At 41.7% G+C, this 133,575-nt stretch overlaps 1 protein-coding gene, 1 long non-coding RNA gene and 1 other non-coding gene across 3 annotated transcripts; 1 reads left to right on the forward strand and 2 right to left on the reverse strand.

Moving 5' to 3' along the window:
• Window positions 1–16,759: 16,759 nt before the first annotated feature.
• Zc3h12c (zinc finger CCCH-type containing 12C) lies at window positions 16,760–54,838 on the reverse strand. Its single transcript, XM_090319560.1, has 6 exons — window positions 54,469–54,838; window positions 30,250–31,001; window positions 23,342–23,481; window positions 20,726–20,960; window positions 18,988–19,094; window positions 16,760–18,392 (listed from the first exon to the last, which is right to left on the reverse strand). Exons 1-6 carry the CDS (start codon window positions 54,490–54,492, stop codon window positions 16,996–16,998), a joined length of 2,655 nt encoding a protein of 884 aa, XP_090175686.1. The 5' UTR covers window positions 54,493–54,838; the 3' UTR covers window positions 16,760–16,995.
• LOC150045602 (uncharacterized) lies at window positions 28,606–53,154 on the forward strand. The gene is made up of 3 exons (XR_016532825.1): window positions 28,606–28,725; window positions 37,260–37,356; window positions 52,794–53,154. It is a non-coding gene; the product is annotated as an uncharacterized LOC150045602 (long non-coding RNA).
• A 21,127-nt stretch (window positions 54,839–75,965) lies between the features above and the next one.
• On the reverse strand, window positions 75,966–76,072 carry LOC150045603 (U6 spliceosomal RNA). The gene has a single exon (XR_016532900.1). It is a non-coding gene; the product is annotated as a U6 spliceosomal RNA (small nuclear RNA).
• Between the last annotated feature and the right edge of the window lie 57,503 nt (window positions 76,073–133,575).

The following is a 133,575-nucleotide window of genomic DNA, read 5'->3' on the forward strand; positions in this document are numbered from 1 at the left end:
ACTGAGGCTGACCCTGCAGGTGTTTTGAATGTCCAAGGACTGTGAGGATTGTGTGACAGCTTGTGAGATGAGTCAGCTATTGATTTTTTGTGTGTGATTTAAATTTTGAAAATTGTTTTGTTATTATTGAAGTGATACACAGAGGGATTTCTGTTTCATAAGGAGTCATCTCTTTTGTTTTGTTGTTGTTGGTGGTGGTGTTGATAAGGCTTGTACTTGGGCCTGGGCGCTATCCCTGAGCTCTTTTGCTCAAAGTTCAAGGCTACCACTTTGAGCCACAGCTCCACTTCCTGTTTTCTCGTGGTTAGGTAGAGAGAAAGAGTCTCGCAGACATTCCTGCTGTGGCTGGCTTTTGAACCATGATCCTCAGATCTCAGCCTTCTGAGTAGATAGGATTGTGAGCTACCCAACCCCACAGCATTTAGCTTTTTTTTTTTAAACCATCTCTTCTACTTCCTGTGACAGTGTGCGGTGTTGCCATGATGTGACTGGCACAAAGGTAGACCCTGATTTTCTGAACAACTATGCAAACTATCTTAAGGCGACAGAGAATCATTCCATCTTTGTCATTGATAGCTTTCAAGGAAATTAAGTCTAGCTGTGTCAAAGACAACTGTTCCACATCAATGATAACCCATTATTTAGGAAGAAATATTTATTCAAACTGGCTTCCATAGTTCAATTAAAAATCTGGGGTAGTTGGTATTTTTATGACTTCAAAGATAACCACATGTTTTGCTATGGTTTCTTATCAAATTGCTTTGTTATGGTATCCTAACAGGCCTTTCCTTGATTATAAGCCAGAGTTGGCATAAAGCCATTCCTTGGGAAGCTAAGGGGAGGTAATGGAGCCTGAAGTTGGAAAATCCTGTACCAAGGGTTTGTATTACTCAGACTACTTTCATGTATTAAAAATGTAAATATATTAGACTGAAGAGACTTGAAATCATCTGACCAAACACTCTAAACTACTGAACAGATAACTCTGAATGACCGTGTCACATCTGTTCCTCACCTTTTCACACATGTAGGAGAGAATCGGAGCCTCTCGGTTAAAAGAGAAAGGCTGCCTCCCATAGAAGGGCCCTTGGTGACACTGCCATTCTCAAGATGGCTTTTTCTAGCTAAGATGCACTCGTCACTGAGTGACTGGGGTAGGGTCCACTCGTGCCCCGGTGAATTGGGTGATACACAGAGAAAACTGCCTATCAGGAGTTGGAGAACCTAGACTTCCAGCCTTTGCTAATAAATCTGGCCATGGGCTTGGCTTACTGGTGGTTGTTCGTGGACCAATCACTCCAGTGAAAGGGACAGGGGAAAGAAGGCTTTTCTTGATTCCTCTGCTGTATAATTTTTTTTCTAAAGGATGAATGGATTCATTTAAATAATAAGACCAGCAAGACAAAAGCCCTTATTATATAATCACATTTACAAATCAAACAAAAATATTAATTTAGAGGGACTGAACATTGTATGACAACACAAAAAAATGGGAAGGAAGAATAGAAAGAAAACGTTATCGATGATGAAAATGTCACAATGGAAACAAAATATGTAATTTTTACTTGTAAGTTTCAAGCAAATGACTTTTTTAAAACGCTTATGTTAGTATCTAAATTCCAAGTGTCCTTTTTGTTTGTTCTCATCTGTCCTTGGGAATAGGAATAAAAGCAATCCATTTTCAGTGCTACAGAGAAGCTCACGGGAGGGTACCCATGAGGACCCAGAAGCAGAAGGGAGGGAAGGAGAGCTTTTATGTTCAGATATTAAGAACTACACTGTTACAAGTATTGACAAGTCAAAGCCTTATCAAATCAAACCCTTCTGAGGAGACTTTTGCCTCCCACGGCAGGTTTTCTTTGTGGCTTTCTTCTGCATAGGGAAGAAAGACTTGAAGCTTGTCATTTAGGAGAGACAGGCAGGAAGTTGAAAGGTCAGAAGAGACCACTTTATCAACACAACATCCATCGGGCCTGGCAGTACTGCAGAGAGTACCCCCTGCCCTTACATCTTACCTCCGGGGAGTCTGGTTGGGTCCATTCCATCTCTAGTTGCATGAGAGCAAAGCTGAACCTGGCTCAAAGGGGAGGCGGGATGATCACTTCTAATCACTAACAACCCACATGGCTCCACATGTTCTAGCATTAGCATCAATACTATGGTTCCCACAGCTTTCACCTGCCTATTTCTTAATTCAGCACAGTGACCCTCGTTGAGCATGCATAGGAATCACCTGAAAGACTTGGAAAACAGATTCCAGTCCCAGAGTCTCTAATTGAGCAGGGCAGAGCTAGGGCTCTAGAGTCTGTAAAATGGGTACCGGTGGTTCATGCCTAATTACTGAGGAAGCTGAGATCTGATGATCCCAGCCAGGGCAGAAAAGTTTGCGAGATTCCTATCACCAATTAACAACTAAAAAGATGGATGTGCAGCTTTGAGCAGAAAAAGATAAAGGACAGCACTCAGGCCCTGAGTTCAAGACCCACTCTCTCTACATTCTCCTCCCTACCCCCAACACACACAAAAGAATCTGCATTTCTAGGGCTAGGGGTGTGGCTTGAGAAGAAGACCATCAGTCAACGTGAGGGCCTGGGCTCAATCCCTAGTACCACCAAAACAACACTGCAAAGTATCTACACTTCTAGCAAGCTCTGGGAGTGAGACTGAGGCAGCTCAAGGCAGGGCTCTGGAGCGCTTGTCTGAGACAAATGCTATTTATTGTCCCCTCAGACTGCAGAGGCACCTAATGTTCTCAAGGCTGTCTGAGTCAGCTGGGTGACCTTTGTTAAACTGAGCTGGCAAACATTCCTCGGTCAGTATGACTAAGTTGTAACAAATCAATACCCTCTTCTAGCCCACGGCCTTGGTTAGGGATTAAACTCATTTCCGTTCCAAGTAGAACCCAAGATAATGTCCTCCTCAGAGCTTCTGTCTGCAAATGGTCATTTTCAAAGCAGACTCTAAGAGATACATTTATCCAACACACCTTGTCCAAGCAGATCAACATGTCAATGTAGCTTTTCAATACGGATGGGTTTCGTGAGCTTTACATTGAAATGTAAAACACAAACATTCACAGATTAAGCAATGCCTTGACAAATCCCTGGAAACTCAATGCATTGGCATGATCAGCTCAGAGAGCAGAGACCCGATTGGCAGTTTCCCAGTTTTGGGTGCTGGTATGTTTCTCAGGCCCCAGCTCTGAATTCTAACTGGGTAGATCAGTATCACCTGGTTTGAGTTTCCTATATGCAGAGTGCTTCAACCTGTGCAGGTCAAGTATCTGGTTTCTTCAACCAATACAAGAAGGCCTCAAAATGGCCTTCACCCAAAGTGGCCCACATCAGGTTTCTGGTTTGCACCTGCCTGGACTCAGCACCCCTGGGGTTCTTCTTGCCCTAGTGCTCCGTTTCTATTCAAGTTGGCAAGGCTCTGCCTAGGACATCAGCAGCATCCCCAAATCAAGAGGCCTTTCCAGGGGCCTTCTGCCCCTCACTCATCCCTGCAGCTCTGGTTTCTACCATCTCAGCTCCACATTTCAAAGCAGTCAGGCAAACCCTCAGTACAAATCCAGTGTCATAGCTTCCAAAGGCAGTGCCCCTTCGTTCTGAACTGAAGCCCATTCTTAGACAGACAGACAGACAGACAGACAGACAGATAGATAGATAGATAGATAGATAGTTAGATGATAGATCTGTGTAAGTTAGGGTGAGTCACTTAATTTTTCTGTACTTTCTACACCTGTTTCTTTTTAACACAACATTTTGTGGCACTCAGAGAACATCTGATTAATGTACGAGTTGATATTGGTCAGAACAGATTATGGGCTACAGGCACTTCTAAAAGCAGAGACTTGTTTGGCTTATGATTGGTTGGCTGGAATGTCCATCAAGGCTCTGTTGTCCTGACAACGTCCGCACCAGCATCTCCTGCATCCATTCTAACCCCATAAGCTGCCTCTGCCTCAATTCTTAACAAGTTAAGTCTTAACCTTACCAAGGGCAGAGCTCTGAGAGTTCACCTTTTTCTATCTCTTAAAGGTACCACTACCCTATACTACCTTGTCAGGGACTGAGCTTCAGTATAAGAAATGTTGAAGAAACCCAGAGCAAAGCATTCGTGGGTTTTATTTTTTGAGTGGGTCATAGGGCTTGAACTCAGGGCCTGGGCGCTGTCCCTGAGTGCTTTTGCTCAAGGCTAGTGCTCTACCACTCTGAGCCACTTCCAGTTTTCTGGTGGTGAATTGGAGACAAGAGTCTAATAGACTTTGCAGCCCAGGCTGGCTTTGAATCCCGATCCTCACATCTCAGCCTCCTGAGTAGCTAGGATTACAGGCGTGAGGCACTAGTGTCTGTCTTTTGTTCTTAAGTTCGGTGGGCCAAATCACATCCCACGTGCAGGTCTGCCTTGGCCATTCATGTGGGCTCTTCCCTTTCCATTCATCTGTAGGAGTGTGTCTGGAGACATTTTGACTTCGGTGGTCAGGATCTTAAAAACATAGCAGAGGGGGCTAGAAAGGTGGCTTAGTGGTACAGTGCTTGCCTAAGTATGCATCAAGTCCTGGGTTCCATTCTTCAGTACTACAGAAACAGAAAAAAAAAAGCTGGAAATGGCACTGTGGCTCAAGTAGTAGAGTGCTAGCCTTGAGCAAAGCAGCTCAGGCCCTGAGTTCAAGCCCTAGGACGTGGCAAAGCAAAAGAAACTGTAGAAGTGCCTGTAGCAGCACAGCCCACCGTCTACTCTGCTACTTTGTCTGACCACAGGTTGTTTCAGGCAGGCAGATTGCACCTGTAAGAGGAAGCAGTGCAGGTGGAAGTAGAGCCCAGCTACAGTGTGGTCTGTGGCTCTGGCCCTTTCCTTGGGAAAGATGACCAGAAGAAACGCATAGGGCACCTCTGAGAGAAGCCAGGGGGCTCTCTGGATGCAGTTGTAAAACCTCTAGCATCCCATGGATTTCTCTGTCATTTTCCCTCTTGTTGATTGCTGAAGCGAGGTCGAGAGTAGCCCAAATTAGCCAGTCAGAATCAGTGCCTTTTCCCATTTGGCTGCTCTGCTGCAAGGATTAGTATCCAGCACGGATCTAAAATGGGGAATATTCTAGTCGGACTTGACCAGGTTTCTGCTGTGTACCTTGGGGCCAGTCACTCAACTTCTCTGGGTTTTAATTTCTCCACCTGCAAAAGAATGAACAAACTAAGAAACTTGTCTGATTTTTAAAAAATCTTAGATTGTTTTTGCTTCCCAATTAATATCTATAGATTGTCAGGATGCAATTATGGTTGCTTTTTGGTGTCAGTGACCACCAGAGCAATGCCGTTTCTGTGTCCTGTTACCATGAGAAACACCTAGCCCTGTCCTGAGAGCCAGCTGTCAGCACATGCTCTGAAGCAGACAAGGGCAAGGCTGGAGATGGGGCTCAGTTAGTGGAGTGCTGGCCAATGAGTGAAAGTGTTAGGTACCCAGTTCCAGTCTGTTGCTCCTCTCCGGGGCAGCAACACGGGAACGGGGAGGGACACACAGGGCCAGCCTGCAGTCCCCCGGGAGCCGAGCGAGATGGTAAGTGTCGAAGACCCAGCCCTCCCCCAATCACCGGGGAAGAAAAAACCACGCTGAGTCAGAAGCAGTGTTAACCATGGAAGCACATCAGATCTCTCTGCTGATCTCTGCTGATCTCTGATGCTCTCAGATGCTCTCATCCCTTTATTGCGTCAGACAATTAGTTATATACTGTTAGGGTAGGAGAAGGTGGGCACTGGGAAGCTAGCCAATAGGAAGAGGGCCTCTGTGCTACCACTAAGGGCCTCTGTGCTACCACTAAGGGTCTGGGTGGGGCTTTCAGGTACTGGGCAGGACAGGTGCAGGAGAGCGCACGAGACTTGAGCTGCTTTGAGACCCGCAAAACTGCGGGGGGTTCAATCTTAAGGCACAGAGATGCCTTAAGAGAGGTATGCAAAAGACCGAATGCCTGGTCAAAGCCCTTTAATTGCCGCTGAGCCAGAATCAGGCCTCAGAGATGGAGGTCAGGCCCCAACACCAGTCCGTCCTGAACCTTAAACAAAAAAGGCAGAAAAATGAGCCTTGGTATAAGTTCTGAGCAGGGTTGCTTGGGCAATCTCTATCTCTTATTGTTCCCAAGCAGGGAGCACATGGCGCCATGATGAGGATGGAAAGCCAAAAACCAACTCCACGTGTGGCGTTGTTTTGCTGCTGGGGAGGCTTGAATTCAGGGCCCGGGCACTGTCCCTGAGCGTTTTTACTCGACTAGCTACCACTTCTGGTTTTCTCGTAGTGAACCGGAGATAAGAGTTTCACTGGGACTTCTCTTCTCTGGGCAGAATTTGAACCATGATCCTCAGATCTCAGCCTCCTGAGTAGCTAGGATTACAGGCATGAGTCACTGGGGACCTAGCAAGTATGGGAACGTGTGTGCGTGCCTGGCCCTAATCATTTGAAAGGAATCAATTCTATCCGGGTGGTGGACCATGGATTTGGAGGACCTGGAAGCGGGGAGGTGAGGCCTCCATGTTCCAGAGATATTGTAAAGGCCAGGACAGTGGCAGGAATGGATGCTTGCTGGACAGCTGCCCAGGGCCAGGCAACTGGATTCTCCAGCGCTATCCGTCTGCCACTCAGGCTCTACCCTGAGAACTGGTGTGGATTGAACCCTTTATCCTAAATGAACCAAAGGATAAAACGAAAACCCTAGTTTGATTCCACTTCAGAGCTATGGCTTATATTCCCAGTGAGTTGGTCTAGCTTAAAGTCCATTAAGGGTGGGAATTGAAGTCACTTGCCCATTGTGACCGTTTCTGGTATTTGTACCCTTCTCAAAGTTGGGGTACACCCTTGGCTTCCTTTTTGAAATGTCTTTTGTGTTTGAGGATTTGCTCTTTTATTCTCAATGTTTCTGAAAGCCCCTCACTGGGGAGAAGCAGGCTGAGTTGGGAACCAAGAACTGATGGGGTGGGGAAGGTGGATACTGGAAGCTGCTGCAATGTCATAACCTGAGGGTGGTGTTCCTCACTGACACCCCAAAAACCCGGGGCCAGGAATCCTCTCTGGTCTCCACTAATATCACCCTCTCATTTTCCTGGACTAGAAACGTAACATGCTGTCTTCCACGGAGAATTTTCAGCATTCATTGAGACACGTATTGTGTTCCATAGCACAGTGTGTGGCTTTGTTTTTGTCTTGTTAATTTGGTAATATACACAGAAAAAAACCCCAACCCAACCCACCCATACATTTCTTCTGGACTTTCTTGAATAGCTTTTCATGTAGTTACCAAGTTATATTTGCCATCTTCTTTAATCTTTTCACATGCATATTTGAAACAGTTATTCAAATGAATGATAATTACATCCTTGGAAAGTGGTGGGGGTAGAGGAGCTTTGAGGGCTGAGACAGGGGAAACCTCTATTTTGTTGGACCCCCCCCGCCCCGCGAGCTGGGAGGGGCACATCTCTGTACCCTATGACCTGTCCAAGGCAGGAAAATGTATTTGAACTTTGTATTTCCTATTCTTTCTACCCTCACTAAATTCTCTTAGAAAGCTGGAAAGGGCCACCTCATTAAATATTATCTCTGATCTCTTGCTGAATTCATGCAAGAGGCAGCTGCTTCAACAGAAAAGGTGTTTATAATGAGCAGTGTTGGAGATCGAAAGTTAGATGACGCCTCTCAAAAAAGACACCAGAGCTGGATGGCTCACACTTCTGATGCCAGCTACACAGGAAGATGAGATCTGAGAATCAGGTTTCAAAGCTAGTTGGGGCAGGAAATCTGTGGGATCTCCAATTTACTAGCAACAAATCAGTAGTGCTGTATGTAGCCAAGGGGTGTGGAGCTAGTCTTGAGCAAAAAAGCTCAGGGACAAGTCTCAGCATGTACACACACACACACACACACACACACACACACACACACAGCCTTATAAACATGGAACCATCTGAGTAAATACCCTTCCTTTCCCCCTATTTACTAAATTCAACAGTGTGTATTAGCTTTTTAGACAATGGTACTGGGAGGAGGGACGTTCGGGCTGTGGAGCCCCTCCCACCCAAGGCTTCTTTCTTTTGCATTCGCCAAGCTCTCTGACAGCCACATCTCAGCACCAATAGTCACAGGGCTGACAGATCCAGACTACTATTAAGTCTCAAAGATCCCAGTGAGACAGCTGGGCTTAAGTTATACAATTGTGTGTGTCTAGGTGGAGAGGGGGAGAATACTTAACCATGGTAAGCAATAATTTTAGGGGGAAAATAATAAGCAAAGGTCTCCAAAGCAACATGGAAGAAAATCTTGCTTTCTGAAACAAACTAGTACTTACGCATGAACGTGAGACACTAGGATGTTAATTCATGGACTCCTTAGAGTATCTCCTCATTATGACCCTGGCTGAAAACAGGGAATTGCAATTTAGGAAAATTACTACAACACTGGGCCAGGAAGACAGTACTTTCTAGAACAGCGAGCATAACGTGACTAGTTGGTATCAGCAAGAATGGGGGCAGGTGGAGAATTCTGTTTATTTGCATCTGTCCTTGACATGCTCTTGTGACTGTGTCCCACCACTTATGGGTGACAGTAAGTCTACCATTTCACAAGTGAATTCGAAAGGTTCTGAAAAATGACTTGCCCAGATTCTACAATAGTGTGTGTGTGTGTGTAATGTACATTGCCATAGTGACACATGAAAGGCTGGCATGTACAGTGCATGGGTACCCAACAGCCATCTAGGATGTCTTCCAATCTGTGGAGGTGTTTCTCAGGACATTTCCTCACAGGGATTCTAGGCCTTTCAGCTTCAACTGAAATTCACTGGGCACTGGTGGCTCAGGCCTGTAATCCTAGCTACTTAGGAAACTGAGATCTGAGGGCCAGGGTTCAAAGCCAGTCCTAGACAGACAATGCTAAGAGACTCACCTTCTTTAACTGGCAAAAAGCCTGAAGTGGAGACATGAAACAAGTGATAGAGCACCAGTCTTGTACAAAAAAGCCAAATAGGAGTGAAAGGCTCTCCGTCTGCGCCTCAACGATGGCAGAAAAAGGGATCATAAGAGATCCTCTTCAGATCTATTCAGTGTATTTTTTTTTTTTTTTTGCCAGTCCTGGGCTTGAGCTCAGGGCCTGAGCACTGTCCTTGGACTTTCTCAAGGCTAGAGCTCTACCACTTGAGCCTCAGCACCACTTCCGGCTTTTTTTTCTATGTATGCGGTACCGAGGAATCGAACCCGGGTCTTCATGAATGCTAGGCAAGCACTCTACCACTAGGCCAAACTCCCGGCCCCTATTCAGTGTATTTTTTAAGAAATGCCTTACTTATGTAGGCTATGTGGCCCTGTAGATTTCAGCCCAACTACAGGAATGTGGTTGTGTGAGTCAAGTGCCTGTTGTGACTCTAGCCACAGGCTAGTCCTCCCAGCCCAGCCAGAGGCAACCATTATTGGGAAAAGGACACCAGTGCCATCCAGCACTTCTTGTAAACTCACTCGCCCAGGTCCATATAAACAGTCACTTCACCTTACCCAGAAAATGGATCACCATCGAATATCACCAGTAACACACATATCTGTGACATATTAGAAAGAAATCACTCTCACCACCATCTCTTACATGATGACTGGTCATTGTTGACCTTTAATTTCAGTTTTCGTGGGCAGTAATGTTGGCTCTAACATTTACATCGATACTGACTCATGCTAGAGACTACTCTTGTCATTCACCACCGGACGAGCCGCAGGGAGAGAAGAGGTTTTTATTTAGTTTGCATCTATGCTTTACCTTAGGAGAATCATTTCTTCATGAAGCAAAACTAAGCTACCATAAAAAATAAGACTATTTTTCACTTCCTCCCTCAGTGACAGAGTCATGTGGCTGTTTTTAGATATGGATTTCTAGTTAATTCTAAAATATTGCTCTAGGAATGCTAAGAATTCCACTATACAAACCAAGAGAACAGAGATAGAATCGTATTTATCAGATGGAAATTTTTAACATATCCTTTGCTTACTTAAAAATCTTTTTTGTAAGTTTATCAAATCAATTACTAGCTCATACAACCACAAATAGGAAGAATAAAACCAACAAAGGAAACACAGATCGATAACCTGGTACACTTATGTATCTGCAGAAGTTTGCATGTTTTGTGGTATTTTACATCACATAGAAAATGTATAATTTAAAAGACCTGAAGGAAATCTCTATCATACTTTCTCTCCCTCTCTCTATTTATGTGTGTGTGTGTGACCTGAAGAAAATCTCTATCATATTCTCTGTGTGTGTGTGTATGTATATATATATATAGATAGATATAATAAATAGATATAGATATAAAAGAAAACCGATCACTGTTGCCCAGTGTTTTCTTTTGTGATAGATGCTCCTTTTAGGAAGGAAAGTAGCAGACTTTTATGGTTCATACATTCTTGTTCATTTCAAATACCTAGGCAGGAAGTTTCGTGCATGGTTTAAGAAATCAAGCCGTAACAATTTTTTAAATTAAACCAAAAACACGTACTGACATTTTCTACTGCCACATAGTCAAACCCTGAAACCATTTGTTTTTGTTCTTTTTTTTTTTTAATCTGAAAGACAAAAGATCTTAGTTTGGAAAAACCACTTTGGAATACATAGTTTTTCACAGGATTAATAGCCCAGTTAACAGAAAACATTCGGGGTGGGGGGAGGTGGAAAGTAGCCACTTGAAATGAGAAACATTCTTAAAATCTACTAAAGTCTGGATTTCAATTTCAAAGAAAGTATCACTACTGGAGTGGATGGCAAGCTCCATAACTATTGAATGTTCTTATGCAGATGGAGGCTACAGTTCACTCTGTGTCGAAGCATCTGGAGGAATGAGTTCAGAAGTGTGGACTTCCAGTGGATTCAGAAGAACATCATCCATCACCAACAGTCCCCTAAGGTATCTAAAAATATTTCTATTAAATATGTAGATATTGAAAGCAGAAATACACTGCTTCTCAGACTCACCAGGTAACCAATACACTCACATTTGACCCATGATACTAGTTACAATGTTTAATTTTACAGAGAAAAAAGAGCTAAATGCGGTAAAATTACAGTATTGGTATTTTCTATAAAACCATTTTAAAAGGAGGGCAGATCTATCACAGAGAAGACAAAAACTAATGGGAAAATGTAACTGGTAAATTCAAGTCTTTAAAAAAAAATGTGGCTCATTAGAGGCTAATTTTCCAAAGACAAGAGATTCTGTTTTGGTCCAGAAGGCCACTCAAAAACACAGAAGATCAGTAAAGAGTTCCTGTTTAGCATCAGAATTGCAAAGTTCATGGGAAAAATTCAATATTTATTAAAAATACTTGTTTGTCAATTGTGGGGCTTGAACTCAGGGCCTGGGCGCTGTCACTGAGCATTTTTTCTCAAGAATAGTGCTCTACCACTTTGATCCATAGTGCCACTTCCGGTTTTTGAATGGTTAACTGGAGATAAGAGTCTCACAAGGACTTTCCTGCCCTGACTGGCTTTGAACCACAATCATCAGATCTCGGCCTTCTGAGTAGCTAGGATTACAGGTATGAGTCACCAGTGTCCACCTTAAAATACCTTCTTACAGACTCTTTTTTTTTTTTAATGGGAAAATCCAAAAAATATCTTAAATACTGGGTGTGACCAGCTAAAAACAGTAATGCATTAAGGTACATAACTGTCTGATTACCTTCAAAAGGCTATCATTACTAACAGATTTTTCTCTCGATGTCCTTTGAAATACAATGACTATTTCTTACATGTATACCAATATTTACTCTTTAATCTGCCTGGTTTTCTCCCTCAAAGAGAGGGATGATGAGGAATGGCCTACAGGCCAAATTTGTTGGCCTGCTGCTTGTTTTTATAAATAAAGTTTTATTGGAACATAGCCTCACTTTCATTTCTCTATTATTGATGGCTGGTCTATGCAATAAAGGCAGAGCTAAGGAGATTTTTTCAAAGATCATTTGATTTCATAGCCAGAACTGTTTCCTTTCCAGGAAAAGTTTGACATCATTCTTATTATGGGGTTTCTCTAGACCAAGGTAAGAGGTCTTCAGCATTCAGCTTTCCCCTAGTGTATCAGTTTTTGTGTGTGTGTGTGTGTGTGTCTGTGTACGCGCACGCATGTATGCACGTGCATGCTTCATTTGCTTTTATACAACACCACAGCTGAGTTCTCATCTCTAGGGAGGTTCTGTTTGCTTTTAGGATAATCAAGAATTCTCCAAGAATTAGAGCATTAAAAGAAAGAGAAATATACACCAACTGAAGGGCCAGCAAACTGAACATCTTGTTTTATCTTGAATAAGGAAGTTGGATAGAAAATAGAATAACAAAACCCAAATATTCATTAGAGCAGATATCATTAAATTAGGGAGGAAAAAAACTTTTTTCAACACACACCCGCACTCACGCACATACATTCTCTCTTCAAATCCATCCTCTCATCTTTCACAAACTAAGAACTACAACATAAAGTATATTTGTTTTATAAATATATTATTTATATGCATATAGATACATCCATAAAAGACATGTTAAATAATTTATATAATCAACACTATTGGAAGGTTTTTAATGCATTAAAAAATTACACGCTCTAGTATCAAATTATCAAATACTAGGAACAGGACTGGGTCAGGGAGATGAGACGGGATAAGGGTTTCAGCTTCTTGAAGACAGGGATATCTTCAGTCCTATAGATCCCCGGATCCAGTAGCCAGTCTACTAAGTTAAAGCTTGTTGACTAAATAACTTATTTTGTAGCATCACGAAACAGTCTTAGAAAGTGGGGGAATGAATACCAAACCCAAATTTCCCATAAAACCAAGCTGATTGTGTTTGTCTTACTACAAACACAGCTGACCTTGGGCTCATGAAGGCTTTCCTGCCCAGGAAAGCTTTCTGAATGGAAACCTTTGCTGTAGTCCTAACTACGGTGCCCTCCTCCCCTTCCCCACCAAACCCTGCCATATAAACACCCAGCCTGGGTTTACCAGGAAAGATTTCATCACCACCACCTTCTCAGCACAAAAGTCTCAAGCAGGGTTTGACTTTCATATTAACCCCAAACTTCTGAAAGGTCCAGCACAAAGTACCTCAAATCCAGCAGCAGATCTCAGCAGAGTTCAGCTTGCCTTCAGAGACAGATATTAGTGCAAAGCAGGGATGCTGGAGCTGGGGGAGAAGCAGCCAAGTTAGCTCCACACCATTCCCCAGGGCCTCCCCACCCCGCAGGGTCTGGCTGCCTCCAATAGAATCAAGGCCTTTTAAAAGCCACAGGGGTTGGGGGGGGGGGAACAGGACACTGAGGGATTCCAAGTTCACAGCAACCTTTTTGAAACCAGGGCCTCAATCCTAGAAACTAATTGAAAACTATCCATCACCAACTATAACCCACTCAACGATTCTGTTTATGGGAAAGTGCCTACAACTGGAAATCTCCATAGAAACAGAAAATGGGTCCACAGTTGCCTACAGCTGGGCGGAAGATGGGAACACGCTTTCTCTTCAGGGTGATGGACTTGCCTACCGTTGCTGTGATACTGGTGGCATAGCTCTGAGTCTGCTGTTATTGAAGTGCACAAGGTACATGGCTAAGGACGGGTAACTGCACCTCAAGAAAGGTAACATAACAGAGCTACCAAAGAAAACAGCAGCCCGAGCCCTGTGTCAGGCCCAGCCACACTAGCCCACAGCTCCGAGAAACAATTCAACCAGGGAAATGTTGGCCACGTGTGGCTATATAAAAACACTCTATTATATTACAAAGCCTCACCTATGCCTTTTCTTAAAACACAAGATTCAAGTGGTCACCAGTATCAGCTATTGAATACTAGTACACGTTTACTGTTTAGGTGAACGTTAGGAGACAGGATCACAAAAACAAGACTGAAAATGTCTTGTATGGCATGCAAGGAAGGAGGAAATATGAAGGGCCAGTATTTGGCCAGTTGGGTAGCTCTTCCCTCTGGAGTAAGAAACAGAGGCATGGCTGATTCCTGGGAGAAGTACTAGCCACCTGCACTCTTGCTCTCAGTTGACCACTTGTGGCCACATGCACTACTTGTTAAAACATGACTTTCTGCTTATTTGTCTGGCAGGCAGAGATCAGGAATGAGGAAGAAAGATTTGACTGAAAATGAAGATTGGTGACTTGATTTCACTGAATAACAGACTCAAAAAAAAAAAAAAAAACCAACCCAAACTTTCTGTTTTAAGATCAGGTGTACCTAAAGCCTGGTAGCCATTGACTTCTTAAGCTCTACAAGCAAAGCTGATGCTTCCAAAAGAAACTGGGGAGGGACAGGTCGTCCTCTCGCCCTTTCTTTACTCACTGGATACTCTGGACAGGGGATACAGCAGTAGCAACAACAACAAATAAGCCAGCTTACAAAACATTCGATAACAAAACAGTTCTATTGCTTTCCCCTAAGAAGATCTGATCTGCAAAAATTTAGTAACATCCGGCCACTTTCAAAATCATCAAAATGCTAAACCCAAGCTCCCAGGAGCAAATTAAAGAAGTTCATACTACAAAGCCTTAGCGGAGCAACTAAAACCAAAGATACCTATTACCCTACGCATCTGAAACCCTATTCTTGGCACTCACTGGGCCTCTATATTTAGACTTGTTCTACAGCTAAGGACGGACAGGGTAAGGGAGGACACGCCACAGGTGTGTGTGGGGTCACTCCTCCCCCCCAACCCCACTCAGAAGCGTGGGTGTGGCCTCCTCCTGCCAAACACGACAGCGGAAATGGTGTCGGACTTCACTTTCCTGAATTAAGTTTGCTGAACATGGTTCAGATTATTGGATATGTCAATATGCACAATGCCTTTTAGAAGCATTTACTGTATACCCAAATCCTACTCCGTGCAGCACACAGTGTTGCACAAGTAGTGGAAAATGTTATTCTAGTCAAAGATGCTTGGACATTATTTTCAGGCAGCATTTTACCTTTATTTATGTATTTATTTATGTGTTTATTTTGATATTCAGTTCACTTAGGTTAAAAGTTTTAGAAGAAAGAAAGTGCCAATAAATTTCTGTAATCTGTTTCAACATATTCTATAAAACTAAGACAGACACTTTTATTTTACCTTGTCACTTTTTATTTCCTACCCTATTCTAGACTTCAATTATTTTTTTTTACTTGAAAAATTTGGTATTTAAATAAGGGATAAAATGTTGCCCAAAACTCTAATCGTAGTTACACATGTGTGTTTTGAACTAGATCTACAAATCAAAATAGTTCTTATCATTAAAAAGATACAATTTGTATCAACAGTAAAAGGTACTTTCTGGTTTTGCAGGGTTTTACTTCAAACTGTAGCTCTGGGTTCCAGGCAGACTGAAGAGACAGATCTGAGTGTGTCTGACGTGCTAAGTCAAATTCAGAATCTGGAGAAAAAAGTCTAGTTACGTCAATCACACAATTGTCTGCCACAGACTGTGGAATCCACCTTCTAATCTTCAGAAACGCAATCATGGTTAAGCAAGACCCATGACTTAGAAACCAGAAATATCCCTTGCTAAAACTAGAACAGACTTCAGTCTGTATCTAAATCTACACTATTTATGGCAAGAGTCTGGCCTTAATAATATAACAGGCCCCCCTCCCCCACACAAAAAAAGAACTACCTTCAGGAAAATGGAAAATATACAATATGTTACAAAAAAATTTAAGTTACTAATTTACAGCTTCTCCATCACCATTTCTAGAGTGCAGTATCAAGAAATGTAGCATGTCCTCCATATACATACATACACACACACACACTCGCACGCACGCGCGCGCACACTCGCACGCATGCACATGTGCACACAAAAGAAAACCCACCTCAGGCCAGCCTTGATAAATAGCAGGAAAGCTAGAGTATATTAAATATAAAAGTTGCATTGAGAATAATTAGATTCATTAAAAACAGGCAAGTACTGTGGAAACTTATTTATCCAGTATTATTGTGCCCCCAAACAAAAAGACAAGACATTAAAAATACACGTGGATGGAAATTTAGGAGCTTGTTCCATGTCTGCTGCCTGGAAGCATACCACAGGCCAATCAGAATGTTCCTGCCTCTCAAGTTACGGCTTTTGCCTTATTCATTAAACAAAAGAAAACAAAAAAACCCCCCAAAATACAAAAATGGAAACAATGTTTTCCATTGATTGCATCTGCTTTCTTTTAAATTGACCATATTAAATTAACTAATTTCTCAACAGCAAAAAAACCAAAAATAAAATAATAAAAAAGTGCCATATTTGTAAATCATTCTAATATATACTGTTACCCATTTTAAACATAAACTGGTAACTTACATTTTTGTTTCAAATATAAAGTCAGTGCTGTAGTATATCTTTGTTTCTATAAATAATGATTATAGCACAAAGAAGCCCACTTCCTTCCCCACCCCCCCAAAAAAATAACTTAAAAAGCTGTAAAAGATTCAAAAGATTCTAGAGTTAAGCTTGGCTTGAAAAAATAGTTTGCTAGGTCTAGTCAAATGTCCCACATTCTGAAGGAATTTGTAATTGCTTGCAATTTAGATAGACAAAACACCAAGTTAATAAAACATGAAACAGGCATAAAAAGTGCTGCATATAAACCCCTGATGCACCAAAGATTAATATCAAAGATCACAGATACATCTAGGAAATCAAACTGGAAACATTTTCCAGCCAAGGATAATCACTTTACAAAGGAAACGTTTCTTTTTTAAAAACAAACAAACAAACAAAAAGTTTGAATGTAAAGCAATTGACTAATCCTTCTATCAAGTGGGGCTAGACATACAGATTCCATGATACAGTAGTTCACATAAATGGATACTCTATAATCTCCTCGCTGAGAAGGAGATCATGTGTGCTATTGTAGCAAACCTTCCTCAGCATTTGAGCTGAACAACAACCCTCACCACAAAAACAAAAACAACAAAAGAAGAACCCACCCACTCCACACCACCGAGATGCCTCATCTCTCAATAACCCAGCTGGGATTTCTCTACTAGAATGGCGGCAGCCAGCTGTTGGGCATCTGTCATGTGAGGATTCCTTTTCATGACAAGTCTCACGAGGTCCGGTGGGAAGATGTTGCACAAGTTGATGTAGATCTTCTCTCGGCTGTCTTGGTATCTGGGGGGATCTGGTGGCATTCCGCAGTACGGCACTCGCCAGGTGGGCTCTGGCTGCTCAGGTAGGCTCTGGAAGGTAAACTGCTCGTAGCAGGGGGGTGTGGAGTTATCAGGTAAGGAGTAAGTCTGCCGATACCCATAGGCCTCCATCCTGTAACTCGGCCTATCCCAGCTTCCCAGCCCCTCCTGGCGGGAGTAAGGCTTTCTCTGTCTTGAAGGAGATCTGTCATAGAGTCGAGAGTCAGAAATGCTGTCTATTCTTGTGGCCACCAAAGACCTCCCTAGGTGTGGTGCCTTCGAGTGGGTGGAACTTGGTGGCGAGGGATAATCCCCAGGACAGCTGGACCGGGCACCCACCGCTGGATGCTGCAGGTGCATGGCCAGATGTGGAAGAGGCGGCTTGGGATGGAACTTTGGTTCTTCATGACTGTAACTCTGCACTCGGGTTAGGGGGTCGTGGAAATTCTGCACGAAGGGCTGGGGATTAAGGCGGCTGTGAGGGTGCATGTGTTGACACTTCAAGCTCTCTTCCAGCTGCGGGTCAGGAGAGCTGACGTAGGAGCGGTCGTTGTACCCCGCATAGGAATCACTGCTCCCGCAGCTCAGGCTCCCTTCACTGCTGCAGTCAGAAGCCACGGAACTTACCCGGTAATCTGTGTCTAATGAGAAACGCCTTTCAGGACTTCGAGGGCCTGAGATACTCAGATTCGAATACGCATTCAACATGGAATAATACCCAATGTCGACGGGCGAGTCACATTTGGGGTACTGTTCATAAGGCATTGGCGTTCCGTGATTTTTGGTTGCCATCATCATTGGAGGATATTGTCCCTGTGGTCTTTGATCCTGAGGTGGGAAATGGACTCCAGAGGGAAGGCCATTGCTTAAAGATGTAGTGCTTTGGGGTTTTGTGGTAGAAGGAGCCGGAATGCTAACTAAGGAAGGGACCGACCTGGTTTCCAACTTGTTTTTGGTGGGAAGCTTTTCTTCTAGGTCTTGGTAGACTTGAGTCCTTATGCTAGGGTCGGATTGCCTCTTTGGAGCTCCTCGCTTCATGTCAGAAGTGCTGTCCGCCTTCGTGCTACAAGGGACACTGTTGCTTTTCACCAGACCTCCTTCGGTGGCAGTTTTGGCTGCCGTGTTTCGAGACATGGCTCGAAGTTCATCAGCCACTGACCGCTGAGGCTGACTGCCCCTTTCCGGGTGGTAATATTTGCACTTATGCCCATAGGTACACTTCTTTCCTATGAAGAAGAAAAGTTAAGGTTAGGCTAAACAACACACCATCGGATAGCTCACAGTCACTGTGGCACCATTTTAACTTGAGAAAGAGGGACAGAGAGGGGAGCTATGTTTGCTAAATGTACATAGAGAATGGCTCACTCAAGGAAGCTGGCTGAGTGATGAATGGTCGCCTGCCATGTTTCTGGTTACGATACCCTATTTTCAGCTACTGTTTATCTCTTCTCCTCCTGCAGGACTTTCTGATCATGTAGGGACTTTTGTTTTGAAAAGCACCTATGATGCTTTAACACGATAAAGCTACACAAGCTCATGGGATTTGTGTCTAGATAGAAGAATTCGAAAGCTAATGCAGGTACCATTGAGTTTTCAAACTATATTTCATCTCGGGGGAAATGAATATTGATTCCACATGAAGAGGTACAAAATTCTTCTCTTCCATGGACAGCACGTGTCCTTCAGTTTCACTGGAATCGGAAGAACCATGTATTATGTCCATTTCAGATGCTTATTTTTATTACAGTATTTTTAGTAACAATATATTGTGTTCCAAAAGCCAATACTGAGGATCTGTTATGATGATGATGATGAAATTACCATAAGGACAGGGCTGCTTTTTGTGTTCAGGAACGATGGGTTTCTTCCTCAGAAAGTTGTCCAGACTCGGGCCGTGCCTGCCCAGAGGGTCATCAGGAGGCATGAACCTGTCGTGGCCATAAAAAGAAAAGAAAAAACAACCAAGTAAGAAGCCGGTTATTTAATCCAAAAGGTAGAATACAAAATTCCTCTACGGGGCTGGGAGTTTGGCCTAGTGGTTAAAGTGCTTGCCTAGCATGCATGAAGACCCCGGTTCGATTCTTCGGTACCACATACCTAGAAAAAAGCCGGAAGTGGTGTGAGGCTCAAGTGGTAGAGCTCTAGCCTTGAGAAAGTCCAAGGACAGCGCTCAGACCCTGAGCTCAAGCCCAGGACTGGCAAAAAAAAAAAAATTCCTCTACGGCATTTGATCTTGAAGAGTTACTCTAATGGTTTTGATTCAACAATGATAGGACCAAAAAAACTTGAGCAAACCAAGCTTTCCTTTCTCAATGAAAACACTGTAAATAATGAAATGTTTTAAGCTCAACACATTATTTGTATTCAATTCACAGACACCTATCTGAATCAACACCAATTTAATTCAAATAGGTTTTCGGTCTATCATGTTGCAATGAATTTTATCGTCCTTTAAGTCATGGGATTTTGAGGTGCTGGTGGCTCATGCCTGTAATCCTAGCTACCAAGGAGGCTGAGACTTAAGAGTCCATTACTGATTAACCAACAAATTGCCTTTCTGGGAGCCATTGTTCAAGCAGAAGAGTGCCAGCAGTGAGCACTCTCTCTACGGGAGAGTGAGAGGCCCTGAGTTCGAGTGCCAGAACCAGCACAAAAACAAGCAAACAAATAAAAGTGTGGGTAACATTAAAAGTGAAAAGCTCGGAGACAAAGTCATTCAATCCCACAATTATTCTGTTTGTTTATGTTTTATGATTTATCTTCTTTCAATGCTAACAAAAAGATTTTCCATGTTTCTTTAGCAACTGTCATAGTAATTCTGAAAAACAGAATAATATTCCAATAGAGATGTATTGTAACTTGACTGGTTTCTCTATTAGATGTTTAGCTGCCTTTGAATACTTGCAATTGCAAATAATACAGTAGTGAACATATTCAGTCTTTCTTTTCTCCTCATTATACAATCTAAGATGAAAGATTATTGGGTTGAAAGAGAAAACATATCTTGAAGGTTCCGCTAATATTTGCCACATGAGTACACTAGTTTATGTACACCTTCAATAGCATATGACATACGTAACTTATTTTTTTGTGAGTTAAACAAGTGAGAAAATAGGCTTTTTAGGTTTAGTTTGCATTTCTTACGAGTAATGGGCACAGCTTTCCTATGTCTTTCTGGTTAATGTGACACGGGGCCCTTGAGGCCAGCTATCCATTTATCATCTCGGAGACTGTGATCCTAAGTGTCTTACCCTGATACAATGTTCAAAGCTTGTGCAATTAGTTAAGGTATGGATGCTAACGTGATTTTGGAAGGCACTGTTTGAGCTATAATAGGCCTCTCATTCTAAGAAACCTCCTCTGCCTCAGGTGCACATTTAATGGTTTAAGGGCATGGAGCTCACACAGGTCCTCTTCCAGAGAAGACCTCTCTCAATACCTGGGGAAACCAGGAATTGAGAGAAACCTGTCCTAAGACAGGTGACAAGCAAGAACAGGGGTTCTGTAGCATCTGGCAGGAATAAATGGGTCGTGAGGGAAGCCAGGGCTTGTTACTCACTTGTCATTGACGAAGGAATACATTAATAACCGCTCGTCGATGAACTTCTTCCATTCCGGTTTCTCATTGGCCAAGTCCCTGTAGTTGTCATTGGAGACAATGATGCCATCGGACTCAAAAGCCAGCTTCACAATGAACCTGTCATCATAGCAAACCACGCGCCTCCCCTGGACTCGTCGGGATGGCGTAAACACCAGGATCTTCTCCTTCTCTAATTTGCGTAAGATTTCCTGATCTGCAAGAAGAATACCGGCTGACTTTCAGGAACGAATTCGTAGCTGACATATGGCAACTGAACACAATGTAAAGAGTTTTAAACGAGAGAGGGCAGACATTATCATTGAGAGAAAATGATGTACAGACTCAGCATAGTTTGGAATTCTCAGTAGTTTTTCTTTCAGAAATTTCAATAAGAGAAGTTTTTAAAAGTTAAAAAAATACACAGAAAACCTAGAGTATGCACTGCAGTGTTTCCTTGTTAATTATTTTGAGGAGGGCACCAATGCAGTAGTTAATAAATATCTGTGGAATGAATGAATACCTGAGTTTCTTAAAGATATTTACTCAGAAGTCTTCCATTAATTCACTGGGGAGGCAGAAATAGGGCATTTAAAAGTTCAAAGATCAGCTTGGGCTACACGATAAGACCATCTCAAAAATAAAGGAAGGAAGGAAGGAAGCAAGCAAGTCCTAATTCTATCATACTATCTTTTTAAAATTCTTTCATTAAGTACCATAAGTACTTTAACTCCTTCCCTCCCTCCCCTCTTTGTTTTTGAGATGATCTCATTGTATAGTCTCAGGCAGTCCCTGGACTTCTTTTTTTTGTTGTTTGCTCAAGGTTAGCACTCTATTACCACTTGGGCCACAGCACCACATTTGCTTTTTCTGAATAGTGTTCTGGAAATGAGAGTCTCACCGCCTTTCCTGCCAGGGCTGGCTTTGAACTATGATCCTCAGGATCTCAGCCTCCTGACCAGCTAGGATTACAGGTGTGAGCCCCTGGAGCTCAGCATACTATTCTTAAACCATATTGGGCCACAATTTATCCTTTAGGTTTCTATTTCTCTTCTTGACCAAGTCGTTTACATACTCTGACATAGCTTTTCCCTTCCCTTTTCATGTCTGTCTGTCTCTCTCTCTCTCTCTGTCCTTCCCTCCCTCCCCTTTCCTTCCTTACCTCTTTATGAGATGATCTCATTGTATAGCCCAGACTGGTCTTAAACTTTCCAATGTGCTGTCCTCCACCTCTCCAGTGCTGGGATTACAAGTGTACACACCATACTTGATCATTCCTGTTTCTTTTATCACATACCACCCGTGGTTTTCCAAGCATTGTAAGCATATAAGGTAACTCTAAAGATTATTATGGTACGATGGTTAGAAAGCTCCTAACATTTTGTACATGGGCTACAATGGGCCCGTGGCTTTTGACTCCACCATTACTTGTGTAGTCACTGAAGTCAGCACTCATTTAATGACTGCAGACGAAAGAATCTTGAAATAGTTCTTCCCTCAGTGCACATGGCATGGTCTTCTCATTTGTTCCCTTTCTCTAAATTTCTCATGGAGTTTGGTAATTTTGGAGGTGGAAGTGGGTTGTTGAGGCACAGAAATTAAGCCGAATGTCTAACCTCAGAGTCTGCAAGACTCATTTCCAACTAGCCACCAAAAAGTCTGAAGTGGAGATATGGCTCAAGTGGTAAAGTGCCAGTTTTAAGCAGGGAAAAAAAAAACCTAAGTGAGAAGGTGAGGCCTTGAGTTCAAGCCCCAGTACTGGCACCAAAAACACCACCACCACTACCACTACCACTACCACCCACAACAACAACAACAAAATAACCACGGCCAAAGGTGAGGTTCTAATAGCCAAGTACTTGCCTTACAAGTGCAAGACTCTGAGTTTAAGCCCTCATATTGGCACCAAAATAAAAATAAATTTCAGATATTAAAAAAAATCAAAATCAATTCATTCTTGGGATCTGGCCATTTCTTCTTATTTGAATGGCTAGTATACACTGTCTCTGACAGATTTTATTTTTATTTTTTGCCAGTCTTGGTGCTTGAATTCAGGGCCTGAGCACTGCACTTGGGCTTTCTTAAAGCTGGTGCTCTACCACTTGAGCCACAGCACCACATGCGGCTTTTTTCTATGTACATGGTGCCACGGAATTGAATCCAGGGCTTTGTGAATGCTAGGTAAGCACTCTACCACTAGGCCAAACTCCCGGCCCTCTTTCAGATCTTTTTGACCTGTGCCATGCTAGCTATTTAGTCTAATTTCATATAGTATATATAAAAAAGTGGGGTTCAAAGAGGTGGGGTGTGTTGTCCAGAGTCTGGGAGCTAGTGAATAGCAAAGACAGAACAGGTTTTCCAACTCTTAGCATGCCTCTAAATGTCAGAATTTGAAGTCCACAAAATGAAAGAAAACCTGACTGAATGTGGCAAAGATGAACGGTTCATGAAGCTAATCCAATCATTTTCAAGCTCAAGAGTCACTTCAGTGTCTCAACTAAGTGTATATGGCAGTCACCTAGAGTGAGTACCCAGAATCCACTACCCAAGGGGCCAGGGAGGAGCTGGGTGAGGCAGAAGCTTGGAAGAGTGTCTCACCTGTGATGACAGCATCAGGGCGTGACTGCTCTTTCCTCCAGGCAGGAACAAAAACAGTGATATCTTTGTGGCCTCTATCCAAAAACCAATCCACTGCCAATTTTATTCCTCGGCAGGAAAAGACTTCTTTGTTTCCATGGCTGAAAGATTATTTAAGAAGGTTTAAAGCCCACAAAAGTTAATTTCATTTCACTAATTCAAGGTTACAAGAACAAGTTGAGTACAAAATGACAACAGTTAACAAGAGAGCTGAAATCTGAGATGAAAATTGCAAAGGTCAGAGAAAACTGAAGGTGACAGTTGAAAGGAGGGCAAAGGAGAGAGGAAGAGTGGGCAAACAGTCATAATATTCAATGTAGATGAGTAAAATGGAGACAGGTACTTGAGGGGATGGTGGGGTGGGCGAGATGGGGGAGAATGACAGAAGGGGTGACACTGCTCTAAGTGTATTGCAATTACAAATTGATATACGGAACTGATATACTAAATTGACACCTTCTTGTACAAATCATGTACAGCACATACATACTTTCAAGATTTGAATTTATACATGCACATACAAAAAGAAGTCACACAGAGAAAACTTTGGTAAAATAGTAGAGAGCAGTACTTAAGCCTTTCTAAAACCTTTGCCTGTTCCAGAGGTTTGGCATGTGTGTTTCTATGCAGTGACTAAGTAACCACACAAAGTTTACAGGGGACCAGAGAAGAATCACACAGCACAGGCTCATTCTGAGAAAAAGCATCTTCTCAATGCTCAATCTCATGCAAAAGCCACCTCGTTCTGTTCACAGATATGGTGAATGTGGATAAGAGATATAGAGAGGCATTTGGATCAGGGTAGGAGTCTTAGTGCCAAAAGAGAACAAAAATGAATACCCAGCTCAGTGGAGTCTCTCAGCAAGCATTTCCCAAGTGCCAGCCTCTGCTCATACACTTCACCAAGTAATTCAAAAGAAAGACTTTCCTGCTATGAATACAACCCCTTGCCATTTTTTTTAGTTTGAACTCTGAGTACTCCATCTCTCATATGTATAAATGTGTTTGCTTGTATAATGCACAGCGTGCATATATTATATTGATACATATCTATGTCCATATAAATATATTAAATGTACAGATATCTATACACATACAATAGATATACTATATAATATTTTAAATATACTATATAATATATAATATACAAGGATAAAGGAGATATGAATGTATATATAAAATATATGGATAAAATACATACAATACACACATATGCTATAAATACCATATATAAAATATGCATCTTACAACATATATGTATATGTCATGTTTGTAAAGGTGTTGGTCATTTTCCGTGTAAATCAAACATTATACAGATTAATATATGGTAGCCAAATCCCAGGAAGCACTAGAACCATTTAACATATCATAATCATTTTTTTTAAAAGTTGGTTGTGGGGCTTGAACTCTGGGCCTGGGTGCTAACCTGGGCTCTTCAGTTCAAGGTTAGTGCTCTACCGCTTTAAGCCACGGCACCACTTCTGGTTTGCTGGTGGTTAACTGGAAATAAGAATCTCATGGACTTTCCTGTCCAGGCTGGCTTCGAACTGTGATCCTCAGTTTTCAGCCTCCTGAGTAGCTAGGATTACAGAGGTGAGCCACTGGCATCTGTCCATAACCATTTTTTATTTATTTTTTTCATAAATTTCTTATTGTAATTAATAGAAGGGTCACATTATATTCACCAGATAGAAGGTGCATTAATTCACATACATTGATACCCTTTCTCATGTCTTGGTCCCCACTTCCCTCCCCCCCACCCCCACTCCTCATCTTGTTTTCCCCCTTCCCTATCCAATTTCAAATAACCAAATACAAATATATCCAATATATCAGATAACAAAGTAAGATACTGTAACAATATGAGATAACCAAGGGACAGCAAAAGAGATGAGAGATAACATAGTACCTTAAGAATAACAATCATTCATTATATGGCTTATGTTTCTATATCTTAGAGATCCTTTCATTTAGCGTCCTACTATATGGCCTTTTGTATCTAGGTTTTGCTCTATTGCAAATCTCTGCTAGGAGAGCCCAAGGTTTCTACTGATTATGACAAATGAGGGAAACCATTGAGCCTATGTTCCTTTGAGTCTGGCTTACTTCACTTAATATGATTTTTTCTAAGTCTTTCCATTTCCTAACAAATGGGGTGATGTCATTCTTTCTGACAGCAGCATAGAATTCCATTGTGTATAAATACCACATCTTGTTGATCCACTCATCAACTGAGGGACATCTGGGTTGGTTCCATATCTTTGCTATGGTAAATAGTGCTGCAATGAACATCCTTGTGCTAGTGGATTTAGTATGTCCTTGTTTCTGGACCTTTGGGTAAATGCCTAGTAGTGGAACTGCTGGGTCATAGGGGAGCTCTATGTTTAGTCTTTTGAGGAACTGCCATACTGCTTTCCATAGTGCATAACCATTTTTTAATACAAAATAAATAGAACTATTTGCTTCCCAGATGTCCAAGGGAAATCAAGTACACTCACAGTTTCAAAAAAATGGCATGAGGAAAGAAAGGGAAAGTTTGAGTGGCAGTTTCTGGGTGACACAGATTTCTTGAGGGTACACCCATGCCCTGGCCAAAGGTACAATGTGATGTCAGATTTCCTAGGAAACACTGGAATTGAATCAGTCTACTTGAAGAGGCTGGTATTAGGGCTTGAATTGAAGGCCTTGGGTGCTATTCCTAAGCTTTTTTTTTTTTTTTTCCATCAAGACCAACACTCAAGCACTTGTGCAACATCTTTACTTCTGGCTTTTTGCTAGTTACTTGGAGGTATGCGTCTTGTGGACTCCTGAGTGGTGAGCCACAGTTCTTGGCTAGCTAATTTTTGTTGCTATTGCTGTTTTGAAGGCAAACGATATGAATGGTCAGTTGGTGGAGGCACAGACTCAAAGGACCAATGCATACATGGAAAGACGCTCCATGGCAGAAAAGCAAACCAAAGCCAAAGTAAGACACTACTTCACAGCCATCAGATTGGTCAAAAGTAAAAATAAAGTCTGCAAACACCAGATGTTGCCAAGAATGTGTGAAAGTGGGAGTGTAAATTTGGTGTAGCTATTTGGTAGTCATTTGGCAATACTAAGGAAGGTTGAAGACACGCTCTAAACTAGAGGTACAACCACCCTGAAGTCACATACAGTTATATGTAACACTACTAGGTATCAGATTGCATCCTTGCCCCACTGCCTGCATCCTGAACAAGTCAGGCTAATGTGTTACTTTCCAGGGAGGATGGGAGAGCAGGCTGTGCAAGTTAGATTTCTGAATAGTAAAGATTTTCTCACCCAGTCTCTCCCGGGCTCATGGGAATAAAATGGTACAATTAAATTTTCACCTGACTTCATCCTATGGATTCATGAATTCGTTCTTATATGTAAATACAACTAATTTACTGAGTGCCCGTAACACATTAAGGATTTAGTGTTAATTACCTGTTATCCTAACAGTCAGCCTGCGAACACAGAATTTCCCTATTTACAAATATGAGCTAGGTACCAGCAGTGCATGTCTGTAATCCTAGCTCCCCAAGAGGCTGAGATGAGAGGATTCAGTTTGAAGTCAGCCCTTGTAGGAAAATCCATGAGACTCTTTATCTCCAATAAACTATTCCAAAAAAGCTGAGCAGAAAAGGCTCAGGGTCAACACTCAGGTCCTGAGTTCAAGCTCTAGGACCGGTACAAGCGCACACAAAAACAAAACAAAACAAAAACCAAAGATGAAAATCAAGGCTGGAGAATAGAAAATGCTTGATAGGTGGTATGCAGAGAATAAGATATCTTTTTAAAGCTCATTACATAATATTTTTTTTTGCCAGTTCTGGGACTTGAACTCAGGGCCTGAGAACTGTCCTTTGACTTTCTCAAGGCTAGTACTCTACCGCTTAAGCCACAGCACCATATCGGGCTTTTTCTGAATATATGGTACCGAAGAATCAAACCCAGGGTTTCGTGCATGCCAGGCAAGCACTCTACCACTCGGCCACACTCCTGGCCCTCATTACATAATCTTTACAAAAAATGCTGCCTTTTTCCTGCTTTGAATTTACAGCTGAAGACTCATATGTAACTTCTATGGTTAACATTCAAATGAAAAAATAAATATACTCGTCTATAGGGAAGTCAATCTAGACAGAAGTTAAGAAAGTTAAGAAAAGGGCTGGGAGTTTGGCCTAGTGGTAGTGTGCTTGCCTAGCATGCACCAAAGACCCGGGTTTGATTCCTTGGTACCAAATACATAGAAAAAAGCCGGAAGTGGTGCTGAGGCTCAGGTGGTAGAGCTCTAGCCTTGAGAAAGTCCAGGGAAAGTGCTCAGGCCCTGAGCTCAAGCCCAGGACTGGCAAAAAAAAAAAATTCAGAAAGGAAATAACTAAAGTCCACATTCATTGCATAGAATGTATTGGTGTGTTTACAACTGAATATATACTCACTATGTATCTATTTATGTGTAACTATCATGCATATAATAGTCTTGACAGATTTATTATGAATAGAAAATGAATTTGCCAAGTCCAAGTTTGTATTTGTGTGACAGGAAGGATGAGTTCTTTGTACTTCTGTTATAGTAAGATTTGAGATCTGAGGCAAAGTTGTTAATGTAGGTAGAATGTATAAATGGCAGAATGGAAAAGTTCACTACATATTTTCTCAAGTTCTGGAACTTTCAAAATTACGGACATAATACAACATTTTATTGTGATTGACAATATAATGCTACTAAAGTAAAAATCTCCTGTCATCTTGTTCTCTCCTGGAATGCCTGAAACACCTTAGCTCAAGTGTCAGACAGAAAGACAAAACAAGACAAAAGAAATCTTCAGTCTCATCTTTTTTTGGGGGGGGGTGGGGGGACTTGGACTCAGCCTAGGTGCTCTTCAGTTCAAGGCTACTGCCCTACCCTTGAGCCAAGCCCCACTTCCCATTTTCTAAAGGTATAAGAATCTAAGATCTTGTGCCTGGGCTGGCTTTAAACCGTGATCCTCAGATCTCAGCCTCTGAGTAGCTAGGATTACAGGTGTGAGCCACCACGCCCGGCCCACAGTCTCATCTTTACAGCAAAACATATGGAGCAGTACAAAAATAATGTATGTGTGTGTGTGTGTGTGTGTGTGTGTGTGTGTGTGTGTGTGTGGCTGGGGGGTTGATGACTATTTTCATAATTCTTTTTACACAAAAGTAATACACAATCAATTTTTCTTTTAAAGATACTGTCTAACATACAACCCAGGTTGGCTTTGAACTTTTGATCCTCCTACTAGTTTCGCAACAGCTGGGATTACAGGCATGCACTACCACACTTGCTTTCCTGTAGATAACCGGAATGACGTCAGGTGAGCAAGGTTTCAAGCTTCATGTAAATTTCAGTATGCAAAAAATTTCTACTGGGAACTATGTTCCTGTCACACATGTTAATATGAGGCTGGCACAACTATAATATTAATCTATCTTAAAATTTAGAATTTTTCTAAGCCTCACTTGTTTTACCCATCTAAAATGTATTTCCCTTGAATACCATTCATGTCTCTTATTGCCTTCCTTCATAGTTTTGCTTCAGAAATTAAACTTCTCTCACAGTACTTCTTTCTTTCTTCATACCCTCCCTCCCTCCCTCCCCCTCCCTCCCTATTTCCTCCCTCCCTACCTTTCTTTCTCTTTCCCACCAATAAGGATTGAATTCAGGGCCTGGGCACTGTCCATTAGCTTTTCCATTCAAGGCTAGAGCTTTCTGGCTAGAGTCACACTTCTTCTTCTGGATTTTTTTTTGCCAGTTCTGGGGCCTGAACTCAAGGTCTGAGCACTGTCCTTGGACTTTCTCTTAAGGCTAGGGCTCTACCACTTAAGCCACAGCACCATTTACAGTTTTTTCTATGTATGTGGTACCAAGGAATCGAACTTGGGTCTTCATGCATGCTAGTCAAGCACATTAGGGCAAACTCCTGGCCCCCACTTCTGGATTTTTTGGTAGGTAATCGGAGGTAAGAGCCTCATGAGTTTTTCTATTTGGTCTGGCTTTGAACTGTAATCCTCAGATCTCAGTCTCCTGGGTAGCCAGTGTTACAGGTGTGAACCACCAGTGCCTGGCAATACTGCTTTCTTATTCTCTGTGCTCATCTGTTCTGTTTCAGCAATTTTGCTAAAAAAAAAAATCTACAAGAAACTTAACTCAGTTATTTCCCCAGGTCTCCTTCTCCTGGTCCTTCCTTCCCGCTGCCAACCCTTCAGAACAACAGTCTAGCCCAGTCCCTTCTCTCCTTATCACACAGCACCCTGGCATCCACCTTCAATGCCAAACCACTGCCTGGCTGCTGTCAACTCTTCGGGACATTTTTTCTTTTTCTAGCCGAACATTCTCTCCTTAAAGTCTTCCTCCAGTTTGGGTTTGGTAATATTTGTATGCCTTGTGGGTTTTCTAGCACTGCAAATTTTTCTTAACATGACCGTTTCCCCTCCCACCATTTTCTACGTCTTCCTGAATTTATCAAAAACATTTACAATTAAAAAAAATCATATTGCTTGTGAACAATCTAATACCAGAGGTGATCTTCTTGCGAAAGACTTCTCAAAGACTCATGCTCCACCCCCAGTGAAGCAAGGACCCCATTCCTCTACTGAAGAGGGAAAGAGTCAACTCCTCTCTCGACAGGCCCCTCCTCAAAACTCCTGGGTTGGGATCTGGGATTGCGAAGCCAGCCTGTCATCCTCTAGGGTGGCATGGGAGGTCTCTGGGGAGCTGCAGAGATCATGTGTCATGCAAGTTTTATAAAGAGTATAGCCTTGGAAGTCACCGCATTTCAAGACTGCGCGGGTAACAACTGTCAGAGTAAGGATTGTGGTTTTCAATCCCCTTCACTTACCTCATTGCCACGTTGCTTCCATCGATCACGATGGGCCTCAGATTTTCACCATCATCCACGACAATCTCCTGCATGGGCGACTCCGACCTCTGGGACTCTAAAGACGACACTTCCCGCATGACACTGTTCGCTGGACTCACGGTCGGATCTGTCTCGCTTTTATTTCCAAGCTTGACGAGCTCTCCCAAAATATCATTGATTAAAGCATCGGTACCAAGTTTGTTGAGCACGAGCTGAACCTGTTCTTCAGAATAGCCTAACTTCAGTGCAAACTCCAGTTTCGTTTGGTATTCTCGAACCACACCTAGGGGTTTCTTTCCTTCCTTGGATGGAGTCGGGGCGTCCTCAGATTTAAAGTCCTGCAAAACCTCATTGCGTTGGAGGAGGTGCGACTCTAAGCAGGGGGACCGGCAGAGTTGCCTGTGAGTCTTGGGGTGTAAGCATGGCTCTACAGAAATGTTCTTCTGCGGCTCCGGCTCGTGATCAGAGTGTGTGCTTTCTTCGGAGTCCCCAGAGCTGGCATGCTCTTCAGATCCCCCCCTCTCCTCCTTCCCAGCATGGATGCCATCCATCGCGGCCTTGTCTACCATTGGCCAAGGGACAGCCGCACTTGAACGTGGGTCAGAGCTTTCCACATAGAGATAGCCAAGGTCATGCCCCAAGAGATCCTTCAGACCCATGAAGCTGTTACATGGACTCGACTCAACTTTGCTGTTGGTTCTGTATTCCTGAAGGCAGAGCACCCCGTATTCCTAGAGAAAGACAGAGCATAGTGAACATGTCATACTCACGCACTCCTGTGGAGCCAGCCCTGCCAAACCATTGGATATCTGCTCTCCTGATCTTGTCTACATCCTTGCCAAGGCTTCTTCAAGTGAACACGTTTCATGGGAGACAGGCCGTATGATTTCTCTGAGGCAACACTACCAAGGAGTGAAACTGGATTTTTTTTTTTTAAAGTAAGTTTTTATCCAAGACCCAGGTCGTTCCCATGGCCAGCTGTGTCTCAGTTTCAATGAGAGCCATTTTGCTAGGTTTACACATGGGATATTATGGTTTTTAAAAGCATGGTTTTCCTAAATGGTTTAATAACCTGGGGGGAGAGGGGAGTTAAGTTAAAGAAAGGCACATAAAATAATGGCATTCACAGAGAAATGGATGAATCTAGAGCGAATCATGTTGAGTGAGACAAGTCAAGACCTAAAGAACAAAAGGCGCATGGTATCCTTAATATGTGGCTATTAAATCCAAAGAGTACAAGAGCAAGGACTCAATAACTGCATACCCAAAGCTATGGACACGGTAATGGAAATATAAACATAACTATATAGACATAAAAGCTATGACTCTATAGGCATAATGTTTTATTTCTTAAATTAATGTTTCTATGACATACAAACCCTTAGCCTAATTTTTTATTTATTTTTTAATTTTTTTTTTTAATGTGGGAAGGGGAAACAGATTCTTTTTTTTTTTTTTTTTTTTTTGCCAGTCCTGAGCTTGAGCTCAGGACCTGAGCACTGTCCTTGGATTTTTCTCAAGGCTAGAGCTCTACCACTGGAGCCTCAGCACCACTTCCGGCTTTTTTCTACGTATGTGGTACCGAGGAATCCAACCCGGGTCTTCATGCATACTAGGCAAGCACTTTAACCACTAGGCCAAACTCCCGGCCCCCTTTAGCCTAATTTTGATTAAGTTCTAAATACTAAGTCCCAGTGATTGTAAATAGAGATTCACTCCTTGAACACTTGTTTGTTAAACTTGTCATTTAAAATATGATGTAAAAATCAACATTAATAAATTCTTTTAAAAAAGGCATTGTTTTCTTAAATGGGGGAGAGGGGAGTTAAGTTAAAGAAAGGCACATCGAAAGGAAAATACTAATCTATCATGTTGGAAAGGTTATCCCTAATTTGATGAACTTAGCAACAACCTGAATTAAAGAAATTTGAAAAAAAATAATTTAGCAGAAGGCTGAGATCTAAGGATTGCCGTTCCAAGCCAGCCTCAGCAGAAAAACCCATGAGCTCTTAGCTCGGTTAGCCAACAAAAAGACAGAATGGGAACTCAAGTGGTAGAGTGCCTCCCTTGAGCAATAAAGACAAGGAGGGATGCAGGGTCCAGGGTTCAAGTCCCAGCACTGGTACATACACAGAAAAAAACAAGCCACTGAAATGGGAGAACATATATTCTACAATTAAGAAAAAAAAAAAACGAGGAAAGCCAACAAATAAATTGAAATAATTACAAACACAATTGTATTCCTTGGTCAGGCAGGCATGAGTACTCCTGTAATTCTGGACTTGAGGAGGCCAAGGCAAAGGAATGGTGAGCTTGAGGCCAGCATAGGCTATAACAGGATGACCCCATTATTAATGACCTCCCACTTAGGGATGAATATAATCTTATCCCAATACGCATGGACTTTGGTAACAGAAGCTATTTTTTTTTTTTACCAGTGGTATAGGGACACTGTAGTCTATTTCTTTCTTTGAAAATAATTGTTTTTCAGCCTATGTCCATTTACTGAGAACAAAGAAATTAAGTTTTTCACATACAAATGGCAGTGAACAGCTAAGTGCACTGAATGAACAATGCTGTTTCTGCTGCTCGAATTTTACAGTGAAATGTTTCTGCAGCACATCAGATGAATGAATGGTGTGACTATCTGAGTATTCCTGTTTAAAAATATTTTTGCTGTTTTTGTCATTTTCTTTCAAGTCTATAGAAAATAATTGTTATTTCTCTGCCAGGGACAGGTTAGAAAAATAAGGATTGTAAAAATTATCAGTGGATTAATGATTAAGGCAATGGTAGGATCTGGCCCATGTAATATTAAGCAACCTCTGGCAGATGTCATAAAACACCTGTTTAAATAACTTAAGAAAAATGGGAAAAATACCTTCTTCTAAAGCTGAGACAGAATCTATTCACTAAGAAAGAGCTATTACATAGATGTCAAGAAAAAAAAAACAACAACCAGTGACTTTCTGAGAACTCACAAGTTTGAAAGCATGTCTGATAGACTGATGAGCTAAATATTTCTCCACAATAAAATAAAACGTTATTAGTAAATACCAGAGAAGATAAAAATCTTCAACAATACACTTAAAAAATCTCCTCAGAGTAGAACTAACTCCCACACACTGCTACAGGAGTTTCTTCAGGCTTCATTCTCTGAAAAAATAAATAACTGTAATATCAATGTTCAGAGATGGCACGCATTCGTATTGAAGAGAACCAGATTTTCCTCCTTTCTGTATGCCTGATGGATAAAAAGAAGTATTCCATAAAAGAGCTCTGTGTGTACATCTGCTCCATTATCAAAAGCTGAATCCATTTCAATTTTTCTATTAATATGGATATGCGTGAGGCCCAATTATTTAGAATTAAGGAAGGGCTTTCAAAAGCATATCGGTACCCCCTGTGATTTATTAACGACTCTAATATACTAAACACCAAGATGCAAGTCAGAGATCACAACAGCATCCTAATAAAGGGATGCAGTTAAAAGAAAAATCACTCTGTGGCCTTCTCAGAGCTCTCAGGAAAAGTCTCTTACCCAGGGAAAAACCTATTGGACGCTGGGCTGCCTTGGCAACCAGAGGCTGGTTGCTAAGCTGAGCTCCTTTAACATGTCATCATGAATGCTAGCACAGTGAAAGAATAATTTGGTATGAACAAAAGCCTATAAAAGAAACTGGGACTTAAGTGCGTCTGGTTTACCCTCTGAGAACAATGTAGCTGCCAAACCAATCTGGAAGCCCGGACATCATTGTTCAGTAAACCCCACAATCTGCTCTGACTGCACCCGATGCATTTAATGGGCAACAGTTTTGATCCCCCCTGAAAAAGTTTGGGTTTTGCAGTAAGTGCTGTTTGTGAGATAATTTGTCATGATAACAACTTGCTGACAAAACCTCGAAATTGAACTAGGAAATATTATTTTAATATTGAGTAACAGTGGCTTATTTTTTTTTTGTGGGGGGCAGAAAGGTCGGAGATTGTATCAAATAGTCAACCAAATGTCTCATACAATTTACCTAGGAAGGGACATAGGAATGAAATGGTTTGCTTTCAGGATAGACAAATGTTCTTCACTTTTCAAAGACACAAAAGCAGATCTCTCTAAGTTTTTAAACAGGAAATCAGGCATTCTAAAAACATAATGGAGTCTTTTTGTTTTATCTTCAGGATTTTTAAAAGTATCGATGCACTTACCTAAATCTGCTCCACTATGCGCTTTTAGTATCTGGCTTTGATGTGATAGAAAGAAAAATGAGATCATCAATTATTTGTGGGTTTTGTTTTTGTGCTAGGCTTGAAAACTCAGGGCCCTTGCTAGGCTTTTTCACTCAAGGCTAGGACTCAACCATTTGAGCCCTACTTCCAGTTATTTGGTTTGGATAATATTAAACAACTTCAAACTTTTATGTATTAATAGTTAACTACCTTATACTTTTGAACTAGTAATGACTCATACAGCTTTTGTACATCGCTTGAAGCTGAGCACTGTGGCACACACCTGTAATCCTAGCTACTCAGGAGCTGAGATCTGATGATCACAGTTTGAAGGCAGCCTAGGAGGTAAGTCTATGAGATGCTTATCTCCATTTAACCACCAGAAAATGGAAAGTGGTGCTATGGCTCAGAGTGGTAGAATGCTAGCCTTGAGTGAAAGAGCCCAGGGACAGCGCCCAGGCCCTGAGTTCAAGCCTCATGACTGATTAAAAAAAAGTTCATGAAGTCAGGCTACTTTGTAATGTGAAGGACAACAAATATAAGAATGTAAGCTGGGTCAGGAGTGTGGCCTAGTGGTAGAGTGCTTGCCTAGCATGCACAAAGACCTGGGTTTGATTCCTCGGCATCACATTCATAGAAAAAGCCAGAAGTGGTTCTGTGGCTCAAGTGATAGAGCTCTAGTCTTGAGAAAGCCCAAAGACAGTGTTCAATCCCTGAGTTCAAGCTCCAAGTCTGGGGGGGGGGGGGGAGGCAGGGAGAAAGCTTTCATTTACTTTTTTTTTACCAGTCCTGAGATTGGGCTCAGGGCCTGAGCACTGTCCTTGGACTTTCTCAAGGCTAGCACTCTACCACTTGAGCCTCAGCACCACTTCCGGCTTTTTTCTATGTATATGGTACTGAGGAATCGAACCCTGGTATTCGTGCATGCTAGGCAAGCACTCTACCACTAGGCCAAACTCCCGGCTGTGACTTCAACTTTCGTTTTACAACATCCTGACCTTGCTTATTCCCAGAGATGGGCCTTTCTTATCTTCTAGGCTTTACTGGTTAGCTCAGACAAAGTGATCTCAACAAAAAAGCAGTTAGATGTAGTACAAACAAGGACAAATTAGTTCTATTTCCAAGCCTATAAGCAACTGGACTTGAATTAACCCAAATGGTAAAGAGTTGGTTGTGAAAATGTATCTTGCTGGGCACCAGTGGTTCATGTCTGCAATCCCAGCAACTCAGCAAGCTGAGATCTGAGGACTGTGGTTTGAAGCCAGCTCAGGCAGGAAAGTCCATGTTAACAGACTAGACGTGGGCTGTGGCTCAAATATAAGACAGCCTTGAGCAAAAAGAAGCTAGGGACAAGTGCCCAGGTTCAAGCTCCAAGACCAGAAGAAAAAAAAAGAAAACTTCAGTTTCTTATATTCTCTTACCTACTCGTAAGTAGTAAAAGGTTGACTTGATTCAATATGGCACCTAAACAGTTCAACTGTAAAAACATGAAATGCCAACCTAGTTAGGTTTACATTTTAAAAATTAAAAAATTAAATGTCACCGTAAATACTTTGACAGGCTACTGACTCTGTGAATGTACAGAATGAGTAAAATTTACAAATGACTACTACAAGAAACTTTAGAACAAAAGATAACGTGATGTTTTTAAACCATTGCTTGCTGCTTTAAAAATAGCCAATATGATTTGAAAAAAAAACAAAATCTTGATAACATCTCAGAATGTGTTATCATATGTAAGAACATTTTTTTCCTTAGTTCTAAACAATGAATGGTGTAGACTGCTCTATTCAGGCATTTACACAAATTCAAACATATATATGCACATACACACAGTTTACTCCTCTAGCGTTATCATAAACACCAAGAAGTATAGTATCGCTGTTAAAACTTTTTATCAGGTGCCTAGTACAATTGGCCTTATAAAACTATATTCTTGAACACAGAATACATATGGGAAAAAATAAAAATATGAAATAGATATCTACTCCTTCAGAGCTACATATTATTGCCAGTATTGCCCTAAAAACGCATTCTGTTCGTATTAAAGTCTATGTAAAAATTAGTGTTTGTTGAAAAACTAAATCATGACAATTTTGTTGATGATGAAATGTAACTAATTATTTCAATTACCACTCCCACCCTGACCCTAAACAACCACCCCACAAAACTTTGTAGTGGCCAAACGTAGCTTTATGACTAATGATCACTTGTTAGACATTTATTGTATATACTGAAATTCTTTTATTTTGTGAGATTTTTCTAAAAATTATCATTAGACAGTTTAGATAACTATTCACTTCCAATCAGGCCATTTAAAATACATTCTAGAAAAAACAAAGTTTCCTACTAATCAGGAATATTAAACCATAACCATGTTAACTCATTTTAGGTGTAAGACTAGAATGCCATGAAGATCAGTTCTGCTAGTTACCCAAATGGTGGTGCTAGGGGAACAATGAGAATAAAATAATGAATATGTAATAAATACCTACTGCTGTAGTCTCCGTGTCTTTAATTACCATTGTATTTGTGTGAGTGCTCTTGTCTGCCTGCCCTTCGCTAACAAAGGAAGGATGCCCCTTTGAGCAGATTGGTTAATGTTCTAGGCAACAGATGTCTTACTAGAACTGCAGTAAACCAGCAACTGGTGGCCTGCCCATCTTCGGAAAACTTTCAATAGACTTATGCATATGTTTGCACAATAGGGCATGTGGTAGAAATGAAAAACTCTTTTTTTTTAACTCTTTCTGCTCTTGTCCTTCCAGTCTTTGTCTATGCTTCACTACAGAATTCTTGAAAGCAATCAGAATGATATCTCTAATCGAATATCTGAAATGGATGCAGACAGGGGGAAACAAACAGGTAGGAGAAATTAGAAACTGTACATAAATTTGAAATTGTTGGTAAGAGAAACTTTATGAATGTTTCCTGATCCTGGTTTAAAAAAAAAAATCAGCAACTAGAAATATCTCTCTCTGTCCACTTCTCCAAGCTAGACTTTTAACACAATGGAAAAGTTTTCAGGATAGTGCCATCTTTTTATAGCAAACATGACAATGACACCTTAAGAAGACTATGAGTTGGACAAGGTAACAGAGCTAAACATATTTATTATTGAACACAACTCTGTTGTAACATCTTTTAAACTCCAAAAGATGAAAGGCAATGTCATGAAGCTACCAGTAAGCTTCAGTGTGCAAAATTCTGGCCTATAAAACAGACAATCTCTGCTTTACAGATATACTTTATAACACAAAGACCTGAACTTTCTAGTATAACAGCGCTATTATAATAACTTCTAGGCTTTCATTCAAGGTGCTTGGTATCTAAGAGTTTTGGGTGAACACTGGATTTAGCAAAGTTTAATTCCAAAGCATTAAAGAGACTCACCTTCGCAGGGAAATACAAAGACATTGGTTTCTGTGGCAGTTTCAGCAGTAACTCCTTAACACAATTTTAGCTGCAGCCTTCAGGCAGGCAAGAAGAACAATGAATGGCTGAACAGATGGACAGGCAATGTCTTTGCTTAACCTATTACCGAGCAGAGGCATGGCCAATCATAGGCCAGAAAGCTCACAATTAGTTGGCCGGGGCAGATGCTTGAGACAACTTTAGCACCCTGCGTCAGGTTCACAGGACTCGAAGATAAGCAAGTTGATGTCATTCTGGGGTCTGCCCGGGGCAGCCTGTGTATTAACTACGGGTGGGCAGCAACAATAGGCCCTGCAAAGCCTGCTAGGAGGCAGCTGCTGGGTGAGATCAGTCATTATACCAACAAGAAAACACCTGGCTCGGGCAGACTCTGAGCCTTTCCTGGTTGTAATGTGTAAGACAAAGAAATTGATTATATCCTAAAGTAGTAAAAGTTGCATGTTTCTAAAAAGTTGAGACTATCCCATTGATCTGTTAGTTTTGCAGGTTTTGTTTGAGAAAGAAAATGGATTATGTCTGAGTAGCAATTAAATCTTGTAAGCAGTCTCTTTAATAAATGAGTTTGTGGTCAATTGAGATGGAAGGTTTGAGCTAACCTATTTCCCTGGTAATGGGGGGAAATCTCTTTTTTTTTAAATGAAAAAATGACAGTGGAGATAAAATTGAAAAATATTAAATGGCTTACAGGTTAACAAATAGAATAAGTAGAAGTGATTGTGTTTTAAAGTAGGTTTATTACAAATGTAGAGGTAAAAAAAAGTTGGATCCAACTTGTGTCCCCATCTTATCTACTTAGTAGTATAAAAGCTTTCACTATAGAATATTAGTTAGCTGTGTAATTTATAGTAAAAAAAACAATACAAAAAAATCTGTCACTCTGTGGTAACATATAACATACTTATGAAAAGTATTTGTATTTCCTAAACTTTGAAAGATGTAATACTCAAATTTCAGCTAAGAATGAGTTCACATTAAAAGTTATTTTAGAAGGGTATAAAGTATACAAAAAACAATCTCCTTGGTGAACTAGCTTGTGACAGCCCTGACTTCTTTTCTGTTTCAGACTTTAAACTTCTTGCTTTTCAGGGCACATAAATAATATTTTGGATAGGCTCTGATTTTTGAAGAAATTGAGTCAAACTGCAAACACCTAAGACATTGTAAATGTATTGTCCATCTAAGAAAAAGGCAATCCATACCCAATATCCACCCTCTGTGATGGATAACTCTCCTCCCACCCTTCTTCCAGGGTAATTAAATTCCAGTGTAGGCTATGACTGCTTAACATACAGTTTTCTGATACAGATTTATCATTTATCACCAGACTTTTTTGGGGGGAAAGCACAGCACCTAACCTGGAACTCTGGGGATATAAAACTTAATTAAAACAACAGAAACAATCTGAATATTTCTTTTTTCACAGACAAGTAGGAGTTACTCACAATTAGGATCAACTCAGTCAGATGCAAATCAGATTTTACTATGGACAAAATAAAAGAGGACGATCTAGGGGCCGGGAGATTGGCCTAGTGGTTAAAGTGCTTGCCTAGCATGCACGAAGACCTGGGTTCGATTCCTCGGTACCACATACATAGAAAAAAGCCAGAAGTGGTGCTGAGGCTCAAGTGGTAAAGTTCTAGCCTTGAGAAAGTCCAAGGACAGTGCTCAGGCCCTGAGCCCAGGCCAGGACTGGCAAAAAAAAAAAAGGGGGATGATCTAGTCTATACAGTTAAAATTTTTCTTTTTAGTTGTCTCACCAAAATCTTATTTATGCTTTCTAAAAACCTAAAAAGTACTGTTTCTAAAATGAAAAATATAAGGAAATATAAGGTACGCTATTTTAGATCATTTCCTCAAAAGAGCTTAATATTTCTCAGAAGTCTGAGATTCCAAAAATGCTACCAGGACTTTAAATGTGTCAATGGCTTTGAACTAAATACAATCACTAAGGTTCTGAATGTCGAAAGAATTAAAAAGCAACCAGAAGAGTGCAAATGGCTCACGCCTGTAATCCTAGCTACTCGGGAAGCTGAGATCTGAGGATCTTGGTTCAAAGCCAGCCCAGGCTGGAGACAGAGATATGGTTCAAGTGGGAGAGCATCAGTCGAGCAAAGAAGCTAAGTGAAAGTTCCCAGCCTCCTAAGCTAAGGGAAAGTTCAAGTCCTATGACCACCAATGCCCCCTCTCCACGATCAAATAAACAAACTCTAAAGCGTCCTAAAGCATTGAAATGCTACTACTACTGCGTGAATGAAATAGTTAAGCCAATGGCCCTGCTTTATAAGCCCACTAAAGATGAAGATAAGGCAACCACAGTAGTTTGTGATGAATTACAATGTGAATGACACAAACTTTTTTTCCATATATTTTTATTGTAATTAATAGAAGGGTTACATTATGTTCACCAGATAGAAGGTGCATTACTTCACATACATTGATACCCTTTCTCATGTCTTGGTCCCCATTTCCCTCACACCACCCCTGCCCCTCATCTTGTTTTCCTCCCTTCCCTATCCAACTTCAAATAACCAAATACACATATACATAATATATCAGATAACCAGGTGAAATACTGTAACAACATGAGATAGCCAAGGGACAGCAAAAGAGATGAGGGGTAACACAGTACATTAAGGACAACAATCATTCGTTATATGGCTTTTGTTTCTATATCCTGGCGGTCCTTTCATTTAGCGTCATATTATATGGCCTTTCGTCTCTAGGTTTTGTTCTACTGTAAATCTCTGCTGGGAGAGCCCAAGGTTTCTACTGATTATGACAAATGAGGGAAAACGTAGAGCGTATGTTCCTTTGAGTCTGGCTTACTTCACTTAATAAGATTTTTTCCAAGTCTTTCCATTTCCTTACAAATGGGTTGATGTCATTCTTTCTGACAGCAGCATAGAATTCCATTGTGTACAAATACCACAACTTGTTGATCCACTCATCAACTGAGGGACATCTGGGTTGGTTCCATATCTTTGCTATGGTGAATAGTGCTGCAATGAACATCATTGTGCTAGTGGATTTAGTATGTCCTTGTTTCTGGACAATTGGGTGAATGCCAAGTAGTGGAATTGCTGGGTCATAGGGGAGTTCTATGTTTAGTCTTTTGAGGAACTGGCACAAACTCTTGAGTTAAGCAAATTAACAAAGGGGAAGAAAGTTAGCATTAACTCCTTCTGCCCCCTTCATGGTAGTTCTTTTAAAAGGTGAAGAAGAAAAAGGAAAACAAAACAATATCAACTCTGATAGGGTGGTGGGCCACGGCTACATTTAGTCAACTGAAACTTCTAACTTATGACTTTGCTTAAGTTATAGAAAAGTAAAAAACCATACCATACCTGCATGCAATGTAGTTACAACTAAAACCTAAGGAAACAGAAAAGCAGCAATGGTCACAGGAAGAGCCTAGGAGGTCAGTATTTACCAATCTATACTACCCTTTTTTTTGAATATGCAAAGGAAAGGACTTAAAATGAATAGACAGTGTGTTTCTCTTGTTTTCCTCCTGTCCTTTATCCCTGTCTATAGTTAAGACTCCATAGCTCTCATTCAGCAGGAGAATCAATCTCCTCTTCCTGCTCCTGTGAAGACAGGAGGAGCAAGAGCTCACCAGGAAGGCTGGTCTATACATAGTAAACACTAAATAAGTAGCTATACTAGCTAATCAGACCCTACTGGGGTATTGAGACCATCATCAAGGCTAGAAGTACCCAATGTTAAGCACATTAAAACCTCTGTAGGTGGTAAGAGAGCCCCAGTCTGGCTTGCTTAAGTCACTTGGCTCTGGTGCACTGAACTTCAGGACAAATAGAAAGAGCTGGAATGAATTGTTTGGGGTCATGGCAATAAATGCCTGAGCACCATGCACACACATTTAAGAAAGGGAAAATAAAAGCGGAAGGAAACCAGTCCAGCTTTGGGTGTCGGCTAAAATTTGCCATTGTAAGGGTGAGTCTGACATCACAGAAGCTTGCAGCAGTTTTCTGAGAAATGAATGTGAAATAAGGAAGAATTGAGGTCAGTGCTTGGAATTCATTCTTTTGGCCAGGGGAGATTCAAGTTGACTTTCTGGTATAACACCAAGGAAGTAACATTATGATGCATTTTTCTCATTTGTGCATCCAAAGGTTAAAAGGTAAAAATTCAGGGGATGGAGACCTCTTAGCTAATGAAAAAGTAATTGCGTGGCAAGTGCAAGGCCCTGAGTTCAACCCTCAGCTCTGCCGCCCCCCAAAAAAGGGTTAAATTCCAAACCAAAACTGGTCACTGAGAGTTAAAAAAAAGGAATGAGAAGGAAAAAAAGTCAACCAGCCAAGAAAGTCAATTCCTATATCTACTAAACGAATACGGGAGTAACTTTCAGGAAGTTGCATGAGTCATGAAACATGTCACGTACAACTACTCTCCTGAGTGACATTCGAAGTGTGAAAGACCAACTTCAAGCCACAGATCACAGTGTATGCTTCTTCAGAGCCAGGTCAGCAAAAACAATGTCCTGGTTTTGCTCTGCAGTTGTTAATACTAATTTCCATCCATAAACGAGTGCGTCGTACGGGCCAGGCTCTGAAAATATAGCATGGATAAACAGATACCTTCTCACATTCTCACACCATGGTCATGACATAGTGTGTGTGTGTGTGTGTGTGTGTCTGTGTCTGTGTGTGTGTGTGTGTGTGTGTGTGTGTGGGGGATAGTGCAAGGGTAAGAGTGTAAGTGATAAATGAATGTCAGGTGATGGTGGGGTGCAAGAGAAACTGACTAAGGAGCACTTCTTTGCTAAGGTTATGCTTGTGTAGACACCTAAACGAAATGAAATGTATTAATGCTCCTGTCACACCATGGCTTGAAACCTGGTATTCAGTGTGGCAGATGGGTGGGGGAGTGAGGGGGGTTAGGGGAAGTAAGTCCTCAGGGCTCCACCTTTAGGGATGGGATCAATGTCCTAATAAAAGAGGCCCCCTTCACCCCTCTTCTACCTGGTGAAGTCTTGGCAAAAAGTGTCACCTAAGAGAAATAGGTCCCCACCTCTATTTTAGACTAATAATGGCACCTTTGTTTTGAACTTCCCAGACTTAGGAGCAACCAGGTACTATTCTTTATAACTTCTCTTGCCTAAGGTCTCTTTTTTTATATACTTGTGATAGAGTGGCAGCAAAATCTAAGATAAACAGGTAAGAGGGCTCGAGATGAGCGTGGCATGGTATGCCCAGGGAACAGCCAGATGGTCAGGGTGATGGGTGCCTGGTGAGCAGAGGAGGCTCAGAAAGGGAGGCCAAAAAGGAAGGCCAAGGGAGGGCACCAAAGAGCAGCCCTCCTCTTAAACTGCATGTAAGCCATGGGATGACCTTGAGGATTCTGACAAGGTTACAGGTCACAATGATGACTTTAGATGGAAAACTATAGGATGGGATCTCATTTATTCCCTTTCTGTCTGCAGTGGGCTTGCATACCGAGCCTGGGTGCTATCCTTCACCTTAGCTCTTTCACTCAAGGCTAGCACTCTCCCACTCTGCCACAGCTCCACTTCTTGCTTTTTGCTGGCTAACTGGAGATAAGAGTCTCAGAGATTTCCCTACCTGGGTTGGCTTCAAACCTCAATGCTCAGATCTCAGCCTGCTGAGTAGCCAGGATTACTGGCATGAGCTACCAGCCTGGCCATAAGATGGGTTTGAGAGAGAAGTGACAAGATTTTTATACTAATGTCTTAAAACCTTGGACTTGCAGTTTTATTCCAGTGATGATCTACATCTGAGCCTGTACCACAAATTCAGTGCAGATTTATAATCAGTTGAGTATCCTGCATTCACAAGCCTTCTTTTATCATTCCATTTTGCATCATTTTCATATCTTCATCCTAGCTATTTTTGCAGTTCAGGCTTCCAGATGCATGTGCAAGGTGTTTTGACAATTTTTAACCAAAAAGCTATTGGGCCTTTGGTAGATATCATGCTGCAATAACATTTGCTTGAAAAGCACTACTGACTTATTATATTACATTATCCATTCAAGGCTACTTATTAAAGCTTGCCTTTCCTTTCAATGGAGTTCCCTAGATTTCTTTATGGGAGACCTACACATTTCTTGTTAAACTTGTCTAGATATTTTTCTTTTTGTTTTTTACTCCTGTGAATGGAGACTGTCTTTCTCAGAGTTAAATTTTTCAAGTAGCTATTGCTGATGTCTAAAAAAGAATTATTCTTGCCAGTCACCAAGGCTTATGTCTGTAATCTTAGCTACTTAGGAGGATGACATTTTAGGATTCCAGTTCAAAGCCAGCTGGAGTAGAAAAAGTCTGAGACTCTTAACTCCAATGAATCAGCAAAAAGTCAGAAGAGGTGTGGTTCAAGTGGTAGAGCACCAGCCTGGAATGAAAAAGCTAAGAGACAGGGCCCAACCTCTAAGGCTTGGGGCCTTGAAATTCCAGTGTTGGCATAGAAATAAACAAACAAGTAAATAATAAAAATAAAGAAGACATTCTGTAAATATGAAATCTTAGTAAACTCCTGGCCTCTGCGCCTCCTCCCTTATCCCTTTACTGATCTTCCTGAATGTGCTACTGTGTGTGTATGTGTACAAACACAACTGTGTACACCATATGGAAATTAAAGAATCAGTTGATCTTGTTTCTCTTGGAAGAAAAACTTAATCCATTGGTTTCGGTGGGGGGATAAGCTACTGGGAAGCAAAAATATGATAATTAATTAAATGTATCAAGGTTCAGATAGAGCATTTCTAAAGTAACTAACAGCAGGCTAAAAAAAAAAAGCCGGGTGTGGCAGCCTGTAATCCTAGCTACTCAGGAGGCTGAGATGTGAGGACTGTGATTCAAAGCCAGCCTGGGCACTAAAGTCCATGAGACTCTTATCTTCAATTAACCACTAGAAAAACCAGAAGTGGGGCTGTGGCTCAAGGGGTAAGGCAGTAGCCTTGAGCTGAAGAGCTCAGGGACAACGCCCAGGCCCAGAGTTCAAGCCCCACAACTGACCAAAAAAAAAAAAAAGTTTTACTAATTGTAATCCTGATTGTCTTTTTAAGATTTACCAGAAACACTGCCAATTCCAATTACAGGTTCATAAATGAAAAGCATTTCAAGAGTCTAATTAGAGGTGAATCCACATGGGACCGTCCTACTTATAGTAGGCCCACACTATTGAGTACCCAATAGACTCAAAGGTACAGAGAAGGTAAGCATTCATTTGTAAGTAAAGGAGAAAATAAACACTTGCCATCTACCTGTTATTTTGGGGGACTGCTCAGGCCCAAGACTCAGCGCCCAGTGGCACACTTGCCAAACTAAAGAGTTCCAAATCACTTTCTCCACCTGCTTTGTCTACGCTCAGGTGCTGGCACAGCACGGTGCAGTCTCAAAGCTAAGGTCTAACTGCCAACCCTGTGCACGCTTCCTGCCAGCCAAGCCAACAGTAAATTTCCTATCTCAACCCAATTCACAAAATTAATCTTTTTTTCCCCTTTCTCGGTTGATTGCTGATTTTTTAATCACACTCATTTCTAGGATCAGGATCTGGCTCAGAATAGTAGCTGCCTCTTGTTCCCTGATGGTCTTATCCAAAAGGGAGACTTTAAAAAGAACTTAGGGCCAGTCTAGCAATAAAGGTAGACAAAAAATAAAATCAAAAGGGGCCGGGAGTTTGGCCTAGTGGTTAAAGTGCTTGCCTAGCATGGATGAAGACCCAGGATGGATTCCTCAGTACCACATACATAGAAAAAAGCCAGAAGTGGTGCTGAGGCTCAAGTGGTAGAGCTCTAGCCTTGAGAAAGTCCAAGGACAGTGCTCAGGCCCTGAGCTCAAGCCCAGGACTGGCAAAATATAAATAAATAAATAAATAAATAAATAAATAAATAAATAAATAAAATCAAAAGCACAACTAAATTAGGAAACAAAAATTAAAAAATAAAACTGGTTGATAAGGGCCAGGGGTATAGCTTGGGATTCATAAAACTCTGGGTTCAATTTCCTAGCACCCAAATCCAAAAACTCCTGAGTAAAATGGAAGACTGGCTCTAAATGGATAAGTGAATGAGTGTCTCTGAAAAATAAAACAAAAAGTTCAGGGAATACTACCACAAATGTAATGTCCAGTGAAATGGGGGGAAAATTCTTTGAATGCAACAGTTTTCCAGAAGTCTTTATGACAAATTAAGGCTTTAGAATCAAGGTTGGCTTAAGAAGAACTTGTAAATATAAACAACCATAGAAGACATAAAACCTTTGTTAATGATTTATATTCTCTATTCTAGACTCCTGACAAAGGATGCTGTGTCCACAGGTTCTATGACATTTCTAGCAAAACCTCAAAAGCATCCATCCAGCAATGCCTATATTTAGATTATTCTAGAAAGGCACTAAAGAAGATGGGAGCATTCTACTACTCTAGCATAACCGATGACACATGCCAACAGATGCACCCAAACTAAATCAATGTGTGTAAAGAAAGTCCTAAATGTAACCAAAGCAAATTTCAGAATACATTCATATTATAATAATATATACTAAGTAGGATTTCATTCCATGGTAACAGATTATCTAATATTCAACAGCCTTGCTAGTTGAACTCATAGAGGTACTAGTTAAAGATTCCTGTGCTGGACTTACTGTGAAGAAGACATTAGATGACCAAGAATGTCTAGATTTGGGGGTTAAGTAGTTGGGATTCAAAAAGAATTCTGTCTTAGATAATTGTAGTTTTAGATAGCAGTAGCTACCCAAATGGATCTATCCACACAAGTGTACAAGAAATAAGTCACATGTGGACATATAAAGATGGCCATGATTGAGTTACCAATTATAGTTTGAAATGTAACTTAGAATGGACCTATGCTAGAAGATGACAGAGAAGTCTGGAAGTGACATTTAGTAAGTTAAGGACAAAGACTTTATCTCAATTTGTGGATAATACATTTATATAGTCAATATTTGCTTATACTTGATCATGCTTAAATTAGATCTTTAGTACAAAAAAAATCCATGTAATGAATCCCTAATGATATCACAGTATAGTTTGTCTGCCAATCACTGGAAAGTTTTTTCAGTTGCACTATCATGTGTGGGGAAGATTTTCCCAGTAGTGTTCTGCAGAGATTACTCAGGGGCTGAGTAAGAAAGGCCAAGACCATCTGATCCCAGGGCTTCCTTCTGAGTGAAGAGTCAGTCACCTTCCTCTATCACTCACAGTGAATACTACCACTTACATTTTTATGGAAATGACACAAGTGGACACAGTGGAAAGAGTGCATCTCAAAATTCACATCAATGAGACAACAGCACAGAATTGTTAAGAGAGATGAAAGTCATAATATTTTAGCTTGACTGGCTTTATGTTGACTATTTAGGGATTTTTTTTTTCTGCCAGTCCTGGGCTTGGGCTCAGGCCTGAGCACTGTCCCTGGATTTTCTCAAGGCTAGAGCTCTACCACTTGAGCCACAGCACCACTTCTGGCTTTTTGCCATGTATGTGGTACTGAGGAATCGACTCGGGTCTTCGTGCATGCTAGGCAAGCACTCTACCACTAGGCCAAACTCCCGGCCCCTATTTAGGGATTTTATAATGAAAGGGAACCCTCAAAAGCATGTAGATGACTATACTTTAGAACCTGTATATACAAGCAGGTGACACCTGTGTTAGAAGAGTCACAAGCATTTGAAACAGAATTGCTTGGCGGGCATGCGTGTGTGTGTGTAGGGGGGGAATAAACGGAAAGTCCCTGCCAATTAATTTTGTGAGCCACTGCCAGGTATAACATAACAGGCTGAATATCCCTTATTCAAAGTGCATAGGCCCAGAATTCTTTTGGATTTTTTTTTATGCTTGGGTTTTTTTTTTCTTAAGTATTTGTGTAGACATGAGGCATCTTGGGGATAGGATCCAAGTCTAAGCAAATTCATTCATGTTTCATATACTTTATACCTTACAACCCAAAGTAATTTTTATACAATATTTCAAATAACTTTATGGAAGAAATAAAGACTTGTAGTATGCAATGTTCCCTTTGTGGTTATGTTGGCACTAAACCTTTGGGACCTTGGCACATTTCAGATTTGGGGACAAGGGATATCCAATTTTTATATAATGAGGATTCATAATGACAGCTCATAATACATAATGACAGCTAGGGACATAAGTGCTTTAACAAATATCACCATCAATCTCCACATTATTTTACACAATCACAGGTGTTACTATTCATACACCTGAAAGGTATTGCCATTTCATACACAAAACGGTTGAGTTGCTCTGGATAACACATAAGCAGCAAGCATAACAGCAGAAACTCAGATTCAGTCTCTTTGACTCTACGAAAGAAGCTTCTTATTAGCACTATGTCCTTCCTGGTCTACTAAATTAACCAAACCAAGCCATGTAGGTGAGGGAAGCCAGTGAAGTGTACAGAGAAAGGGACATGCCTGTACTGCTGGTAGAAACACAAACTGCTGCAACTTTTCTAGCGTGAGTTTTGTGATGACATGTCAGATATGTTAATAATATATTCAACATGCTAGGCCATTATCTCCTCACACATCTTACTGTTTACAAGGAATAGAAACAAAATGGGCTGCCATCTGTGTATCCAGAAATTTACCCATTTCTTCTAGGATTTCCAATTTCTTAGTGTATGACTGTGGAAAATAATAGGGTCTGAGGCATGTGCAGGTGGCTCATGCCCATAACCCTACTAAGGAGACTGAGAGCTGGGAATCGTGGTTTGAAGCCAATCTGGGCAGAAAAGTCTCCATGAGACTCTAATCTCCAATTAACCACTCAAAAACTGGAAGTGGTGCTGTGACTGAAAATGGTAGAGTGCTATCCTTGAACAGAAGAGCTCAGAGACAGCAAGCACCCAGGCCCTGAGTTCAAGCCCCGGAACCGACCAAAAAAATAAAATTAATAATAGGCCCTCAAGGATTCACTACATTTCGGTGGCATTCGTTGTAATGTTTCTTTTGTCACCTCTAAGTTAAGTTTGTATGGCTCACCTTTCTCTTGGTCTTGGTTTGGTTACAATCCAAATATCCAATATAATCTACAGTACTTGAATAGAATGGATATCATTCGTTCAGCCAAAAAAAATAATCTCTTAAAGCTACAGGAAAACTCTCAGGAAAAGAAACAAAATTATAACACATAGCTTTATCAAAAGGATGTGTTTATATTAGCTAAAATAATTAACTTTAAACCAAACTAAGAAGGCTAGAGGCATGGGTCAGGTGGTAGAATGCAAGCTAGGCAAATACTGGTACTGCTCAAAAAATAATGAAAATAATACCAATATCTAAAGTTATTTCTAGGTGAGAACTATAGTTTATGTTCCACTCTTATTTACATGTGTTCTATATTTTACCAATGTGATAAGATTGTACAATATTAAGCTTAAAATGTATTTAACAAATAGACAGTAGTCAAAATATCAAGAATGCAGTTTAGAAAACATTTCTCCCATGCAGAACTTTTTTTTCCCCTGTATATGGTATGACTAATTTTGATCCACTAATGTCCACGATTACTGCACTACTCAAGGTAATTTTCCATTGGAGCTAAACCAGAAATAATGCATTTACTTAAAAAAAAATAGACAATCTAGGGCACAATTTAAAATCTTTGAGATCTGTACCACTCATCTTAAATTACAAAAAAAATATTCCGGAAGTATTAAATATGCAAAAAACTCCAACTCATTGGGGCCACCAAGGAAAAATGATCACATAAAGATTAAAAATGTGCAAGTCAACCAGGAGACAGTTTCAATTGGATGAGAAGACTGTTCTCTATAAATGTGCAAAACAATAACAAATCCCTACGTAAAAGCTGAGGTGGGAAACAGACTAAAATCATAGCATAAGGATAAAACTAAGCCTACATAATTTTGAATAGGAAATGAGTACAGATGACTAAGAATAAAGAACAAAAACTAATTTTAGTTTCACCCTAAAAGACATAAAGTAATAGATTGGAAAGCCCTTGGAAAAACCTAGAATATAAACTTAACATATTAGGAACAAGAAAAGTAGCCTTCATTTTACACAAGTTTTTTTTTTTTTTTTTTTTTTTTTTTTTTTTTTTGCCAGTCCTGGGCTTAAGCTCAGGGCCTGAGCAATGTCCTTGGACTTTCTCAAGGCTAGAGCTCTACCACTTGAGCCTCAGCACCACTTCTGGCTTTTTTCTATGCATATGGTACCGAGGAATCGAACCCGGGTCTTCATGGATGCGAGGCAAGCACTTTAACCAGTAGGCCAAACTCCCGGCCTTTATACAAGTTTTATATCTGGCAATTCTAAACAGGAATTAAGTTAGAAACTAAGTCAAGGGTTAAGTAAAAAAGTAAAACATATAAAAATCCCTATCCAATCAAACTAAGTACTTATGTACTATACCTATTCACCTATCTATCCATCCATCATCCATCATATCATCTATCTATCTATCTCTTAAATCTATAGATCTATGGGCTGATCAATTTATAAACTGATGTACTTTGATTTTGTGCTGTTACTAGTTCTTGAACTCTGGGCCTTAGGTCCCTTAGGTTTTTCTACTCCAACCTGGTAATCTACCAATTGAACCACAGTTCCACATTGGCTTTTTGCTGGCTAACTGGAAATAAGGATCATTCCAATATGGAATGAAATTAGGATTCTGACTGTGTGCTAATGGGTGCACAGAAAGCTTCTTTACCAGTAGAAATACTAAAGCTTATTTTCTTTGTTCATTCTGATCTAGGAAGTCATCCTGAAAACACAGATGCAGATAATAAAGTTTAATGATATTCAAGTAAAGCATTATGATGCTAAAGAATTAGGCTTTGATCGTCAGATCTCAGTCTACTAACTTAGCTTTTTTTTTTTTTTTTGCCAGTCCTGGGCTTGAGCTCAGGGCCTGAGCACTGTCCTTGGACTTTCTCAAGGCTAGAGCTCTACCACTTGAGCCTCAGCACCACTTCCGGCTTTTTGCTATGTATGTGGGGTACCGAGGAATTGAACCCAGGTCTTCATGCATGCTAGGCAAGCACTCTACCACTAGGCCAAACTCCCGGCCCACTTTTTTTTTTTTTAACCAAAATTTTCACAGATTTGAGTTCAAACCCTAGCAACTCAGTATTTCAGAGTGAAGTATAGAATCCTGTGTTTTTATTCATTGGTTATCTAATTTACTGAATATTGGCACCCTAATACAAACTACATTCAACTTAAGACTTGATTTAACTACTACTGCTTTGGTCTGCCACAGACTCTAGCACTGACCCATATGGCTTTCCTGCCTCTGTCCCAGTTCCGGCATGGCTCTTACCCAGCATGGCTACTTCAGTCAGTCCTCTCTCTAGAGATCATCCCCACAATCTGAATTCCTCCCTTCTCCACTGGTTAGGTTCATTCCACTGACCATTGTGTTCTATCTGCTCTTATCTAGCAGCTCTTGAGAGGCCAGGGGCCCCAGTCTGCCCTTAAATTGATACTAAATTATTATTTGCCAAGGGAATGGAAAAGTACTAGTTTCAAAGTCCAAGCCAAAGGGCAGAAAAGTTTATAATCTTACATTCCAGTGCCAAAAAGGTTATTTTTTTTCCTATTTCACTTCTAGTTTCCTTAAGACTACATTAAAGCAGAATGGAAGAATTCTAAGTTTATGTGTGTGGGGGGGGGAGGAAGAAAAACACTAAACAACTATACAATGATGAGAACAGCAACTATTAAAATGTAGAAGCCCGGTGGTCTTCAAGAAGGGGGCTAGGGAATCGGGGGCAAGGTAACTCAGGTGGAAAATGAGAAAAATGTTTAAAAGATACAGTCTCTGCTGACTGTGGAGGACCAATTTGGTAGAAAGAACCCACTACAACATAGCTTCAGAGTACAACATAGGGATTTTTTAAATATTATTATTCTGGTAATTAAAATTTAGAAATAGGAAATGACTAATGAAAACTATCAGTGAATGTTCCATCTATTTCCTATCCTTTTACATTTTTGATTCTGCTTAGAAAAGTTTCATTAGACTTCCATTAGTAGATGAAAGTTAAAGAATATTTATCTTTTTTGTTGTTTTATTTCAAAGTTCATTTTGATCAGTGATGGACTGTCTGGCATGCCAGCACACACACATCCAAAAACAAAACCAAACAAAACTGGTTCTTGTTTTGTTTTTTTTTTTTGGTCATTGGTTGTGGGGCTTGAACTCTGGGTCTGGGCGCTGGCCCTGAGCTCTTCAGCTCAAGGCTACTACTGCCTTACCCCTCAAGCCACTGCCCCACTTCCCATTTTTTAGTGATTAAATGGAGATAAGAGTCTCACATTCTTTAGTGCCTGGGCTGGCTTTGAACCTTGATCCTCAGATCTCAACCTCCTGATTACAGGCGTGAGTCACCACACTCAGTTCATTTTATTTTGTTTCTAATACTGCTTAAGGTTTTGTGTTTTGGTCTTACAGCTTGAACTCAGAGTCTAGGCACTATCCCTGAGCTATTGTGTCAAGGTTAGTGTTCAACCAGTTGAGCCACAGATCCATTTCGGCACTTCTTGGTTGCTAAGTGAAGATAAAAGTCTCACTTTCCTGCCCAAACTGGCATCAAGCTTTGATCTTCAGATCTCAACCTCCTGAGTAGCTAGTAGATAGGCTTGAGCCAATGACATCTTGATACTTAAGTATTTTTTATAATGACAGAATTGTGACTTACTTTGAAAAGCAAAGTCCATTCTTTTAGTAAAAATGTTCCAACACTGTTCTGAGTTAAGGATTTAGAGACCACAAAACAGAGCATTTTGGTATTTTGATGGAACTTCAGAGTAGAGAGATTTAAGTTAACCCCAAATCAGCATACAGCAGGGCATCATTAATTTACACCTGTACTTCCAGCTGCTCAGCAGACTGACACCTGGAGGATCAAGGTACAAAAGCCAGCCACAGCAGCAAAGTCTGAACTCCAACCCTGATGAACCAGCAACAAGATGGACAAGAGGCATGACTCTAGTGGTGGAGTGCCCAGCCAGCTCAGTAAGCAAAGCCCCAAAAATGTTAGTTCAAATTCAAGTAACATTGTCCCTTCTCCCCTAAAAAACCAGCATGCAAAACTGGGAGAAAAAAGAAGAAAATGGAACAGCAAATTTGAAATACGCATTATCCTGGGCTTGTCACATAAGACTTTTAAGTCATCAGAATATATACATATATATCTACATATTCTGTGTCAGGAAACATTAAAAGTATTGCTACCAAAATTAATAATAAAGATCAAATAAAGACATTAAATTATCTAATAATCGCTCTCACTATATGTAGGACTTCTGATCAGTGGAGTGCCAGCCTGGATTCTGGGAGTGTAGATCTTGAAAAAAAAAAAATTCAATATACCTACAAACATATCCACATATGTGTTTGTAGCATGAGGAAAAAAGAACCATACTAACTTCCCCAAACTTCTAAATGTATCCCACTCAAGCCCAAGTATCTCCCTATCTATTCTACCATGGCTCAAAATAAATAAATAAATAAATAAAAGATTGGGGAATCAATAAACTCCTTGATGGGCCTGGAGATGGTCCAACAGAAGAAAAAAACAACAACAAAACAACTTTCCTTACATCCATCACAAAAACTCCAGAGCACAAGCCCAGAAGGTCCTCACCCTTACCCAGGAGGAGAAGAGCCCCAGTCACAGCCCTGGGAGGGGGGAGGTTGTTCAGCGCTCCAGCCAGCGCTTGTCTCCAGACAATGGAGAACGGCAGAGTTCCGGGAGGAAAGCGGGATTGCATTTCTCCCAAGTTAACGTGCAACGCCTCTCGGCAGCGAGTGAACCCGGCGCAGCGGCCCGAGCCGGGAGAGCACGCAGCGTGCACCGGGGACCTGGCCGGGGCCTGGGGGGTGCGCGGGGGACGGAGGTGGAGGGGTTCTGGTTAGCGCCGGCCGGGGATCCGAGAACCGGAGCGAATGGCCGGGGTTTGCAGCCGGGATGTGGGATGGCGCCTCACCCCCGGAGCGCCAAAGAGGCTCGGACCTGCAGAGGTTCCGTTTTCCATCGGGGCGCCCGCACCTCCATGTTATGGGCGTCCGTGTTTCCCCCTCCCCGGCGGCCGGGCGGGAAAAGAGACCGGTCGGTGTCCTAGGCCGCGGACACCGGCCTCCCCTCGTCCCCCAGGCCGGCGGGGACGGCGCTGCCCGCGGGGTCGATGCGCCGGGCTCGGCCGCTCCGCCACACCTGGGTGGCACGGAGCTTGGCCGCTCGACCTTCGGGGAGCCGGAGCCGACCCGCCAGGGCCTGGAGCGCCCGGTTCCCACCCGCCCGCCCGGGCGCGGCCTCCCCTGGTCCGGCTGGATCTCGACCCCCGGCCCTTCCCGAGGACGAACCTGGGGGCCGCTGCTCGGCATGGCCAGTCCCGCCAGGAAGCTCCGGCCGGCGGGCCGCGGGAGGTGACAAGGGGCGACAACGGCCACCTGGGTCCCCCGCGCCGCGCCCCCTCCCCGCGCCCCCCGGCTTGCACAACTCCCTCCTCCGGCGCGCGCGCGCACACACCCGGGCTGTTGCTCAACCTACTTGCAATGTCTTCTCCGCAGCCATCACGACATGCTCCGGACGCCGCCGCAGCCCCGGCGCCCTCGGGCAGGCGGCCGCCTCCCGTCCCGGCCCAGGGCCGCCGCGGCCACCGCTAGGGCGCGGGGCGAGCGGGAGGCGTCCCCATGCCGTCCGCCCCGCCAGCCGGGCCGCGCGAGCGCGCGCGCGCGCACCGGGAGCCCCGCCGGCTGGGTCTCTCCGCTCCTCCCCTTCCACACCCCGGGCGGGCGGCCGCGACCCCGGCTCCCCCAGCCGTCCTCCCGCAGCCCCGCGCCCGCTCGCTCGCTCGCTCGCACCCCGCACCACTTCCTCCTCCCCCGGTGCTCCGATCCTTCCCCGGCCTCGCCGCCGCCTCTGGAGCCAGCCGAGCTCGGCAAACCAGCACCTGCTGCTGGAGATCGCCGAGAACTGAAACAGGAAACCCCAGGCCGCGGGGAAAACCCGGGAGGCGTGGACAGGGGTGCGGGGAGCTGCTGCGACCTGTCCGTCCGTCCGTCCGCCTGTCTGTCTGTCTGTCTAGCGCTCTACCCCCCCACCCCCGGCCTGTTCCCTTCACCCACTCAGCCCAGGGGTCCAGATCGTCTCCCTCTGCTCTCCCCCCACCCCCCACCTCTTTCCCTAGCTTTGTCCCAGAGAGCCGCCCCTTCTCCAACTGGCAACAACTCGGATCCTGGCCTTAGGCACTTAGGGGAACGCAGGGCTGCCTTGCCAGGGCCTGTGCTAGGGTTGTTTACTAATGATCAATATTCCCACATAAAGGGGGAGAAAACAAACCACAACACCACACCCTGTCCAAGCAAGACCAATTAGGGAATTTAAACAAATGAAGCAGTTGGGGTTTCACCCAGGCAAAGGACTTTTCTTAACCAGGAAATTGGCAATCAGGGTAAAATCCGAATGGCCTGGAGGAGGCTGGGAAAATGTGGAGCTGGACACCTGAGGGCCAAGTGTGAAGAGCTCCCAGAGCGGAGTTCCAACTTCTGTGAACTGAACACACCCAGCACAATCGAGGCCAACGTTTCAGAAATGTTCCAATTCCTTTGATCCACTTGCCAACAGAAGTGTCGCTCCCAGCCCTGTGACACGATACCTCAGAGGCCAGAGCAAGAGGGGAGGATGCCCGATGGACCGATGGACCCGCCCCTGCCCGCGGCCCCCAGCCACCAGTGTGCTTTAAATGCTGGGGACTGAATGTCACCTTCCAGGTGAGCTGGGCATTCAAGTCTGGTTTCTCAATCAGTTGTAACATTGACCTGCAGTGACCCAGCTTGAATGTCACTGGAACTGACTTCATCATGACTTTGGTCCTAGTTTTCACCTTTTAACAGAATTGTTTCGTGTCTCTCCAGCTTGTTTTCAATGGGGCGCAGGCCTGGGCCATAGACCACTTAATGGTTGTGATACCAGTGATGTTTAATAGGACTCCAATTTAGTCTCCTTTAAAAACAAAATGTGACTTTAAGCCAGGCACTGGTGGCTCACACCTATAATCCTAGCTGCTGAGGAGGCCAGCATATGTCGGACCTTGGCTAGAAGCCAAGGCTTTGAAACTCCATCTCTAAAACATCAGCTAAAAGCCAGGCTGCAAGTGTGGCCCAAGAAGTGGAGCACCCAAAAGTGAACAAGAAGTCCCCAGTGCAAATCCCAGTTCTACTATGAAAGAAAGATGTGCCTTTTTGTTTCCATTGAGCAGCGCACATGCCCTCACCGCTCTGTCTATCGTCAATTGTTCTGCAGCTGTTGATGAAGACTGGCAACCTGCTCTCTGTATCAGGATCAGATTTCATTGGCAGGAAAGGTAATTTAGCTCTAGGAAAGCCAAGCCCAAAGAAGGGCAGGGGACCTAGAAAGAAAGTAACTGGCTGATGACAGTAAGTCAGAGCTTCTATGACATGATGGTAGTATTGCTGGAAGCCCCCCCCTCCCCGCTTGGTATAATACACTGCCCATAAAGTCTGCCTCTTGTTTTGTGTCCCACAATTAGCTTGGCTGAGTCTTATTCTATATTGATTAAGCATGACTAAAGATCAGAGCACACAGCGGGGTGCTGATGGCTCATACTTATAATCCTAGCTATTCAGGGGGCTGAGATCTGAGTATCATGGTTCAAAGCCAACCCAGGCAGGAAAGTCCATGAGACTCTTATTCCAATGAACCACCAGAAAAGCAGGAGTAGTGCTGTGGCTCAAAGTGGTAGAGCGCTAGCCTTGAGCAAAAGAGCTCAGGGACAGCACAAAAACCCTAAGTTGAAGTCCTACCACACACACACACACACACACACACACACACACACACACACAGGATACTTTGCTATATTCTTTGGAGCTAAAATGAGCAAAATTGTAATTACTGATACTAAGGATGACCAGATTCTGGGTAATATTCTAAGTTCTTAGAATGTGTGATTACATACAATGGTCACAAAACCCCTGGAAGGAAACAGCTTCTGCTAGTTCACATTTCATAAATGGGAAAAACTGAGGCCTGTGTTATAGCTGGTAAGTAACAGTGCAAACACTAAATTTTAGGCAGACTCCAGACTCATTATGCAAATAACACTGTAATCACCTGACTATTTAGTTGGGAAGAGAAAAGCCTGTGAAAGTTCAAAGAAAACTAAGACCAAGTGACAAATATATGTCATGAGTGTAATAAATTCTGTGGAATACCAGAAAACAGGAAATATTTCAAGTTGCAGTAGTTGGGAATGTTTTGAAAAGGTGGAATTTGAGCTGGATTGTGATGGATGAGTATTTGTTAAGTAGGAAATTTGGGGTGAGGAAAAGGCTAGATGTAAAATAAGAGTACAATGGATCAAGCCTGTAATCCTAGCTGTTCAAGAGACTGAGATCTGAGGATTTCAGTTTGAATCCACCCTGGGCAGGAAAATCTGTGAGAGTCTGGTCTCCAATTATCCACTAAAAATTGGATGTAGAGAGCTGTGGCTCATATGATAAAAAAGCCAGCTTTGAGGGAAAAAGCTGAGAAATAGCACCCAGGCCCCGAGTTTAAGCCCCAGTACTGACACAAATATAATTGTGTCTGTGTACACATTTGTGTGTGTGTGTGTGTGTGTGTGTGTGTGTGTGTGTGTGTGTGTGTGTGTGTCTATATGTGTGAGGTCAGGAGGGAGGTAGAGTTAGAGACAGAGATAGAGAAGACAGAGAAACAAAGAGAAATTTACCCAGTGTAAAACCTGAAACTGGCTGGAAAAAGGGGGAAATGGAGGGGCTAAAGGAAGTACTTGTAAGTGTTCAGAATTGTTTGACTTCAGGCATATATTTGAGGCAACATCAAGCTATGCAAGTGGAAATGATATAGTGTTATCTAGAAAAAGCAGAGCGTTTGGTAAATGAAGCCCTTAGCTGCTATAAAAGTCAGTCTGGAAATTTAACACGCTCATTCCTGTCAGCCAAAGTGGAAACAAAATTTATAAAAAAAAACTTGAATATAAAAATTAAAATATAGTGGGAGTGCTGGTGACTCATACTTGTAACTCTAGCTACTCAGGAGGCTGAGATGTGAGAACCACAGTTTGAAGCCAGCCTGGGCGGGAAAGTCTGTTTGACTCATATCTCCAGTTAACCACCTAAAACCGGTAATGGCACTGTGGCTTCAGGTGGTAGAGAACTAGCTTTTAGTGAAGGAGTTCAGGGTCAGTGCCCAAGACCCGAGTTCAAGCCCCATGACCAACGAAGAAAACATAATAATAAAATATGAAGACCAGATTTAAATAGTCAATGTAAAAATAAAGTGTTTCTATACTTGCAATGAGGCCTCAGGGAATTACCATATATATTACCTTCCTCTTCCCCTGCATTTGTATCAACTCAAGCTTAAAAGAGAATCTATAGAGAGGAATTTTCATCTGCTCGGAGAATATGGGGGGGGTGATGAGGAGGAGGTTAGGGACAACATAATGTGACCTCATTTTTCATTTTGAAATGGGAGAAATGGGGGACTTGATTGCTGATTGATCATCAAGCTTCATAAGAGGCATCAAACAAATAAAGCACCTTTCTGTCAGTTGTTCTGGATAGCAAACTGGTGTTTTCAGTTGTAAAACCCAGAAAGGAAACTGCAACTTGGAATTGCACTTGGAAATCAAGTGGTAGAGTCTTGGGACAAATACTATATAAGCATGAGTAGATGGAGGGATAACAGCCACTAGGGAAGACTTTCCACTTTCTACAATGTGGCTGCCAGGAAGATTAACAAACAGCTTGGATGCTCGTTGAAGCATAAAATGGAGAGTTTCAGAGAATCACCCTCCCTTCCCCTGGGATTGTCTTAGCTTACCTCTTGCCTTGCCTGCCATTATCTAAGATCTAAGTTACCCTGAGTATTAACGCTGGCCCACACCCGTGGAAAAATACTTGTAGAGGTTTCCTGATGGTGTGCCTTTGTGGAGCATGTTGCTAGGGACCATGTATGAATTCCACAGTTACATCTGGGTTTGCCAGAGAGATATTTTCCCCCTCAAATCTCATGCCTACCCCATTTCTGTCAGAACACTTACCTTGGTTAACACGAGGCCAGCGCTGGTCTCTGTGAGATCCTTTCACATCTCATTTCTTCTAGTTGAAGGGTTTCAGGCAGAGATAGCCAGATGGCCACCGTGATGTGTCTTCGATGTGTTTTAGAGATATTCTGGTTAATTCTGCTGATGTATAAAATGTCTAGCTTATTTATCAATGTTCATCTACCAAAACCCTTCACTTAAGCACATGTTAACATACAAGACAGACACAGAGAGACCGTGTCACGGCCGGAGCTGCTTACTAACGCTAAGTACTTAGGGAAGGAAACTGGAGGACACGAGATAGGCTCTGTTGACCAATCCCAGGGTTTCTTTCTTTTGATGGGAAACCACAAGACTCCATACCAGTGGCCTGACTCTTTTTTTCCACCAGCATTTGTGGGAGGCCATCAGATAAGGTCACCAGACACGGAGGTTTTCAGTCTGCTTGTGTCACATAGCCAGGGGCTAGATTTTCTACCTGAGCCCCATGGGGGTAACTGCGCTACTTTTACCACATTTGGTAAATATAGAAAAATTTGAGAATGAACACTTAATATTAAAAAAAGAAAAAGATATACATTTTAGCTGACAGTTTCCATCTTCACTAAGACCATATCTATCTGCCATTTCATTGCAGTTCACACTGCCTAGCATATTCATTCTCTCTCTCTCTCTCTCTCTCTCTCTCTCTCTCTCTCTCTGTGTGGGTCATGGGGCTTGAACTTGGCCTAGGTGCTGTCCTTGAGCTCTTCAGCTCAAGGCTACCGTACTAACCCCTGGGCCTGAGCCCTGTACCTGAGCTTTTCAGCTCAAGGCTACCACCCTACCCTTGAGCCAAGCCCTACTTCCCATTTTCTAGAGGTTAATTGGAGATAAGAGTCTCAGGTCCTTTTGTGCCTGAGCTGGCTTTGAACCTTGATCCTCAGATCTCAGCCTCCTGAGTAGCTAGGATTACAGGCAAGAGCCACCACACCCAGCCATATTCTCTTATTCTGTCTCCCCTTTCCCTCCCTTCCTCTCCCCCCTCCTCTCTCCTTTGTCATCTACTTTCTTCTTCTCTCTTCTCTTTTCTCTGTCTCTTCTCCTCTCTCCTGTCTCCTCTCTTCTCTTTGCTGAGGATTGAACCCCAGTCCTTCTTCATGTGACGAAATTTTGGTTTGAGGTGGGATTTCAAGTTTTTATTTATTAAAACCTCTATAAGGATCTACTGTTCTAAAAGGAAACTGAAGCCAGATTCAGGTAGTTCATGCCTATAATCTTAGCTACTCAAGAGATTTAGGTCTGGTTTGCGGCCAGTCCAGGTAGAAAAGTCTGTGAGACTCCATTCCAAAATAACTTGCAAAAAGCTAGTCTGGGGGCATGCTCAAGTGGCAAAGTGCCAGCTGAGCAAACAAGCTGAGTAAAGTTGAGGCCCCACCACCTCCTGCAGTTTAAGTCTTAGCAAGTGAAAGGGGGGGAGGAGGAGTAGGAGGAGGATGAGGAGGAAGAGGAGAAAAAGAGGAGGAAATAAAGAGAAAGAAAGGAGGGGAGAGAAGAAAACACTTAGAATTGTAGATGTATAAAACTGAGATAGTTGAAAACAGAATTATGAATGCAAATTATCAAGTTAGAGCCTATCTTCTGTTAAAAGGTCATATTGCAACAGCATTAACTGAAGCATTAGTCACAAAGGCAAAATATGTATGTTGTTCGTGGACTGCTACATAAACTATAATTTCTGTATTCATCAGAATGATATTCACCATTAGAATTGCTTTCTGTATTTACAATGAACTTGACAGTACATTATTGCTTGAAAAAGGAATGTTTACACTGTTAACCTTTGTATTAAAGACAATCTCTGCTTAAATAGATGTAGAATGTGAACACACAAGAAAATAGGTAAGCCAGGCACCAATGGCTCACAGCTGTAATCCTAGCTACTCAGGAGGCGGAGATCTGAGGATAGTGGTTCAAAGCCAGCCTGGGTACGAAAGTCTGTGAAAGTCTTACCTCCAATTAACCACCAGAAAACCAGAAGTGGAGCTATGGCTCAAGTGGTAGAGTGCTATCTGAAGAGCCTGGGAAAGTGCCCAACCAGAGTTCAAACCCTAAGACCAGACCAAAAAAAAAAGAGAAAAAGAAAAAGAAAACAAGTAATCCTGGTTGTCTGTGGGCAGAGGAGCTAGAAAATTGGGAAGGGAGTCTGGGAGAGAAATTCACTCATTATTCTCTTTTCTTTCATAGTTTAAAATTTTTAAATTATATTTGGATTCACTACTAAACAATACTTTTTGTTTCCATTTAATTTTATTTAATCATAGAAATGATTCCTATGTCCTACACTTTCGGTGGGCACATATGTTAGTCCAGCCGTGGTAGACATCAATATGAAGGTTTCTCAAAATCCTAAACATAGGGCCAAGAGTTTGGCCTAGTAGTAGAGTGCTTGCCTAGCATGCACGAAGACCCGGGTTTGACTCCTCAGTACCACATACGTAGCAAAAAGCCAGAAGTGGTGCTGTGGCTCAAGTGGTAGAGCCCTAACCTTGAGAAAAATCCAGGGACAGAGCTCAGGCCCTGAGCCCAAGCCCAGGACTGGCAAAAAAAAATCCTAAACATAGAAGAAATACATATATACATATTTGAATACATACGTGTGTGTGTGTGTGTGTGTGTGTGTGTGTGTATCTGAAGAACTGAGAGTCAGCATACAATGTATTTATAGAAGCAGCATTCTTTGACAAGCTATACTATCAGCTTACGCATCCATTAAGAGAATGAATGGATAAAGAAAATGTACACACAATGGAATATATTGATCAAGAAAGAAGGAAATCTTGTTACATGAAGATGAGTGGAAATAGAGGTCATCTCATCAAGTTCAGTGCAATACTGCCAAATGTTTTTTTCTTAGATTCAAAAATCTACTTCTTGGGGCTGGGAGTTTGGCCTAGTGGTTAAAGTGCTTGCCTAGCATGCATGAAGACCCGGGTTCGATTCCTCGGTACCACATACATAGACAAAAAAGCCGGAAATGGTGCTGAGGCTCAAGTGGTAGAGCTCTAGCCTTGAGAAAGTCCAAGGACAGTGCTCAGGCCCTGAGCTCAAGCCCAGGACTGCCAAAAAAAAAAAAAATCTACTTCTTTTTTTTGCTTTAAGACATCATAGAAGAGGGACTACTGAGGAAAAGGAAGGGGAACGAGCCAGAGAACAAGGCCCTCCTTCCCTCTGCTATAATAGGAAGGTTAATATGTTCAAAGTATATTATACACACATGAGCATGTCGTAATGCAGCCATTATTTTGTACAATAAATATACACTCATTAAAAAACAATTACACCTGGAGAAGAAGAAGTAATTCTTAGTATGGAGGGGAGGAAGCCATGGGTCCTGTGAGCGGCACATGTGGGTTTCGGGGCTTCCCCGTCAAGCACAGATCCCTGTGATATGAGGGGAGATCCCATAATTGCTCAAGGAATTCCCAGCTAGCATGAACAGGATTAGTCACTGTGGGTTTTTTTTAAAACAATCTAGTTGTCAAGGTTCTCAACTCAGATCACAGGAATGTTTTGAACAAGGGGAGAAGCATGCAGGGATGTTCTCCAGGGCAGACAGTCAGGATATGTATACAAACTGGACACACCACACAGACCAGCTGTAGACTTAGGCAGACAGAGCATGTGTGATTTCTGGTGATGACCCATCACTTCGGATTCTATTTGCTTGTTTCGTTGCTTGAAACAGTGGGTAAAAGGCATTAAGATAGTCAGGCTGGCTCTAGACAACTTGAACTTGTAACCTAGACATTCATCTGTTGGAAGGTAATAAAAACAGAAGGTGGAGAACTAAAATCAGTTAGGGTTCATGTCGGAAAGAGTAGGCAAGGGAGAGTTCAAATCTCAAAGGAACAGAGGAATTAGAAAAAGAAGCATGGGAGATCAAGACTAGGAATCAACTTCTGATCTGTTGTAGGAAGTTTTAGGGACTTGGTTATATGGAAGAAAGGAAGGAAGGAAGGAAGGAATGAACGAAGGAAGGAAGGAACGAAGGAAGGGAAAGGAAAGGGTAGGGAAGGGAAGGAAGGAAGGAAGGAAGGAAGGAAGGAAGGAAGGAAGGAAGGAAGGAAGGAAAGAGAGGAAAGAAGGAAGAAAGACTAAAGACCAACAGACCAGAAAACAAACCGGCACAAAACAATCTCATAAACAAAGAACAGATAGCGTGACAAGAAAAAAGAAAGGAGAGCCTGCAGGAAGGGAGAAGGGCTACAGTTTACAGGAAGTGCAAGATTATCAGCAGAGCAGACCAGTAGTTTGAGTCACTGCCACCGCTAGGGACTGGGGGTGGATTCGTTCACCTTGACTTAGAGTCTAGTTCAGCTTGAGAATCTAGGATAGAGAGAAGGTGAATAAGCTCAGTGGCTCAGGTCAGACAGGTACAGAAGCTACAATCAACATAGGCCTCTCCAAGTGCTGACTGTTGACCTTTGAGGATAAGTCAGCGTGGAACATGTACAGTCAGTTGTTTTTGTTAGAACACTTGAAATTCCAGGAGATATTCAGCCACAGGATGTCCAGATGTCAGAAAGGTGGACTCCAGCCAGATAGGAGATGATGTTAAACCCTTCTGTGTCAGTGCCATCAGCAAGTGCCACATGGCCTGGAAGATCACAGGGCAAGATGGGTGGTACTGATCTTTAAGAGGAGTTGTTTGTGTAGTGGCTGTTCTGTTCTGTGGTCTGGATAGGACACATGGGTTTAAACATACAGGCAAAGGTAAGTCAGGCTAAACGTTGGATATCATAGAACTATTTATCAATTCCTGTGTCGTACGGCCTTTCATTTGGGTGAGGTGGTTTAAGCCTATAATCCTGGCTACCTGGGAAGCGGAGATTGGGGCATGAAGGTTCAAGGCAGCCATAAAAGTTCACAAGACTCATCTTAACCAATGGCTGGGTATGCTGTTATGCACCTGTAAATCCACCTACAAGGACGGCACAATTGTTGAGCAGCTCAGACCAACCCAGGCATGAAGTGAGACCCTACATCATAAATAACCAGAACAAAAATGGGATGGAGGTCGGGCTCCACTGGTAGAGCACCTGCTTTGCAGAACCTGAAGTTCAGTTCCTAATAGTGGAATAGTCCTCACTTATTTTATTCTACTTATTTACCACAACTTCCCAGAGCTGACTTCCCAAGCTGAAGGTAGTTATGAATTTCTACAGTCTATTCTGCCATCCTTTTATTCTCTACTAGTCATATTGATCTTTATATACCTGCTGCTTCTCTCTAGAACATTCTTTTCTAAACCTCTACAAGGGTTTCTCCCTAATGTTCTTTAGTTTTCTACAGGGGTTCTACCTAATGTCACCTCATTAGAGAAGCTATCCTTTGACACTCTCTCTAGAATATCATCCTCTCTTTTAATATTTTGATCACGATCAATTCCTATAGTACTGACCTTTGTTTTTCTTTTTTATGCCAGGCCCAGGGCTTGAACTCAGGTCTTGGGCACTGTCCTAAGCTTCTTTTGCTCAGAGCCAGAACTCTACTAGTTGAATCCTAGCTCTTCTTCTGGCTCTTTGGTGGTTAATTGGAGATGAGTCTCCTAGACTTTCCTGCCTGGGCTGGCTTCAAACGGTGCCCCTCAGATCACAGCTTCCTAAGTAGTTATGACTTCAAGTATGAGCCACCCACGCTCTGCTTAATCCTGCCTATCAAAACAAACCCATACATATATAGGAGGGGGTTGGGTTTAACATGTAATGTAACACCAAGTGAACCTTCCAACTCACAAGATGAGCATGGTTTAGAAATGGAATGAAGAACAGAACGTAAGAATGGAAGTCTATCTTCATAATGAAATGATTTTTACAGGCAACATAATTAGAAATAGATTCACCTGAAGATGAACATAAAAGGAAGTTTATTTGGATAAAGGAAGAAGAAAACCATGATATCACTGTGGGGCATATCACAGGAAACCTGGACAGATGTCAATACATAGCAAATAGACACAGAAATGGGACACATGGATAAGAGAAATCTTGGGCTATTCAGGTGTCACTACCCATCATGCTCAGATTATCATCCAATAAGTCCTAGTGTATCCTGTGGACTCGGGTTCCCTTTGGATTCTGTGCTTTGTTTGTTTTCTCTTTCTTCTGCCTTCTCCAAAGAGTGTCTCTCTGGCCCACTACCTTTTTGGCTTTAAACCCAAGCCCTATGTTTTCTCACCCATTCATTGATATTAGTTATTATTACTTGTACTCGGATATGTGGTTGCCAGATCATCTCTGTAGCCAGAGTACCTGACACTAGATAGGTTTACAATAAAGACATCTTTTGTTTATTCATGATGAAGAAGTGGCTTATTAGGTGCCAACTGTGTGCCAGCCGTTGTTATAGATGTTGGAAAAGTTCCCTGCCCCAATACGGCTCAGGTTAGGTTCCCCTCATGTGCTGTTCGAGAAACACATAAAATGCAAAATAAAGAAACAAGCCAAGTAATTTCACCTAACAGTAAACACTGAGGAAATCAAGTGGAGTCCGAGCAGGCCCCAGGCCTGCTTGTGGGTGGTGGAAAGAAAAGGCCTCTGTTGAGCCCATTTGAGCTGAAAGGATGTTAAGGAGTTCATTAATAGGCAAAGCACAAAAGCAAGCGTAGGAGGCTGCAGGTGGGAGGGGGGGGAGGGAGAGAGAGAGACAGAGAGAGAGAGAGAGAGAGAAGGGGCGCTTCCAATAGGAAAAGGAAGAACAGTGTACCCCAGGATGGATGGTGGTGGGGAAAGGAAAGGTGTCCCTTTACAGGGGTCATTGGCTTATCTGCCATCTTCCCATCTGAGCAGTCTCCCTTGCTGGCTCTTGTGGTCATCAGGCCTTTTTTATTTTGTCTGTTGTAGGGCTTGAACTAAGGCCTAGGCTCTATTGCCAAGCCCTTTTCTCTCAAGGCTAGCCCTCCTCTACCACTTTGAGCCACAGGGCCACTTTCGGCTAATTGAAGCTAAGGGGCTTTTCTGCCCAGGCTGGCTTTGAACTGTGATCCTCAGATTTCAGCCTCCTGAGTAGTTCGGATTACAGGCGTGATCCATCAGCACCCAGCTATCTCATTTGATCGTTTAACCCTTTTTCTGCTCTTGGTAAAGTGTACTGATCTAAGTAATGATGCCATGCTTCTGTCTACTTCAGGAATATTACAGAGGTGAGCCGTCCTCTTAGCAACACTTTTCCTCTAATAATTTTGTGAATTCAACCAAGCATCTCCTTCCATTCTAGATCCTTCTGTGCTCTCATCTATTTGGGTTAGCTGTGTCTCTACTAAACTCTCAGAGTCCCAGAGTGCAAGAGAGTTGAATCCTTTCTCCCATATGAGACAATGTTGCCAGGACTGCATACTGCCACCCATAAACCTGTTGGGAGAATCGCATGGGTACTGCCCACAAGGAAACCTGTGGAAAATACTCAGTAAGCGTTAGGTTTACTTATGCAATCTCTGGCTCTGAGAAGCTATGGTTAAACAAGGGAGCTAAAGCTCTAGTAAATCAGTAAGGTAGAGAAAACAATTTGCATATCCTTTCTACAGTTTTAACTATGTTGCTCATTTTTATCCCTTCCCGTGTAGTACTTGCCACAAATATATATCTATGTAATATATATTAATTCCATTAACATAATACATAATATATAATGTATTAACAATATATTAATTATATTATAATATGTAATATAATAATTATATAATGTATATTAATATATTAATGGTAATATGGAAAAGATAATGATGATGGTGACATCATATGTGAAAAAATGACATTTTTAGTGTTAGATATATTGAACTGAAAGTTCAATTAGAGATGACCAGGAGGCTAGACAAATAGCAATACAATCTGACCTATATTTTAGCCATTATGTTTTGTTCTTCCTGTCCCTCACTCTGCATCTAAAGTTGTGGATCTTACTGGCCCTTCCTTATCACATGTTTTCATTCCTGTGCAGAATACAGACACACTTCTGTGACCGTGTCCTCCATGTTAAGCAATGTATGACTGTAGTTTTTTTCCTCTGAAGAAATAATCATTTATGTTAAAAAATGGAAGTTACTAGAATTAAAAATCAAGATAGAGTTTTGATTGCCTCAATTTAATTGTTAATATTTCTAATAACTACTCATTAAAAGAATATATAGACTAGAAGAAAAGTTTAGGTTGTTAAAAGACATGTTTCCCGCTTAAAATATGCTAAGACTCACTAGCTTGGCACTGGTGGCTCACACCCATAATCCTGGCAAGATCCTGGATCCTGAAATCCAATCCCCTGAGACCTGATGATTGACATTTAAAGCTCACCTAGGCAGGAAAGTGTGTGAGACTGTTATCTTCAATTAACCACCCAAAAAGCTAGAAGTGGAGCTGTGACTCAAGTGGTAGAGTACCAGCCTTGGGCAAAGAAGCTCAGGGATGGCACCCTAAATTTAAGCCTCAGGAGTGGCATGAAAAAAAAATACGAAGATGAGGTAGCATGGAGTGGTACATCCTCATCAAATAGGGAAGGAATCAAGCACGGAACATTGTGTTTATGATTAGATTTAAATTATTTTTTCTAACTAGATTTCTGACAATATACACATGTAGTATAGAAAGAACTTTTGAATCCTTTTTATGATTCAGCATGTAGACTGTAAGAAGCTCTAGCACATCATCTAATAGTCATTTCACAATTGATTAGTAATGCTTATCATGACATAGGTGGGGGCCACATATAAAATTACCTAGTATCTACCATCTGTCTTCTCTCCCACCTTCCGATAGAGCTAAAGAGGAAGGTAGGACATTTATAAACCAGCCTAGGAATGAGACCATCTTCAAAAGCCTGGGAGACCTATCCAGATGTCTTCGGCTGTTCCATTCCGAGGCCCTATTTGTAAAGCCCTGATAATTGAAGGGAAGATTGGTCTTTCCTCCATGCTTACTCAGACTTTGTCTTTCCTATGAGTCATGACTGTTTTCCAGCAAGATGCTGCCGCCAGCCCCGCTCTCAATATGTCATTTCATTCATTTGGAAACTGCTTTGCATCTCATCCTCAATGCCAGCAAAGCCAGCTCTGCTGGACTAAAATGCAGACATGCTTGCAGACAGTGTAAAGGCTGCAGGTCTCTGAGAAAAAGTCACTGAAGAGAGAGGGTAAAGGCCTTGTGGCTGGAGGAGAGGGGCTTATCACCTCTAAGGCAAGAAAGCCTTGGCAAGAAAACAGGCCTTTGTGTGTGTGACTTTAAGAAGAAGCTCATGAGTCCTGGATGTGACAAGTGTTTTCATTCCCAACTCTAGAATGACATGGGCAACATTTATGTAGGCAAAGCACTTAGAACAAACACCCTTGTCATTAAAGCTGGCTAAGCTTTTTACATACAAGATGCCAAGCAATCTGTAAGAGAAGAAACTAGGTGAAGGAATGAGGTCCAGAGATATTAAGGAACTTGCTCAGGGTTACCTAGCTAGTTCATGTAGAATATAAACTGTGCATCATGCACGTGTGTGTGTGTGTGTGTGTGTGTGTGTGTGTGTGTGTGTGTGTTTTGCTGGGATTTGAACTCAGCAGGGCCCTTTTATTTGCTAGGCAAGGATTCTATCACTTGAGCCTTTTCTGTTTAATTTTTTTTTTCAGATGGGGTCTCAGGCTTTTGTCCAGGGCCAGACTCCTATCTCTGTCTCCATGTGCATGGGATACAGGCATCAGCCACCATACCTAGCCTTCCAGCTTCGTTCTGCTTGACAACCAATGTGTTTAACCTTTACCAATAAAATCAAATTAACAACTAGAATTATATTACTAGATGACACTTAGAAAGGAAAAAGAAGGAATGAATGAGACCTACCCCGGGGTGAGGTTCAGCTAAAGGAGAGCCTTCCTGCTGTACAATACTATGAGTCACTCAGAGGATGGCCGGAAGCCATTTAAAAGTCTGAGGGATTCTGTTGACTGTTGCATTTTTCTGGGCATTCATACTCCCCCCCCCCCCCCGACAAATTGCCTCACTAGATAAATAAACTTACATGTGTAGGAATGCTGAGGCTGTGATCATGAAGAGGAAAGGAAAGGGGGACCAGAGAGGCTGGAAGAGGTAGATATCTCTTCCAAGTACATCATACACACATACAAAAATTTCAAGGAAACCCATTCTTTTATAAGATAAGAGTCATGATGTGTTAATGCTTAGATCAGTAAGCATCGCAGTGCCTTAGAAGATGGTCAATAAGGGCTCTACTTGCAGAGATCTGCAATAGAGCAAAATCTTGATACATAAGGCCAGATAATGTGAAGCTAATTGAAAGGACCTCCAGGATATTGAAACAAAAGCCATATAATGAATGATTGTTGTCCTTAATGTACTATGTTGTCTCTCATCTCCTTTGCTGTCCTTTGGTTATCTCATATTGGTATAGTATCTCACTTTGTTATCTGATATATTGAATTTATTTGTATTTGGATATTTGAAATTTGATAGGGAAGGGGGGAAAACCAAGACGGGTGGGGGAGTGGGGGGGGGAGGGAAATGGGTACCAAGACATGTGAAAGGGTATCAATGTATGTGAATTAATGCACCTTCTATCTGGCAAATATCATGTAACCCTTTTACTAATGACAATAAAAAAAAGAAGATGGTCAATAAATGTTTTGTTAATCAAAGAAGTTGGAGATCACGCAGGATGTTATGCCTACAAGGCGCAGGGTTGTTTTTTTTTTTTAAAGAATTTATTAGCATTGATTTTTACATCATATTTCAAATGACGTGTTTAACAAAAAGTATTCAAGAAGGGAATCTCCATATACAATACCAGCACTTAGTTTTTAGAACATAATCAAAATTAGGCTAAGGGTTTGTAGAACATAGATACATATTAATCTATGTAATAAAACATTATATCTATAGAGTCATTAGTTTTTATGTCTATGTAGTTGTGTTTATATTTCCAATACCATGTCCATAGCATTGGGTAGGCAAATATTGAGTCCTTGCTCTTGTACTCTTTGGATCTAATAGCCACATATTAAGGATACCATGCGCCTTTTGATCCTTAGGTCTTGACTTGTCTCACTCCACATGATTTGCTCTAAATTCATCCACTTCCCTGCGAATGCCATTATTTTATCTTGTCTGTTGGCTATGTAGAATTCCATTGTGTATATATACCACATTTTCTGTATCCATTCATCTGCAGTAGGGCATCTGGATTGTTTCCATCGCCTGGCTATTGTGAATAGTGCAGAGATGAACATAGCTGAGCAGGTGTCCTTATCATATCTTGGGTTATGATGTTCAGGGTAGATGCCCAGGAGTGGTATGGTGGGATCGTAGGGAAGGTCAATTTTCAGTTCTTTAAGAAACCTTCACACTGCTTTCCAGAGTGGCTGAATTAGTTTACAATCCCACCAGCAGTGTAGTAGGGTTCCTTTTTCTCCACAACCCCGCCAGCATCTGTCATTGACTGAGTTCAAAATCTTGGCCATTCTTTTTGGGGTAAGGTGGTATCTTAGGGTTGTTTTTATTTACATTTCCTTTATGACCATGGATGATGAACATTTCTCATATGCTTTTCTGCCATTTTAATCTCTTCTTCTGATAAGTCTCTCTTTAGTTCCCTTGCCCATTTAGAGATTGGTTTGCTGGGTTTGGGGGGGGGAATTAGTTTCTTGAGTTCCTTATACATACTGGATATTAACCATTTGTCTGATGTATTATTGGTAAATATCTTTTTCCAGTTGGTTGGCTGTCTCTCTATTTTTGTGACTATGCTTTTATCTGTGCAGAAACTTTTTATTTTTAGGTAGTCCCATTTATCGAATCTCTCTCCAATCTGTTGTGACCCTGGGATTCTGTTCAGGAATCTTTTGCCAAGGTACAGGTTTTATACAAACAATTAATGCCTTTCAGATTAGAATAACAATAATTTTAGATGCATAATCTTATAAAGGGGGGTTTTAAAAGGATGGATCCTACAAGACAAGCTAATTCTATAAAATTAGTTCTATAAAGTGAATTAACCCATATGGATTCCAGGAGTCCTAGGAGACTCTAGTTAGTATAACTCAGGGAATTTTATAATTTTTAACAATGGATTTGCATTTGACTATATTTATATCTCTATGTATCTATGTATCTATCTATGTATCTATGTATCTATCTATGTATCTATCTATGTATCTATCTATCTATCTATCTATCTATATGTTTATATTCAGGTCTAGCTTAAAATCCACTTACTATGCAAACAGAAACACAGTGTGCTAAGTGCCATGATGAGTAAGACATGGTTCTGACTCTTGGAGCTTCATTCTAGTGAGGTAGAGAGAATATGAATTAACAAGCCAATGTCATGGTCAATGGCAAAGTGCTCACCATTCATTAGAACCTCTTCTAAGCATCTCATGGGATTTTAACCATCATACAGAATAGAGACTAGAAATAAAACCTGGAAAGGTTACATAAATCCCTCAAGGGGATAAAAAAGAAGGCCTGGACAGGCTGGTTAGCACTCAATAGTAAGAAAGGGCGGTGATAGACAAATGATCTGGAAATGTCTTGATGGAGTGTTTATAGGAACAGAGGTAGAAGAAGGATAAGTCGGTGGGTTTCTAGGATGAAGGGGTAGGGATAGGGAGAATATTGAAAGGGATACCACATTCATAAACGGCTTTGTGAAACGGCAAAAAAGGAGAGTACATACAATTTCTCAGGCTAGTCAAATCTTTCCTAGTTCTGTTTTCTTTTTTGCTTCCTTTCAACAAAAAAGGATACTCGTTAAAATTTATAGAAGGGTGGCTGATGGGCAAATAGTAAACAAAAATAGCAAATTCCTTGTGATTTCAGGTTTTGTGGATGAACCTCCCATCTGACAATCAATTCAAGTAGAGAGCATGGTACCTAAGAAGACCAGAGAAATTACATATCATAAAAGATCATAAAGAAATTTGTGGGTTTTTTTGTCAGTCGTGGGCTTGAACTCAGGGCCAAGGCAGTATCCCTGAGCTTTTTTGCTCACAGTTAGCCCTCTATCATGTTGAGCCTCAGCCCCACTTCTGGTTTTCTGGTGGTTAGTTGGAGATAGAGTCTCACAGACTTTGCTGTCCAGGTTGGCTTTGAATCGTGCTCCTTAGATCTCAGCCTCCAGAGTAGCTAGGATGAGAGGCATGAGCCACCAGCTGCAGGCACAAAAACTCATTCTAAATAACACCTTTCTCAGTGAGGCTTTGATGGGAACTGGGTAGGAGCTTGGTAATGCTGAGATAGCCTCTGTGTCCAGGGTCTCATGTGTCAGTGGTCTCTGTGGCTGGGGAAGATTGAGGCTTACTTTAAAAATAAAAATAGCAGTGGTCACACTGTCATCCTATTATTGATGCCATCCTGTTATTGATTTTAGTTGGGCCATCCTCTCCAGGATGCCATCATAGCTCCTGCGCACAGCATCGAGATGTAGAAGGTGAACTCTGTGGACTTTCTAGAATTAAAAAGAAAAAAAAAACCCAGTAGCATCATGAAAAGCTTCCAGATATCAAAATTTCTATCAATTCTCTGCTATACAACACAAAAAGAATCTTTTTTTTACCCTTTCTTAGAACAGAAAATGAAAGCCCGACACAGCATGAACTCCTGCGTAGCTGTCGAATAACGGCGAGCCACTGACACCATCTCTTCCTAGCCATTGTTCTGCCCATGGCCAGAGGAATTATTTGCACACAGCACTGCACCACAGCCTGGGTCACCAGACACAATTTTTCCTCTTGTTCTAACTTATACACTACCTGGAGATCATGGTTTCTTTTCTTCCAGCTCATAGTTTGTGTTTGAAAATGATACTGAAGCAAAAGCACCAGCCACTCTAGACTACAAGTGTGAGGAAGACTAGCAACATCCTTAACCCAGGGACTAAGTTGATAAACATCAGGACCACATCTGGGAGAGATGTGGAGTTGCAGGTGGAGAGAACCATAGTCAGAGATCGGGCCAGAACCAACCAAGAATGTTGGGGTGGAATCTAGGGGGCACCAAATGGCTGGAATAAATTCCAGGAGACAAGTCAGTACCTGACTTTTGTATGTGCCTGGTTGGTAGAATTATGGATTTTCTATCCAACAGGAACATATGGGCAAAATGAGTTCACTGGAAGCAGCCAGAATGCCGCAAGGCCAGAGGCAGGAGACTTGTGAAAGCATGGTTACCATCAAGAAATGTAAAAAAAAAAATTCAAATTGTAGACAGAGCTAATGGAGGGAGAGATGGATTTTAGATCTTTTCTTTTCTTGGGATATGCTCTCGGATCTGTTTACTTGGAAAATGTGCTTCTAGATTTAAAAAAAAATCTAATGGACCATAAGGGATTATTTTATGTTCAAGTTGGAAGTTTAGTTTGGAGGATTCAAAGACAATACTTTTAACTTGGACATAATTAAAAATCCAGACACTGTCTTTCTGGCAATAGGCTCAAGGGCCAAATACTCACAGATACTCTGCTCTGGTTCATAGCAAAACTATATTCATAGCATGTCAGATATAAAATATATAGATCCTCACTATCCTTGGTAAGGGATAGCCTCAGATCATGTAAGGGAATTCTAGAGTATAAATGTATCCACATGCTCCCATCTTAGTTTTATGTAAATACCCAGGGCCTATATATTAAGCTCCTGCAGGTTGGCTCAGAGCCACTTCCTGCCTCAGGAAGGAAAGGACAAGGACTGGGCATGACAAGCTTTGTATAGTTGTAATGAAGATGGCTGCTCTGCCCTCCACTTCCTGAGGAAGTTCCTGGGAGCTACTGTCATCTTCCAAAATGCAGGGATGAGCCGGGCTTCGAGTAGTTTTACACATGTCCTGATGCGAGGCTCAGGTTATCTGACTAGGAGCAAATGTCTTGTGGAGTGACTCAAACCTCTAGAGCAGAGATCTTTCTTCTGCAATGTCCTCTTTTGCAAGAAAGTGCCCGTGGCAGCTTTGGAGGGCAGCCCAGTGCACCACACAGTACTTCTGGTGAGGGTTCTTTGGGACATGACTCAGGCTTTGCTTCCCCAGGTAAGTCTTCCTCTGTCCTATGCTCTTTTCCTCATCTTCACTTTCTGGTCTTCCCAATCTCTTGCAGATAATGGTGTGCTGGGCTCCCTTCTAGAGCGAGCTCCCTGTGTTCCTCACTGAAGGCATATGAGTCAGCTTCCTGTTATTAAGACCTGAAGTTATTAACTTAGGAAGAGAAAGGTTTATTTTAGCTTCAGATCAGGAGGTTCCAGTCTAAGACTGAGTGGTCCCGTGTTTTGGCTTCGGAAGAAATGGCATATGGTAGTGCAAGCATGTGGTAGAGCAAACCCCTAATTGCTCAGGCTAGGAAGCTGAGCCAGAGAGGGAGAGAAAGAACCTGAGCACAGTAGTCATTTTCAGGGCACCACCCCTCCCCAACATGGCCTAAGAAACTTCCACCTGCCCAAACCTCCTAATTATTCCACCACTTCCCATTAGTGCCACCCTGGGGAACAAACTTTTTTTTTCATATATTTTTATTGTAATTAATAGAAGGGTTACATTATATTCACCAGATAGAAGGTGCATTACTTCACATACATTGATACTCTTTCTCATGTCTTGGTCCCCATTTCCCTCCCCCCACCCCCGCCCCTCATCTTGTTTTCCTCCCTTCCCTATCTGACTTCAAATAACCAAATATGCATATATACAATGTATCAGATAACCAGGTGAAATACTATAGCAATATGAGATAACCAAGGACAGCAAAAGAGATGAGAGATAACATAGTACATTAAGGACAACAATCACTCATTCTATGGCTTTTGTTTCTATACCCTAGAGGTCCTTTCACTTAGTATCATTCTATATGGCCTTATGTATCTAGGTTTTGTTCTACTGTAAATCTCTGCTAGGAGAGCCCAAGGTTTCTACTGATTATGACAAATGAGGGAAACCACTGAGCCTGTGGGACCAAACTTTTAACACATGGATCTTTGAGGAAAATGCATCTAAATCACAGCAGAAAGATAGCTTACCCTAAGTCCTATATCCTCCTTCCAGGACTATCTAGCTTCCACTCTTTTGGTCCCTTCCTGGTCTAAGGTGTCTGCATTAAATTGTTACCCAATCCTGGGTGTGTCTTCACAATACAATCTTGGCTCTGAACCAGGCCAGGAGCTCACAGCTTCAGTTCTTTATGACAAGAGTCCCACAGTCAGTGGTATAGTAGGGATTAAATGGGTCTATGACAAAGCTTACACGGGACACCAAGAAATTGTTTTACCCAGCTGGTAAAATCTCACCTGGAGAGAAGTCTAAGTATGTTTTCTTGTCATGGAAATGTAGGTTGAGAGTTGTTTTTCTTGCCCATGGAGAGGATTAGAAACCCCTGGGAATTCCAGATTCCCAATGTTTTGAGATATGAAGCAGAGAATACAGAGCTGGAGCTCCACGTGATACTAGGATGTCCCTATGGTTATACTGCTTTTCTTGTAACAGTGTTCTAGACCAGCCGACATGCATAACCTGCACACGTTTTTACTTGGTGCTATTTCGCTTCTAATGCCATGACCTAAATGTAAATGACTTCCAGTAAAAAAGAGCTGTTGATTTGCCTGATTAAAATCTCAACAGCACTTGGAGAATTGACTCGCAGTGTTCATTCTTCATGGAAATTCAGCCAAATCATGTCATTTTGGTTTGTACATGTTGCATTCAGATGGCTTTACATATGCTGTATGTGTAAACATGTTCCTGGGTCTTTTTTTTTCTCCTATATATTTTATTAACTTCTTTTTTATTATATTTTTATTGTAATTAATAAAAGGGTTACATATTTGCCAGGTAGAAGGTGCATTAATTCACATACATTGATACCCTTTCTTATGTCTTGGTACCCATTACCCTCCCCCCCCCGCCCCCCCTCCCCGTCTTGGTTTTCCCCCCTACCCTATCAAATTTCAAATTAAAATATGGAACGCTTCACGAATTTGCGTGTCATCCTTGTGCAGGGGCCATGCTAATCTTCTCTGTATCGTTCCAATTTTAGTATATGTGCTGCCGAAGCGAGCACTGTTTCTGGGTCTTTTTATTTATTCATTTTTTCTGGAACCAGATCTATAGACTTTAGGTGTATTACTGTTTTCATGACATTCACCCCTTCCTTCCTTCCTTCCTTCCTTCCTTCCTTCCTTCCTTCCTTCCTTCCTTCCTTCCTCTGCCCTCACTGTGCCGGTATTGGGGTTTGATTGAGCTCAAGGGCCTGGGTACTATCCCTTAGCTTTTTTGCTCCATCACAGCTCCACTTTATGCTTATTTTCTGATTAATTGGGGATAAAGAGTCTTACAGACTTTGCTGGCCAGGCTAATCTAGAACCTCAATACTCAGATCTCAACCTCACGAGTAGATAATATAGGTATGAGCTACTGGCATCTGGCTTCCTGGGACTCTTAAAAGATACATGTATGAAGGGCTGTTTTCTCTTGCCTCCTACTTCATTGAAACAATGAAACTCACAGGAGCACAACAGGGCAAGCTTCCAACACCTCACTGGCTCACTTACATCAGTCTCTGATTATGAATTCTGCCTGTCCACAGGCCCATTGTTGAGCACCTCAGATGCTTCGCTCTTCATTGGTTACTAGAACCCAAATGTCCCAAGTGTGTTCCTAACTCATGCTGGCACCTTGGGTTTTCTCTTCCCTGGTGCCTTAACTCTTTTAGGCCTTAGCTCCAATATGACTTTCTCAAGTGAGGTTTACATTGGCTACAGTGTCTAAAATTATACTCCCAATCTTTGCTGTCTATGCCTATTTGCATTTTGCATAGTCTATATATAACATCCTATGTAATCTATACTATTCATGTATTTTATTGTCATGTTTTCCTCTACTAGAGTTGGAGGGGAGGCTATATGCCCAAGGCTTGGTAAAAAGTTTGACACATAGTAGCTTCATAGTTAATATTTGTCTTATGTATGAATGAATGAATGTGAGTACAGTATTATTGACTTGTCTCTTTCCAAAGACTAAAATACTGACTGGATCTATAATAGTTTGCCATATGAACTGAGAAATGAATCAAGCCAGACACTAAAAATTAAGGAAAATTGTTCAGTACTATTTCACAGCACTGAGCCAGTCAATAATCCCCAACTACTTCAGAGTTGGTTTTCCAAGAGCACTTGCTTTTTCCTTGCATTTGGCTATGAATTAATTTTAGTTGGAAACATAATTTATAGTCTTTAGCCTTAGTAGTCTTCAAATGTCTGCATATAATCGGGTAAGCATTGAGAAGAGGAGAAAGAATAAGCTATGCAGAGATTACAACTGCCGGGTTAGTAACTGTGCCGGTGGTCACATCTACAAGTTAACTTGTTCATTCAAGAAATAGTCATAAACTTCCACGGATGTGGTGGATACCAGGAATACAATTCTTTCATTCATCATGTCATTCAACAGTGCTGAATGTTGCCCCTGTTTGCAGAACACCAAGCTTTCATCACAAACCTTGTCCAGATGTAGGAAGTGGAGGCTTGGCCTCAGGAAATGGTAAAGAAGTGAATATGCTGCTTCGTGGAAGGAGGCGGCAACTGGGAAAGGGAGCATGTGAGCTGAGATTGAGGTTCTGCTGGGCATCCTACCCTACTGAGCACTGCACACAACACAAGTGAGCTCTAAGGAATTAGCAGAGTCCCATCTGATCTGTTTTCAGCCTTCCGTAAAAGGAGCTATTCCTTGATTATCCTTTGATGATAAAAGAATTAGGTCCTAAATTCATCAGGCAGTAAGTTTTATTCCTCGTCTGCTGTTAACATCTTTTTTTTTTTTTTTTTTGCCAGTCCTGGGCTTGAGCTCAGGGCCTGAGCACTGTCCTTGGACTTTCTCAAGGCTAGAGCTCTACCACTTGAGCCTCAGCACCACTTATGGCTTTTTTCTATGTATGTGGTACCGAGGAATCGAACCCGGGTCTTCATGCATGCTAGGCAAGCACTTTAACCACTAGGCCAAACTCCCAGCCCATGCTGTTAACATCTTATCTGACCTAAAAAACAACCTGATGCTTTGACGTGATTTTACTGTTTTAATAATCTGTTTCAAAATAATTTTTTGCTGGTAGTGGTAGGATTTATATTCTAAGCAAGAGTGGATTGTGAACAAGAAATCTCTTAAACACCTACCAGAGCAACTAACACCTACCAGAGTATTGCATGAGTACACACAGGGCTGTTCTATTGTTCCTTAGATGTTTTTGCCTAGTAGGCAGGAAGTTTGCCTTTAACCCCATTCTTTTTCTTATTTTTTCTTTTGTTTGTGCCAGTCCCAGGACTTGAACTTGGAGCCTGAGCACTGTCCTTTGTCTTTCTCAAGGTTAGAGCTCTACCACTTAAGCCACAGCACCACTTCTGTCTTTTTCTATGCATGTGAACCCAGATCTTTGTGCAGGCTGGGCAAGCATTCTACCACTAGGCCAAAATCTAAGACCCTAATCCCATTCTTTTTCTTAACCCATTTTTCTCTGTCCACTAGAAACCTAGAACACACACATACACACACACACACACACACACACACACACACACACACACACACACACACACACCACACCCCAATGGCAAAAATCAATCCCATAGATTGACACAGGAACACAGACCCCCTGCTGTTTACTAGAGTAAATGGGAAGAAGGTTGAGGATAGACATTAGTCTTCTGAAAAGCCAGATGGCAAAAACAACAGGAGGAGTTAGAGTAATGGAGCACTCTGAAAATGGGATGTAACTAATTTCATCAGGTTTGTGGCCTGAGCAGAGTCAGTCAGAATTAGAAGAGACAGGAAACAAGGAACAACTAAATGAATGAATAAATATATGAAGAGGATGCAGGCTGTTATGGGATTGTGGGTTTTGACTATTGCTTGGCGTCGACAGGCCACAGCTTGATGGAAGGCACAGAGCTAGTGGCTGAGGCCCTCATCCAGCTAGTAGGTTATAATTGCTAGAATTAGAAACGATCCTGTTGAAGGTCCAGCTTTCATGAGTACTTACAGGGCAGCTTGTTGAATCTATACATCATTTTGGGGGGAAATCTTAAAAAAATACTTTGATTCTAAAACATCTTCAGGTTTAAAAATTGCATTCAGGGCTGTAGCTGTAGCTTGGCATACTGTGCATGAGGCCCTGAGTTTGATCCCTACAATCAAACAAACTTAATAAATAAAAAAGTTAAAAAACAGCAGGAAAAGTTGGTTTTCCCTTTACTGCGTTGAACATTTACTGATGTATTACCTTACTGGTCTTATCATTTATTTTAGAGATTTTGCTCTTTATATATGGGTATGCCTATAATATTGCTGATATATTTGAGGGAAATTCATAATATAATGACTACTTACTTCTAGTAGTGATATATATATATATCCCACAAAATAACATAAAACCACAATAAAATGATTAAAAAACAGGAAATGAACACCAAACAAATTCCTTAACCTATAGACTTTATTCAAATTTGCTTTATTGAAATACTGAAAAGAAAATTATTGTATTAGCTATCTTTGAATAGTCTGGAGGAAGTAACTTTAAGATATTTTTATTCTGAGGGTAATGGGTACCAAGACATGTGAAAGGGTATCAATGTACGTGAATTAATGCACCTTCTATCTGGCAAATATCATGTAACCCTTTTATTAATTACAATAAAAAAAGAAAAAAAGATATTTTTATTCTGATTATAGATTCTTAGAAACTCAATGTATGGCTAATAAGAAATAATTTTTTTAAAAAAAAGGAAGCTTTTAACAGCTCTATATTTGATTAGGGGTAAGTGTAGATTGATATAAAATTATTTGCTATGGTTACAGGAAAAGGTTCAGTTTATTGAAATAAAGTTGCTAATGGGGTTTTTGGTAATGGAAAGAAAAGAATGGCTGGGTCACTGGGTTTTTTTGTTGTTGTTATGGTGATTTACCACAGAAATCAGAATTACTTTAGAAAATTGCTAAGGGAAGAACAGAAATAGTTACTGTCATGTTTCTAAATACTTCTTGTAAAATGTGTAGCATGTAAAAAATGTCACCACGTGTCCAAAGAGTATATAAAACTATGTGTCTTCAGATGGGTGCTGGTGGCTGTAACTCTAGCTACTCAGGAGGCTAAGATCTGAGGATCATGGTTCAAAGTAGCCAGGGCAATAAAGCCCGTGAGACTCTTATTTCCAATTAACCACTGGAAAAGCAGAAGTGGCACTGTAGCTCAAGGAGTAGAGCGCTAGCATTGAGCTGCAGAGCCTGGAGACAGGCCCAGGGTTCAATCCCCACAACTGACGACGACGACAACAACAACAACAACAACGACAACAACAACAAAGTCTTCTGTTGTCAGGAAGAAAAAAGGTTATGACTATTCAAAATAAAGATTTTTTTTTGTCAGTCAGAATCCTGATTGTCACTGTTAAATATCAAATCCTATCTTCTTCCTTCCTTGGTAAAATGTGAGGGCATTTACCTACCCAGGAATCTGGAAAGCGAAGGGCTTTTTACAAAGCTGGTATGATTTGTCTTGGAAAGAATTTCTAGCACAAGAGGGAAATGGTTTTTGGCAGGCTGACTGTGTTTCTCTGTCACACTTTCATCAACTCTGATTTTAACCAAATACCATGAAAGACCTTTAGGCCAAATGAACATTTACAGATGAATTACTACCTGCCATGAACACAGAGAGAAATACTGATTTTTAGATACAGCCACTTGAGAACTCAGTGTGGGGGGGAAGAGTATTCGATTTGAGATCTGCTAGGCGCAGCCAAGTCCTCTCTAGGAAAGCAACATTGAATTGTCCTGCAAAAACAACAACAACAAAACACACACACAAACACACACACACACACAGGCCAGATCTGGAAGGAAGTGGCCATTATCCGGAAATCTCATTGTGTTTCTGTTGAAACTCAATATTGCCCAACTTTATCACGGAAGACTGGAGGCTGTGAAGGCACTTTCACGTTATCCTTGGGCAAATTAATTCCAAGATAGAGAGGAAAGGTTTAATTATTCTAAAGGATAGTTAGCTAACCTGACACATATCTGTGACAAAATGAGAGGGACCGAAGTGAGAGGATCCTGGTGAGGGTTTGGTGTTTCAGAATTTAAAGAGAAGCAGAGTGACTAATGGAAAGAAAGTCTCAACTGCCAATACCTCCAGGGAGATGAGTATTGCCAATATTATTCTAGTAAGTGACTGACTGCTAGACCAGATAGAGCAGATCTGAGAATGAGCATGGGCATTTGAATGTAAGACTCATCAGCAAAGAAGGATAAGCTGGAAGTGTTCTCCCGTGCTAGAGTGAGGACTTGTCCAGCAGGTGCGAGGCATTAAATTTAAAAACATCAGTTTCTGCTGGTCTGCCAGGGGTTCATGCCTAGCACTATAGCTATCTAAGAGGCTGAGATCTGAGGATCATGGTTTAATTCCAGCCTGGGCAATACAAGTTTATGAGACTCTTATCTCCAAGTTAATCATAAAACAAAACAAGCCAGAAGTAGAACTGTGGTTTAAGAGATAGAATTCTAGTTTTGAACAAAAGAGCTCAAGGACAGTGCACAGGGCTCAGGTTCACAAAACTCCTTCAGATCTGCCAAAATGGTAACAACAATACCTACATTACCATGCAAACTTGTGAGTGTGTAAAGAGCCGAGTGCTTAGGAAAAATCTTGGCACACAGTAGGTTCTTGGCACATAGTAGCTACTCAAGAGGCTGAGTTATGAGGAGCCAATCTGAAGCCAGTCCAGGCAGGGAAAGTCTGTAAGTTTCTTAGCTCTAGAAAATGAAGAAAAAAAAGCAGGAAGAGAAGCTGTGGCTCAAGTGGTAGAGCACTAGCCTTGAGCAAGAAAGCTAAGGGACCGCACCCAGGCTCTGAGTTTAAGCCCTAATACTCGCACACAAAACCTAATCAATACCACCCCATCTTTCTCAATAAACCACAGGTACCTCTCACATGGACAGACTTTCTCATCATCTTTCCCTTAACACTTCAACATTTGCATAGCTTTTAAACTGTGGTAGCTGGAGGAAATGCATAGGTCAGGTGTATCCATGGCTCTTTGGCATCTGTAGGGATCCCGAGCCTAATCATTTAAAGACTCAGAGGGAGATGTGTACAGAAGCAATCATGAATGGGTTTCTAATTTAAAGAAAATTGGATTCCTTCTCTAGAAGGGTTTCCAAATTTGCCTAGATCGCGAGTATCCACTAGTGCCATAACATGTGTCCTCGCTTGTCCATGTCACCTGTCATTTCTGAGTCTGTCTCCTTGACATCAGTAGATTGAATCTCTTTTCCTCCTTGCATATCAATGTAAGTCACTGGTCTGGAGCAAGGGAAATGGAGCAACCATTTTTCCCTTACTGGAAGATTCCCGAAGAACCAGAAAAAATCTCCCAGAAAGGCAAGTAGGCAAAGCAAACACACACTTTAGTGTGATTTTTGGTGAACAAACATAGGCAAGCAAAGAAAAAAAAAGAAAAGTTCCTCCAAGAACACAAAGCCTGTGGCCAGGAGTTTGGCATAGTGGTAGAGTTCTCACTTAGCATGCATGAAGACTGGGGTCGATTCCTCAGCACCACATACATAGGAAAAAAAAAAAAGCCGGAAGTGGTGCTGTGTCTCAAGTGGTAGAGCTCTAGCCTTGAGAAAGCCCAAGGACAGTGCTCAAACCCTGAGTTCAAGTCCCAGGACTGGAAAAACAAAACAAAAAAACAAACAAAAGAGCACAAAACCCAAGTGTCATCAGAAGAGAGAAGACCTGTGTGTGTATGTGGGGGGCTGGGGTTCATGCCTATAATCCAAGCCCTCCAGAAGCTGAAGCAGGAGGATCAAAAATTCAGGCCAGCCTGGGCAATGTAGTGAGACTTTTCTCAAGATCAAAACAAAACAAAATTAAACCAAAGGAGGGATGTGGCCATCAACATACTACCATCTAGTTGTCAAATGAGTCAAGCACATAAGACTCAATAGTCAGCTTTTATCATGTTTCTGGACCACTGACATTGCTGCAAAGAGGGCGGCAGACTGTATTTTCCTTTCTTTGCCTGCTGCTGCTGGATCATCACAGCTCCCCAGCGCTTCTGCAGCATCTGGTCAGCAGCTTTCTAAAGAGACAAAGAAACGCACAGCCTGAGGACTGGGAGGGGGAGGGGAAGGGAGAGGGAGAGAGAAGAAAATAGAAGGGAAGCCGGGCATTGAATCCAAGAAACAAAACCAGAAACACATAGCAGCAGATGTCAGCAAGGAAGAATACAGAAAGGCTGCCGAGTGAATGGAAGGGAGAAACAAAGAAAGGGCGAGAACATTGGGAAGAAAGCAGAGAGGCAGCACAACGTGTAGCGTGTATCAGCGAGAGAATGAATGGGAGAATGGGACTAGCAGGTGAAGTGTAGACTGGCAGGAAACTCCACTGAAATGGGGGGGTGGGGGGTGGAATCAGTAACGCCTCTTACTATATTTGAAAATGCTGGGAATACTTGAGAGTCCATGGAATGACTACTAGGCCCCGGGCTGATGAATAACAATATTTTTAATTAGACTTAATACATTATTAATGAGCTCCAGCGGCATAACACACGGGGGAACTTCTTTGGAAAAATCAAGAAAAAAAATAGACAATATATAATTTGTATAATTCATGATAGCCACAGGAGGGCTACTATAATTGATAGGATCGTAATCATGTGTATGTTCGTAGGGCAATCTGTGAGTTCTCACTGATATTTCACCTAATAATCTACTATTAATGTTATGGACCTATAAGATCTGGTGGAGCTAACAAAATCAATATGAAGACCAACATTCAAATTCAGAAGGGAAAGGAGTGTCTTCTAGAAGCTATCAGTACTGCAGAGAAGACTTTTGTTTTGTTGTTATTAGTGTTTGTTTTACTTATCATGATCTTAAGTCACAAAACCATAACCTATAAAATAGGTGGCTCATGCTGCAATCCTAGTTACTCAGGAGGTTGAGATCTGAGGATCACAGTTTGAAGTTGACTTCAGGCAGGAAAGCCCATGAAATTTACCTCTAACTACCGACAAGCCAGAAGTGTGGGGCCAGGAGTGTGGCCTAGTGGTAGAGTGCCTGCCTAGCATGCACGAAGACCCGGTTCGATTCCACGGTACCACATACATAGAAAAAAGCCAGAAGTGACTCAAGTGGTAGAGCTGTAGCCTTGAGAAAGCCCAAGGACAGTGCTCAGACCCTGAGCTCAAGCCCAGGACTGGCAAAAAAAAAAAAAAAAAGAAAGAAAAAAAAGAAGCCAGAAGTGGACCAGAAAGGGCTCAAGTAGATAAAGTGACAGCTTTGAAGACAAAAAGCTCAAGGATAGTACCTAGGCCCTGAGTTCAAGTCCCAGTCCTGGCACCAAAAAGAAAAAAAAAAAACACATGGAAAGTGTCCTATGCCCATAATCTGCTCCATTCTCTTTGGTGCAAATGTAAGTCCTAAGGCTTGATTTAGTTAGGATGATAGGAGTAAACCCAGTGAAGGTTTTTCAGTGACGGATGAATACCTGAACACCCGTGTATCACATCTGCCTAACATCATCAATACACACACGAAAGAAGCCCCGGAAGTACCACTCACTGTCCATCTTAGCTGTTGGGGATAGCCAGAATTTTTGGATTTTCTGGGTGAATCCTCTTACTCACTGGCTCCAAACCAATTTGTCACTATGTTTCACCTCAGTATGACCTATGGTCTTTGTTGGAACTGATATTAAGAATAGAATCAGTCAGATATTGGTGACTCGTACCCATCATCCCTAGCTATTCAGGAGACTGAGAGCTGAGGAGCCTTGTTCAAACCCAGTAAGTTTTTGGACTCGATGGTACACTCACTTATTGTCTGTCTTTGAGGTTCCTGGAAAACTCTTGTGAGATCCAGTGTAGATGCTACATAAGATCCACCTAAAAAAAGGAAGAAAATTGGCCAGAGCTTTCATTTGTCTTGGAAGCCCCGGGAGTCCCCAGGAAGGGGATTTGTTGGTCTTAGGTCTCATGAGTGACTCACAGTCTTTGGAATTATCTCATACCTTCAGTAACTAGGGGGTAGGTTTTGGCTCAGAATATTGAAAGCCGGGCCGGGAGTTTGGCCTAGTGGTAGAATGCTTGCCTAGCATGCACAAAGGCCCGGGTTCGATTCCTAGGTACCACATACATAGAAAAAAGCCAGAAGAGGTGCTGAGGCTCAAGTGGTAGAGCTCTAACTTGAGAAAGTCCAAGGACAGTGCTCAGGCCCTGAGCTCAAGCCCAGGACTGGCAAAAAAAAAAAAAAAAAAAAAAAAAGAATATTGAAAGCCTCTGGAGGAGAACTCCCAAGTGCCTTCCAATGGGGGCAGGGGGTGTAAGGTACCCCTCCTAGAGCAGACCATTCCTGTGGCCATTTGATAGGAAAGATGTTTTGGGGCACAGAATTTGGGGGTACAGAGCATTCACGACAGAGTAAGGGCAGACTCCTGTGTCACATCTGTTAGATCAGAGGAAGGGATGTTCAAGGTTACAGCCAATCAGAAATGGCACATTATTCTCTTTCTTCTATGGAAGTTGTCTTCTTTCTGCCCTAACCAAAATTTGTCATGCTTTCTATTAAGACTCCCCCCAGAAAGGATGAATAAGAGAATGCCCTGAACTGGGTGTAGCTGCTCATACCTACAATCCTAGCTACTCAAGAGGCTGACATCTGAGGATCACAGTTCAAAGCCAGCTAGGGAAAGGGAAGCCTGAGAGATTCTTACCTCCAACTACCAAAAAGGTTGGAAGTAGAGCTAAGGAATCAGGTGATACAGCACAAAAGCCTTGAGCTTCAAAGCTTCAGAAACAGCACCCAGACCCCAGAGTTTGAGCCCCAGGACGAGCACAAAAAAAAAATCCCCTGAAACTTAACCTTTGACCTCTGGCAAGTGGCCAGTCTACAGTGGACTTTGATGTGGCTTCCGTTTCTCCAGGACATTGGGCAGTGAAGGGGATGATGCTAGAGGCTGGGCAACTCTGGGGACAGAGAAGCTGCAAGTGAGGCCAGTCCATGCTTGTCCCAGTAAACACAATGGCGGACACATTTCTTACTGTCATAGCTGCCTGGTTGCCTGAATCAAGACAGTGAGTGCTTCACATTCTCTCTTCCATTCATGGAAGACTCATTGGGCCACTGATAATTTGGACCTTGTCCCTTCTTATTATTTAGTTATTTATTTATTGTCAATCATCGAGCTTGTGCTTTACCACTTTGAGCCAGAGTGCTACTCTCAGTTTTCTGGTGTTTCACAAGAGTCCAGGTTGGCTTTGAACCTCCATCCTCAGATATCAGCCTCCTGACTGGCTGGGATTGTAGGCATGAGCCACCAGTACCCAGCTCATTGTTTATTTTTAAAAATCCATAAACTCTGTTCATGGGATTTCTGGTTCACTTTCAGTCTATTTATTTCCTTTTTGCTTACAAGGTCGGTATTTTCTTTCACTTGGATTATTTTTACACATCTGATGTTTTTTTTTAAAGGAAGCTCCACGCTTTCCTGTAAGGGTCTTGCCACTCTGGCTTATTAACCTTTGAGTAGCCTGTTTTTTCCACTTCTCATGTGGCTCACTGCTTTTCTCGGATGCATTTGAGTACAGCAGTCATAAAGACAAGCCAAGCTGAGTGCCAGTGGCTCATGCTGGTAATCCTAGCTACTCAGTCAGCCTAGACTGACTTCAAATGGTGATCCTCAGAGCTCAGCCTCTCGAGTAGCTAAGATTATAGGTGTGAGCCACTGGCACTCGGCTGTTTCTTGACCTTTACAGTATGTAGGAGACACTGGGTAGGCATTAGAGGGGGTTCACAGAACATATTAGTCGGGGTGGCCCACTAACAGCAGACATGTCATTTTTATGCATGAAATAAAGAAACCTACCAGAGTTAGACTAGAAGGTTCCTCTACCTAAATGCATCGATGCAGACACTGTGAAAATCGTCCATGCCGTTTGTTTCTGAGGGTTGTTGACTTGAACTGATAGTAGAGATAATCTCTATTAATCATTTTTTTTCCATGAAGAATAAAATCAGGAGCTAAAAGGTATATTCCCCCTCCCCCAAAGAAAAAGATTACATGGCCTTTTATGATGATCAATAATAATAATAAAAAGCCAAACCAGACAAGGGGCGTGGTCTATAGAAAAGGCAGAACATTTGTGTGTTCTAAGTTTTCCTTATGAGTAGGCCCGGGACTTCCCACTTATGACAGGGACTGTTGATGAAAGGCGCAGATCTTACCCTCGGGTGCATAAGACTCACAAAGGGAAGAAATTGGGGTGGAACTGGTTTCTGCTAAGACTTCAGAAGTATCCTGCACAAGGAGACAGGATATCAACAACAAGGGAAGCAACCATGTTTCCACGGTATCATTTGAAGAGATAACATAGTTACCACTCTGCCTATCAAGGCCCATTATCTTTCTTTTTTTTTTTAAAGTTCTTGAAGGTTCTCTAATCCTTTTCTTTTTATAATTGGAATACACTTATAATATATTAATTTTAATATTTATACATAGGCATGACATGGATGTCATTAATGTTAAAATAGCATATGAATCACTACCACATATAATTTTCCCCCCACTATTAAGAGGCATCACTCCATAACAATGTATTTTTTTCTCTTTCTTTTTTTGCCAATCATGGGGCTTGAACTCAGGACCTGGGCACTGTCCTTGGATATGTTTTGCTCAAGGCTAACACTCTACCACTAGAGCCACAGCTCCATTTCTGGCCTTATCTAAGTATGTGGTACCCAGGAATTGAACCCAGGGCTTTGTGCATGCTAGGCGAGCACTCTACCACTAGGCTATACTCCTGGCCCAACAATGTATTTTTTTCAAACTGTCTTTCTATTACCTTTGTATGTGTGGGAGACTGAGTTTAAAATTTTCTATATATTTTAAAATATTTGTCCTAAGGGTGAGGTATGGAGGGGCTACAGTTACATAAGTCAGGTATTGAGTTCATTTCTTTCTGAGCAGAGGTACTCCTTTCCTCTCCTCCTGGGATCCCTCCCTCCCAAGCTGTATAGGTCATTTCTAACACAGTGTCTAGTGAGTATCACTGCTGAATTAATTCCCTCTTTGTTCTACCACTTCCCAATAGCTAGATGCATATGATACTATAAAATGAAGCTTACCAAAATGAAATCCAAGAAATGAAAATATGAGACGTTTCATTTTATTTCTTCTTCTTCTTCTTCTTCTTCTTCTTCTTCTTCTTCTTCTTCTTCTTCTTCTTCTTCTTCTTCTTCTTCTTCTTCTTCTTCGCAGTCCTGGGCTTCAGCTCAGGGCCTGAGCCCTGTCCTTGGACTTTCTCAAGGCTAGAGCTCTACCACTTGAGCCTTAGCACCACTTCCGGCTTTTTTCTATGTATATGGTACCAAGGAATCAAATCTGGGTCTTTGTGCATGCTAGGCAAGCACTCTACCATTAGGCCAAACCCCCGGCCTGGTTCTTCTTTTTTCCCTGTTTTTCCCGTTTGGTTGCTTTTGATTTTTGTACCTTTTGTCTTGTATATAAGCATCGATTATCTTTCTATAAAGATCATTCCATTGCTTTGGGCCCTGAAGGTATTTATAATTTTAAAAGGGACTCTTTGAATATCATGGTTAATGCACATAACTTTGTAATATTTTAGTTAATTTGATGTTAAAGGTAAGTTGGGGTCTTGCAGACTTTCTGCTCTGATGGCTTTAAGCTGAAATCTTCCAATTTCCATCTTCCAAAGTGGCTGGTGTTACAGATCTAAGCAACTGGACTGGGACCCAGACAAGGTACCTTGAGATTGGTAACTAGGATGATGGATAGGATAAACTTTAAACAGCACTGGCCATCAACTCTGTCACCAGAGAGAATGTATAGAAGACTTATTTCCTTCTTGAAAAATAAAGATGATAATGTCCTGTATTGTTATTGTGACAGTCAGTTAAATATTGGTTAGAACCTGGGTGCTAGTAGTCAGACTGTAATCCTAGCTTCTTAGGAGGCTAAAATCTGAGGATCACAGTTCAAAGCTAGCCAGGAAAGTCCACAAGACATCTTATCTCCAATTAACTATTAGAAAACCCGAAATGGCTCAGGCTCAAAGTGGTAGAGGGCTAGCCTTGAACAAAAGATCTCAGGGACAGTAACTAGGCCCTGAGTTCAAATTTCACAACCCGCGTGTGTGTGTGTGTGTGTGTGTGTGTGTGTGTGTGCACGTGTGCGCATTGTGTCAGGATATGCTGTTGGCAGAAAACTTGTAAGAGCATTTCTGAAATGCCAGAATGTTCCTAACTTGGTTCCGTAAGTCTCTTCATTTTCCATCTACACTGCCAAGCCTGAGTAACTAAATGGCAAGCACCTGGCCATCGAGACTGGGGGTTCTCCGGATGGCAAGACCAGCAAGTAGATCACTGCTTATTCTGGACAAATGTAGTCCACTGGCTTTGTGTTGATGTGAGTCACCAGATCCTTCTGTGGCTCAGAAGAGCATCCACATTGCATTTTCCTTCCAGGCAATAATCTTTTTACCTCACTGTAGTTCTTCAGGCCATTCATGTTTCCCTTATTCTTCTCCAACTCCAGCTGGATTGTTTAATTAAGTTTATAGTTATGAATAAATGAAGATAGATTCTCCATTATGTTCCCTTTCACTGGGATTTTCCCCCCATTTATTATGGGACCTCTGCTCAATCGCCGGCTACACATGGAGCAACCATATGTTTGTCGTTGAAACCAAGAACTTTTGAGTTGCAGCCTGTGACTTGAGGCTGGATTCACTTCCTCCTTGGGTCATATGTTCAACAATTAAAAAGGGGAATCACACACCTAACTTCCTCTAAAAACAGCACGACTGGAAAGACAGTCTTACTAAGGAGTAATTTTTAATGCATGTGGGTTAAAAAAAATAAAACCACCAATCTCAGCTTCAGATGACATGTAATAGGGCTCTGAAATGGAAAAAAGAGCACCTGGTAGTGAACCTGTCCTTTTTTTCCAGTGAAGAAATACCTTAGATAGTTTCATATAAAAACAGAAACCTTGCCAGTCCAGTGTAAAGAATTCCCAGAACCCCTTCCCACAGTTTCTCCAACTGACAACTTCACAAGATTTGTTCCTCCATTGTGTGAATGTCAAGGAGGAGGGCAAGCCTGTTCTTGTTCCTAGCATCCTGGGGACAGAAGCCACTGGAAGACTCGGAGAACACCCCAACAGGGAGGGCTGGAAGCTAGGGAACAAATGTATTTTTTTTTTGTACACCAACTTCCATAGGATAAGCATCCTGGTAGCCATCTTGCAACATCACCTCCTCTTTAAATCCTTGGAGGAATTTGCTCTGGGATCCCTAATGTACAAGTGGGCAAACAAGTTCAGAAAGGACAAGAGTTACACGCCCAAGGTCACAGGGAAAGGAAATGGCCACCCTGAGGGTGCCATATTAAGGTTTGTCTTAGTAGGAAGAATCTTTCCACTGTATACTTGATGAGGTAAACAATTGAGCTCAGTTCTGAATCTGTTAGCACAGCGGGCCACTTTTCTCACTGAATGCTGTGCATTTTTAGGGTCTATCTTCTTCTCCTTCAAATCAAAGTATTTGATTTCCATTGTAAGCTGTCATGATTTCCATAAGGTTTCCAGTAAACGCAATTCTGTTTTGAAAGGAAGAGAAAGAAGAAAAGGCGTGAAGAATTTTCTCCATGGAGAAAGATTTGTAATCAGCTGAAATTCACTTCATATCACTGTAATGGGGAGTTAGATGATGCAAATCATAACCCCAGCTCGCCTGTCCATTTGGGAAAGAAAACCATTGATTTCCCTGGGTACTAATTCGTGATATTTCCAATAATTTAAGCATCCATAATCTGTAGAATCTGAGCAAGGGGCAGTGATTCAGCATTCTCAACAAAGTTGAAGTATCTTATTGATTTCCTTTCTCCCTGTTCTTTGTGTCTCCTCTATTTATTATACAGCTATATGCATTACTGTCTAATCAGTGGGAGATAGATCACCTTGTCATGCAACTTACAAGGGGAAATACAGTAGAGAGCAAATTATAAGAAGGATTTTATAGGAATGAATGGCTATCACATCATTTCCAATGGCATTCCTGGAAACAGTTGCTGGCAAATTTAGAGGGATTACATTGATCTCTATATATTCACATGGTAACCTCTTAGAATAGGGATCTAGTAGCCACAATGAGAATTACTTTTCCATCATGCATGTCATTTTTTTTTTTTTGCCAGTCCTGGGCTTGGGCTCAGGGCCTGAGCACTGTCCCTGGATTATCTCAAGGTTAGGGCTCTAGCACTTGAGCCACAGCACCACTTCTGGCTTTTTGCTATGTATGTGGTACTGAGGAATTGAACTCGGGTCTTCGTGCATGCTAGGCAAGCACTCTACCACCAGGCCAAACTCCTGGCCCAGTCTTTACTCTTATAGGTTCTCCTGATGTTGCTGACAGCAACGGAGTGGACCTGCCCACAAGTGAACACTCCTAGTTCTGATTTTAAAAATAAAGAAAACAACAGCAAAAGGAAAAAGAAGAGTGTGGTAAATGTTAATTTCATGAGAGCCATAGAGAATAGAAAGTAAGAGTGGACACTTTAGTGGCATAATAACCCTTAATAAGTCTAAAACAGATCATCTGGTATTTGTTACATACCCATGTGCTTAGGAACAATGCCTGGTGTGGCATCTTATAGACCACAGGAAAGTCAGAAAATAAGACAATTTCACAAGAAGATAAACTGTGGCACACATTATAAAGGAAAAAAATAGATAACCCTGAGAATGAATGCCTGGCAGGGCCCACTAGACACCTTCAGAAATGACAGTATTCCTCCAACAGCTCTCTTTTGTGTATGACTCATTTCTTTTTGCATAAAGATTTATCCTTTTATCAATGTCCAGAATGACATTGTATGGGTATGCCACAATTTGTTTGGCTAGGGTCACTTGGCTGTGATGGACAGAGACACGGTACATTCGCACAGACAAGTCTTCATGTGGAAATATGAATTAATTTCTCTGGAGATAGTTGCCTGGAAGTCGGAGGCCTATGTTTGCTAAGGAATGGCAAGGGTATGGTAGATACATGTTTATCTTCAAAAGAAACTGTTTGCCAAAGGAACAACAGCTTATTACATTCTCCTTAGGAGTTTGTCAGTCTAAGTGCTTTATAATCATACAAATACTTGTGTTAGAATTGGTCTTTGTACTTTCTTTCTTTCTTTATTCTTAACTTCTTCCCCGCCCCCCCCCCGGGTTGTGGGACTTGAACTCTGGGTCTGGGTGCAGTCCCTGAGCTCTTCAGCTCAAGGTGATAGCTCTACCAATTGAGCCACAGCATCATTTCTGGTTTCCTGGTGGTTAATTGGAGATGAATCTCACAGACTTTCATGCACAGGCTGGCTTTGAACCTTGATCCTCAGATCTTACCCTCCTGAGGAGCGAGGATTACAGGTATGAGCCGCTATGCCTGGCCGCCTGGCACCTTTTAATTTTTATTCTAGTATTTTTTAATTGGATAGTGGGTACAGTGACTTTTATACCCCTGAGCTCTGAATTTTGTTCTAAGTGTGCAGCTTAGCTCACAACTTTCACATCAGATCAAGAGTTGCAGGCTTCACCTCATTAGCTGCTCTCCTCTTAGAGATCACAGCAGTGGGCTACCTGGATTGTTGAATATCTGAAACCTTTTTGGTCCACTTTTTCTAGCTTGTGGCAGGAAGGTAGTTGAAGGGCCCAGTAATGGCCTGAAGTGAAAGTTCCAATGAAAATGTTATTAGGAAACTCATAAGGCATGACACCATTTCTTCTATAATAATAATCCAATCCTCTTAGGCCAATGCCTAAGAAATTTAATAATTCAAGTAATTGTATTTGCCAAATTTCCTAGCAAAAGCTCTCAAAGCAGAGGTCTCACGAAGACAATTAGGGTTCTGATGCAGGAGATGACCAACTAGATGTAACTTAAAGTGATAAGAAATATTCTCCAGGGGTCAACCTAGGTCAACCCATGCACTATAATTGCTTCTATAGCTAAGCTTGCATAGACCAAGGAGGACAGGTTCTCTGGCTTGTGAAAGATCTTTAGGACACAGGCGTAAGCTTTCATGATCATATAGAATTCAGGGTAACTAATTCTCTTCTTTTTTTCATATATATATATATATTTTTTTTTTTTTACTAATTCTCTTCTTATGGAAAGGATACTGTGCCCTTTCTGTTTGGCTGTACTTAGGTTCTGTTTGTTTCTAGCATGGAGACCATGCAGAATGAAATGTTCCTCATTCCTCTCACTCTGGGAAAAGCCAGGCTTGCTGGCAACATGGAGAGAGAGAGTGCCTAGTTTGGATGCTCTTTTCTGAAAAAAGTGAATAAAATGACCGTCTTTCCTTGGCAACCAGCCTAGCAAATAATAGCCAGCAACATGCCATAACAAGTGGTTTATTGGTAGCAGGAATTCAGGGTGAATGAAGGAAGATAAAATAAATGTGCTGGTAAGGTATATTCCTTTCGTCTGAATGCTCCTTTGCTAGTCTAGGATGGTAGCTTTTATTGGATCACACAATCTGACAAGATGAACTAGAATTTATCTTGTGGATCCCCTTAATATAAACATTTCCAAATTCTATTAGAAGTACCCATCCCCTGCCCATTTCTAGTTAGTAAAACAAATCATGGAATTTCTTCCTAGACACAATAAGGGATAATAAATCTGAATGGACAATCAGTTTTGATTCCTTATTTGTTCGTTTGCTTAAGATTTTTTCCCCTCTTTCTTTTTATAGGTCTGTACTGAATAGTTTCAGAAGAATCTCCCATTCGAGAAAAAAAAAAAGATCCCAGAAGATTTGCTTGCTCATAAAATGGAAAGACTATTTTCCTTTAAGCATTATTCAGAAGAAACTAATTATCTTTAGAGAGCTGGGACAATTTGCAGTGACCTCACAGGCTGAGTTTGTAGTGGCTTCATTGGAAGATTTTTGATAGCCTAAGCTCAACTCACCTGATTTTAAATTTTAATAACCTTCTGTAACGTATTAAAACATGACTCATTCCTAACCACCAACTGCAGCTGTTCCTCGGTTAGCTGCAACTGTGTGCAGCTCTATGTACAGATCTACTTGATTTTGCTTCTCCTCATATAGGGTTCAGAAAGAAACACGTTATGATTTGTACAGATGCCAAGTAGACTAGTTTATTCCCTAATCATAATTAAGAGAAATATCATTGAACATCACTTGGAAATGAGATACTGGATAACAACAGGCCACAGTAAGTAGGTAGAGATGAGCTAGGTGTACTTTAGGTATGGGCCTCTGATAGACTCATAGCAGAAATACTGAAATGGGGGAACAAGAGATTATTACATTGCCAGGTTAGAGGATAACTTTGAGTGATACATAAATTCAACACTTGAGAAGATATTGACACTGAGTTCTTGGATCCCAGGACTTTATGGGATGACATGATGGCTCTATGGAGCTTGTACCTTGATCTCTGCATTGTTTTTGTTTTTGTTGTTTTTTTCCACCAGTCCTGGGGCTTGAACTTAAGGCCTGGGCACTGTCCTTGAACACTTTTTCTCAAGGATAGTGCTCTAGCACTTGAGCCATAGCGCCACTTTTGTGGTTTTCTGTGTATGTGGTACTGAGGAATTGAACCCAGGGCTTTGTGCATGCTAGGCTAGCACTCTATTACTAGGTCACACTCTCTGACAAGACAGTGTATTGGTTTTGAAACAATCCTTATTTGCTTTCTAAATCAGACCATCAGTCAGCCAGTCACTAAGGAGTAGGCCGCTTTTGTATAAACCTAGGCTCATTTGTGGTCATTCATTTTTAGAGCTCTAATGATTTGGATTATGAAACTTCCCCTTGTTTCATTAGCAACTTGGAACTCTTGAAGAAATCTTCCAAAAATAATTGACACAATCAGTACTATCCTACATTAAAGAATCCTCCTTCCCAGGATTTGAACCCACTTTAGCTACATTTTTTTTTCTGCCTTTGTCTTTTTCTTGGCATATTCCTAACAAAAAAGAGAGGCAAGATGTCAAGATAAGAAAAAAATGAAGAAATATGATAGGAGAGAAAGGATCAGTTAAGTAGGGAAAGCAAATGATTATTCTCTTTTAGCCCAGAGCATTAGAATTATGTCTTATAAACTTTCATTTGTTTTGATTACCATTAGTATCTAGTAATTTTCAATTGCAATTTTGATTTCTTCTTTGACTCACGTTATGTATGTGTCTGTGTTTTGCTCAGTCTAAGCTTTATCCCAACTATTCAGAATAGGTCGTATAGCATTCTCCTGGCTTTTAACTTGTCAAAATAGAAGATGTATCCCCACACCGTGGAGGGCTAGTCTCCTAATTTGGGAGTGGATTCAAGTTTAACAGTGGCCAGATAGGTGAAATTCTGGACGAGAGAAGGCTCTTGGAACCAGCAGCGCTTCATGATGATGCTATTCCAATCGAAGTATACTCCAGTTAGTCTCAGGCGCAAAGTACTTTGATCCTTGTTTTTATTGCTCTTTCAAAATGGGGGGGGCTCTTGCCTTTACCCTCATTTTTGGGAAAGAGATGACCTAGTTTTGCTACAAAGAACCTGATGGAACAGGACACTGAGTTACTGCAGTTCCCTGACGGACAACTCGACTCACTTTTCCTGCCTTGTTGTCATAACCTCTGATTCTGTCAGTCTCGTTTTGCTCATTTTTACTTCCTGTCTTCTCCCCTTCTTATTGGGATGGCTGGTGATACTGGTACAGATCTGCCTCATACCCTGAACCTGGAGCCACTTTCAAGGTGAAAAACTGAGTTGGTTTTCAGTGACAGCATCCAAACTTGTTCCATCTCTTCTCTCTTGATCAGATCATCTTTTTGACTGGTGTTGGTGACATGGCTTCTTTCTAGCACTGAGAATTTGTTCTACTATTGTACTTTTGTTTTTTGTCTGTTTCTGGGAGAAAGAATAAGCTTCCCTCTTTTTCCCCCTCCTCCCACTGCTTCTCCTTCTCCTCCCCCCCTCCTCCTTCTCCTCCTCTACCTCCTCCTTCTGTGCAAGCATTGGGGCTTTTCTCAGGGCCTAGGTATTGTCCTTAGCTTTTATGCACAAGCTTGGTGCTCTAGCATTTGAGCCACAGCTTCAGTGCTGGCTTTTTGGTGGTTAATCAGAAGTAAGAATCCCACGGACTTTCCTGCCTGGGCTATGTTTGAACCTTAATCCTTGGGTCTCCACCTTCCAGGTAGCTAGGATTATAAGTACGAGCCACTGTGTCTGGCTGACCTGCCACTTCTTTAAAATTCAAAAGACTGGAGGAAATTTTTATAGAAGTGGCAGAGTTGACATTTCATCTCAACCCCAAGAATCAGAAACTCCCTAGGTCCTTAAAAAGAGTTTTTTGCATATTGGTTTATGGGTCACATGTAGCATAGCTCAACTCACTCATCTTTTGATGGTTCATGTGAGCTTCCTCTAGACTCATTCCCCCAAAGCATTGCAAATGCTTCTCCTGTAAGACCCATGGTCAAGACAAACCCCCTCAGCTCTAGAGGGCTGGGCTGTGTGCTTGAGGAAGGAAAGGGGAGGGACTGCAGTGAACCCCTCCCTTCTCTCTGAGCTCCTTATCAAGAAAGAGGACCTGGGCAGCAGAGGCTGCAAGCAAGGCATTAGCCTTCCTCTTTGCTGTTCCTCTTCAGGCCACACTTCTTACACTCTGACAGCCACCATCTAATTAGCTTCCTTTCATCTCCTTGCTGCTTTTCCTGTGTCCCTGAAGTTGCTACTTATTTCCCCATTTGTCAAGCAAACAGATCTTAAACACGACTGGAAAGATCAATCTGCGAATAATGACATCATCATACAAAGGCAATTGTAAAGGATGTTTTTTTTGGGGGGGGGCCTGTCTGTCCAGCTATACTGTTAACATAGCTGATGTCTATTTGGGCACCGTATTAGAAATTCCTCGTCCCTGTTCCTTAAATATAATATGACTTCAAGCATTGGAGCTATGCTTCAGCTTCATTCACTGTGGCACCTTAGACATCTGTCTACCCACGTAATATTTCTAAATCCTTCCTACCAAGTAGGATTTTAATTTTGAAAATTATCTACTTATATCATGTTTTATATTTTTTATGTTTTTGTGCTGGTCCTAGGGCTTGAATTCAGGGACTGGGAGGTGTCCCTGAGTTTCTTTTGCTTAAAGCTAGCATGCTACCACTTTGAGCTACATCTCCATTTCTGGCTCTTTTGGTAGTTTAGTAGAGATAGACTTTCTTGCCTGGCTGACTTTGAACCTCAATTCTCACATCTCAGGCTCCTGAGTAGCTAGGATTATATGCATGGGCCTCTGGTGCCAAGCTTTATATCATCTTTTGAAAACCATTTTTTTTCCTTGATTAGAAGGGGTGATTTGCCTTGTAAGGCACAGGAGTGGTATGTACCCTTATTTAGAACATTTCCTGTTCTTTCGACATTTAGGAGCTGTTAGAGAAAACTGACGAGTGTCACTTGCTGTCTTCTTGAAGACAAGGTACATTAGTTATTTAGTGAGTCGAATGAGAATATATTACACTTATTTTTAGAATGTTCTTTCTTATAAATGCATCACCTACGTCATAGAGTCTTAGCAGCCCCATGAATGTGGGAAGTGAACTTGTCAGCTATCATTCCTTCTGTAGGGTCAGGCTTAATTACAACTTCCAGAGGGAGATAAGGAACCACTAAAGAAAACGCCAAGTGATTCAAATCTTGATATTTATAAGCCTCTGAGTCAATATTGAGTCAGCACTGGAGCCTCAGGCTCTGGGAGCCTGTGCGGTTAAAGGCAGAGGTGTGAAATTCAAGCTGAGACCACTTGGGGTTCTTATATTGACACTATGGATATTTGGCATCCCCAACAGGCAAAACATTTGGCAAAAGATACAGTTACCTCTGGAATCATCAGTGTGTAACTTCCCACACTTGACTTCTCAATTTCTTCCTTTTCTGTATTAAAAGCCTGGGAGAAAAAGACTTCCTATGGAAATTCATTTGAAATTAAAATTTGCTGCCTCGTGAGATTTAAAAACAAACAAAAACCCAACCCCAAAAGACCCAAAAAGAGTTGGGTTCTTGTGGCTCACACTTTTAAACTTAGCTACTTTGCAGGCCAAGGATTGGAGATTCAAAGCGAGTCCAGGCAGAAAAGTCCATGAGATTCCATCTTCAAAGCAATGAGCAAAAAGCAGAGCTGACAGTGTAGTTCAAATAGTAGAGTACTTACTCATCATGCAAGTAACACAAGGCCCCCAGATGCTTCCATCCTGTCTCCTAAGTAGCTAGGATTACATGAATGAGCCAGTGGTGCTTTGCTGACATGTCATTTCTTTTTATTTATTTATTTTTTGCCAGGCACAAGGCTTGAACTCAGGGCCTGGGCACTGTCCTTAAGCACTTTTGCTCAGGTCTAGTGCCTGCCACTTGAGGCACAGCACCACTTCTAGCTTTTTCTGTGTTACTGAGAAATCGAACCCAGAGCTTCATGCATGCTAGGCAAGTTTTCTATCAGTAGGCCACATTTTTAGCCAACCTGTCACTTCTTTACAATTTAAGAGATTGTAGAAAACTTGGTACAAATGGCAGATTTGATGTTTCATTTGACCTCCTCTTAAATCTGGAACAAGAGTAGCAATCTTTTCTTTTCTTTGTACTTTATATTTGTCTCATCACAACAAGAGGCCATTGGCCTTAGAAAAATCTAGTTTATAGACGATAGAACTGAGATTAAAAGCCTACTGAAAATAACACAGCCACTAACCAATTTTCAGTCAAGATTCAAACTCAGACCTGTGCTGCCTGAAAGACCCAAGTTCTTTGCTCAGTTGCTTCCTGTACCAGACAGGAATGAGCTGTCAATCTTAATTATCCCGCACCAAATCTCCAAATCAGCCTGGATTTGAAGTAAATGCTAACAATTTCAGTTGCTAAGCAGTCAAGAAAATGTAAGAAATTATTTAAAATTTTTGGAGGATAGAAGTATGATATAAAGGTAGATGAAACCAGTCTACCTTGGGTTTGATATTGGTAAAATTATAACCTTCCATTTTCTTTTTTCTTTTGCATTTTGAAGACAGATTCAGGTCACATTCAGCAGAGTTGTGACATACATCTGCGACTCTTTCCTGGAGAATGCCATTGGATTCTCATGAGGACTCTCAGTGCAGTGCATGGGATGAAGAATTCAGGTTTTCTTTATGCATTGCCCCGGTGTGATCAGAGTTCATCCGGGCGTTCAGTACCAGATTCTCCAGCACTTTGCAAGGCAGCATCTGGTTAGCCTGGAACTCTTAGCCTTCATCCTTCCTGCCACCCTCCATTTCCCTGAATAACTGGACCCCTTGCATTATTGGTCAAAGTGCATTTGCGCGGGGGCGGGGGGCGGTGTTAACATCCCTTCAATACAGCTAGTCCTTGGAATACAGGAAAGGAATCACCTGGACCAGCGCCTTCTATAGATGTGTGTTCACTGAGAGATATATCATAAATCCAAACATATGCTAACTCATCAGGAGCCATAGAGTTGTTGACTTCTCATTTTTCCAGAAGGAACATTGAAAAAAAATTAGTCTCTACAGCCCTACTGTCTAATGCTGTAAAGCACATACCACTTGGAAACTAGAAAGAAAAAGGACATTTCACCAAGATAAAGAATAAACCTTAGCTACAGAATAACCTTTAAAATGGAACAGATGTAATTAAAAACTCATTCTACTCCATTTGTCACTAATTTGTCTTCGCTGACTTGGAACCATGTATCTTCTGTTCCTGTCCATTTTGCACAAACCTCCTCAAGATCATTGAAAGCATACACTTGCCTGGTGCAGGTGGCTCATGCCTATAAGCCTAGCTACTCAGGAAGCTGAGATCTGAGGATCACAGCTCAAAGCCAGAGTAGGAAAGTATGTGAGACCCTTATCTCTAATTATCCACCAAAAAAATGGGAAGTAGAGCGATGGCTCAAGTGGTACAGCATCAGGCTTAAGTAAAAATCAGAAGGAACAGTGCCCAGGCATCTGAGTTTTACTCCAGTACTGGCATAAAATGAAATCGAAAAATAAAGCATATACCAGATCATGTCACTTTCCTGACTGAATTCATAGCATGACTTTAAGAAAATAAATTTCCATGTGGGACCATGCTAGAGTTTAAGACAGTATCTAGCACTTTGAAGCCCCTTAAAACATTTGAAGGAAGGAATGTAGGAAGGAATAAAAGGTTCACAGCCCCCCATGCCCCCCAACTTCTAACCTAGTCTCTAAAGAACACCCAGAGTGAACTCTCTAAAATGTACACCCTACCAAGTCACTTCCTACTTAAAATCCAGGTCCAAACTGCCTGGTGTGGCATCCCACACACTTCCCTAACCCTTCAAAGCCTCATTTCCCCTAAGCTCAGCCTCTAACCTCGATGGTCTGTGCATGTCCTAGCTGTCCAAGGCGCCAGGATGTTTCTGCCTAAGGGCCTGCGCTATGGCGTGGTTGGTCCTTACCTTGGTGCTATGGAGTAGTAGAAAGTTTTAAAGTAGGACCTAGTAGGAAGTTTTAGATCACTGGGGACCAGGCCCTTGAAGAAGATAGTGGAACCCTGGCTTTTTCTTCTTCCTCTGTTTTTTGAACAAGCATGTCATGAACGATTTTTACTCTCCCACACATTTTCTCCCACAATGTGGTGCTTTACTCAATGCAATGGAGCATGGAAGAGCCAGAATAAACCTTTCCTCTCTGTACATTAGTTATCCCAAGGATTGTGTTACAGTAATGGAAAGCTAATACAGGTTTTGATCCACTTTTCCTTGTTCCTGGACCACCCTTCCTCCCTGCTATTTCTCCCACTCCTCTTATTTACTCAATTTCAAAGGTATAGCTCAAGACAGGAAGCCATTCTACCCCACTACATGCCCCAAATTCCTACATTTGACCTCTGCCAATCATCCTTGTCTGTCATAACCAATGTAACCCTTTATGGCGCCCACTTTGCCTCACGTCCATCTTGCCATCTGAATTATAAATACCAGGTCAGTTGGCACAGTGTGGATGTGCATCATGTTATTATCAGATGTGAGACGTGCTTGGCAGTGTTGATCAACTGCCTCACTGAACGTATGGACCAATTTATTTTGCTTGTCACAGCCATGGGAAAGGCCTGAGACTGCTTGGCATCCCTCACCGCTGGGGTTGATAGATGCTGCTCATTATTCTATGTTTACTGTGGCTCAGGCATCTCTGTATGATAACTCAGATTAATGTAGACAAATGTTTTCAAACTCTCAAGGAAAAAAAAGTGCTCCCAGAAACCATGGTCAATTTATCACCAAAAACCAATCCGTAGATCATCACAGGGGAAACAAATGTGTCTGATAAGAATTCGAAATACTTAAGGAAAACTTGATTAAAGAAGACTTCATGAATGATTAATTATAAAATTTAATATCTGTGGGACAGAGTTTTTACTGACATTTAAATAAATGCCAGCAGCACGAGCTGCAATTAAGCATTGCCATAGCAAATAAAGCAGTATTAAGGTGTTCCTCATGAATCACAATTATATTAGAGTAGGTGAGGCCCTGGAAGGCAAGTCCCTGAGCAGCGTGACTCATTGAGCAGAGTCTTGCATCTAGATACTCTGGTCTTTATCAGGATAACCAGTCCTGCTAAATAAAAATGAATGTTCAGCTAGGCCTATAAACCTAACTACTCAGGAGGCTGCGATCGGAGGAGCTTGGTTCAAAACCAGCCCAGGCACTAAAGTTCGTGAGACTCTTATCTCCAATTAATCACCAGAAAACAGGAAGTGGGGCTGTGGCTCAGGGGGTAGGGCTGTAGCCTTGAGCTTAAGAGCTCAGGGAAATACCCAGGCCTAGAGTTTAAGTCCCATGACAAAATAAATAAATAAATAAATAAATAAATCCCAAACACCCCCCAATTCCCAAACTCAACCAAATGAAGCCATAACAAGTCTGTTTTAAAACCAGACTTGGATCTTGACTGTACCTATCTTATTAGTGGGGAAAGAGACAGTAAGTAAATACAGACATAAGAAATTGATTGAAAGATGGTGGGATCTATGAAGAAAGCACAGTGTGGTATATTGAGAACGACATGGGGAGCCTAATTTAAATTAGGGATTGAGACAATCTCTCTGAGAAGAACTAAGGGCAGAGAAAGAAAAATAGTCCCAACAGAGAAGGGTAGCATGGAAGGTGTGTTTTATCGAAAAATACTTGAAAATCCAATTTGGCAGATAACTCCCCTCAGAGTGTGGCTGATGCCAGAGAATCCCCTTCTGCCAAAACACCAAACACTCTTGGTGCCAAACATGAACAAATCCAAGAGAAAGCATCTGTGGACTGACTCATAGTTTAAAGATAACAGAGAGTTTTAGCTTACACCACTTTCTACATAGTGAGGTGGTTCAACAGAAAGAAGATCGAATAAAACTGCTTAGTTATATGAATGAAGAATATGGAATGTGTTACATAGATTTCTTTTTCTAGAAGAAAGGAAAGAAGTTGCCCTTCATGTCAAAGACAATGATTTGTGTTAAATTTCCTCCATCCATCAGAGACTTTCTGGAAGCTGGTTTTTTCCTGCTGACATGTGGCATACACTTCTTCAAACCTCCATTTTATACATGTAAGCTATGGCCTCAGGGATAGAAAAGATGGAGTGATTGCCCCTAAACTTTTGGGTATCAAGGACTGCAAATAAGAAGAATCAAGGAGAAATGATAAAGTTTTTGCAGAAATGAAAGTTCATTTGTGTGGTTAGCACATGTGACTAATATAACAACTGTGAAGAGCCCTCCCCACCCCTGTCTGGAATTTTCTGGACCTTAGACACTTTCATTTCTTCTATAGAATGGGAAAAGGGGCTGGGTACTAGAGGCTTATATCTATGATCCTAGCCTACTGAGACGGCTGAGATCTGAGGATCATGGTTCAAAGGCAACCTGAGCAGGAAAGTCTCTGAGACTATTATCTGTAGCTAATCACCAAAAAGCTAGAAGTGGAGTTGTGGCTCAAGTGATAGAGCACTAGCTTTAAACATGAAAGCTCAGGGACAGTGCCCAAACCCTTAGTACAAGCCCCAGGATCAGCACACACACACACACACACACACACACACACACACACACACGCACACACACACAGTAGTTCACCTTATCAACACATTAGAATTCCCCTGAACCCTTGAGAATGTGGCTACACATTCTCAGTTGCTTCTGTTTTAGTGTAATGGCTTCCAAAGCTTCTCAAGCAATTCTGATGTGCCACCAAGTTTGGGAATTTTTTAAAGTATTTTTATTGTAAAGGTGATGAATAGAGGGGTTACAGTTAATTAAGACAATGAGTAAATTCCTTTTTAAACACCGCTACCCCCTCCCTCCTTTCCTCCTGTCACCCCTTTTCAACCCCCTCCCACCAAGTTGTAAAGATCATTTCCAACATAGGGTCTAGATCATGAAGGAACTCTCGCTTACATTTTTCTCCCTCCTCAAGTCCTCACTTGTAGGCTCTATAGGATTCCATGGTTGCAGCTGCTGATTTTCTGGTAGACTGGTGTTCTTTAAATCTGTGAAGCCCACGGGTTCTCATGGAAGTGGGCCTTGTGGAGAGACAATACTAGTACCTTTCACGTGGTCTCTGTCTCTACAGGCTAGAGAGCTCAGGAGAAATTTGTTATACATGTTTATTTCCTTCTTAGATGAGCTACTCTCTGAGAACATATTTTCTCCCATGTGGTATAGTTGGTGGGTGGTTAAAAATCTCATACTATTTTAATAGCTGATAGTAGAATTCACTTAGGGAATAAATGATCTTGAAAAAAATATATTTTGATGGAACATTTGGGAATAAAAAAAATCTTATGGTAAGATTTGGAAGACTGGGGGCAGAACAAATGGAGGGAAGAATGACTTCACATTTAAAACAAAATCTATGATGGGGAGGACCAGAGAGGAGAGTGATCAAGCAATTGAGACCAGCCAAAGATCTTTTTTAAATACATGGCTATTACTTGTATTTCTTTATGGGTCAATAGTGAAAAACTCATCTAGGTCTGAATTTCTCTAAACTTACTATAAAATCTGCTATATCAAGCCTCTGTGTCAGTAAAAATTTCCAGACTATTGAAGTAAGTTGGTTATTATTATTTGCTTTTCATCTTAGTAATTTTTATTGGCATATATTAATAGTACGAAGGATTTTCATTGGGATGAATGATGTGTGTGTGTGTGTGTGTGTGTGTGTGTGTGTGCGCGCGCGCGTGTGTGTGAAATGAAATAGGGTAGTTGAATATCAGTTGAAGAACATAGTTAACAATAAAAAGAAGATGCCCAGTGAGTAAGCAGTCAGTTGAAGGAAGAAGAGTAAGCGAATGTAAGTCCTGAAGAGACAGAGATCTTTGAACAGGGAATTGATTTTCAACACGAGGTGTGATGGAGTTCAGGAAAGGTCTTGGCAGGCTTTAAGTGATAGGGTGACTCTGAACATCAACTAGACAGTAAATAGTTGACAAAGGTTACAAATGAATTGCTTAAAAAATGACAGACTGGGCTTAGAAGGACATCACAGTCCATTACCTGTTTTCTCCTATGTAAAAGGAAGAAAAAAAGCAGTTGCTGGCCCTCTGTTAGAAATAACTTGGGATGTTGGGATGTCACATAGGAAGAAGGACACCAACTAGAAAGGAACTTGGCAAGGCAAAGTTTACTTCTGCAGAAGGGTATGCCAGGGGCCAACAGTGTGGCCCCCTAGTGGCAGAGTGCTTGCCTAGCATACACAAAGAACCAGATTCAGTTTCTCGGTACCACATATACAGAAAAAGCCAGAAGTGGTGCTGTGGCTCAAGTGGTAGAGCTCTAGCCTTGAAAAAGCCTCAGGGCAGAGCTCAAGCCCTGAATTCAAGCCCCAGGACTGGCAAAAAAATCTGGTAAGCAAATACACAGAACTGGCAGGTTGCTCCCTTTTATATCTCTAATCTAGCAGGCCCATTGGCTGGAGCTCAGACTCACAGTCTGCAAAAGAACGTTAAATAAGAACATATTTAAAACTCAAGGAGCTTCTAACAGGATGTCTTAAAGTGCTCAGGAGAAGGAGGTATGTAATTAAAATGGAATTAAGAAGGGTCAAGGCATCTGGAGAAAGCAGGAATTCTTCACAAAAAAATATAGTTCTCTCTAGGACTGGGAGTTTGGCGTAGTGGTAGAGTGCTTTGCGTAGCATGCATGAAGACCTGGGTTCAATTCCTTGGTACCACATACATAGAAAAAAGCCAGAAGTGGTGCTGAGGCTCAAGTGGTAGAGCTCTAGCCTTGAGAAAGTCCAAGGACAGTGCTCAGGCCCTGAGCTCAAGCCCAGGACTGGCCAAAAAAAAAAAAATATATATATATATATGTATAGTTCTCTCAAGAGTAACAGAAATGATGCAAACTACTTTGCTAGAAAAGATAAAATGACTCAGATGGTACCTACAATATCCTAGGAAGGCATGCAAAATTTTGAAGCTGTAATGCTTAGTGTGAAACTTATATTTGTATCTTGTATCCTCTACTCATTAGCTGCATGACGTTTGCACTGCTACCTCAGTTCATAGTCTTTTGTGTGTCTTATGTATAAAGTAGTAATAATAGTAGCTACACTTCCAATGGTTTGAGGAGAATTATTGTTAAACTAGGCAAAGCTTGGCTCTTTGAGGTGTCTGGTACGTATCGGATCCCACTTTGTGAGATACAACTTTCAATTTCTTTGCATAATTTTTTTCCTGACAACCTTGCAAGAGAAAAAAAATGCCCAGTTCTCTTTCAGAGGATGGTCAAGCTTCATATTGATTCATCCCAACCCCTCTCCCCACTGTGGAGCAGAGAAAAAAAAAAGAATGTGAAGTAATTCACATTTTGCCAGTTTAACTTTAATAGCCTATATCCCAAATCCATGGGCTGGTTTGGTTACTGATTGTGATGTGCTCAGTCTTAACTGAGGATGGTTTGTTTAAGGAATAACATTCAGAGATGGTGAGTTTTGCCAACAGATGTCTCATTGCTATGTAGTTTCTACATGTAACATCCAGGTAATTCTTTTGAAATACAAATTCTAAAATCTCAAGTCTGTTTTCATAATCCTGGGAAACATAATAGTAATGGAATTGATGCTCACATTTTTGTTTTTGGGGGGGCTTGGAATAATTAGAGAGTACCACTGTCATCGACTTTATTTCTAACCCCAATAGGTCAAGGGTAGCTTGACTTAGGTTTATAATATAAAGGCAACCTCCAAGTAAAGTAGAGATCAAATTTCAATCTATTGTAAATATAGGGTATATATAATGCACTTGTATGCATGTTCTTGTATATGAGTATGTATGAGCAGTCCCTCTCTTGTGTCTAACTGTGGCATCTGATGTCTAACATTGTCCCATTTGATGATGAGCAGTCACTGTCGACAAAGGGACAAATCCCTACCCTCTTTTGTACCATTATTTTTGGTGTGTGTCAAGTTATTTTCTCTCACAACAGTCCTGCTCCTTTGGGCTAAGCACGCTTGCTCATAACTCGAGTGTCAATGACATCAGCTTCCTGTCTTCAGTCTGTCTATCTGACCTTCGTGATCTACTATGTGTATCTGAACCTAAGCTATCCAAGGAAGTTAGAGCACACGGGTACAAGTTAGAACACATGTTTTACTGTAGAGGACCATAAAAATGATAGGATTCTTTTTATTTTCTTTGTGATTTTAGAGCCAGGATCTCACTAAGATTGTTTCCATTCTGTGTGAACCTCCTGCCTTAGCCTCCTGGGTATGTGATTACAGTTATGAGCCACCATATCAGCACTATTCTTAATTATTCACTATTCTGATTCACATTTCACATTAACTTAATGGGATAAATATCTACTGTTTTTGATCCAACTTAATCCATGACCTGAAATAACAGTTCTTAACTATAAATAATTTCCAGATTGATTAGTGAATTGCGTTTCTAAAGATGCTCATCTGGCTTGGGTCTGCTCTGCCCATATTTCTGACCCTAGTACTTCCCTTTATTTGGATGCACTTTAATTCTTGGTTGATAGGCATTTGCAATCCTGAATTCCATGTTCCTAAGAGAAATGAAGAGATCGTCAAAGTTTCTCTATCACATATTCATTAAGATGGAAATGAGGAGCAACAGGATTTGAAGCTGATTGAAATCATTTTGCCCGAGGACACACAATGCCCTAAATTACAGACATGCTTTAAAGTGAAAGTCAATGTTTTCCCCCAGGAAGAACGTCAACTTAAATTTCAGGTTTTGACTGATGAGCAGGGTAACCTTTACCCAGTCAACGTGACCAAATCACGCTGATGATACTTGCTCTCCACAAGGAAAATAAGATGCAGCAAAATGAATTTTAAGGGTTTGGGCCTGATAAAAATTAATAATTGAGAATACGTTTGGAAACTCAAAACCTGGAAATCCCATCATAAGTAAAGACATGGGACGTTTAATGTCAAAACCACTCCTTTTTTCAGTAAAGTTGAAAGTCAGCCTAATTTCTCATACAAGATGGAAGCTATAAATTCTGGATGTTGTCCTGGCCGTGTGTGTGTGTGTGTGTGTGTGTGTGTGTGTGTGTGTGTGTGTGTGTGTAAATGTGGCATCCATGGTCTCTGAATGCAGAGTGTTCATGGGCTGAATTGCTGGAAGATCAGCTTTCTGCAGAGCATCATCTATATCGTCAAAGCTGGCTGCAGCGTGAACACTGTAGGTCACTTCCAGAGGTGGCCTTTGTAACCAAGTCCTGTTGATTTACCTGATTAGTAATCCCAAAGTCATGTGGATTTGCCTTCCTGTAGACTTAGGAAATCTGTGTGATTCTTTTCGTTTTCTATTACCACTCTCACCACCACCACCACCACAGCATCCCTTCAAGACTCCTGGAAACTTTCTGAGTGATCTGATTTACATCACTGCTTGTCCACTGAGTTTTGTTCAGTCACACATTGCTACCCCTCACCCCCAAGTTTCTCTTTCAGTTGGTCTTGAATAGTTCCCACATTTGCAATTTTATGGAGTTACCCTATGAGGCAGATGCTGATCGTTTGGCATCCATGCCTTGCTGAGCACTGTCTTTGCTTCCCAGCTTCTCACACCACTTCATTTAAATCCACGGTGATCCCTCTGACCTGGGTATCCACTGCCATTCATATTTAGAAGTGTATATTTAGGAGAAGACGAAGAAAATCTTTTTTTTTTCCCATTTGTGTCTTCTCTGAAAGGAGAACCATTTATTTGTATATAAATTGGGGCTTTTCAGGGAATTCTGTTTTCCTTTTTATAAGTTAAGATCAAGAAGCACAGAAGTGATTCACTCACCCAGCAGATATTTATCAAATAGGAATTAAGTGCAGGAATACCAACTCTCTCTCTCTGATTAGAGACATAGGTAGTGAGATCACCTGCTGATATATCTGAGCTATAATCAAGCATCCCAGAGAAAACTGGGTAGATCTCCAACCAGGTATACAAAAAATACTGGTGATAGTTGGACAACATTGGTAGTGCAAGACTTGCTAGAGTAAAAGAAAATAAGTTAAATTTTGGATGACTTATGTGTCAATCGTGTTAAGGATATAGGTGAGAGATTCTGACTACACGTAGTTGGGAGGCCTTGAACCGGTGGCAGACGCCCCAGGAATCATGAACTTATGTGGCTGTTAGAGGAAGGGTGTGCTGAGTGAGAAGGCATGAATGTTTTTGAAAACAGATGAAAGAGTCTACAAAAAGGCTTTAAGAAGCTCAGGCCAGGGACACAGGAACAGACTCACAAAAGATCTGGGGGACAGATCCAGCCCTGCGCATCCGGGGGCTATGGGTGGGTTGTGAGTCTGGTCAGGGAACACTGATGCGTGAATTTTCTCCAGCCCTCAGCTACCCAAGGGAAGTAGAAGAATGAGAGAGATGGAGTACCTGGCCTCAGAAGAAAAGTATTGCAGAGATGGGAAAAGGGAAGAGTGAAGAGGATGACAGAAGTTGTTCAAGAAATAAATTTATAAAGGGACAAAACTTAAGATTATATGAAATGGGATGGTTCATCAAAATATCATCTCAATGAAGACTCAAAAGAGGCGGAACAAAGTGGTAACTATTTACAAGAAAGAATACCTATCTGAGCCAGGAGGGTGGCCTAGTGATAGAGTTCCTGCTTAGCATGCATGAAGCCCTGGGTTTGATTCCTTGGTACCACATACACAGAAAAAGCCAGAAGTGGCACTGTGGCTTAAGTGGTACAGTGCTAGCCTTAAGAAAGCTCAAGGACAGTGGCTGAAGCACCACGACTGGCAAAATGAAATAAAAAAATACATGTCCATTCCTAATCTTTGTCAAGAGATTGTTGGAGTTCTGAGTGAAACAGAGACAGGCAGGAATGACTAACTGCAGAATGGAACTAGACATATTCCACCCAATACTTCTTTACTCTTTTCCCTAAGAGGATAATAATCATTAAGTATATTACTGTATGTGGTTTTTGTTGACCAATCCTGGGACTTTGAACTTAGAGCCTGAGCACTGTCCTTGGACACTTTTTGCTTAAGGCTAGCACTCTGCCGCTTGAGCCACAGTGCCACTTCTGACTTTTTCTATGTATACAGTATTGAGGAATCGAATCTGGGTCTTGGTGCATGCCTCTCCACCACTAGGCCAAACCTGGCCCCACAATCACGGAATTTTTGAAGAGCAAAGAGCTGAACCAATATTTTCTCATCTGGACATACATAATCCCATGACAGTCAACTGCCATTCACACAAGTGAAATATGCCTTTCAGATTCTGTAGCTGACTTAGAATTCACTAATAATATTATCAACAACAACCAGGCAGAACTTTTGAGTACTTTTTCCAGTGTTAGGATGTTATGGAAAGAGCCACCTTAGGTGGGTGGCTTTTGAGGCAGCTGGCGGCAATTGTTCAGACACTGAGAAAAATGGCCCTGGCCCTCCAGCTTTGAGAATGCTTGGAAAGATTCTGAAGAATCAGAGTGACCTGAACTGAAAACAATTGTCTGACACCTAGGCACCAAGACCTTTCTTTTGAAACTTGTGGCGTTTTAGTGGGAGACTTCACTTCTCTGTCACGCTGGGTCTGACATTCCTCAATGCCAATTTCTTTTCTGTGAATGACTCAACAGGGTAGCTGAATCCTTAATGGCCTCTCCATCACCTGCCTTGGGGTTAGGATTAAAATACATCATGGTGGCCTCTGAAATTATAGAGCCTAATTATTAATGAACCTTGATGGTGTTAGTGGTTCAAGACCTCCTGCCAAGATTTCACACTTGATGGAACTCAAAAGGATTATGTTGACATCAGAGAGAGGGGTATGCATGAAATCTAGTATAGCCTGGCTGTGCTGGTCAGCCTTTTGTTACTATCACCAGTACCCTGGACAATCAGTTACTAAAGAAAAAAGGTTTAGTGAGGCTTACAGCTTTAGAGGCTTCCGTCCCCAACGGATTGGCCCATTGCTTTTGAGCCTGTAATGAAGTGGCACAGTGACAGCAAGGTAAGATTGCTCATCTCACAGTCACAGCATAAAAGAGGAAAGAAGAGACCCAGCTTCCATGATCTTATGAAGCACACTCCCAATAGCCTAAAGACCTCCCACAAGGCCCCCCCCAAGTTTATACCACCTCCCAATAGACCACTTTGGGGACCAAATCTTTATTGCATGGACCCTTGGGGCACACTTCAGATCCTCAAATACAGCCATGTCCCCAGTGCTTCTATACAATGGCTCTACAAGTTTGGAGATCAAGAACAGCATGAAACAGAAATATCAGTTGCTGAGTCAAAGAGGCATCTACAGCTGCTGTAGCTGCTATAGCAACTAAAAATAGCTCAAGCCCAGTCTGCAGAAATTCTGACCCTGAGTATGGCTAGGACTGAATTCTTGAAAGTTAAGTTATTCTTGGATTTTCTTAGGCAACTATAATATATGTATATATATATAAATCTGCATATGCTTATATATATAAAATTTTATTTTCATTAACACACTGTAATGAACATTGCAATGAATACTGACAATACCCATTCCACAGACATAGGCTTTGAAGATTAAATTAGACAGTACGGGCAAAAGACCATGCACCATCACTGAGATGTTTCCTGGTATTAATCATGAGAATTATGTATCCCCAAGTTACAGTAGATGCATTTGCACATGCTTGACTATTATATCTAGAGAGAATGTCTTTCCCTCACACATACCAAATCCATTTAGATCTTGAAAGCCTCAGAATACCAAAGCACCCATTTTAAGATCGATATTAACTCCACTGTCCTACCTTTTATGTGGTATTTTTGAAAGACATTCAATCCAAAAAGTACTTTGATACATCACATGATCAACTTTTAAATGAATCAAAATATTTAAGCATCTGTACAGAAGTCTCTAATATGCATAAAAAAGGGCAATTGTTATTTGTTTCCTGGCACAATAATATAATGTTTTGTGAAATATCTATTTGACTTGGGACACCATTGTCAGAATAATGAATGTTTGAAAAATACTCAGATTCACACTGCCTGTCCAGTGTTCTCCCTGTGTGTGAGTGGAATGTGTGAATGCCCAAAGTATTATGGGAAGAAAACTCACCATCTCTTTCCTGTATCTTCTTTGGAGCTGGGCTCTTGGCCAGAACATGGTTACATTATTAACAGGATAATGTTAATAGCATGATGTTCTCAGAATCTCTCAAAGGTACTTACAAAATTAGTAGCAGAGAGCTGAAATGTAGTCAGAGGCCACTCCAATGAGGTCTTCTTGCCCTCATTAACCTGGGTGCTTATATATTCAAGTTGATTTAAATTTCCTGGCCACCCTGGATTGGATATAGGGCCAACGAAACAGAGGCAAGCTGGGTAGGATGAGGAGAATGGGGAAAAGTTGGTCTAGCATTAAACATGTACTGCAGATATTTCCCTAAAGCAAAGTAGCCTCACAACTGTGAACCCAGACAACAAAGAAAGAACTGTGATTCTAATGCAGAGAATGAAGCTATATGTGTTAACCTCTTTCAGTATAGGAAGAATTCTACTTTGCATTAGCATTATAGACTGCATTCCTTGAATTCTTCTGAAGACATTCCAAAAATTCTACTAGGTAATTTATATCCATCTTATCTTCTAGACTAAAACAAAACAGGAATTCTGAGTAAATGTCTATGACATTTTGATGAATTGGAGTTGGCGTGGAGGAAACTGAAGATTAGTGACTATGGGTATAACCTTTGTTTGTTGTCACTAATGTGGTTTGAGAAGGTTCAGGGTGGTGTTGAAAGCTGTGGGCAGGGGCAGGGGAATTCAGAAGACACATGAAATTGTTTACTAGGCATGGATGCTTGTGACATTTCAGTGACTTAAGATGAAAAGAAGCATCACCTATACAATCTCTATTATATGCCCATATACAAATAGGATGTGAACATACAGATACTAGCAAATACAATCTGTGTAAAATAGAAGTTGGATTTTGCATCCTATTCAAGTCTGCCATTTCATTCAGGAACAGTTCATTAGACATGGACACGGCTTGCCAGAAGCAGAAACTCGGGGGATGGAAATGAATGAGGATGAGGTGAAAGTAAGGAGAATGACATGGAACAGAGACCTGGCAAAGAGGAACAAGCACCGCCTACCTGCAAGGATTGACAAGGCGACAGGCCACGCCACAGCAGGAGCTAACGTGAGGATGAGCACAGTGAACGTCTGGACTCACACAGAATTTCCAAAGAAGTCATATCCAAAGAGCTAAATGATATTCCCTAACAGAGATACTTAGCTTTAACATGCCTAATGGCTATTTAAAAAGTTAAAAAATAATTAGATGAAATAAATTCTAAAAATGTATTTTGTTGAAGAGAATATACCCCCAATATTATCATATCAATAATAGATGCATATCCAGCCCACAGTAGTTACAGATGGCTGCCATTTTGGATAGCAGGAAGACAGGAGAATCCAGATCACAGATGCAGATGTATGGAGACAGATGCTGACCGCACAGTGGCTAGAGACTCCATAAAGAACTCTTCCTTTCCTATCCTCCAAGTTACAGCAATTAAAAATCATACAGATACTATTTCTCCTCTGCCAAAATAGCCCAAGTTAAAAAAACAAAACAACAACAAAAAAAAACCCACAAAAAACCCCAACACATGATTATTCAAATTGTCTCAAACTCCTAGAGCAAGACTGGCCGTGTAAACAGAAAACACAACAAAAAAAACCCAATTATTATTGAATGATTATTATGAGAGATAATATGTTTAGCATTTCCTGTGTAGCATTTTAAGTCTTCTGTGTCTCCTTACCTAATAAGGTAGATGTTACTATCCAGTGTTCTACCACCGAGGCAGACTATCCTCAGCTTTTGGAGTTTTGAGACAAGGTCTTGCTCTACAGACTAGTTTGGCCTTGAACTTATGATCCTGCCTCAGCCTCATTAGTGATGGAACTGCAGGCATATCCCATGATACCCCATGCTATTAGCCCATTGTAATGACATAAAAATGCAAACTATAGAATTATGTATGCAGTAATATGTTACGAATGTCATTTTTTAAAAGAAGCAAAAGAGGTCTTAGGTTTTGTCTAAAAGCCATTGCAAAATTAGGGGGATAGTTTAGTAAAACCACTCAAAGGAAGCCGGGACCCGTGGCTAATGCCTGTAATCCTAGCTACTTTAGGAGACAGAGATCTGAGGATTTTGGTTCAAAGCCAGTCCAGGCAAGAAAATCCATGAGACTCTACCTTGAATTAACCACCAGAAAGCTGAGAGTGGCACTGTGGCTCACGGATAGAGCTCTAGCCTCAGGCTGAAGAGCTTAGGGACAGTGCCCATGCCTAGAGTTCAAGCCCCAAGACCGAGAAAACAAACAAACAAAACCAAACTACTCAAAGGAATTGACAAAACTTAAAAAAGAATATGAAAGGGGTGACATTGATCAAGACATATTCTAATCATAAACCACTTTGTTGGATGGCAACTCCTTTATACAACTACTTAAAGATAATTAAACTATTTTTAATGAGAACATGGAGCGTAGCAAGAACATACATGACCTGCTTCAAAAAAGAAAAACTACATAACAAACATATAGGCAAAGAATGAGGAGACATATTTTTATGCACATGTTTGCAGGTTAGTGGGTCTTAGCTTGCAGTTCTGGACTTGGTAAATTGCAATATATAGCTGCTCTTTGATTGAAAGTGGGGTTATGTCCCAAGAAACACATTGCAACGTGAAGAAAATGTATGTAATACCCGTAACTTAACCAGCACCATAGCTTACTGATAGTACCACTGAACAGAAATGTTTCCTCTCTCCTGAATACGTGTTGCGTTCAGGCCGTCTGCAGATTGGAGAAACCCCAAGTCAAGCTGTCTCCAGTCAGGAGCTCTGCACTCATTTCTGAAGTGATACCTGGCAGAATTCTGGACATCAGGCAGAACCGTCTGGCTTGTTGTGAGCACCTGTTGGCTTCATGTCTACCATGGCTGCACTGGCAAAAGCAGGTTGCCATGGTGGAGTCTAGAGGTTGACGGATGGGCCTGTCCCCTCTATGGGTCATTCTAAATGAAGAACTGGTCTCAGCAGGGCTGTGTGTCACAGGTTGTTCTCCATCACTCTTGCCCACATGCCTCCCACACCAGTGCTCCCTTCCTCTTCAGATCCTCCCAAGACAGTGGGCTGGGATCTGCACACATGGTTCATTTTTGGTCTCGAGTCCTTTCAACTAGAAAGATGAGAGATCCCCCCTCCCACACCCAAAGTGTCATAGCAGAACAGGAACAAGACAACCACAATGAACAGCCCATCCTGACATGGGGCCAGGGAGAGGCGCAGGGCAGTCACGGGTTATGGTGGCTGAGAACTGCTGGCAGGCAGATGCTCCAGGTTCTCCTCCCTGGGGAAAGGGGATGGATGGACTTGGAGCAGACTCCATTACTGTTGTATGGGTGTGGTATCAGGCTCCAGTTCCTTCTTTCCTGGTGGCTTTTGGCACTAGACTCTCTGGGAAATTCTTTGTCCAAATCCCCCACGTCTCACATGGTGGCTGTGCCTCCTTGTCAGCAGTATGCTTCCTGAACCAGAAGGGGAGGAGCCACCATTATGCCATGGTCATCAAATAAGACTATAATATTCTCTAAGGCTAGGAGCGCTTCCTTTAGGCAGCCATTCCTTGAAAGAGTCTAGCACACTACTGGAATTCCGGGAGGTGGCCACAGGATATGAATAGTGGCCTGTATTCCATTTCTTCTGCTTAGTGGAAACACCACCCTCTTTGGCTTCGCACAATACAAAGTGGTCACCTTAGAAGTGTGGAAGGCCAAAGGCTCCTACGGGGCTCAGCAGGGCCCAGGGGAGAATACTTCCCCCCGCTTTCCTGTAGGCTGCTGCATTCCTTTCCCTCCTGTCGTCTTCCGAGGCAGCAAGGCTCCTGTGTTTCTTGCTGGATCATCATGAAAAGGACCTCAATGTGGTCCCCCCCTACCCCCCGTCCCCGCTAGATAACACAGAAGCACCCCACACATCCAGAAACTGCCAGCCACGTGGATGGAGGTTAAGGTCAACAGCAAGCAGCACTCTGGTAAAACAGAACTTTTTGTGGTCCCATAAATCTGCCAATCATCTGTCACACTTGGGAGTTTTGCAACTGCATATCAGCATCATACAGACACAGATTTCGTAGACCTAAGGAAGCATTTAAAAAATATATTCCACCCAACCCAGGACTTCATGGTCCACTTGCACATTTCATGAAATTGATCTAGAGAAATCCAGAGAAAAAGAAACAAGGGTATTCTACCCTAATGGAGTGGAAGAAAACTTTAAAAAAAGAAAAAGCCAGGTGCGTAGCTCATGCCTGCAATCCTAGCTACTCAGGAGGCTGAGATCTGAGGATCAAGGTTCAAAGCCAGCCTGGGCACTAAACTCCATGAGATTCTTAGCTCCAATTAACTTCTAGAAAATGGGAAGTGGGGCTTGGCTCAAGGGGTAGGGCAGTAGTTTTGAGCTGAAGAGCTCAGGGACAGTGCCCAGGCAGAGTTCAAGCCCCATGACCCCCCCCCCCAAAAAGAGCTCAATCATTAATTGCAAATGAATGCAGAATTCATTAGTGCTTGGGGAACACAGGGGACAGAAGAATAACCCAAGAATATCTGTGGAAATTGCCAGTTTGAATTCCCAGGCTTCTAGAAGTCCCATCACAAGGCAATGGGAAACACAGCTGTAATTACAGTGGCCCCTGTTTAGCCAATTTCATCACTGGCCGCTCAAGACACCCGATGTAGTTGTTTTCTTAACCTCTATGACTCTGTTTCTCCTGTGTAAAACCAGTAAGCACCATCCCTTTCATCTAACATCGAGTGTGGATTTTTCAAGAATGTTCAAATGCTCTTTGTCACCTACATACAGAAAGAGTTATTACATTTGGGTGGCACATATTATGATGATAATGAGAACCCTTTCACTGGTTATTTTATTATTACACATGCAACTTTTTTCCTATTTACTTCCTGCATAAATTACCATGCAATCACACACAACATGCACAATGCAGAAAATCTTAGCATCTTCTATCTTTTTGATATTTCATGTTGATACCAGGAAATATAAACTAAGGAAAGCTGAGATTTGTTGTTTTTTAAATAAAACAAAAACCAACAACTCCCAGAAGGCATTTGTTTTTTTTTGTGGTGAGCATAATGATTGCTTACAATAAAAGAGCCTTGAAAGGTCTTACTTGTTCGAAGATTATTCATGCAGCAATTACGTTATTGATGTCAATTTGTTTTTATGCTAATATATCAACTCTTCTGAACCTACTCAACAAAGCACAGCACAATTCTCAAAATTTTCCTCAGAGGCTCTCTTGGTAAGAGAGCTATTACATTCTTGATTAGAAAAAGCCAAAGGATATAGATACGTCTTTGAGGAAAAATAAAAGAGATGGAAAAGAGATGATTAGTCAAAATCTAAGAATAATCAGAATTTGTCATTTTAAAGCCCACAAAAAATGGTGGGTTACTCCACTTCCATTCTGAATAGCACCATGTGTCTTCCCACACACGCTGCCCAAACCCCTGAATTGTGTACCCAACCAATGGAAAGGGAGGAGAGATCTGAATCTCACAGTCTTATCAAGAGCAAAAGGGCTATTTCAGGTCTGATCTGGCTTGGGGTCGTTATGGCTTTTCAAGATCCCATTTGCATTTCAAGTGAGTAATGATTCCTTAGCACTGGAAAGTTCTTACTAGTAGTTGCAGGGTATGCGATGTGGTATTAACACAATGCCATTCAAAAAGACTGTAGGTAGGCATCAAATATGAAATGTGTGTTCAGCTTTCTTTAGGCCCTGAGCTCCAGCTTAGCACTGAATAATATTCAATGTGCATATATGAAATGGAATAGGTAAGTTGAGGGGGCAGGTGGGGTTGAGACAGATGTGTGGAAATAAGGGAAGGCGTGACATGGATCAAGATGTATTGTGCTCATAGACATGTTGAATTGGAACTCCTTTGTACAATTATTTAGATAATTAAAAGAAAGTTACTGGGATTGTTTTGCTAGGATGAGTCTACATGATAATAACAAGGTGTAAGAACACATGTTAACACTGCAACTCTATAAAATAAGTCTGAAAAAAACCCCTCAGTGAAAGCTGTTTGTGGATAGGGAGGTGGTTGAGGTGGGAGGGGAGAGGGGGTGCTCACTGGAGGGGGCTGGACTAATGAAAGGTGAAAGGTACATGTGGTGGAACTAGGCTGTGAGTATGTATGAACATGGAACCAGGAAACCTGTAGAAACTCTTTTCACAAGGAGTAGAGCATAAGGAAAAATGACATGGCGGAGATGATGGAGATGCATTTTATACATGTGTGGAAATCCCCTCCCCCTTATATAGCTAATGCACACTAATAAAACAAATGAAAAAAATATGTCCACATCCTGTTTGATGGTCATAGGTTTGGCTGTCACTTTGTGTGTGTGAGTGTGAGTGAATCATGGAGCTTGAACTTGGGGCTTGGGTGCTCTCCCTGAGCTCGTTTTGCTTAAGTGCTCAACCACAGAGCCACAGCTCCACTGCTGGCTTTTCAGTGATTAAATCTCACAGACTTCCTGCTTGGGCTGGCTTTGAACTGTGATCCTCAATTCTCAGTCTCCTGAGTAGCTAGGATTATAGGCATGAGCCAGTGGCATCCAGCTTGACTCTCACTCTTGCCCTACCAAGTTAAGCTTTACTATGAACGTCCACTGGGTTTATGATGGCACGGGTAGAGCAAATTCTCCATCAGTACTAGATGTGTCTACACCATGTCTACTAGCTGTGTGTTCATAGCTAGCTTGAATGTGGAAACATTATTTACATCCTCAACAGCAAGGATATTTTCCTTTCTTATTTTTCCTTCGCTTTGTGGATAATTTCAAGATGAGTCAATAAAAAGTTGACTGCAGATAAGGAAACAAGGGAGTCGACAATCTCACATATATATATATATGCATATATATATTTTGTAAACCAGATTTGTTTGAAATATATATATATATATATTTGAAATCTGGTTTACAAAATGCATCAGTATGTAAACTAATTCTACACAAGTGTAGAATTTGTCTAGGTAAATGTGTCTAGAGGCAAGTCAGAGGCCACAGGTTCTGCAGCTGTTAACTGTTGACGTCTAAGTATGTCTGAGCTGTGATTATTGTTCTCTGTTTCCGGTCTGCTCCAAGATTCAGCATTTGAAAATTCACTTAGGTTATTTTTGGAAAGGAAAGGCGTGGAGTTGTTGATCATCTGAAAATATCCATTCTATTTTTAGCACTGCAACAGAGCCATGGGACTTAACACGGAATCCAACGTGCTTTATTAGAGATGCCACAACAGTCACGACAGGCTTGCACTGCAGGAAACTGAATGTCACCATAAGGGAATTACTATAGAGAGCTAAGCCTTAGGAAACAGCCTCATGTGGCACCAAGGCTGACTGGTTTGTACCAATAGTGGGAGGGAGGGAGATTATGAAGCACACTGATTTATTAAACTCAGTGGCTTCCACCTCAACTATTGTGACAGTGACAGTGGCTCTTGATGTTGAATGCTTGTATGTCTGTGTGCCTTTGGGGATGTGGAATCTGGCCCTGACTCTGTTAGTTTCTGTCTCCGCCATACTGAAATAACCTATGTCTCAATGTCCCATGTCTCAATGTCTTCCTTCCTTCCTTCCTTCCTTCCTTCCTTCCTTCCTTCCTTCCTTCCCTCCCCCTCTTTCTTTTTTCTTTTTTTTTTGTCAATCCTGGGGATTTGAACTCAGGGCCTGAGTGCTGGCCTTGGTCTTTCTCAAGGCTAGAGCTCTACCACTTGAGCCACAGCACCATTTCTAGCTTTTTCTATGTATGTGGTACTGAGGAATTGAATCCTGGTCTTCGTGCATACTGAGGCAAGCCCTCTACCACCAGGCCAAACTCCCGGCCAGTGTATTTCTTTATAACACAACAGAAATGGGAGGGATGCTCTTCTAACCATTTCATGACCCAAACTTTAGGTGGGCTAATTTTTCATCCTCTGAACCTCATATGATGTATGCATGGATGACATGTATACATGGATATTGTTTCTTATTTTAACTCTTCTGCAGCGGAACTCAATGTTTTTTCTTATAGGCCCTAAATAAATGTGTGCATGTGAGAAAGAAGGAAGAGGGAAGGAGGGAGAGAAAAGAGACAGAGAATCTCATTAAGAAAAAAAACCAAATAACAGACCAAATACCATCACTTCCACTTTCTCTTGGTTTAGAATTTAGACTGATAGAAATACCCAGATTTCTGCCAGGTGTGTCCCCTCCTCTCTGGGGTCCATTTTTAGCACCCCCACATTTCCTAGCATTTCTTCACTGTCTAGGGTAGCTTTTGGGAGGCCTCTGGGAATCCTGCATGGTGGCTGAGAGGATAGGGAGCTCTTTCCTCTGATTGGACGGCACCTATGTGCCACCATGCTGGTTCTGGCTTCACCAGCTGGCTTGCCCCCAGCATCTGCTGTCATCATGGCCTGATGAGGCAAGTGGGGAGTCATACTTTGAGCCCACTGGCTTGCTGGTAAACCAGCCTCAGGATCAGAGTTTACCACTGGTGTTAGTTTCTTGGGAACTAGTAAGCAGGTATTCCTGCCTCACAGCCCAGGGGCGGACACTGTTGCAGGTCCTGAAGAAGAGATGACTATATCAAGATGGATTCAGGCTTTTTGGTAGTGAACTGTTCTGAAGTCTCAACCATAGGGTGGTTCATGTGTGCTACAATGATGGTGCAGTGCCCTCTAGTGGTCAGAGCCTGGTCCACCGGATGGAGAAAACTAGGCAGGAACAGAGGCCCCAGAAGCCTGAGCTCACTCTCACTCTGCTCTCTCTCCTGTCAATTCAGTGAGATCTTTGATCTACCACTCACATATATATTTTTTTTTTCTGTGAAGTTATGTATTTTCAGATAGCAATACATTCTCAGTCCTGATCTGTGAATGTGGAATTAGAAGCTGTTAAATGTTAAGCATTCAGAAATGACATGTCATCTAGGGCAGTTTATCCAACCAAGTCATCCTCAGCCCAGTTCAGCTCCGTCTGTGTGTGTGCGGCTTTGGGGTAGACACAGCCATGACATGTCACTTGCCCAGGCCCCTGGAGTTTCCAGCAGTTCTCAGAGGCCTGTTTCACAATGGCTCCTGGGCCTGGAGGTTTGTATCTCTTCCCCAATGTCTTCTGCTCATCTTTGGAAGTTTCGTTCTTTGGTTGTTGTCCTTATGGTTGATCATGTTCTTCAGGTAGCCAAGGCTCTGACTGTTTCGGAATTCAGGGAGGTATAGACGGTAGAAAGAGAGAGCTGCAGGTGGGATTTAAGTATAGCTTGATGCACTACAATTGAAAATTACCATTGCTTTAAGGTGATTTTCTAAAAAGTATCATGAAGCCCTAAGTCTCTTTCAAGGATGTGTGGGGTATTTATGTTTTTGAAAAGGGGACACTTTCTGAAAACAACAACAACAACCACAGACCCTGGGAACAGCCTGAGAGGAAAAGCACAGCTGGAAGACGTGGACAGGGATTCCCCATTTTGCCTTTACCAAGCGTCACGAAGTGTGTGGGATGGTTAGACGAATGTCTGAGATGATCCTCTGACAAAGAGAAAAGTTTTGCCCCTCTTTCCAATGCCAGATCCATTGTGTTTGGGCCTGGAGTATGTGTGTGTGTGTGTGTGTGTGTGTGTGTGTGTGTGTGTGTGTGCAGAACCATCATTGACCTCGTGGGAAGGACACCATGGAGAAAGAGAGGAAGGCCGGGGTCCCCTCCTCCTCCCTGAGAACTCTCCAGGGACCCAAAGCCTCATCAGATCCCACCTTCAAAAGTTCCTAGCATGCGGGGCACGGTGGCTCACGCCTGTAATCCTAGCTACTCGGGAGGCTGAGCTCTGAGGATCTAGGCTTGAAGCCAGCCTGAGCAGACAAATCTGTAAGACTCATCATAGCCAATGAACTAGCAAAAAGCTGGAAGTGAAGATATGGCTCAAATAGTAGAGAGCCAGCCTTGAGCAGAAAAATCTGAGGGAGGGGGCTAAGACAGGATTATATACTTCCCATTTTTTTCTCACACCATTGGAGAGAGGAAATACAACATAAATCTCCACATTTGGACTATCTACTGCATTATAAAGAAATACACACACATATAAATGGCACATCCAAGTATAAATAGAAATTCTGAGAACAAAGGGTTGTTTGGGGCTTTTTCATTCAAACATTCTCCTCTAATGTATCACTAAAAAACTTATCGAGCCAGGCATGGTGGCTCATGCCTTGTAACGCTAGCTGCTCAGGAGGCTGAGATCGGAGGATCAAGGTTTAACGCCAGCCCAGGTACAAAAGGACCCGAGACTCTTATCTCCAATTAACCTCCAGAAAATGGGAAGTAGAGCTTGACTCAAGGGTAGGGTGGTAGCCTTGAGCTGAAGAGCTCAGGGACAGCGCCCAGGCCAAGTTTAAGTCCCATGACCCACAAAAAAACCCAATAACAACAAAACTCATATCATTCTTGGAGAGTAATCTTGGACAAAATATTTGTTCAGAGATACCACCTGATCTTGCTTCTACTCTCCCCCCCTTATATGAAGGTATTCTTTTCCTCTATTCCCCCCCCCCCCCCAATTTCTTTTCTAATCCCCTTGCTTCTGGCTTGAATTCAGTACCAAGCTTGAATACAAAGTAGGAAAATGGCCACGTTCCCTCACAAGGCAGATTGCAGCCTCGTGTACTGAGAAACAACTATGTGTCGATGGGAAAATATTGAAAATTTCAGACAGTCATTTAATGGTATCCACTTAAAGCCATTTGACAGTTTTTTTCCTTAATGGAAATTTTACTTTCTCTTCCCCAGTACTAGATATTAAAATCTCTATCATTCCTTGCGGCCATGCCAGTTTTTATGCACAGAATGACTTCTCAAAAGGAGACTCAGCAGAAAAATCTCCAGAATAATCAGGAAGCTTGGAAAAACCAAAATTACTTTTTAAAAAATATTATAACTGAATGGTATCTTAAATCTGCTTTAACCACTGGTTCTAGGTGAAGGAAAACAAATATCTCAACTATAGAAGCATTTTCTTGTGGGCCAGGAGTGTGGCCTAGTGATAAATTGCTTGTCTAGTATGTATGAAGCCCTGGGTTCAATATCTTGGGACCATAAAGATGAGGGATTCAATTCTAAGTCAAGTAGTCTGGGTAGGGCAAGATTATTGAGTTTATGAGTGGGTTCCATCTACAAGTGAATTTTATTTAGGAAAGCGTAGTCAAGAACAGAGACATTCGATGGGAATTATAGTTGGAAAAAAAAACCATGACTGGTTAGCAGCAAAGTATGTTGGGAAGGCATGACTCAATTCTTCCAGGATGATGACTGATGATTGGCTTTGGAAAAATATAACAACTCCATCCTGAAGAAGTTTCTAGAGAACCATAAGGACTCAGCGGAAGAAACTTAGGTTTGACTTTGAGCTGGACCTATCTCAAGGAGATGTTCCAAAATGATGGCTGGTTGGATCAAACTCCCTGAGAACCCCAGACGGGGCAGTTTCATGGGTTTTTTCTTGAAAGCATGCTATTGCTGTGGCTATAAAGAACACAAACAAGGCTGCCCCACCAGTCTCTTAGTAAGAAGCCAAGTACATAATTTTGACAGGTCTCACCCGTATCCAGAACTCAAGCTCCAGTGTGAATGAAACGTCTGCTGCAGGCATGTAGAGGAGAAGCAGGTGGCACAGCATCGCCGACATGAGAACTTGGCCTGACTTCCACCCTTGCTGTCCCTCCCCTGGGCTGCCCTCCCCACAAGGCTGCTGGTGACCTCTGCTTGCCCTTCAAGGCTCCACCTGCCCAGATCCCCCAGGTTCAGCCTGCAGCTAAGCTGCATCCATTTCCTCCTCCCGCTCAAGCAACCTTATTGCAAATGACGCTCATGCATGTGGAATTGTGCCTGTTAATATGCAAGCACAAATGGAGCCGACCCACAAGCCACTGAGAAATCGCAAGACATCTTTCTTAAGATGGTTGTCAAATCATACGTGGGCCATCTTTGCAAACTCTCCCTAATATCAGCTGTTTATAAGATTCCATGAGTATTCTGGCTTTAAGAAGCTTGCTGAACATAAGAAGGGGTATCAATGTGTGAGAGGTAATGCACCTGGTGAATGTAACTGCAACCCGTTTATACATTACCTCGAAAATAAAAAGTAAAACAACCCCCCCAGCAATCACACAAAAAAAGAAGCTTGCTGTTTAACCAGAGAACATATTTAAAACAACAGCAACAACAAAAATAGGATATATTCATTCAGCGAACATTTAAAAAATTATTTGCCTGTTTTCCCAGAGAACAAACGCAAAGAAGGCATTTGGTGTCTGACTTTGTAGAACGCATGCTTTGGGATTCTGAAAGTGATTTGTGATTAGTACAGTAGGGAGGAGAAAAAATTCGAAGGGGTCAGGAATGGGTTCAGGAACCAGGTTGCAGGCTCTGGGGCACGGAGGAGCTTCTGTTTTGGAGAAGACTCAAGACCAGGATAGATGGAGTAGACTGTCAGAAACCAGTTGAGGGGAGCGGGCAGAGGTTATGTCAGCTGAAGGAGGAGCTTTTGGGCCATATTAAAATGTTTGAAATTTATTTTACAGTCCAGTGAGAAGCACAGAAGACTTCAACACGATTCCAGCATTCCAGCATGTGCTGGGACAAACCGCAGGGCTGAAAGGCGATGGTGACCTCACCTTAGTGAGTGTGTGCATGGTGCATGGTCATAGAAAGCATGAGGATTCGAGTCTTAGCAGCTAGATCCTGTCGTGCAGGGTGGGGCGGGGGAGTGTGTGTGTTCAGTAATGGAAGCATAAAGCAAAAATCTGAGTGTCGATGAAAAACAAAGCCACAAAAGACTCCGAAGGGAGAATACCTGACTAGCAAGTAACTGAGCTTAAACCTTATTGCGGGGAGGGGGGGGGGAGAAGGAAAGAGACAGAGATACACATAGAGACAAGGAGGAAAATGAGAGACAGAGAGACACACAGAGACAAGGAGGGAAATGAGAGACAGAGAGACACACAGAGACAAGGAGGGAAATGAAAGACAGAGAGAAAGGGGGAGAGAGATAGAGACAGAGACAGGGAGATAGAGACAGGGGGAGAGAGAGAGAGGGAGAGAGAGACAGAGAGAGAGAGAGAGAGAGAGAGAGAGAGAGAGAGACAGAGAGAGAGAGACAGAGAGAGAGAGACAGAGAGAGAGAGACAGAGAGAGAGAGACAGAGAGAGAGAGACAGAGAGAGACAGAGACAGAGAGAGAGACAGAGAGAGACAGAGAGAGACAGAGACAGAGAGAGAGAGAGAGAGAGAGAGAGAGAGAGAGAGAGAGAGAGAGAGAGAGAGAGAGAGAGAGGCTCAAGTTGAGCTCCAGTGTGTCTGATATTTGGTTTCCTGCCATCTTCCGGCTTCTAGCTCAGAAGCCTGTAACTGTGACTCAGTATCTCTCACCAATTGATGGCAGAGATTAAACAAAGTGATCTTGGAAGGTTCTAGCTATCCACCAGCCACCCTGCACTTTCCTCCACGCCTGCCACCGGCGAGCTACATATACAGCCGCTCCCGGGGGAGGAGGAGACGCCGAGCGGCCGCCAGAGGGCGGCAGAGACGCATCTAGGACCCTGGCCGGTGCCTAGGCCAGAGCAGCCTTCCAAGCACACTTGTCTGTGCATGCAGGAAATGTGCTGCTGCTCTCTTTATGGGCTATAAAATTAATTTCCATTAAGTCAAACCTCAATTTTCCCCTCGCTGAATTCTATTATTTAAATTGGGAATTAGTCCTGTAAAAAAAAAAGAAACCTGCCCTCAGCTAGTATAAAATACCCACGACAAATGCCACGAATGTTTTTGTCATGTAATGTGACTTATATTATAGTGGAGGTGTGCATAGGAATTCAGATGTGAGAAATTAATTCTGCCCAATTTCGGGTCAGAGACGGATGACATTTGAACTAGTCACGGATAGGAATTCCCCAGGAATCAAATAAGAAAGAGCATCAGAGGCAAATATACCCAAGTTATGAAAGAATGACAGTGTCTATGTAGGTGGAAGAGAGGATGTGTGGGAGAAAATGTCAAGAGATGAAAACAAAGAGCAGACTAGACCTGTGACAGAAAGGGCCTGCCCTGGACACCTTTCCAAGAGGTTACAGTTGACGAGTAGGAACATTTCTGAGTACACTTTAAGATGCATAGTTTACAAATGTGCACGACAAGGAAATGAGCAAACCAGTGAGGAGATAGGATGGTACTGCTAGCTTATGTCTGTAATCCGAGCTGCTCAGGAGGCTGAGACCTGAAGCTCGAACACAGCGGGGGAAAGTCCATGAGACTCTTATCTTCAATTAACCACACACACACACATACACACACACATACACACACACATACACACACACACATACACACACACACATACACACACACATACACACACACATACACACACACACATACACACACACATACACACACATACACACACACATACACACACATACACACACACATACACACACACACACACACACACACACACGGAACCAGAAGTGGGGTTGTGGCTCAAATCGTAAATTACTAGCTTTGAACAAAAAAGAGCTCAGGGATAATGCCTAGGTCCTGAGTTTGAACTCCCAGCACAAAACCAAAATGAAGCAAAACAATAACAACAACAAAACAGGTAGGAAATGTAGCCAGTGACTAAACAAGGACTAGCACTCTGTTATGTTGATTTCTAGTCTCATCTACAATCAGAGTCCAGGCAAAGAATTGCCCTAACTAGTGGTATAAACACATACAGATGAGATGTCAGATAATAGTTTGGCCTAGTGGTAGAGTGCTTCCCTAGCATGCACGAAGACCCAGATGCCATTCCTCAGTACCACATGCATAGAAAAAGCTGGAAGTGGTGCTGAGGCTCAAATGGCAGGCCAGCAGCCTTGAGAAAACCCAAGAACAGTACTCAGGTCCTTAGTTCAAGGACTGGCAAAAAAAAAAAAAAGAAATGAATCAGGCTGAACAGACTCAGCTTGAGGGTCAGTGATCTCTAGCCCTCAGTGACTCTGCAATAATCTTATTTTTAGAAGACAACACATTAGCCTTTTGGCTCTCACTAGGCCTCATCTGGGTTATTAAAAAACTGTCCCAGATCCCATTTCATCTTGTAGTCTTGGCCCATAGATGCCATCTTGGATGTGCCTTCCAGAATTCTTTTTAAAGACTGCATAGCTTGTTACATCACTTTCTATTCTTAAAGCCTACTGCCTGGAGGATAATAGCCAAAGTTCTTTAGCATGAAGTACAAGGCACTTCACAGTTTAATCTTAACCTTTTCCCCTTCTCTTCTCTGAGCTTTTAAATGCCTCGTAATTTCCAATCCACTCGTTGCGTAGGCCTAAAACCTTAGAGCCTCCTTGCTTCCTCTTGTACCCTGTATCCAATCATCTATGAACCCACAGAGCACATCTCATTTTCTGCTCCAAAGAAGATTTGAAACCCTTAAGTGGTGGAGGGGGAGGGGGAAATAAAAAAAGAGCCATTATGAATAATAGTGAACCATATCGCCTTTACCTGCAGGTATAGACTTGCTATACATTTCTAGTAGAATTTGAAGGCTTAACAATTGAAGTTAAAGCCAGGACTTTAGCCCAGAGAATACCAACTGTGGTAGCAGCAGCAAAATACTGTAAAATTCCTTCATTTAATTGACACAAACATGTAGGGCCAGGAGAGGGGGCGTCATGAAACAACTAAATGGCACAAGAAGTGATATGTTGAGGTTCCATTTCATTTTGTTTGTCAGTTGTGGGGCTTGAGCACTGTTCTTGGCTTTTTTTTTCTCAAGGCTAGAGCTCTACCACGTGAGCCACCCCATCACTTCTGGCTTTTTTCTATGTAGGTGGTACAGAGGAATGGAACCCAGGTCTTTGTGCACACTAGACAAGCATTCTACTACTAGGCCAAACGCCCAGAGACAAGAGAAACTTTCCACTTGGGTCTGAAGAACATCAAATATTTGTGGACTTGTTGTTCAATCTGAATACATTTGCCAGTCCTGGGCTTGAGCTCAGGGCCTGAGCACTGTCCTTGGACTTTCTCAAGGCTAGAGCTCTACCACTTGAGCCTCAGCACCACTTCTGACTTTTTTCTACATATGTGGTACCGAGGAATCGAACCCGGGTCTTCATGCATGCTAGGCAAGCACTTTAACCACTAGGCCAAATTCCCAGCCCCTTACATTTAATTTCTTTAGCAAGAGCTGATGATGTGTGATCCTTGAATAAAGGGCTCCACTGCTCTCCCCACCCCCAACCTTTTGGAGAAATCTCTTCCCACCATCTCCACTCCAGCATGCCTCGAAGCCTCTATCTCACCACAAAATGTTCAGTTTCCTGAACTGGCTATACAATTTTAAGCAAAGTATAAAAAGGGAAGCCATACTTAAGACATCCCCTAGTGAAATGTTACCATCCAGGTCTAGAGAAACACACTTATTGATAATAGAAAGAGATTCTGTGGTAAGAAGAATGAATTCAGATTTGTGCTACAAGGGAAAAATAGGGACCTTCAGATATAAGAGAAACAGAAAAGTATGTGAAGCTTCCTAAATAGTTGTTAAACAAATTTATGTTCTTCTGTATGCAAGTTCTTAGAAGATATGGAACTCTGCTACTTTTTCCTTTATCTGAGGTTGGGACTCAAACTTGGTATCTGACACTTTCTCTCACTGGTTGGTACTCTACCACCTGAACCATGCCTTCAAGCCCCAGCTACTTTTCTTTCCCTTCCTTTGCAGGAGGGGTGTACAGGCCAAAAGATGTCTTCATCTTCTGTTTTCAGCCTTCAGCCACTGAATTTTGGAATGGACCGTTCCCTGTGACAAGATTGCCAGAGACTAAACAGACTTTTTCATGGGGGAGGCTTGATTTGCCTGGCTGTATCCATCGGAGTCAGTATTGTACTTTGAACATGAAATGTCCTCCAGGGGACTCGTGTCCTACTTTGTGCCTGTCAGTGGATGGACTTCTGGGAAGCGACAGATCCTATGGACTCTGACTTCAACATGGATACAAAACATGGTGACATTCCTGGGAGATGATAAAAAGTAGGAGGTGAGGCCCCCGGGGCGGGGGGGGGGTGGTTTATAGACCTGGGGCCGTGTCCTCCAGGGCTCTATCTTGTCTGTATTCATGTAATCCCCTTTCTCTGCTTCTAGTCCCTAGAGGTCTCTGCCACAGTGTTCCTGCCATTAAGATGCTTCGCCATACCAAAGGCCAAGAAACAATGGAACCAAGAAGTACGAATGAATGAAACCAGGAGACACAACAAAATCCCCCCATTGTTTTAATGGACTTTCCTTAGGTCTTTTGTCACAGTGACACAAAGTCTAATAGGGAATCTATCTTGTTCTTTTTCAAACTTGGAACTATTCTTCCCTCCACTTCTCCAAGATTTGTTTCTGCTTGCCTGGGCCCTTTAGCATTTCCTATTTCCTTCTTTAAGGCCTTAGGTCCCAGTTCCATGTCATTCCTAGTCTATCTCCAATCTTTCAAAATGGTGTTGGAACCCCATCCCCTCCCCAGATCTCTTCCCTCCGCTCCCCTCCCCTCCCCTCCCCTCCCTTCTCTCTCTGTCTCTGTCTCTGTCTCCCTCTCTCTCTCTCTCTCTGTCTCCCTCTCTCTCTCTCTCTCTCTGTCTCTCTCTCTCTCTCTCTCTCTCTCTCTCTCTCTCTCTCTTTCTCTCTCTCTCTCTCTCTCCCCACTTGACAGTATCAACTTAAAACAATTCCTCTTACACAATGGAAATAAAACATAAATGGGCAGGAAATAAATAGGGTTCTGTACTCCATATTTACCCCATAGTCAGTTGCAAAGTCTGGCTTGGTTTAAACACAATGTAAAAGTCTGTTCGTGTACTCCATAGGCCTTTCCATGGAACAAACTTGAACGATTGGGAGCAGAATTCTTATTTAGTGTATCTCAGATCCTACCTTAATCTGTGCCCCCAATTTTGAATTGTTAACCATAATAAAGATCAAAAGTCATTAGACATATCTTTAGTGGAGGGTAAAAAGAGTTTCATACATTTGTCTCAACTTAGGAGATTTTATTTTCAACAATAGATTTTGAGAGAGAAATGTTTGGGAAGTTTAATGTCATCTCTCTCTGAAGTCATAGAAGAAAATGTTTAATGTACCACCCACATGCTGGGGTGGCTTTGATCTAATAGTTTAGAGCATTTAAAAAGGACTGAATGGGTAGGATTAAAAAATATTGAAATAAGGAGAAAGGAAGAGACAGGAAACATACTTGTGAACATATGTTTACAGGGCTTGGATTTAAACCCTATGTTTTCAAATTTGCAGCAAATGCCTTTTTTTCTTGACCCAAATAAACATTCTGCTTACGTACTTATTTATGAAGCATAAAGAAGGTCCCAGTGGTACTCAGCAGAATTTATTTAATGTACTTGATTAATACAGAATCAAAATCAGTATACCTTTAACCAAGAATGACTTATCTTCCTTATAGCAACTGTAAGTCATCTCTAAAGAGATCATTTTTCAGCACAACCACACTTCCGACACTATCCAATTGACTACCATTTTCATGAATATACTTTATTTCTGAACTAACCAATTAGCAGACAAGTGTACTAGCTCTGAAATCTATTGTAAGAATGAATGGAAAGATAGCCTAGAATATAATTCCAGCATCAGGAATGTTTAACACACGTGTGTTGTGTCTTAAAGAGTTCAGATGAAGAATCTGAAGATGATAGCTACTATAAAAATTACAGTTGAATCCTCTCGTGGTTATGTTACCTTGAAGTGATCACATTTTATGCTTTTTGATGTCTGGGTTACCTTGACTCTTCCATCTTTCATATCTTTTGTCTTTACATAAATTAAACTCTGTCATACTTAATAATCCTCCTGTCCTTGTGCTTTATCTCTATCTGCATTTCATATTTAGAAAGTTCGGCTTGTTCAGTATCTTTCTCTCACGTGAATGAAATAACTCACACCTGCCACGCACTCTATCCTCTGAGAACTCATCTTTGCCACTGCTCTGCTATGTTTGGGACTTACCATTAACCTTACATGAGAACTAAAGGTTTTCATTACTTATTTTGTTAATCCTATGAATAACACATTTCTCCAATTGCTGCCATGACTCTTGCTGTTCATAATAAGATTTTGGAAAGGACAGGACACATTCTTTTTTTTTTCCTTGCCAGTCCTGGGCTTGAGCTCAGGACCTGAGCGCTGTCCTTTGACTTTCTCAAGGCTAGAGCTCTGCCACTTGAGCCTCAGCACCACTTCCAGCTTTTTTCTATGTATGGGGTACCAAGGAATGGAGTCCAAGTCTTTGTGAATGCTAGGCCAAACTCCTGGTCCCAGGACACATTCTTTTAAATCTGTTGGAAAGGGGGCCAGAAGTGTGGCCTAGTGGTAGAGTTGGAGATAAGACTCTCCTGGACTTGCCTGCCCAGTCTGGCTTTGAACCTTGATCCTGAGTATCTAGAATTAGAGGTGTGAGACTCCAGTACCCAGCTGACTGTGATTTTTATCTAGTATCTCTATTGTCATTATTCCATAGTTACAATCAAAGTTGAGTTTTCAGTGATGATGATGATGATGACGGCAAAGCCAAACATAGAAAAGATTCATATAAAACAAGGGGGAAATCAGAATATACATTAATAAAACTAAAAAGAAGCATGACTACTCGAGAGACCATTTTAATGGTGGAATAGGTTTCTAAGAAAACTATTTCTCTTAGACCATTAAGAAGGATGGAAATCATGAAACATGACTAATGCTAATTTCTCAAAGAACAGCAATTCTTTGTTGGCTGACATTGGTTTTAAATAAAAGGATCTGAAATTGCAAACCTTGAATTAAAGTGCTGTCACCAGCATTTATAAACAGTGTTTGATCATTTGTTTTTACTAACGTTGGCACTCCTAGTGCTCATTCACTTAAAACAATGGAATGGAATTAGGGGTATGCAAATGGAAAACTTGGCATGAAAGCGAGAAAACAGCCCTGTTTCACATTCCACAGGAATGTGAGGTAGATATTCCTTTGACTGAGATCCACTCTGACCTGAATCAGACAGAGAACAAAAGACTTTGATCACATTGTGTCAAAATCACGAGCGATTCATCTACCTGTAATGAGGAAATTAATTAAGAGGAAGAGAAAAGAAAAATCAGTGCAGAATAAAACAACAACTTCGGCACATTCTGGAAATGAAAAGCATCACTTTGTCACTGAAAGAATTTTTTTAGTGGTTGGATTTTATATGGAACTTGGGACCATATGAAGAGTCGAAGAACAGAAATCTCTTAGCTTATCATATGATGTGATAAGCTTTGCATTTGACTCACAGTAGCGCAGCCGCTTAACTATGTCAGCAAATGGGCCTGAGGATGTTCTTAATTACTGTATCAATTTTATAATCAAGATTCATATTCCTATCTGTTTCACTCACCTGGATCCAAAATGACTGCAGGGGCAGCTCAGGTGGTGGACAGACTTTAACAGGGGCAGTGATATGAAATCACGGAGAGCCTGTTATAAAGCTTTGGCTCAAGGACATTCTAGAAAATGCTAAAACTTTTTTTTCCCCCATGATAGGAGCATGGAAGAGAAAAGGAAAGCCACAGTATACTCAGCATGGTGCAAACTCTGAAAAAGTTATTTTCCAGGCTAGGGACTTGCCTTTGGCCTGATCTTCCTACCCATGTAACTGGAACTACAGACATGACCCTCTGTGCTCAGTGAGCTTTGTATGTTTTGATCTGTGCACTGCAGATCTGCTATATCTTTAGAAGCCAGAGCATCTAATATAGTAAAAACAGCAAAACCTCTTTTGAAATGCTGCGGTGTGACTGTGTCATATCTTTTTTTTTTTTAAAAAATACATAGTTTGTCTTTGTTCCAGGGTCATAATCTTTGCTTTTCTGTTTGATTTCCTCCGAAAGGTAGAATTTATTAGAGAAAAAGAACTTGAGGGCCAAGAGATTACTGTCTAGTATGCTGAGAAAAGACTTATTCCTTCAAGGAGTGTAATTTAACTCAAATACCACCAATCTTAGCATTAACTATTAAAGAAATAAAAGTTAATTAAAAGCAACCTCCCAATTTCTCCCTCCATAACAACCTCTAACAAATCTGAAAGAGAGCCATGGGCTCTGTAATGCATTATTTCTAAAAAGATCTAAAGATTAATTTTCTTTCTTTGGAGAATTTTCTCTTTTTATTTTGAAAGGAAGCATTTTTTTCTTTCCAAACTAAGGTTTTGTGACATATTTACATACAAGAAAATGCAACCGTTTAAAGCACTCTATTGTGATAAGTTTTGCACAAACGTATATATCCCACTAACCACCACAAGTTAGGTAAGAAATCATTTCAACACATGAAAACGTTCTTAGTCTATTTGCAGCTAATTTCCCGCCCACATCTCCCAGGAGCAAGCTGGCTCTCTCTAGTTCCCGCCACTCGAAATTGGCTGCCTGCTTCGGAATTTCATATATATGAAATGTATATGAAATGTCCACTCATAATCCATCCCTTCCAACTGCTAAGAAGTGTTTATCTGCTCATCTGCTTGATGAACATTTGTGTTATTTTCCAGACTGCAACTGTGATGAACGAGTTTGTACGGTATATTTTAAGTACATGTCTTGTGCCAGACATGCTACTTTTGACCTTGAGTGCCCTTCTAAGCATTGGTTTAAGCTCATATGAAAGGAACAGCAAGGTCTTTACTCATTCTTTATGAGGAAGTTGACCATGTTGTTGTATAGGAGTTTTCCTCAACAAGAGTT

This window comes from Megascapheus bottae, chromosome 27 (assembly GCF_031878675.1).
Source record: "Megascapheus bottae isolate mThoBot1 chromosome 27, mThoBot2.hap1, whole genome shotgun sequence".
In the NCBI taxonomy this organism is placed as follows: domain Eukaryota; kingdom Metazoa; phylum Chordata; class Mammalia; order Rodentia; family Geomyidae; genus Megascapheus; species Megascapheus bottae.

Coding starts and splice junctions, on each gene's coding strand:
- Zc3h12c (XM_090319560.1), bottom strand. CDS start 54,492: ATGGCTGCGGAGAAGACATTGCAA. Junction 19,095..20,725: donor TATTCCTTCGTCAATGACAA/GTGAGTAACAAG, acceptor TGGCCACGACAG/GTTCATGCCTCCTGATGACC. Junction 18,393..18,987: donor AAAGCAGCCCTGTCCTTATG/GTAATTTCATCA, acceptor TCTTCTTCATAG/GAAAGAAGTGTACCTATGGG.